This window comes from Meles meles, chromosome 2 (assembly GCF_922984935.1).
Source record: "Meles meles chromosome 2, mMelMel3.1 paternal haplotype, whole genome shotgun sequence".
Taxonomy (NCBI): Eukaryota; Metazoa; Chordata; class Mammalia; order Carnivora; family Mustelidae; genus Meles; species Meles meles.
The window spans coordinates 90,480,991-90,602,886 of NC_060067.1; the positions used below are offsets into that span (position 1 = coordinate 90,480,991).

The 121,896-nt window shown below is 37.7% G+C and overlaps 1 protein-coding gene across 1 annotated transcript; it reads left to right on the forward strand.

Annotated features, from left to right (window-relative positions):
• The first annotated feature begins 55,884 nt into the window (after window positions 1–55,884).
• Window positions 55,885–99,492, forward strand: QRFPR (pyroglutamylated RFamide peptide receptor). Its single transcript, XM_045984567.1, has 6 exons — window positions 55,885–56,224; window positions 89,884–90,042; window positions 92,780–92,841; window positions 96,895–97,130; window positions 98,308–98,405; window positions 99,152–99,492. The coding sequence occupies exons 1-6, from the start codon at window positions 55,885–55,887 to the stop codon at window positions 99,490–99,492; spliced, it is 1,236 nt and encodes a 411-aa protein (XP_045840523.1).
• The last annotated feature ends 22,404 nt before the right edge of the window (window positions 99,493–121,896 follow it).

Sequence of the window (121,896 nt, forward strand, 5' to 3'; positions counted from 1 at the left end):
ATCAAATCAATCCTATTTGACCCTCAATAACAGCCCTGTAACTTGGTCTTTTTTTATGTAATGAAATATAATAGCATTTCTAAAGGTTTCCTAGAACTGAATCACTATGTGAATTGATGTTTTGAGGCTATACATGTCTGTGTACGCTCAAATCATCTCATCCACCCCAAAAGTTGAAGTTTTCCAATAGTTCTTTATGAAACAACACCATATTTTATTTACTTACACATCTCTTATATTGTATCTTTCCAGTGATTTAAGTCACATATGGGGACTGGAAACCTTGTCTTTCTCTACCCCAACCCCAGTTTTCTACCACTAAATCCAATATTGTCTCTGGATCCTTGGCCTGGCCAAGTTTTCTTACACATTTCTATACAAATATAGAAATCCTTTGACAATTTTTTAAAAATTCAATTAGCATGTAATGTATTATTAGTTTCAGATTAGAGTTCAGTGATCCTTCAGTCTTATATAATACCCAGTGCTCATTACATGATGTGCCCTCCTTAATGTCCATCATCCAGTCACCCCATCTCCCTACCCCTTTCTCCTCCAGCAACCCTCAGTTTATTTACTTTGATTAAGAATCTCTTATGGTTTGTCTCCATCTCTGATTTCATCTTATTTTTCCCTCTCTTCCCCTATGATCCTCTGTTTTGTTTCTTTAAATTCCACATATGAGTGAGATCATATGATAATTGTCTTTCTCTGATTGACTTATTTTGCTTAGCCTAATACCCTCTCCTTCCATCCATGTTTTGCAAATGACAAGAGTTCTTTTTTTTTTTGATGGCTGAGTAGTATTACATTGTACATATGTGGCTTTAAGAATCTGTAAAGAACTCACCAAAATCAACTCCAAAATAAAAGTCAAGTTAAGAACTGGGCAGGAAAAAATGAGTCAACATTTCTCCAAAGAGGACATACAAACGGCTAACAAACAGATGAGAAAATTCTCAACACTCATCATCAGGGAAATACAAATCAAAACCACAATAAAATGCCACCTCACACCTGTCAGAATGGCTAAAATTAACAACGCAGGAAACAACAGATGCTGGCAAGGTTGTAGAGAAAGGGGAACCTTCCTATTGGTGGAAATGCAAGCTGGTGCAGCCACTCTGGAAAACAGTATGGAGGTTCCTTAACAAGTTAGAAAGAGAACTACCCCACAACCCAACAATTGCACTACTAGGGATTTATCCAAATGATACAAATGTAGTGACTCAAAGGGGCACAGACACCCCAATGTTTATAACAGTATTAACAATAATGACCAAACTATAGAAAGAGCCCAAATGTTCATTAACTAATAAATGGATAAAGAAGATGTGGTGTGTGTGTACACACACACACACACACACACACACACACACAGGCCATCAAAAAGAATTGTCATCAAAGAGAATGAAATGTTGCCATTTGCAACAACATAAATGGAACTAGAGTGTATTGTGCTAAGCAAAATAAGTCAGAGAAAAACATCATATAATTTCAGTCATTTGCAGAATTTGAGAAACAAAATAGATGAACATAGGAGAAGGGAAGGAAAAACAAGAAAAACAGAGAGGGAGGCAAACCATAAGAGATTCTTAACTATAGAGAACTAAGGGTTGCTGGAGGGGTGGTGGGTGGGGCAGGATGGGCTAAATGGGTGAAGGGCATTAAGGAGAGCAGTTGTGGGATGAGCAGTAGGTGTTACACATAAGTGATGAATCACTAAATTTTACTCCTGAAACAAATATTGCACTATATGTTAACTGACTTGAATTTAAGGGGGAAAAAGTAATAGCTTTGGAAACAAATTGACACAATAAGTCATAAACAGGCATTAAGCAAGTTTTATGGATACTTTCTAATTATTTTTTTAAAATATTTTATTTATTTGACAGAGAGAAATCACAACTAGGCAGAGAGGTAGGCAGAGAGAGAGGAGGAAGCAGGCTCCCCACGGAGCAGAGAGCCCGATGTGGGGCTCGATCCCAGGACCCTGGGATCATGACCTGAGCCGAAGGCGAGGCTTTAACCCACTGAGCCACCCAGGCGACCAGATACTTTCTAATTATTTAGCATATTTTTCAGCTGCTAGAGGAAACCAAGCAACACAACAACAGTTAGCTATAAATAAGATATTCTTTTAAGGATCGGTCTTTTAAAAAGTTACTATTTTAGAAAATAGGTTTTCTTTTAATTTTTAATTGTGTTATGTTAGTCACCATACAATACATCATTAGTTTTTGATGCAGTGTTCCAAGATTCATTGTTTTATGTATTAACACCTGGTGTTTCAAGCAGTATGTGCTCTTCTTAATACCCACCACCAGGCTCACCCATTCCCCACCCCCTCCCCCTCTAAAACCCTCAGTTTGTTTCTCAGAGTCCACAGTCTCTCATGGTTTGTCCCCCCCTTTGATCCCCCATCCTTCAATTTTCCTTTCCATCTCCTAATGTCCTCCATCCTTACGCTCCACGAGTAAGTGGAACCATATGATAATTGACTTTCTCTGCTTGACTTATTTCACTCAGTATAATCTCCTCCAGTCCTATCCATGTTGATGCAAAAGTTGGGTCTTCCTCCTTTCTGATGGCTGAGTAATATTCCATTGTGTATATGGACCACATCTTCTTTAGCCACTCTTCTGTAGAAGAGCATCTCAGCTCTTTCCACAGTTTGGATATTGTGAACATTGCTGTTATGAACATTGGGGTACATATGGACCTTCTTTTCACTCCATCTGTATCTTTCAGGTAAATACCCAGTATTGCAATTGCCAGCTCATAGAGTAGCTCTATTTTTAATTTTTCAAGGAATCTCCACAGTGTTTTCCAAAGTGGCTACACCAACTTACACTCCCACCAACAGTGTAAGAGGGTTCCCTTTCTTCACATCATCTCCAACATTTGTTGTTTCCTGCCTTATTAATATTTGCCATTCTAACTGGTATAAGGTGGTATCTCAATGTGGTTTTGATTTGAATTTCCTTGATGGCTAATGATGATGAACATTTTTTCATGTGTCTATTAGCCATTTATATGTATTCTTTGGAGCAGTGTCTGTTCATGTCTTCTGCCCATTTTTTGAAGTGATTATCTGTTTTTTGGGGTTTTTAGTTTGAGGAGTTCTTTATAGATCTTGGATATCAGCCCTTTGTAATGTTATTTGAAAATATTTTTCTCCCATTCCATGGGTTGCCTCTCTGTTTTGTTGACAGTTTTCTTTGCTGTGCAGAAGCTTTTGATCTTGATGAAGTCCCAAGAGTTCATTTTTGCTTTTGTTTCCTTTGCCTTTGGAGACATGTGTTGAAAGAAGTTGCTATGGCCAATGTTGAAGAGGTTACTGCCTATGTTCTCCTCCAGGATTTTGATGGATTCCTGTCACACATTGAGGTCTTTCATCCATTTTGAGTTCATCTTTGTACATGGTGTAAGAGAAAATAGGTTTTATAACAAGTGTCAGGTATTTGTAAGGAAACATATAAGACATTGTAATAAACTAAAGGGACTACTGGATATCCTTTCAGTAGAATGTGGAGCTTCCAGCAGATTATCTGGTTCTTAAAGACCTCTGCATCTTTCATTGCCTTGAACTATGCTAAAGCTCTCTGAATTGTAGATAGAATTGCAAGAATTATTGTATTGCTATCAGCTATCTGGTGGAGAGAGCTGCTTTTGAGTCCATTTGTAAATTCATGTCAACATTCTCTGACTCCACATAAATTAATGGTTCTTTGACTTCTTTGAACAAGGTGCAACATTGTTCTGGTTCTGTCTTTATTTAATGAGTTAAGATTTTTGATATATTCATTTTAAATCTCTGGGAGAGTCATGACTTTATGAGCCTTTACAAAAATTTCTCCTTTAACTTTATAGTGCAGAAATTTTATTTTTTTTATTTAGTTTAAAGATTTTTATTTATTTATTTGACAGACAGAGGTCACACGTAGGCAGAGAGGCAGGCAGAGAGAGAGAGGAAGAAGCAGGCTCCCTGCTTGAGCAGAGGGCCTGATGCAGGGCTCGATCCCAGACCCTGAGATCATGACCTGAGCTGAAGACAGAGGCTTTAACCCACTGAGTCACCCAGGCACCCCTATAGTACAGAAATTTTAAATCAAATTTTAAAAGACTTCCACCAATATGAGTGCTTTCCATCTTAAACTGCAATAGTGTGAAAACATGGCTGTTAATATCTACACAATTCCATTGTAATTATTACTGATTGAACATGTACATACAAAACTGATTTGACCTACTTAGAAACAAAACAAAAAAAATGCATGACTATCATAATAGCTTGTTAGTATTCAAGAAATGTAGTGCATGAGGTGATTTTATACAACCATCTTTGGCTGTTGATATTTTATACATAGAAAACCTGCCTAGAGCAAATATCAGTTCCAAACATGTCACATGAGATGATTGTTAATAGTGAAGACCACTTAAAGCAAAATCATGAGGTGAAGTTTAAATTCACATAAATCTTGTTTTTCTGTAGTGTCTACTGATTATCTCCTATCACCAAGGAGATCTCTTTTCTCTTATTGAAGCCACTTCTTTCAAGCCATTATATCTACCTAAGAAAAGTAGAAATCAGAAAGACAATTCCTGCTATATCACTAGTGATGTGAGCTGGACAAGCAAATAAAAATTCAGTTGACAAGGTAACAATCATGAGAAGAACATGGTATTAGGTACTCCTTAAACATTGCCTAATTCAGTTTGGCTGCATTCTCATTACCTATTATGTTCATAGCTGTATCTAGTAAATGTTGTTTTATATATATAAGCCTGTAAGGAAATTTTTGTGAATGCCAAAGTTTGAAAGACCTGATGGATTAAAGAAAGGAACAAAGGAAATATAACTGGGTTTATGAGGTGTTAAGTCAAACAGGGTTGCCTGGTTAATGATCACATAGACAAGGAGTTAGAACTAGGTGGGTCAGCACCTCCTCACCCCTCACCCTTCCATAGCCAGTGAAATTCTAAATGTTTAGAATTATAAGAGTTGCAAAGGTTATGATGGTTACTTTAAAGATTTTATTTCTTTGACTTATTTCATGTCTTTAAGCTATGCTTATCAATGAATCACACACAAAATTTTTTTACCCAAGTATACAAAACTGAACTAATGTGCCAACATTTCTCTTTAAGTTTTTAGTGCCAAAAGAAATTAATTTTTCCTACAATAATTCAGAGAGAAGGGGTTTATATAGACTATAGTATTGTTTTTGAATTCTCAAACATGTTGAGCTGTTTATCAGAATTTTATCAAACCAAAGTTTCCTATGTGAGAAAATCAGAGACTCCATAATCATAGCAGTTAAGTTCTTCCCACAGAGCAGAATAAAGCACTATATTTAATTTCTGATTGCTTTTTTTAAAATTCCCCACAGCTCCAAGACATTGAAAATACAGGGAACCTCATTAATAGATCTTTTAAGAATCAAACTCATTTACCAACAAAGTTTTAAGAAACAGTTCAACTCAAAATTAACATACTACTTAAACAAATTTGCATAATTCATAGCCCTGAATGATCAACCACCTGTGTAGGTTCCTGTAGCCACTCCCAGCTGAAAAGTTTATAATTTTGAAATAGACAAAATTTTAATTTTTAAATTTTAATTGGTACATTTTGTCTTAAAGTTTTTTTATGATTTCCCTTATTTTTAATGTTAAAATAGGGAAGGTTCTGATATTCATTTAAATACTGGCCTTTATTTCTCAATTGCAGCTTTAATTTCTCATTCTGTACAATCTATGTTGGCCATCTATAAGTAGGCAGATGCTTGATGGGGTAGGTGAGATTCACCAAATAACTCTTGTATTATTAGAAATCAATTCTTATTGGCACATAGAGTAAAGATATCTGCTTTCTTTAGATTTTGAAATTTGGGGCCTTCTCTCTCCACCATAGTTTTTTCCCTCTTTTTAGATCTTTTCCTAGCCTCTTTCCCACTTCACCCTTGAGCAGTGGAGGCACCACCTAAGGCAGAAAGGGCCTTGGGGGACACACTGTTCTGGACTTAAGCTGGATTATGAGACTTGGTTTACTCAGATGAAAAGAAAAATACACTTTTTAGCTTGAGAGAAATGGGGAATGTCTATAAAGCCTATGATGTGTTATAGATACTCAACACATTTCAACTGTTAGGATTGCAAATAATGCAGATGCTCCTTTACTTGATGCAACCCATCTTTCTTACCAAGATTGCCAACTCACATTTGCTCTTTCTCCAAACATTTGATGTTCACTTAGTATTTAATGCAACTTTTTTGAACCCTTTGAATATAGCATAGTCTAGTAGTATTTTATTTCTAGTATTTATATTTCAGATCAATAAATGTATATTTAGGGTTATCTTTTTCATTAACAGAAGTATTTATATACTCACTGGTAAAAGAAAAAAAATAAAATGAATCATTACTAAGAAAGTCATTTAAAGTAAAGTCCAGAGGACATTAACAATATAGGGCCTATGCATATCTCCTGTCTCAATTCTTGGAAAAATGCTGAACTTGGCTTATTGCCAAATCCCAAACTTCCTGCATGAAAATTTGCTGCTTGAAAGAACAGACTTAAAAGGACTATATCTAGCACTAACCTTAGCAACCAACGAATATAAAGATACGTTACTGTAACTCTGCTAACACCAATCATAAGACTTCAAAAATAAATGTACCTTACACAATTACACAATGGGTAATGTGACTAAAATTCCTCCTTTGCCTTTAAAAACCCCAAGTCCCTTTGTCTCTTGAGAGCATAATCTGGATTACTGCCTGAATTTGTCTCCCAAATTGCAATTCCTAAATCCTAAATAAAAGCTGTGTTTCACAGCTTTGCCTTTCCTTCCTTATTCAGCATCACTATCCTTAAACATTGATTATCTAACTCAGTACACAATAGATTTTTGTTCTTCCAGCCAGAAGATAATGAATTTTCTTTGCTGGGGAGAGATGTTTTTTGTCTCTTTATAGACTGTAACTGGACGAGATGTTTTAGAAACAGTTTTTGTCTTCAGATGTTAAAATGGAAGCCCAAAGATCTGACCTGCCTTCACTGGCAAAACTACTACAGGTAGTTCCCTGCTAGAGCTAGGTAACCTGACTTTTAATTTGGTCCCAGTACTGGAGCAGACCATGTGCATCACCCTGTCAACTGAAGATTGTTCTTTCCTCTAGTTTAGTTGCTGGAAGCCAAGTTCCAAAGTGTGACTTACAGAACAAGATGAGGATAGTCTCTATTCCACCTTTGATCCTGATCTTTGCTACACTCCCCAAATTCTACATAGACAACTTCTACCTCTTTGAGGATTGGAGATTAATTTCTATAATTTGATAAACCAAAGAACTCATTGGTATCTTTTTGCCCCTTCAAAGAGTTTTGTTTTTACCTTCTTTCATCCCTGGATGACTTTTTTTCCTTCTCTAAATTTTATTTCAATTCCAGTTAGTAAACATATAGTGTAATATTAGTTTCAGGTGTAGACCCTAGAGATTCTTCACTTACATACAATGTCCAGTGCTCATACAACCAGTCCTCTGTAATACCCATCTCACATTTAACCTATCTCTTCTCCACTAACCATCAGTTTGTTCTCCATAGTTAAGAGTCTGTTTCTTGTTTTGCCTCTCTTCCCCCTCCAACATGTTCATTTGTTTCTTAAGTTCCACATGAGTGAAATCATATGGTGTTTGTCTGACTTATTCTAGTTAGTGTAATACTCTGTAGCTCCATCCACATCATTGAAAATGGCAACATTTCATTCTTTTTTGTGGCTGAGTAATATTCCATTATATATTTATACCATATCTTCTTTATTCATTCACTAAGTGGATGGACATTTGGGCCTTTTCCATAATTTGGCTATTGTTGATAGTGTTGCTATAAACATCAGGGTATATATATCCCTTCAAATCAGTATTTTTGTATCCTTCAGATAAATTCCTAGTAGTGCAATTGCGGGGTCATAGGATAGTTCTAGTTTTAACTTTTTGAGGAACCTCCATACTGTTTTCCAGAGTGGCTAACAAGTGTGCATTCCTACCAACAATACAAAAGGGTTCCCCTTTCTTCACATCTTCACCAAATCACATTGTTTCCTGTGTTAATTTTAGCCATTCTGACTGGTGTGATATTTCACTGTAGTTTTGATTTGTATTTTCCTAATGAATGATGTTGATCATCTTTTCATGTACCTATTAGCCATCTGTATGTATTCCTTGGAAAAAAATATCTATTCATGTCTTCTGCCTATTTTTTAACTAAATTATTTTTGGGGTGTTGCATTTGATAAGTTCTTTATAGATTTTGAATACTATCACTTTATTAAATATGTCCTTTGTAAATATCTCCTCCCATTCTGCAGTTTGCCTTTTAGCTTTATTGTTTCCTTTGCTGTGCAGAAGACTTTTATTTTGATGAAGTCCCAGTAGTTTATTTTTGCTTTTGTTTATCTTGCCTCAGGAAAAATATCTAGAAAGAAGTTGCTATGGCTGATGTCAAAAATGTTACTTCCTGAGTTCTCCTCCAGGATTTTTATGGTTTCCTGTCTCACATTTAGGTCTTGAATCCATTTTAAATTTACTTTTGTGTATGATATAAGACAGTTGTCCAACTTTATTCTCTTGCATGTTGCTGTCATTTTCCCAACACTATTTGTTGAAGGGACTATCTTTTTTCCACTGTATATTCTTTCTTGCTTTGTCAGAGTTTGACCACATAGTTGTGGGTTCACTTCTGGGTTTGGCATTCTGTTCATCGTTTGGCTGCCTTGATTATTCTTTTAGCCAAATGTCATGGCATGTGTGGGTACTTGCAAGTGTGACAATATTCTTTTCTTTTCATAACCAGAAATGGTTATATTTGCTTTATTTTGAGGTCCAAAAAAGGTATCAACTGTGCTTTTTTTTTTTAACCTACAAATTCAGCAGAGAGAACAACTGTTTCTTAGGACACATTTAGCTATGTTTATGTTTTCCCATTTTCTATGCACAAAAGGCTATAATGCACTATAAGTTTGACATTGAGCAGAAGAAAAAAATATCTCTGTCGTCCAGAAAACATCAAGTACAATAAAAAAAATCATCAAGTGGAAGACACAGATTCTCATTTTTTTTCTGTGGCCTTATTTCTCTGCAACACCTGGGTAATCCTGAAACAAGGTGTCTGGACTTGATAAGATGTTCTCAAAATTTCAGAGAGCCGAGTTTCTGGAGATCAATGTAAATTTGAAGAATAAGTATTTAATTCCATCAAACCAATGGGTACCAAATTTATAATTATGTTATGTAACAGATCACAACCACTAAAATCAATTTAATATGCTCATTCAACAATCATGGTAGGCTATTTAAGAGTAGATGAAAAAATAACCTAAACAAAAGTTTATGAAAAAGTTTATGATTTTAAAAAAAGCTTAAAATTCTAAGTATTTTATCCTCTTTTTTTTTTTACATTAAAGGAAATGCCAGTGTCCAATCTTTGACAAAGGGGTTTATGTCTAATGTGTTGAAGATTGGTATTCTAAATAAGTACTGTTTAAGAACTTCTGGACTATATATCCAAACTCGAAAATGTCTAAAATATCTCCTGATCAAATGTTACTTGTTCTGATTATAATTGCTTTTCAGTTTACAGATACCAGGTATCCTATAACTTTCTGTAAACACCAACTCAAAGCTTTTAATGAGATAACCATTCAAAGTTGAAATTTGGGCACAAATTATGCTCTGGACCAAAGCTTCTGGAATATAGTCTTATCTTCCAGTGCTGCTCAAATATCTCCATGGAAACACTACTTCCCGTAGAGGAGAATAAACGTGTACCTCAAGGTATGGGTATTTTGAGACCCATTACATGTGCAAGATATCTTCAAAATCTGGATTCTGTGCTTAAGAACTATTAAAATATATTCTAAAAAATTTTAACTTACTTACCACCAGAAGAAAAAAAATTGCTAAAGATGGGATGGAGTACAGATGGCTATACTCTTCCTCCTAAGACCTGTTACTCCATGAGTGTTAGGGGTGCACATTCTCAAATTTACCAGCCGCATCTTAGCTCAAGATCCCTTTTTATCTATCTAGTACAGACCCATCATCAAAGTACCACTGCAAGGACAAAGTAATTCACCCACAATAAGAGCACTGGTAGCTCTGTTACATGCTAAATGCTGTGCACAGGGAAAATTAAAAATAAGACTTTGGGAGGCCTGGGTGGCTCAGTGGTTTAAGCCTCTGCCTTCCACTCAAGTCATGATCTCAGGGTCCTGGGATCGAGCCCCACGTCAGGCCCTCTGCTCGGCAGGGAGCCTGCTTCCCCCTCTCTCTCTGCCTCTCGCCTACTTGTGATCTCTCTCTCTGTCAAATAAATAAAATCTTTAAAAAAAAAATAAGACTTTGTTAGATGTTAGAGTTTGTGTCCAGATTAACACTGGGCTGTCCGCATCCATGTGTTGACTCTGTTCCTAAAAACAACTCATTATGTAACCTTAGGATCATTGTTTTTAGTGAGAATAGAAATATACTGTCAATTTTTCTAAACAGAGAGGAACCTCTCTTTTGCGATTCCTGAATCCTGGGTGAAAGTAAACTGATTAAAGGGCAGAGGTAGATGAAAGAGCATATTAATCAATATGTTTTCTCTCTTTTTTTTTTTTTCCCTTTTTATTTATTTTTTTTTCAGCGTAACAGTATTCATTCTTTTTGCACAACACCCAGTGCTCCATGCAAAACGTGCCCTCCCCATCACCCACCACCTGTTCCCCCAACCTCCCACCCCTGACCCTTCAAAACCCTCAGGTTGTTTTTCAGAGTCCATAGTCTCTTATGGTTCGCCTCCCCTCCCCAATGTCCATAGCCCGCTCCCCCTCTCCCAATCCCACCTCCCCCCAGCAACCCCCAGTTTGTTTTGTGAGATTAAGAGTCATTTATGGTTTGTCTCCCTCCCAATCCCATCTTGTTTCATTTATTCTTCTCCTATCCCCCTACCCCCCCCATGTTGCTTCTCCATGTCCTCATATCAGGGAGATCATATGATAGTTGTCTTTCTCCGATTGACTTATTTCACTAAGCATGATACGCTCTAGTTCCATCCACGTCGTCGCAAATGGCAAGATTTCATTTCTTTTGATGGCTGCATAGTATTCCATTGTGTATATATACCACATCTTCTTGATCCATTCATCTGTTGATGGACATCTAGGTTCTTTCCATAGTCTGGCTATTGTAGACATTGCTGCTATAAACATTCGGGTACACGTGCCCCTTCGGATCACTATGTTTGTATCTTTAGGGTAAATACCCAGTAGTGCAATTGCTGGGTCATAGGGTAGTTCTATTTTCAACATTTTGAGGCAATCCCTATCAAAATACCATCCATTTTTTTCAAAGAAATGGAACAAATAATCCTAAAATTTATATGGAACAAGAAAAGACCTCGAATAGCCAAAGGAATATTGAAGAACAAAGTCAAAGTTGGTGGCATCACAATTCCGGACTTCAAGCTCTATTACAAAGCTGTCATCATCAAGACAGCATGGTACTGGCACAAAAACAGACACATAGACCAGTGGAACAGAATAGAGAGCCCAGAAATCGACCCTCAACTCTATGGTCAACTAATCTTCGACAAAGCAGGAAAGAATGTCCAATGGAAAAAAGACAGCCTCTTCAATAAATGGTGCTGGGAAAATTGGACAGCCACATGCAGAAAAATGAAATTGGACCACTTCCTTACACCACACACGAAAATAGACTCCAAATGGATGAAGGACCTCAATGTGAGAAAGGAATCCATCAAAATCCTTGAGGAGAACGCAGGCAGCAACCTCTTCGACCTCAGCCGCAGCAACATCTTCCTAGGAACAACGGCAAAGGCAAGGGAAGCAAGGGCGAAAATGAACTATTGGGATTTCATCAAGATCAAAAGCTTTTGCACAGCAAAGGAAACAGTTAACAAAACCAAAAGACAGCTGACAGAATGGGAGAAGATATTTGCAAACGACATATCAGATAAAGGGCTAGTATCCAAAATCTATAAGGAACTTAGCAAACTCAACACCCAAAGAACAAACAATCCAATCAAGAAATGGGCAGAGGACATGAACAGACATTTCTGCAAAGAAGACATCCAGATGGCCAACAGACACATGAAAAAGTGCTCCACGTCACTCGGCATCAGGGAAATACAAATCAAAACCACAATGAGATATCACCTCACACCAGTCAGAATGGCTAAAATTAACAAGTCAGGAAATGACAGATGCTGGAGAGGATGTGGAGAAAGGGGAACCCTCCTCCACTGTTGGTGGGAATGCAAGCTGGTCCAACCACTCTGGAAATATGTTTTCTCTTTTCCAACATAGCATTTTAAGGCAACAAGAGCCACTACTGAAATATTTTATGCTTCTCCAAAACATTCTTGAATATTCAAATAGTTGATATGACAAATACACATATGTTTCTAAAATCTTTCAGAGACTGCTGCAGTTACTGAAGAAACAGGTATAAAACACAAAGCCCCAGTCCTGATAAGTGGACATACCAGGGGCAAGAAAGGACATATACAATGCCAGATAGTAATCATTGCTACACACAAAAAATAAGCAGGATAAGGCGATAAAGAGTGACCAGGCAAGGTTATTTAGAAAGAGCATTCTGAGAGAGTCTCTTTAATAGACTGCCCTTGACCTTGGTCTTGGCAATGATTTCATAAATTTAGCACCAAAATTAAAGATAGCAAAAGCAAAACTAAGTAAATAGGACTATATTAAATCCCAAAGCTTTCTGAATAGCAAAGGAAACCACTGACAAAGTGAAAAACCTACAGAATGGGAGAAAATATTTACAAATCATATTCTGATAAGAGGTTAATATCCAAAATATATGAGGAACTTCTACATCTCAATAGCCAGGAAGCCAATCTAAAAAATTGGCAGAGGATCTGAATAGACATTTTTCCAAAGATAATGCATAGATGGGTCAACAGGTACATGAAAAGATATTCAACATCACTAATAATCAGGGAAATGCAAATTAAAGTCACAATAGAATATTATCTTACACTTCTTAAAATGGTTACCTGAGCGAAATAAGTCAAGCAGAGAGAGTCAAGTATCATATGGTCTCACTTATTTGTGGAGCATAACAAATAACATGGAGGACATGGGGAGATGGAGAGGAGAGGGAGTTGAGGGAAACTGGAAGGGGAGATGAACCATGAGAGACTATGGACTCTGAAAAACAACCAGAGGGTTATGAAGGGGCGGCAGGGGGGTGAGGGGGGGTGGGAGGTTGAGGAACCAGGTGGTGGGTAATAGGGAGGGCACGTACTGCATGGAGCACTGGGTGTGATGCCAAAACAATGAACACTGTTATGCTGTAAATAAACAAATAAAAATAAATAAATTTAAAAAAATGGTTATCATCAAAAAGAAATAACCAGTGTTGAAGATGTGGAAAAAAGGTAACTGTTGTGCACAGTTGGTAGAAATATAAACCGGTATAGCCACATTGGGAAAAAAAGTATGGAGTTTTCTTCAAATATTATAGGACTACCATGTGATCCAGCAATTCTACTTCTGATTCACTCTTGAAAACATATACACACTTTCACATTCATTGCAGCATCATTCATGATAGCCAAGAAGGAAACAACCTATGTGTTCATCAATAGACAATGGATAAAGAAAATGTGGTACACACACACACACATACACACACTACAGTATTCAGCCATGAAAAAAAATTTAAAAATCTTGTTCTTTAATGACAATATGGATGGACCTTATGGGAATTATGCTAAATAAGTTAGAAGAAAACAAATACCATACAATCTCATTTACATGTGGGATCTAAAAACATACAAAGAGAAAAACAAAAGCCTACCAAACTTCTAGATACAGAGAACAGATTGGTGGTTGCCAGAGGCAGGGGCCAGAGTCGGGGATGGGGCACAAAATGAGTGAAGCTAGTCAAAAGATACAAATGTCCATTTATAAGTCCTGGTGATATAATGTAAAATATATTAAAAGAAAGAGAGGGACAGACAGATGCACAAACTATGTGAACAACAACCTGAAAGAAGTAAAGGAGAGAACATGGTAGAAATCTGGAGGAATGATGCTTCTTGCTTGAGTTGGTATAGTCAAAGAGGAGCAAGAAAGCACTGTGGCTTGAAGCAAAGTAATCGAAGAGACTTTTGGTAAGAGATGAACTTGGAGGGAGAGGGGCAAGGCCAGACCCAGTAGGACCTTGGAGATCTTTGGTGAAGAGTTTAGATTTTTTTTTTAAGTATGATGGGATAATACTGGAGAAATTTGAAGAGAGTAAAGGTATAATACTACTTACATTTTAAAAGACCACTTTTGTTTGTTGTGCAGAAATAATAGATTGTGGAAAAGTGGAAGGCTGGAGACTAGTTAAAGAGTCTATGCAAGAAATTTTGGTGGCTTGAACTGGACTGGAAGGTGTGAAAATGGTGGTAAGTGGTTGGATTTGGGATATATTTGAAAGTACTGCCCATAGAGGAGTTGTTTAGTGGGTTGAATAGTAGTGCCTCCAAAAAAATAGATCTACGTCCTAACCCAGGAACCTGGAATTTTGAGCTTATTTGAGGGTAATAGGAGGAAGGCCTTTGCAGATATAATTAAAGATCTCCAGATGAGATCATTCTGGATTAACCAGGTATGCCCTAATTCCAATGCCAGTATCCTTATAACAGACAGAAGAAAACATACATAAAAACAAATGATGACCGTGATGATGAAAGCAAAGATTTCAGTTATGTGGCAACAAGCCTAGGCATACTTGGAGTCACTAGAAGCTGGAAAAGACAAGGAAGTGTGGAGTTAATTTTAGAAAGTATTGTTTGAATCTCCAGGCATGAGTCTAAGGCATTTACTGAAACATCAGCATCAGCTTTGCCTCAATCCCTCACAAGTGATGGTATTTGAGACAAAGCTCTCATGACCTTTATGAGCTCTAGGGAGCAGGGATAATTATAGCCAATCTTTATTTCTATACATATTTTATGAGTAACTGCACATATCCTATGAGTGAGTTAGTAGTTAAGGTTTAAAACTAATAGCTCTCCTTGTTCTACTCCTTCTTTGCTTTGAATTTTTCAGTGAAATCTCCAGATAATTTTCTCAATAAAAACCATGCTTAAACCTGTGCAGTTATGTTCTCTTCTGGAGGCAGTCTTGCATATCCACTCAGTATTGAGTCAGTGTATCATTCTCAATGCATGGTGACAAGGAAGATTTCTCCCTTATGGCCTTTGGAGGGCACAGAGTCCTAATAGCAAACCTTGATTTCAGACTTGAAGCCCCTAGATCAGCAATACAATTTTTGTTTAAGACACCAAGTTTGTAGCAATTTGGTATAGCATCCCTAAGAAATTGGATATGCTGCATGAGATGAATCTACAGCTCAGGGGAGACCAAAGAAGGTCTGTACCAAGACATATAGCAATGAACATGGCAAAGAGTAGTGATAAAAATAGAATTTTAAAAGAGAATAAAACAGTTATATACAAGGAAACTCCACAAGACTATAAGCTGAGTTTTCAGCAGAAACTTTGCAGACCAGAAGAGAATGACGTGCTGTATTCAAAGCACTGAAAGGAAAAAGTCTGCATCCAAGAATACTCTATCCAGCAAAGCTTTCACTCAGAATAGAATGAGAGACAAAGAGTTTCCTTGAGTTAAGGAGCTCAAGACCACTAAAGCAGCATTAGAAGATATGTTAAAGGAGACTGAATGGAAAAGAAAGATCATAGGCATGCATAAAAAAATTAGGAAGCACAAAAGTAGTAAAATTAAGTATATCAGTAAATTAAGTAAATCAGTCAACGGACTCACAAAATGAAAACATGTAAAGGATGACAACATATGTCTAAAACAAGGGGGGAGGTAGAATAAAGAGTGGGTTTAAACAAAAGCACCCATCAACATAAAATGGATTGTGATATGTAGAAGATGTTATATACAAATGGGATGGTAACACAAATAAAAAAAAAAACCATAAAAGATACACAAAAAGTAAAGAGAAAGGAATATAAGTATATAATTAAAGAATGTCATCAAACTGTGAGAGCAAAAAAAAAAAAGAAAGAAACAGAAAAGAACTACAAGAACAACGATAAAAAATAATAAAATGGCAATTAATGCATATCGATCAATAAGTACTTTGACTGTAAATGAGCTAAATGCTATAATCAAAAGATCTAGGCTGAGGAAGTGGATTTAAAAAAAGATCCATCTACATGCTGACTACAAGAGACCCATTTCAGACCTAAAGACACATGTAGATTGAAAGTGATGGAATGGAGAAACATTTATCATACAAATGCATGTGAAAAGGAACCAAGGTATAAATAACTGTATTTAATGAAATAAACTTTAAAACCAAACTGTAACAAGAGACAATGAAGGATATTATATAATAAATGGAACAATCAAACAAAAAGATGTAACAATTGTAAATACACACCCAACATAAGAGCACCCAAATGCTTAAAGCTGCTGGTCACAAACATAAAGAAAGTAATCAGTAGTAATACAATAATGATAGGGGACCTTAACACCCACTTTCATCAATAGGCAGATCATCTGAGTAGAAAATCAGCAAGAAAACCATGGCTTTGAATGAGACATTAGATCAGATGGATCCAACAGGTATGTTCAGAACATTCTATCCTAAAACAGCAAAATACATACTCTTTTCAAGTGTGCATGGACATTTGCCAGAATAGATCACATATTAGGCCACATAACAAATCTCAACAAATTCCTTAAAGATTGAAGTTACATCATGGATCTTTGCTGACCACGACACTATCAAATGAGATATCAACCATTAAAAAAAAAATCTAGAAAGACCACAAGTACAAGTAGGTTAAATAACATACTAAATAGTGGATGGGTCAACCAAGAAATTGAAGTGGAAATAAAAAAATACATGGAGACAAAGGACCAGCAAAACACAATTGTGCAAAATCTTTGGGATGCATCAAAAGTTTTTCCGAGAAGAAAGTTTATAACAATACAGACCTACCTCAAGAAATAAAAATTTCTGGGGGAGGAAGCAAGATAGCAGAGGAGTAACAGACTGAAACAGCATTAGGTCCTAGAAGTTTAGTTAAATAATTATCAAATCATTCCAAACACCTACAAACTCAACAGGAAATAGAAGAGAAGAAAAGCAGCAATTTTAAGAACAGAAAATTGATCACTTTTTGGAAGGTAGTACGTGTGGAAATGCGAATGTAAAGCGACAGGAAGATAGACTACGGGGGGAGGGTCTGGCTCCCAGCAAGCAGTGGAGTGATAGAACACAAAATCAGAACTTTTAGAAGTCTGCTCCACTGAAAGACATCACTCCGGAGGCTAAGTGGGGGTGGAGTCCTCGCGGGAACAGTGTGATCTCAGGACCCTCAGGGTCACTGAAAGACTGGGGTGTCTGAGTATGGCAGAGCTCCTAGGTATTGCAGCGGGGAAGCTAACTACACAGATTGAGGGAAGGAATGACCTTTCAGTTTGGGTTTACCTTAACCCCTAATCCAAGGCACAGTTGGACCACTGCTCTTCATGTAGGGACCCAGAAGTGGCAGATGTGGGGAGACCCACCTTCTTCTGCTGGAAAGGCAGTGTGGCAGGAATCTGCTGGGTTTGGAGACAGCAAATGGGGCCGTGTGCCAAAGATACAAATGCTCAGTCACAGGCCAGTGAGCATTGAGTGCGGCCAGAAACCAGGGAGACAGGAAGGATTGACAGCTTTTTTGAGAGTGCACTGAAGAGTGGGGCCCCAAGCTCTCAGCTCCTCCAGACCAGAGATTGGGAGGCTGCCATCTTCACTCCCGTCCTCCAGAGCTGTAGCTATATGGAAATCAATCAGGGAACAAAAAGCTCCTGAGAGCAAACCCGAGATTACTTAGCCTGGTTCCTGGCAAGGGTGGTGCAATTCCACCTCAGGCAAAGACATTTGAGAATCACTGCAACAGGCCCCTCCCCCATAAGATTAGCAAGAACATCCAGCCAAGACCAAGTTTACAGATGAATGAGAACTGCAAACTCTAGAGTTAGGGGAAAGCAACACGTAGAACTAATGGCATTTTCTCCATGATCCTTTAGTCCTGCAATGTGAGAAAATTTTTTAATTTTATGTTTTTCTTATTCTACTTTTTTAAAAAGTTTCCTCATTCTTCTTTTAATGTTTTTAACTATTTTATCTTAACAACACCTTTCTAAAAAAAATCTTTTAAAATTTTCATTGTTATAGTCATATTTAATCCTTTCATTGTATTTAACCTTATTTTTTGTATACATAAGGTTTTTTTTTCTTTAAAAATTTGGGATGCAATTTCTTCTAATAGATCAAAATATACCCTAAATCTAGCACATGGCTTTGTTCTAGCCTCCAGTCTGATCACATTCTCTCCTCTTCAGTTCTTTTTTTCAAGCAAATAATCTTATCAACTCCATTTTTAGAATCTTTTTTAATTTTCATCTTACACTCATATTCCATCCCTTCATTGTGTTTACCCTTAATTTTGTATATATATAAGTTTTCCCTTCTTTAAAAGTTTGGGAGGAAGTTTCTTCTAAGAGACCAGAATACACCCAAAATCAAGTGGGTGGCTCTGTTCTATTCTCCACTCTAATATATACTAATTTTATTTTTTTATTTTTTTATTTTTAGTATTTTCCTCATTCTTCCCCTCCCCACCCCCATTCCAGGTCTCTTCTGATTTGGTTAGCATATATTTTTCTGGGGTCCTTGCCACTCTTTTAGTATTTTATACTCTCTGGATAAAATGACAAGGTGGAAAAACTCACCACAGAAAAAAAGAACAAGAGGCAGTACTGATGGCTAGGGACCTAATCAATTTGACATTGGCAATATGTCAGAATTCGAGTTCAGAATGACGATTATCAAGGTGCTAGCTGGTCTTGAAAAAGACATGAAAGATATTAGAGAACTCCTTTCTGGAGAAATAAAAGAACTAAAATCTGGCCAAGTTGAAATTAAAAAAGCTATTAATGAACTACAAGCAAAAATGGAGGCTCTTGGGGGAGGAGTCAAGATGGCGGAGAAGTAGCAGGCTGAAACCACATCAGGTAGCAGGAGATCAGCTCGATAGCTTATCTAAACATTGCAAACACCTAGAAATCCAACGGGAGATCGAAGAGAAGAAGAACAGCAACTCTAGAAACAGAAAAACAACCATTTTCTGAAAGGTAGGACTGGCGGAGAAGTGAATCTAAAACGACGGGAAGATAGACCGCAGGGGGAGGGGCCGGCTCCCGGCAAGCGGCGGAGGAACGGAGCACAAAATCAGGACTTTTAAAAGTCTGTTCCACTGAGGGACATTGCTCCAGAGGCTAAACCAGGGTGAAGCCCACGCGGGGTCAGCATGGCCCCAGGTCCCGCAGGGTCACAGAAGGATCGGGGGTGTCAGAGAGTCGGAGAGCTCGCAGGTATTAGAATGGAGAAGCCGGCTGCAGAGACAGAGCCGAGGACTGAACTCTCAGCTCGGGGTTACCTTGAAATGGTCGCGGGCTGGGTGAGCTCGGAGCGCGGCTAGAGGCTGGGGATACAGGAGTGATTGGGTGCTGTCCTCTGGGGGCGCACTGAGGAGTGGGGCCCCAGGCTCACGGCTCCTCTGGGCCGGAGATTAGGAGGCTGCCATTTTCATTCCCGTCCTCCGGAACTCTACGGAAAGCGTTCAGGGAACAGAAGCTCCCAAAAGCGAACCCGAGCCGATTACTTAGTCCGGCCGCCGGTAAGGGTGGTGCAATCCCGCCTCTGGCAAAACACTTGAGAGTCACTACAGCAGGCCCCTCCCCCAGAAGATCAACAAAATATCCAGCCAGGACGAAGTTCATCTATCAAGGAAAGTAGGTTCAACTCCTAAGAAAGCAGCGCAATTCCAGAGGAGGAGAAAGCAAAGCACGGAACTCATGGCTTTCTCCCCATGATTCTTTAGTCTTGCGGCTACTTCAATTTTTTTTTCTTTTTTCTTTTTTCATTTTTTTTTCTTTTTTCTTCTTCTGCTAAATTTTTTAAAACTTTTACCCTTTTCTTTTTTAACGTTTTTTGACTAGTTTATCTAAATATATATATTTTTTCTTTCTTTTTTATATTTTTTCTTTATTTGTTTTATTTTTTAAATTTTTTCTTTTTTTTTTTCTGAACCTCTTTTTATCCCCTTTCTCCCCCCCACAATTTGGGGTCTCTTCTCATTTGGTTACAGCGCATTTTTCTGGGGTCTTTGCCACCCTTTTAGTAGTTTATTTGCTCCTTCACATCCTCTTATCTGGACAAAATGACAAGGCGGAAAAAATCACCACAAACAAAAGAACAAGAGACAGTACCAAAGGCTAGGGACCTAATCAACACAGACATTGGTAATATGTCAGATCAAGAGTTCAGAATGACGATTCTGAACATTCTAGCCAGGCTCGAAAAAGGCATGGAAGATATTAGAGAAACCCTCTCTGGAGATATTAAAGCCCTTTCTGGAGAAATTAAAGAACTAAAATCTAACCAAGTTGAAATCAAAAAAGCTATTAATGAGGTGCAATAAAAAATGGAGGCTCTCACTGCTAGGATAAATGAGGCAAAAGAAAGAATTAGTGATATAGAAGACCAAATGACAGAGAATAAAGAAGCCGAACAAAAGAGGGACAAACAGCTACTGGACCATGAGGGGAGAATTCGAGATATAAGTGACACCATAAGACGAAACAACATTAGAATAATTGGGATTCCAGAAGAAGAAGAAACAGAGAAGGGAGCAGAAGGTCTATTGGAGAGAATTATTGGAGAAAATTTCCCTAATATGGCAAAGGGAACAAGCATCAAAATCCAGGAGATGCAGAGAACCCCCCTCAAAGTCAACAAGAATAGGTCCACACCCCGTCACCTAATAGTAAAATTGACAAGTCTTAGTGACAAAGAGAAAATCCTGAAAGCAGCCCAGGACAAGAAGTCTGTAACATACAATGGTAAAAATATTAGATTGGCAGCAGACTTATCCACAGAGACCTGGCAGGCCAGGAAGAGCTGGCATGATATATTCAGAGCACTAAACGAGAAAAACATGCAGCCAAGAATACTCTATCCAGCTAGGCTATCATTGAAAATAGAAGGAGAGATAAAAAGCTTCCAGGACAAACAAAAACTGAAAGAATTTGCAAACACCAAACCAGCTCTACAGGAAATATGAAAAGGGGTCCTCTAAGCAAAGAGGGAGCCTAAAAGTAGTAGATCAGAAAGGTACAGAGACAATATACAGTAACAGTCACCTTACAGACTAATAATGGCACTAAATTCATATCTCTCAATAGTTACCCTGAATGTTAATGGGCTAAATGCCCCAATCAAAAGACACAGGGTATCAGAATGGATAAAAAAACAAAACCCATCAGTATGTTGCCTACAAGAAACTCATTTTAGACATGAAGACACCTCCAGATTTAAAGTGAGGGGGTGGAAAACAATTTACCATGCTAATGGGCATCAGAAGAAAGCTGGGTTGGCAATCCTTATATCAGATCAATTAGATTTTAAGCCAAAGACTATAATAAGAGATGAGGAAGGACACTATATCCTACTCAAAGGGTCTGTCCAACAAGAAGATCTAACAATTTTAAATATCTATGCCCCTAACGTGGGAGCAGCCAACTATATCAACCAATTAATAACAAAATCAAAGAAACACATCAGTAATAATACAATAATAGTAGGGGACTTTAACACTCCCCTCACTGAAATGGACAGATCATCCAAGCCAAAGATCAACAAGGAAATAAAGGCCTTAAATGACACACTGGACCAGATGGACATCACAGATATATTCAGAACATTTCATCCCAAAGCAACAGAATACACATTCTTCTCTAGTGCACATGGAACCTTCTCCAGAATAGATCACATTCTGGGTCACAAATCATGTCTCAACCGGTATCAAAAGATTGGGATCATTCCCTGCATATTTTCAGACCACAATGCTCTGAAGCTAGAACTCAATCACAAGAGAAAAGCTGGAAAGAACCCAAATACATGGAGACTAAAGAGCATCCTTCTAAAGAATGAATGGGTCAACCAGGAAATTAAAGAAGAACTGAAAAAATTCATGGAAACAAATGATAATGAAAACACAACAGTTCAAAATCTGTGGGACACAGCAAAGGCAGTCCTGAGAGGAAAATATATAGCGGTACAAGCCTTTCTCAAGAAACAAGAAAGGTCTCAAGTACACAACCTAACCCTACACCTAAAGGAGCTGGAGAAAGAACAAGAAAGAAACCCTAAACCCAGCAGGAGAAGAGAAATCATAAAGCTCAAAGCAGAAATCAATGAAATAGAAACCAAAAAAACAATAGAAAAAATCAATGAAACTAGGAGCTGGTTCTTTAAAAGAATCAATAAGATTGATAAACCCCTGGCCAGACTCATCAAAAAGAAAAGAGAAAGGACCCAAATAAATAAAATCATGAATGAAAGAGGAGAGATCACAACTAACACCAAAGAAATACAGACAATTATAAGAACATACTATGAGCAACTCTACGCCAACAAATTGGACAATCTGGAAGAAATGGACGCATTCCTAGAGACATATAAACTACCAAAACTGAACCAGGAAGAAATAGAAAACCTGAACAGGCCCATAACCAGTAAGGAGATTGAAACAGTCATCAAAAATCTCCAAACAAACAAAAGCCCAGGGCCAGATGACTTCCCAGGGGAATTCTACCAAACATTTAAAGAAGAACTCATTCCTATTCTCCTGAAACTGTTCCAAAAAATAGAAATGGAAGGAAAACTTCCAAACTCATTCTATGAGGCCAGCATCACCTTGATCCCCAAACCAGACAAGGATCCCACCAAAAAAGAGAACTACAGACCAATATCCTTGATGAACACAGACGCAAAAATTCTCGCCAAAATACTAGCCAATAGGATTCAACAGTACATTAAAAGGATTATTCACCACGATCAAGTGGGATTTATTCCAGGGCTGCAGGGTTGGTTCAACATCTGCAAATCAATCAATGTGATACAACACATTAATAAAAGAAAGAACAAGAACCATATGATACTCTCAATAGATGCTGAAAAAGCATTTGACAAAGTACAGCATCCCTTCCTGATCAAAACTATTCAAAGTGTAGGGATAGAGGGCACATACCTCAATATTATCAAAGCCATCTATGAAAAACCTACCACAAATATCATTCTCAATGGAGAGAAACTGAAAGCTTTTCCGCTAAGGTCAGGAACACGGCAGGGATGTCCATTATCACCACTGCTATTCAACATAGTACTAGAAGTCCTAGCCTCAGCAATCAGACAACAAAAGGAAATTAAAGGCATCCAAATCGGCAAAGAAGAAGTCAAACTATCACTCTTCGCAGATGATATGATACTATATGTGGAGAAGCCAAAAGACTCCACTCCAAAACTGCTAGAACTTTTACAGGAATTCAGTAAAGTGTCAAGATATAAAATCAATGCACAGAAATCAGTTGCATTTCTGTACACCAACAACAAGACAGAAGAAAGAGAAATTAAGGAGTCAATCCCATTTACAATTGTACCCAAAACTATAAGATACCTAGGAATAAACCTAACCAAAGAGGCTAAGAATCTATACACAGAAAATTATAAAGTACTCATGAAAGAAATTGAGGAAGACACAAAGAAATGGAAAAATGTTCCATGCTCCTGGATTGCAAGAATAAATATTGTGAAAATGTCCATGCTACCTAAAGCAATCTACACATTTAATGCAATCCCTATCAAAATACCATCCATTTTTTTTCAAAGAAATGGAACAAATAATCCTCAAATTTATATGGAACCAGAAAAGACCTCAAATAGCCAAAGGAATATTGAAAAAGAAAGCCAAAGTTGGTGGCATCACAATTCCAGACTTCAAGCTCTATTACAAAGCTGTCATCATCAAGACAGCATGGTACTGGCACAAAAACAGACACATAGATCAGTGGAACAGAATAGAGAGCCCAGAAATCGACCCTCAACTCTATGGTCAACTAATCTTCGACAAAGCAGGAAAGAATGTCCAATGGAAAAAAGACAGCCTCTTCAATAAATGGTGCTGGGAAAATTGGACAGCCACATGCAGAAAAATGAAATTGGACCACTTCCTTACACCACACACGAAAATAGACTCCAAATGGATGAAGGACCTCAATGTGAGAAAGGAATCCATCAAAATCCTTGAGGAGAACGCAGGCAGCAACCTCTTTGACCTCAGCCGTAGCAACATCTTCCTAGGAACAATGGCAAAGGCAAGGGAAGCAAGGGCAAAAATGAACTATTGGGATTTCATCAAGATCAAAAGCTTTTGCACAGCAAAGGAAACAGTTCACAAAACCAAAAGACAACTGACAGAATGGGAGAAGATATTTGCAAACGACATATCAGATAAAGGGCTAGTATCCAAAATCTATAAGGAACTTAGCAAACTCAACACCCAAAGAACAAACAATCCAATCAAGAAATGGGCAGAGGACATGAACAGACATTTCTGCAAAGAAGACATCCATATGGCCAACAGACACATGAAAAAGTGCTCCACGTCACTCGGCATCAGGGAAATACAAATCAAAACCACAATGAGATATCACCTCACACCAGTCAGAATGGCTAAAATTAACAAGTCAGGAAATGACAGATGCTGGCGAGGATGCGGAGAAAGGGGAACCCTCCTCCACTGTTGGTGGGAATGCAAGCTGGTGCAACCACTCTGGAAAACAGCATGGAGGTTCCTCAAAATGTTGAAAATAGAACTACCCTATGACCCAGCAATTGCACTACTGGGTATTTACCCTAAAGATACAAACGTAGTGATCCAAAGGGGCACGTGCACCCAAACATTTATAGCAGCAATGTTTACAATAGCCAAGCTATGGAAAGAACCTAGATGTCCATCAACAGATGAGTGGATAAAGAAGATGTGATATATATACACAATGGAATACTATGCAGCCATCAAAAAAATGAAATCTTGCCATTTGCAATGACGTGGATGGAACTAGAGGGTATCCTGCTTAGTGAAATAAGTCAATCGGAGAAAGACAACTATCATATGATCTCCCTGATATGAGGACGTGGAGATGCAACATGGGGGGTTAGGGGGATAGGAGAAGAATAAATGAAACAAGATGGGATTGGGAAGGAGACAAACCACAAGTGACTCTTAATCCCACAAAACAAACTGAGGGTTGCTTGGGTGAGGGGGGGTTGGGAGAGGGGGAGGGGGGTTAAGGACATTGGGGTGTGTATGTGCTATGGTGAGTGCTGTCAAGTGTGTAAACCTGGTGATTCACAGACCTGTACCCCTGGGGATAAAAATACATTATATGTTTATTAAAAAATAAGAAATAAATAAAAAAATTTTTTAAAAAGACACAGGGTATCAGAAGATAAAAAAACAAGACCCATTAATATGCTGTCTACAAGAAACACATCTGAGACCCAAAGACACCTCCAGATTTAAAGTGAGGTGGTGGAAAACAATTTACCTTGCTAATGGACATCAAAATAAACCTGGGGTGGCAATCCTTATATCAGATAAATTAGATTTTAAGCCAAAGACTATAATAAAAGTTGAGGAAGGATGCTATATCATACTGAAAGTGCCTGTCCAACAAGAAGATCTAACAATTTTAAATATCTATGCCCTTAAAATGGGAGCAGCCTATTATATAAACCAATTAATAACAAAATCAAAGAAGCACATTGTCGATAATACAAAAATATTGTGACAATTTAACACCCCCTCACTGAAATGGGCAGATCATCCAAGCCAAAGATCAATAAGGAAATAAAGGCTTTAAATGACACACTGGACCAGACGGACATGACAGGTATATTCAGAACATTCCATTCCAAAACAAAAGAATGTACATTCTTCTCCAATGCACATAGAACATTCTCTAGAAGAGATCACATCCTGGGTCACAAATCAGGTCTCAGCTGGTACCAAAAGACTGGAATCATTACCTGCATATTTTCAGACCATAATGCTCTGAAGCTAGAACTCAATCACAAGAGGAAATCTGGAAAGAACTCAAATACAAGAATGCTAAAGAGCATCCTACTAAAGAATAAATGGGTCAACCAGTAAATTAAAAAGGAATTGAAAAAATTCATAGAAACACATGAAAATGAAAACACAACTCTTCAAAATCTTTGGGACACAGCAACACTGGTCCTGAGAGTAAAGTATATAGCAATACATGCCTTTCTCAAGAAACAAAAAAGGTCTCAATTTCACAACCCAACCCTACACCTAAAGTAGCAGGAGAAAGAACAGCTAAGAAAGCCTACATCAAGAAGGAGAAAAGAAATCATAGAGATAAGAGCAGAAATCAATGAAAGAGAGACCAAAAGAAAAAATCAATGAAACTAGGAGCTGGTTCTTTGAAAGAACTAATAAGATTGATAACCCCCTGGCCAGACTTATCAAGAAGAAAATAGAAAAGACCCCAAATAAATAAAATCATGAATGAAAGAGGAGAGATCACAACCAACACCAAAGAAATACAAACAATTATAAGAACATATTATGAGCAACTATACACCAGCAAATTTGACAATCTGGAAGAAATGGATGCATTCCTAGAGACATATAAACTACCAAAACTGAACCAGGAAGAAATAGAAAACCTGAACAGGCCCATAACCAGTAAGGAGATTGAAGCAGTTATCAAAAATCTCCCAACAAATAAGAGTCCAGGGCCGGACAGTTTTCCGGGAAATTCTACCAAACATTTAAAGAAGAATACCTATTCTCCTGAAACTGTTCCAAAAAATAGAAATGGAAAGAAAACTTCCAAATTCCTTTCATGAGGCCAACATTACCTTGATCCCAAAACCAAAGACCCCTTCATAAAGGAGAATTACAGATCAATATCCTTGATGAACAAAGATGCACAAAGTCTCACCAAAATACTAACCAATAGGATCCAACAGTACATTAAAAGGATAGTTCACCAGGATGAACTGGGATTTATTCCTGGGTTGCAAGGTTGGTTCAAGATCTGCAAATTAATGTGATATAATAATCAATAAAAGAAAGAACAAGAACCATATGATACTCTTAATAGATGCTGAAAAAGCATTTGACATAGTACAGCATCCTTTCTTGATCAAAACTCTCCAAAGTGTAGGGATAGAGGGTATATACCTCAATATCATCAAAGCCATGTATGAAAAACCCACAGCAAATATCATTCTCAATAGGGAAAAACTGAGAGCTTTTCCCCTAAGGTCAGGAACACAGCAGGGATGTCCACTATCACCACTATTCAGCATAATACTAGAACTCCTAGCCTTGACAATCAGACAACAAAAAGAAATAAAAGGCATCTGAATTGGCAAAGAAGTCAAACTCTCACTCTGCAGATGATATCATACTTTATATGGAAAACCCAAAAGACTCCACTCCAAAACTGCCAGAACTCATACAGGAATTCAGTAAAGTGGCAGGATATAAAATCAATGCACAGAAACCAGTTGCACTTCTATACACCAATAGCAAGACAGAAGAAAGAGAAATTAAAGAGCTGATCCCATTTACAATTGCTCCCCAAACCATAATATACCTAGGAATAAACCTAACCAAAGAGGCAAAGAATCTGTACTCGGAAAACTATAAAGTACTCATGAAAAAAATGGAGGAAGATCCAAAGAAATAGAAAAATGTTCCATGCTCATAGATTGGAAAAACAAATATTATGAAAATGTCTATGCTGCCTAGAGCAATCTACACATTTAATGCAATCTCTATCAAAATGCCATCAATTTTTTTCAAAGAAATGGAACAAAGAATCCTAAAATGTATATGAAATCAGATAAGACCCCAAATAGCCAGAGGGATGTTAAAAAGAAAGCCAAAGTTGGTGGAGTCACAATTCCAGACTTTAAGCTCTATACAAAGCTGAAATCATCAAGACAGTATGGTACTGGCACAAAAACAGACACATAGATCAGTGGAACAGAATAAAATGCCCAGAAATAGACCCTCAACTCTATGGTCAGCTAATCTTTGATGAAGCAGGAAAGAATGTCCAATGGAAAAAAGACAGCCTCTTCAACAAATAGTTTTGGAAAAATTGGACAGCCACATGCAGAAGAATGAAACTGGACCATTTCCTTACACCACACACAAAAATACATTCAAGATGGATGAAAGACCTCAATATGAGAAAGGAATCCACCAAAATCCTTGAGGAGAACACAGGCAGCTACCTCTCCTACCTCAGCCACAGCAACTTCTTCCTAGAAACATCCCCAAAGGCAAGGGAAACAAACGGTAAAAATGAACTATTGGGACTTCATCAAGATCAAAAGCTTTTGCACAGCAAGGAAACAGTCCACAAAACCAAAAGACAACCAACAGAATGGGAGAAGATATTTGCAAATGACATAGCAGATAAAGGGCTAGTATCCAAAATATACAAAGAACTTATCAAACTCAACACCCAAAGAACAAATAATCCAATCAAGAAATGGGCAGAAGACATGAACAGACATTTCTGCAAAGAAAACATCCAGACGGCCAACAGACACATGAAAAAGTACTTCACATCACTCAGCATCAGGGAAATACAAATCAAAACCACAATGGGATACCACCTCACACCAGTCAGAATGACTAAAATTAATAAGTCAGGAAATGATAGATGTTGGAGAGGATGCAGAGAAAGGGGAACCTTCCTACACTGTCGGTGGGAATGCAAGCTGGTACAGCCACTCTGGAAAACAGCATGGAGTTTCCTCAAAAAGTTGAACATAGGGAGACCCTATGACCCAGCAATCACACTAGTGAGTCTTTACTGTAAAGATACAAATGTAGGGATCTGAAGGAGGTCATGCACCCGAAAGTTTATAGCAGCAACGTTCACAATAGCCAAACTATGGAAAGAACCTAGATGTCCATCAATAGATGAATGGATAAAGAAGATGTGGTATATAAATATATACAATGGAATACTATACAACCATCAAAAGAAATGAAATCTTTCCATTTGCAATGACATGGATGCAACTAGGGGGTATTACACTGAGTGAAATAAGTCAATCCAGGAAAGAATTATCATATGATCTCTCTGATATGATTAATTTGAGAGGCAGCACAGGGGTTAGAGTGTTGGGGGTAAGGAAGGAAAAATGAAACAAGATGAGATTTGGAGGGAGACAAACCATAAGAGACTCTTAATCTCACAAAACAAACTGAAGGTTGTTGGGAGATGGGCGGTAGGGAGAGGGTGGTTGGGTTTAGGACATTGTGGAGGGTATGTGCTACGGTGAGTGCGGTGAAATGTGTAAGCCTGATGATTCATAGACCTGTACCTCTAGAGCAAATAATACATTTATGTTAATAAAAATAATTTTAAAAATATTGAAGCTCAAATCATTTATAGTGATGTTCATATTAAATGCTCTCTACCTATGTTCAAAAAGAAAAAGAAAAATTTCTAAACTTATATCTAAAGGAGCTAGAAAAAGAACAAAGAAAACACACAAACAGCAGAAGGAAGGAAATAGTAAAGAGTAGATCAGAAGAAAGTAAAACAGGATTAAACAAAAAACATTAGAACAGATCAATTAAACTAGGAGCTGATTCTTCAAAAACATAAAAAAAATTAATAAACCTCTAGCCAGATTCATCAAAAAGAAAACAAAACAAAAAAAAAAAAGAGAGGACTCAGAAAAAAAAATCAGACATGAAAGAGGAGAAATTATAACCAATACCACAGAAATACAAAAGATTATAAGAAAATATTATGAAAAAATACGTGCCTAAAATTTGACAAGTGAAGAATGGGAAAATCCCTAGAAACAGATAACCTACCAAAACTGAAACAGGAAGAAAATTTGAACAGACCAATTACCAAAAATGAAATTAAATAAGTAATCCAAAAACTCGCAAAAAACGGAAGTCCAAGACTAGACAGCTTCATAGGTGAATTTTACAAAATATTTAAAGAAAAGTTAATATTTATTTTTTCAAATTTCTCCAAAAAATAGAAGAGGGAGGAAAACTTCCAAATTCATTCTATGAAGCCAGCATACCCTGATATCAAAACCAGAAAAAGACACTCCAAAAGAAGAGAACTACAGGCCAGTATCTCTGATGAACATAGATGCAAAAATCCTCAACAAATTATTAGCAAACTGAATCCAACAATACATTAAAAAAATCATTCACCATGATCAAGTGGGATTAATTCCCTGGATGCAAGAGTGGTTCAATATTTGCTAATCAATCAACTTTATACATTATATCAACAAGAGAAAAGATAAAAAAAACATATGATCATTTTAATAGACACAAAATTATTTGACAAAGTACAATACCCATTCATTGATAAAAGCCATCAACAAAGTAAGTGTAGAAGGAACATGCCTCAACACAATTAAGGCCTTATGTAAAAAACCCATAGCAAACATCATACTCCGGGGTGAAAAACTGGAGCTTTTCCCCTAAAGTCAAGAACAAGACAAGGATGTCCACTTTCTCCACTTTTATTCAGCATAGTACTGAAAGTTCAGCCACAGCAATCAAATAACAATGAAAAATAACTAAAAATCATCCAAATTGTAAAGAAGTAAAACTTTACCTATTTGTAGAGGACAGGATACTATATATATAAAATATCCTAACAGCTCCACCAAAAAATATCTCCTAAAAATGATAAATGAATTCAGTAAGACAAGAGGATACAAAAATTAGTGTACAGAAATTTGAATTTCTGTACAATAATGATGAAGACACAGAAAAAGAAAAAGAAAATAATCCCAGTTACAAATGCACCAACTAGAATGAAACAGTTAAAAATAAACTTAACCAAGGAGGTAAAAGACCTATACTCTGAAAAGTATAAAACATTAATGAAAGAAATTGAATATTACATAAACAGAGACTTTGTTTTGAAAGATGTCCCATGTTCATGAATTGGAAAAACAAATATTGTTAAAATATTAATATACCCAAAGCAATGTTCAGATTCAATGCAATCTCTATCAAACCACCAATGTCATTTTCCACAGAACTAGGACAAATAATCCTAAGTTTGTATGGATACACAAAAGACCCCAAGTAGCCAAAAAAAATTTTTTTAAATAGAAATACAAAGGATAGAGGCATCACAATTCCAGATTTGAAGTTATACTACAAAGTTGTAGTAATAAAAACAGTATGGTGGTTGGCATAAAAATACACACATAGATCAATGGAATAGAAGAGAGCATCCAGAAAAGAACCCATGATTATATGGTCAATCTTCAACCAAAGAGGCAAGAATACACGATGGGAAAAAGTCTCTTTAACAAATGATGCTGGAAAAATTGGGCACCTACATACAAAAGAATGAAAATGGACTATTTTCTCACACCACATAAAACTAAACTCAGAATGAATTAAGAACCTAACTGTGATATCTGAAACCATAAAAATGTTAGAGGAGAGTACAGGCAGTAATTCCTCTGACATTGACCATAGTAACTTCTTTCGAGATAAGTTTTCTGAGGCAAGAAAAACAAAAGCAAAAATAAACAATTGGAACTACATCAAATTAAAAAGTTTCTGCACAGTAAAGGAAATAAGCAACAAAACCAAAAGACAGCCTACCAAATTGGAGAAGATATTTGCAAATGACATCTGATACACTGTTAGTATCCAAAACAAAGAATTTACACAACTCAAAATCAGGAAAATGAATAATCTAATTTAAAAAAGGGCAGAAGACATGAACAGACATTTCTCCAAAGAAGACAACAGATAGTTAAAAGACACATGGAAAGATGTTCAACTGTTTTGGTAAAAATACATACATGCATATATACATACAAAAAACACAGGGAACCAGAAGTGTTGGAAGAGTTGTGGAGAAAAAGGAACCCTTGGGCACTGCTAGTAGGAATATGAATAGGTGCAGCTACTATGAAAAACAGTATGGAGTTTCCTCAAAAAATGAAAACTAGAACTACCATATGATCCAGAAATTCTAATATGAAGAATTTACTCAAAAATACAAAACACTGATTTGAAAAGATATATTTAACTCTATGTTTATTGCAATATGTTTATCATAGCCAAATTATGGAAACAGCCCAAATGTCCCTGAATAGATGAATGGATAAAGAAGTGGTGTCTTATTGTGATGAGTGATACTCTGTCATAGAAATGAATGACATCTTGCCATTTGCAACCACACGAATTGAGCTAGAATGTATAATCCTAAGTGAAAGAAAAATACAATATGATTTCATTCATATGGAGAATTTAAGAAACAAAGCAAATGAACAAAGGAAAGTGACAAAAATATGCAGAGTCTTAACTATAGAGAACAAACGGATGGTTGCCAGATAGGAGGTGGGTGGGGACTGGGTGAAATAGGTGAAGAGTACACGTATCTTGGTGAGCACTGAGTAATGTTGAATCATTATATTGTATACCTGAGACTAATATAACACTATATGTTAATATTGGAATAAAAAATAAAAACAATAATATATAAGAACCCATCCAGAATACTAAACCTGTGTACAAAGAAAAAATGTAAAAATTCTAGATGATGTTTGATCACACTACAGAATTTAAAACAAAAGGTCTTTGGTTAAAACTTTTTCTAATTTACTCTTTCCTTTGACAGCCCAGTGAACTAATATTTGTAGTCAGTTCAGTTGCATTTATGGCATAAGGTCTTTTTCAAAATAGAGGAACCAGTTTCCCTTAAATGTAACAACACATTTCCAGCAACAATTGCATTTTAAAAGGTTAATTTGTAGAACAGTTGTACAACTATACTTATTTTCTACTCTATACTCACCAGTTACATTATTTACAGTGCTAATAGCTACATATAGGACAATCTTTCACTTGTCCCCCACCTCACATTTTATTCAAAGTTTTGTTTTTTTTTTCCCTCCCACTTTACTTCTGACTTAGTTGAGGAAATACAGGAATTTCAGACAAGGTATCTGTGTTTTTTGTTGGGATTTTTCTCCCCCTTGGTAATCTCTGAAATTTCTTTAAATTATATACTTGACACAGCAGAAGTTGGTTTTTGTACACAAGATTGCATCCACCGAAATGCTGTCCTGAGTACTGATGGCAGGGGGTGTGTGGTAATCTTGCACAGGATATTCTTAGAGGTAATGCCTGTACTTCTTTTACAAACTCTTAGACTATATATAATATGAGATATGTAAATGTGAAACAGTATTAATGTCAGCCATCTCTTAAAAGTGAGCCTATAAATACTGTTGTATAATTTTCTTTGCTCAGAAACATTTGGACTGAGTAGTGCCACGTGGATCAGGCTTTTCTTCAGTGCCATTTAGCAAACTGTCTTTAGCCTATGTCTTTAGCAAAAATTTTGTATAATGCAACAGAATACTTTGCAGTTGTCACACTTTAAATTTCACATGAGGGATTTTTCACTGTTCTTCTGAACAAAGTCTAGCAAAACTAGAGGAAAAGCCCTAAGGAGATTTATTATGTTAAGAGAAAAAAACCTGAGTTTTTAGGCTCAACAGTTGAGTCCACTACAGATAATAAATAGTTTCCACTATCTCAACCTGAGTTTACAGGATTGGGACTCAATTTGTGCTTTCTGTGGGGGTATTTGGATAAAAATTGAGCAGCTAAAATTTCCAGTCCCATGCATCTCCTAAATAGGTAGTTTGTATATTGACTTGCAGACTCAAAGTAACAATTATTCTACATATTTATTGTTGGTTTTTCTGTTTAGTTGTATTTTCTTGTAAACAGGTGAAATTTCCAACCATGCCCATGCTATTCAATTATCTATCAATTAGACAGTTGTTTTAACAGCAAAACTGAAGAAGGGAATAACTGTTGTATCTAAATTGTTTTGCATAGTCTCATTTGAGATAATTAATGTAAGAATCTTGACTTTTATATTGCTATAAACAAAAGTGGAAATAAAACATTGATTTAAAGATCATATGGAAAACCTGAAAAAGAAGATCTAGTAGTATATAAAGGATGCCAATCCCATTAGGTACTAAGCCAATGAAGCCGTGCACTTAATAAGATTGAATATTGGCACACACAGAGACAGACCACTGGAGTAGAAGACAAAAGTCAAGAAAGATCCAGGTGCATGTGAAGAGTTAGTACATGATAAAAATGGGCTTTTTAATTATTGATGTTGAAACAAGTGCTAGCTTTTGGGAAGAGAAAAGCTCAGATCTATACCCCACACTATAGATTAATCTCAAATTGATGAGCTAAAAATTAAAATAATAAGTACTAGAATAATACACAAGTGAAGACTTTTATTTCTTGGAATTGAAGGTTTTACTAAATAGGACTCTGAATTTTAATCATATAATATAAAGAAAATGTAACTATTTTCATCAAGCTCCAATATATGCATGAAAACCCAGTTTACCCATTTGCCTTAAGATAAACATTTTCAGTGTAAGCCAGGATATAAAAATCAAGAAACATTGATCTATACAATTCCTTTTTCCTACTTTTTCTACACATTCCAGGAACTTAGCCTGTTGTTAAAATTCCTCTGTTTTTAGGAAGAAATTAAAAATAAACCAGTTAGAATGCTTGCAGGCCAACGACAAGGAATCATTTCATATGTGAAACTTTTTACTTTTGCAAAGAATAACATCTTTTTGCTCCTTGACAGTGTCAAGATACTTGAATTCAAATAAATACTATTCTTAGGGAAAGTGTCATTATGAAAAATCTTTTGTTCTTTTACTTCCATGTTCAAAGTTACATTTAACAAACTTCAGAATTAAGATTTACACAAAAGCTTTTTATTTTTATGTAGTCCCAATAGTTTATTTTTGCTTTTATTTCCCTTGCCTCAGAAGACCTATCCACAAAAATGTTTCTATGGCCAATGTCAAGGAAATTACTGCCCATGTTCTCTTCTAGGAGTTTTATGGTTTCAGGTATCACATTTGGGTCTTTAATCCATTTTGAGTTTACTTTTGCATATGGTATGAGAAAGCAGTCGAATTTCATTCTTTTAGATGTAGCCATCTAGTTTTCCCAGCACCATTTACTGAACAGACTATCTTTTCCCCATTGTACATTCTTGCCTAGGTCCTAGATTAACTGACAATGTAAACATGGGTTTATTTCTGGGCTTTCTATACTGTTCTATTGATCTATGTTTCTATTTTTGTGCCAGTACCATACTGTTTTGATTACTACAGTTTTGTATTATATCTTGAATACAGGAATTGTGATACCTCCAGCTCTGTTCTTCTTGTTCAAGATCATTTAGGCTATTTGGGGTCTCTGTGGTTCCATACAAATTTTAGGATTATTTGTTCTAGTTTTGTGAAAAATGCTGTTGGTATTTTGATAGGGATTTCATTGAATCTATAGATTACTTTGGGTAGTATGGACATTTTAATTCTTCCAGTCCATGAGCATGGGAATCGCACACATTGCTCACTGAGAAATCATTTGTCACACACCACTATGACACACACCACTAAGAAGTTGTCTACAAATTCTTACAGAAAAAAAATACATTTAAGCAAAAATAATATCTAGAAACTGTAGATGACAATTCTACCAAGAGAAAAAAATTTTAAGAGTTTTCAGTTGTCCTCAAAATATTTTTTGTTCTTAGGGTGTAGGTAAAGCTTATGTGATATGGAGATAAATGTTCTGTCACTTCTCAGAAAATTTGGCTTTAAAATTTAAAATTTTCTTTACTGTAACCTCCAGTACTATTTCAAGGCATGGTTTTATTACATAGTCAGTTAAAAGATTAGAATTATGTTTAGCAGTGAATGTGGTCACTCAACAGAAGCAAATTGCTTCTGTGAGAGTTGCAGAAGAGTGTGACATTAAGATTCTACCAACAATAGTTCTCACTTCCCAGAATATGATGGAATGAGAAGCCATTCAAGTCATATGGGCTCTGAACAGAACATAAAATTTGTTCCTTTAGATCAGTTATAGATCTCACTTATGTCCTGATAAACCCATTTTAAGTTGAAAGTCTTGGAGGTTGAAAATGTATTTGATCACCTAATGTACCAAATATCATAGTGTACACTTAGCCTATCTTAAACATGCTGAGAATACTTACATTAGCCTACAGTTGAGCAAAATCACCTAACAAAAAAAGCTCATTTATAATTGTTGAATATCTAAAATAATTTCTTGAACATTGTACTAGAAGTGAAAAATAGAATAATTGTAAGTTTATCAGTTGTTCACCCTCATCACTCTGTGACTGACAAGAAGCTGTGGTTTGCTGCTTCCACCCAGCATCACAAGAGAATATTGTACTGCATATTGCTAGTCCAAGAAAAGATCAAAATTCAAAATCGCAGTTTCTACCAAAAGCGTATTGCTTTTGCACCATCATACCATTGAAGAATTTTAAGTTGAGTCATTCTAAGTCAGGGAGAGTGTGTTTATTGAAATAGTTACAACCAAGAGAACATTTCTATTATGGCTACATAGTCAAGGTAGAAGTAAATTTTAGGCCCTGATATTTTGTTTCATACAAAGCAATTTGGTTGTTCTGCTAAAGACAGGTCTTTTTCACCAGACCATGTAAATGCTATGTATATCATAAGACTGGCTGTTTCAGGTCATTTGGGGAATTTTCTACTAAAGAAATTTAAAGTCCAGATAAACTGTAAATGAAAGTAAGAAATGTTGAAGATAAGAACTCACCACAAGTTCTCTTTAAAAGTCAGTTATGTTGGAAGCATCTGTCTGCAGAAGGAACTTCAAAGGAGTGTGCAGGATCAAGATATGAAATAGGTAGAACTGGGTGTTCTGCTTTGCTGGGCTCTAGAGTTTTCTTCATTGCTTCCGGCATCCTTCAAGGTCAATAGAACTGGGCTCTCTATGGTTGCTTAGAAATATGGAAAACACCGGAAGTGTTTGAAAATGCTCTAGTTTCTATACAGTGTTTATTTTCCTCATCTCGTGAAGTTACTCAAAATTATCTTCTCAAATTAGAATTGTACTATGTGTTCAGAATCAATTTCAGCCATAAACTAATTTAGACAGAAGTTAAAGAAGTTCAATACAATGCATCTGGTTATTTTCTTTGCCTACAGAGAATTCTTTTGGGGGCAGGGTCGTAGCTGGAGAAAAGAATCTGTTTAGGTCACAGGGCCTGATCCTGTCTTTCCCACTTACTCCAAGAATCCTATGCTGATCAGAACCATCTGGGCTGATTCTGCTAGAGCTCAGGACAACAGACAGCAAGTTAGGGGTTACTATGAAGGACCAATCTTAGGTGGGTAACAGGAAATAGAAAAGAAAGTTGAGAAAGGAGACAGTAAATACACAGAGCCCTTGGGACTGTCATCCACAAAGGGACCTCATTGGCATCCTTAGTGACTGGAGATCTCCAGTGTGGAGGACTGAACACTGAGTGCTAAGAAAACTTATAGAACCGGTAATGTAATAGTAATAGCAAGAATTCACTTTACTGTAATAGAAATTAAGATATCTTCATTTTTCCTGTGCTTGCCTGATTACTTTTTCTTACAAAGGAGCTCAAAAATCTGGTAATTTTGTGGGTGAGTGTGGATGTAGGTGCATGCAGGGTTTCTTAAGGATATAAACCTGGCCATGCCTTGACTTCCCAGATTGGACATCAAGAAACTTGAATTTTTCTGATTTGTATTCATCTTCAGAGATTCATTGGTCTGAACCCAGAACATTTCAAAGACTGATACCTTGGTGATCTAGAAATTCTAACCCCCTAGGACTATGTGGTCCCAATCACAATTTATTTTTCTTGGTGGTAGACACTGGTCAAGACTGTAATTGAAAGAACAGTTTCTGCCAAGAGCATTCCCAACACCAGAAAACTGAACAGCATAGCCTTCTGTAATTTCATGCATCTTTTCCAGACTGTAAAAAAGCTGAACAACAAACACAAAAAACAGGCAAGTAAACTAGCAAACCAGCCAAAGACTGAATAGAGTTTTGAGGATGAATTGCATGAATCTTGAAGTGCTATATGGTATTCTGGAAAATCATGGGAGTTAATTTTATAGCTAATTTCCTGATAAGAGAATAATAGGCAAATTATGTCCTCAGATTCTTAAGTTACTGCACTTACATCACAATATCCTCTGAGTGGCCGTTGTAACACAGTCCTAATTCAGGTAGAAATAATCCTAGCAAAACCGGCTTCTGAAAGAATCACTGCTTATCTTTTCTATTTCTGAATGCCAGAATTGGAACTTTAATGATCAGATAGGATGTTCCTCGTTCAGATGTCTCAACGAAAACTCAGAAGGGTATTTCTAATTTGAGGCTGGATGAAGATTTACTTATTTAAGAAGCAAGCAGTTATAGCAGTGTGAAGGCATTTTTCTAGGCAGCTTATAATACAAATTTCTTTGATTTTCATAAGAGTTTTTTTTTTAAGATTTTATTTATATTTAACAGACAGAGATCACAAGCAGGCAGAGAGGCAGGCAGAGAGAGAGGAAGGGAAGCAGGCTCCCTGCCGAGCAGAGAGACCGATGCGGGGCTCCATCCCAGCACCCTGGGATCATGACCTGAGCCGAAGGCAGAGGCTTTAACCCACTGAGCCACCCAGGCGCCCCCATAAGAGCTTTTTGAGAAAAGGTACTTTCATAGTTTCTTTTCACAGATGAAGTGAAACATAGATGCCCATGTTTCCCCAGAGGGTACACACAGAGTCAGGGTCTGGGACGTCTGATCAGCTGTGCTGGGCTGCTTCACCTGGACTTGCTGAGTGTAGATGTGTTCTGTGGTGGGAATTATACATTTAATCACATATACGATATACAAGAAGGTTACACAATAGGTGTGGGGGCCTCCACCACCTCACTAAAGAGCTTCACTAAATGCCACAGGTTTGTGTTTTTTTTAAGATTTTATTTGACAGACAGAGATCACAAGTAGGCAGAGAGACAGGCAGAGAGAGAGGAGGAAGCAGGCTCCCCACTGAGCAGAGAGCCCAATGGGGGCTCGATCGCAGGACCCTGAGATCATGACCTGAGCCGAAGGCAGAGGCTTAACCCACTGAACCACCCAGGCGCCCCATTGCCACAGGTTTTGACCAATGCAGCGGAAGGGTTCTTCTGACAGTGCCTGTCCTAAGCACTTCAGAGCTCTTCATATAAATCAGAGAACTTCTTGGCTTTCTGTTCCAGATTAGGTCTTTAAGCAGGATGTAATCAATTTCCTCGGAAAGTGTTGCTTCTTTCCAAAACACGCTACAAAATTCTGGTCTGGCTGCTTTGCTTGCCAAACTCAGTAATTCTGCAGCTTCCTAAGCCTCTAACCAGAGCACCCCATAACCACATGCTATTTCATGGCTGTGGTTACTCTGCAGTGATCAGGTTCTGCTGGGCTAACGGGTAACAAAAGCACTTCCATCTTCCTTCACCCAAAAGAACAATTTGCTATGCAGACTCTGAGATAGAAACAGATTTCCCATTCCATGACATGCTGACATTTCCTGGAAAAGGTAGCATGGGTAATGATTTTTAGAGAAGAGCCTCAGAAGTGGTCTTGAGGGGAGAATTTCTATTTAAACCAATAGTACATGGGCTACATGATCATTACACTCTTGTCGGAACACCAGCAAGTAGGTGTTACCCTCATCCCAAAACAACCCACAGGAATAATAAAGGCTTCTGGGTATGGTCATTGTGTATAGTCTTTGCATGAATACACACACACAGGAGAGAGGGCTTTTCCCCTTTGTGGCTTCTCTGAGAAAGCATCCGATTCAATGAATCCCTTGTTCTAACAATCTGACAGTTTATTGCTTTACATGATTTTTATGGTCATTCTCATAGCAGGAGAATCCGTAAAACAAGCACTGTGGACCCTGTGCTATCATGTCCCAAATTTGGGCCATAAGCTTGATAAGTTCCGGTTGGGTCTGGATCTGTAGTTTGATTACCTATCATTCCTGAATAGATTAGACTTACTTGCTCTAAGAGTGATTTAATTAAACACAACACTTATTACTTAAAGCAACAGGGTTCTGTAGATTAGTGGTTCTTCAAACGATCTAGCCGTTAGAAACATCTAGGGAGCTTTTACACTAAGACCCACGCTGCCTCCAAATCACTTACACCAGTATCGCAGGGATTGGGATCCAGGTGTCGTACATTTTGAAATCCCCCAGGAGATTCCAATATATGTAGCTGAGCTTGGGAACTACTGATTTACAGGGAGATTTTTTTAAATATTATTTAACAAAACTTGCCATAATAGAGAACACTTGGTACATTGTCCCTGATACATACTAGGCACTGCTGTAAGCATTTTATGAATATAAACTCAATTCTCACTATGACTCTATGAGATTATTACCTCTGCGTCAGTCGATGGAAAGAAGGGCCTCAACCTCTCCTGCCATCATTGTCCAACCTCCACCCCAACATCAGCCTCCCCTTACTCCTGCACCTCCCTCCTCATAGCCACTATCCGTCGGTTTCAATATCCATTCTTCAGGCTGTTGCTGTATATTAGATTCACCTGAATTACTTTAATTAAATCAGAATCTCTGAAGACAGGTCCTGGGCAGTGGTGGTTACGAGCTCCTCAGATGATTCTAGAGTATCTGTAAGCCTGACTTAGCAAAATTTAGGCTTCTGTTCTTTTATATGTATGAAGAACAAAAGGCTCTGTCACCCAGAATTGCACTGTATCCAGTTTATAATTTTAGCCCTGATATATAACATAGCATATAGCATCTTAGAAACAATGTATATTTGATGAATAAATAAATAAATATTCTGAAATGTGTTTGACGTTTTCCTATGGCTGAAGCTTATGATTTCTGTTCGCTAAAGCCCAGTGGCTAGAAAATTTAAACAAATATATTCTACATGTGTTTACATCTAATTATAAAAATTTTAGATTTTGACAGTCCTGATTGCTCTACTTTTTAAAATTTAATATATGTAAATATATATGTGTGTGTATATATATATATATTCATTGTAGGAAAAATTTAAAGATGCTTATAACCAAAACAAAGTAACTAAAAAACACCTTTACTTGTACCACCCAGAAATAACCACTGTTTATCCTTTATTCTCTCTCCACTTACTATGTACATACATTCCTGCATATATTAGACTGAATCATACCTTGCTCAATCCCTAATATATTGTGTTTAATCTTAGTTTTATTAAAATATAACTTATAGACAAGGGAGCTAAACATTAGGGAGGTTAAAACATAAATGTCAAAGTTCCCTAGAAAGCCACTAAAACCTTTCTAATATTCAGTTACTCTTGTGTTCCACTAGTGGTCAAATCCTTAAATAACTTTTGTGTTTGTAAAATCTTAAAAGTTACTCTCCAGTCACTATAGATGGGAACAAAAAAAGATTTTCATGAAAATGAAAACATTTCCTGGGGGTTTTGAACCTTAAACTCATAACATCCCTCAAACCTTTGCTTTGTAAATTTTGACAGAAAAAAGAATTACAATAACTAATGTTTATCAACCACTTTTTAAGGGACTATACTAAACAATTGACATGAGCTATTTTGTTTTCTGGTTCTCCATAGAAGGGTTCAGTAGGTGTTAAACTCTCCAGATCATAGTCAAGAAAACTGAGGCACGGGGCACCTGGGTGGCTCAGTGGGTTAAGCCGCTGCCTTCGGCTCAGGTTGTGATCTCAGGGTCCTGGGATCGAGCCCCGCATCGGGCTCTCTGCTCAGCAGGGAGCCTGCTTCTCCCTCTCTCTCTCTGCCTGCCTTTCTGCCTACTTGTGATCTCTGTCAAAGAAATAAATAAAATCTTTAAAAAAAAAAAAGAAAACTGAGGCTTAGTTTGGTTAAGAAAATCATGTGACTTCTGCAGCTCCTAAGCAACAGAGCTGAGACTCATGGATAAATAATGTCATTCTCTGCCCCATGTTCTGCTGTTACTAACCATACAAAAAAACATGTAGAGCTGTGACAAAATTGATTTTACTATAAACCTGTACTGATTATCTCCCTACCTTTATTATGTCAATCTAGAATTTAACTGGCCTCAAATTTATGGTTTAAAATCCCCATTTTCCTTCTGGAAAAGTTGAGAATTTACCCATGTATAGTCTATACCATGTTTCTTTGTCTTCTGATTTCCTCAAGATCTTCAGTCCTTCTTCCACCACTCTGGCCGTCAGCTAGTCCTCCTTGTACTGTAGGCGTACAGATCTGTTGCTGACTCCATACAGAATTGGATGGATCCACTTGAACAGTAGAACAACACAGCTGAGCCCTTTAACTTTTCATAACGAATTCACTAATTAGTGGATGCCTTGTATCCAGAGCACATGTATCTCTTTCCAGTCAATAGCAGAGATTACCTCATTTATCTCAATTTAGAGCTATTTCCTGTAGAGCTGCTAGTTAAAGCCTGACAAATCAATTGATATTCAGGGCTGATAGTTTATGAGTCACGAGTGGTTACATATTCCTTAAGCTTTCTCTTATTGAATCAAATCACCAGAAATTAGCATACTACATTCTGGCTCTCCATACAAATCACTTTATAGGGCTGTGATTCGAATTATGCTATTAGCTTGCCTCAAGTTTGCTATTACATACGGCTATGTGCAGAATGAGGAAGGCACGTATTGCATGGAGCACTGGGTGTGGTGCATAAACAATGAATCTTGGAACACTGAAAAAATAAAATTTAAGAAATAGGATAGCAAAAAAATAAAAATTAAAAATATTTTAAAAAAGAATGATCACTGTTATTGAAGACACCATGCATTACGTAAGTTGATGTTTCTTATATAAAGACTAATATGGTAAATTCCTCCCAGTGTTCAGAGCCAGAAAAAGTTGGTCTCTTCTGACATACCAATATACTTCTTTTCTTTCTTAGGTAATGAGGATTACTGTACTCCTTTATATTTTTCATTTGGCCCTGACTCTAGTTGTCAGGAAGCTGACAGCTAAACATTTTATTCACCTGCTGTAGCTTCCAATACGCTAAATTTCCTGGTATGACTAGCTGGTTGGCTTTTCTCGTTACCAGCCTCATGCCTCCATACCCTCCCACTCTTTTTTCTTTTGTCTTAATAAGTTTGCAGCTTTTTGTTTGGTAGTAAAGGCAGTATGGGCTTAAGAGTCTGATCTCCAGGAATTTTGAGAAACAAATAGTTTTTAACTGTGTGACCTTGAGCAAGCTTCATAATATTCTCTATCCCTCCATTTTCACTATAAAATGAGGATAATAAAAACACTTGCCTCATATGGTTGTGAAATTTTTTCAATGATAAAGTATGTTTCGAATGATGTTATTAATGTGATTTGTTTCCCTTTTTAAAAAATCATGGGGGTGCCTGGATAGCTCAGTTGGTTAAGTGTCTGATTCTTGATTTCAGCTCAGGTTGTGATCTCAGAGTCGTGAGATTGAGCCCTCCAACCTCAGCATGGAGTTTGATTAAGATTCTCTCTCCCTTTCCCTCTGCCCCTCCCTGCTGCTCTCACTCTCTCATTATCTCTGTATCTCTCTCTCAAATAAATAAATAAATCTTTGAAAAATAAATAAAATAAAAATAAATAAATAAAAAATTGTGATCAAATGTAAATAACATAAAATGTAGTATCTTAACCAATTTGAAGTATACAATTTAATAATGTTAAATACATTCATGTTGTTGTGCAACCAATCTCCAGAACTCCTTACTTCTTGTAAAACTGAAATTCTATACCCATTAAACAACAGTAATCCATTCCTTCCTACCACTAACTGCTGGCAACCACCATTCTACCTTCCATCTTCACGAATTTAACTACTCTGAGTACCTCAGATAAATGGAACCTTACAGTATTTATCTTTTTGTAACTAGCTTATTTCACTAAGCATAATGTCTTCCAGGTTCCTGCATGTTGTAGCATGCACGTGCTTCCTTCTTTTTCAAGGCTGAATAATATTCCATGGCATGGATATACCACATTTTATTTATTCTTCCATTGATGGACACTTGAGTTGCTTCCACCTTTTTGCTATAGTTTGTTTCATTCATCTGTTTGTGTTTTTTAAAGATTTTATTTATTTGACAGAGAAAGAACACGACCGGGGAGCAGCAGAGGGAGAGAGAGAAGCAGGCTCCCTGTTGAGCAAGGAGCCCCATGTGGACCTGGATCCCGGGACCCTCAGATCATGACCTGAGCCAAAGGCAAACTCTTAACTGGGCCACCCAGGGGCCCACAGCTTTTGACTATTGTGAAAAATGCTGCTATAAACATGGGTGTATAAATATATTTTGGAGTCCCTGATTTTAATTCTTTGGGGTATAGACCCAGAAGTGTAATATCTGGATCATATGGTAATTCTATTTTTAATTTTTTGAGAATTATCATTCTGTTTTCTATAGTGTCTGCTCCATTTTACATTTGCACGAACAGTGCACAAGGGTTCTGGATTCTTTACATTCTTGCCAATACCTGTTATCTCCTGTTTTTGTTTCTTTTTTAAAAAAATAATAACCATTCTAATAAGTGTAAGGTGGTAGCTCATTGTGATTTTAATTGATTTCTCTAATGATAAGTGGTGTTGAGCATCTCTTCATGTGCTTTTTGGACATTTGTATATCTTCTTTGAAGAAATGTCCACTCAAATCTTTTGCCCATTTATTAATCAAGTTGTTTTTTTGTTGTTTTTGAGTTGTAGGAGTTCTTTATACATTCTGGATATGAACCACTTACCAGATATATGATTTAAAAATATTTCTTCTCATTCTGTACATTGCATTTTCACTCTGTTGATTGTGTCCTCTGATGCACAGGTTTTTTTTTTTTTTTGATGCACAGTTTTTAATTTTGTTGTGGTCTTATTTATTTTTATTTTTGATACATGTGCTTTTTGTGTCATATCCAAGAAATTGTTGCCAAATCCAGTGTTCTTTAGATTTCTCTCTGTCTTCTTCTAAGAGTTCTATAGTTTTTGTTCTTATACTTTTGATTCATTTTATTTTATTTTTTTAATTTCTTTTCAGCGTAACAGTATTCATTGTTTTTGCACCACACCCAGTGCTCCATGCAATACGTGCCCTCCCTATTACCCACCACCTGGTTCCTCCAACCTCCCACCCCCCACCCCTTCAAAACCCTCAGGCTGTTTTTCAGAGTCTATAGTCTCTCACGGTTCACCTCCCCTTCCAATTTCCCTCAGCTGCCTTCTCCTCTCCATCTCCCCATGTCCTCCATGTTCTTTGTTATGCTCCACAAATAAGTGAAACCATATGATAACTGACTCTCTCTGCTTGACTTATTTCACTCAGCATAATCTCTTCCAGTCCCGTCCATGTTGATACGAAAGTTGGGTATTCATCCTTTCTGATGGAGGCATAATACTCCATCATGTATATGTACCACATCTTCCTTATCCATTCGTCCATTGAAGGGCATCTTGGTTCTTTCCACAGTTTGGCGACCATGGCCATTGCTGCTATAAACATTGGGGTACAGATGGCTCGTCTTTTCACTACATCTGTATCTTTGGGGCAAATACCCTGTAGTGCAATTGCAGTCATAGGGAAGCTCTATTTTTAATTTCTTAAGGAATCTCCACACTGTTCTCCAAAGTGGCTGCACCAACTTGCATTCCCACCAACAGTGTAAGAGGGTTCCCCTTTCTCCACATCCTCTCCAATGCATGTTGTTTCCTGTCTTGCTAATTTTGGCCATTCTAGCTGGTGTAAGACAGTATCTCAATGTGGTTTTAATTTGAATCTCCCTGATGGCTAGTGATGATAAACATTTTTTCATGTGTCTGGTAGCCATTTGTATGTCTTCATTACATATCTGTTCATATCTTCTGCCTATTTTTTGATATTATTATCTGTTTTGTGTGTGTTCATATCTTCTGCCTATTTTTTTATATGATTCTGTTCATATCTTCTGCCTATTTTTTGATATGATTATCTGTTTTGTGTGTGTTGAGTTTGAGGAGTTCTTTATAGATCCTGGATATCAACCTTTTGTCTGTACTGTCATTTGCAAATGTCAAGACCATTCAGTGGGGAAAGGGAAATTTTTTCAACAAAATAACTGGTAAAACTGAATGTCACATGATAAAGACTAGACTCTTATGTTGTATATAAAAATTAACTAAAATGAAAAGAAGCAACCCACAGAATGGGAGAAGATTCAACAATGTTGAAATTGTTTGGTACATATGTGAGAGTTACTTCTGGGCTCTCTATTCTATCCCATTGGTCTATATGTCTGTCTTTATGCAAGTACAACCCTGTTTTGATTAATGTAGCTTCGTACTAAATTTTAAAATTGGGAAGTCTGAGATCTCCCACTTTGTTCTTCTTTTTCAGGATTGTTTCAGATATAGGGTGGATTTTTCTATTTCTCAAAACAAAAGCGTTTGCATAAAGTCTGTCAATCACTTTGGGTAGTATTGACATCTTAACAGTATTCAGTCCATGAACACAGGATGTTTCTCTGTTTATTTATGTCTTCTTTCATTGCTCTCAGCAACATTTTGTAGTTTTCAGTTTCCCTGGTTGAGTATATCCTTAAGTATTTTCTTCTTCTTGATGATCTTGTACATCGAATTTTTAATTGTTTTCTTAATTCCCTTTTAGATTGTTCATTACTAGTGTATAAGAATAGAACACAACTGATTTTTGTGTATTGATTTTGTGTCCTGCAACTTTGCTGCATTTTTTATTCTTACATTTTTTGTGTATGGAATGGTTAAGGATGATTTTTTAAGGCATAAGGTATCTCTGATTTTCTTTTACGATAGTTAATATGGATATAAAAATATCCAGTATATATAATTAAATGATCTTATTTCCAAATTAGTGGACCTAGCTTTTACTTATTCAACTTCTTGCTTTCAACTTAGAAAAAGCCCCTTTTCTGTATCTGTCTTTCTGTTTCTCTTTTTCTTTTTTGCTATAAACACTTTTTACAAAAATCAGTTTATTGTAGGCCTTCCCAAGACCACTTCTGTTAGGTATAATCAAATGAAATTTCTGCTCATAATCAAATGAATTTCAGCTCTGTAGTAAAGTTCAGCATATTGAAAATATGAATCCATATAATATTCTGGGCCTGCTTTTTTTGTTTTTTTTTTTTCTTATTGTGATACTCTGCTACTATGTTGTGAGAAATTTAAATTATGGAGCTGCTCAGCCCTCTTTCATCAGTTTCTATTTTAAAAGTTCAGACCAAGAGATCATAGGGATCTTTCTAAATATCATTAACTGGGTTCTAGAAGCTTAGAATTCCCCTCTGACTGTATGTAACATATCCTACCTCACCTCATACTTGTAGTTGACAACAGCAGTCTTCTCAGCAAGCTTTCTGTCTCTCTCACATCGCCATCAACTCTTTCCACACTGGCCAGAAGTAAGAACGGAATACGAGTTCTTCCAGATACCTCTTCCTTCTGAGTGACAAAATTCTCAACCAGGTGAAGAAAGCATTTACTATATATTATGCTTTTAGACTGCTTATACCTTTAGCCAATGTCTAGTTAATCCCTCATCTCTAATGTCCCTCATCCCTCAGTGTGAAATGAGTGGTCTTTCTTTCATCTCTACCTTTTCTTCTAGGCGCAAGTTACACTCTGTTTTCTCTATTCAGCATTTGTCGATCTGCCTTGCTTGAATTTCTAGAATGTGTCTTTTCTGTATATGGGTATGGCTTTTACAACCTTGTTTTGGGCTATGCACATTTGTGTCCATCCTGCCTCTTTAACAAAATCAGGGCTTGGCAAACTTTTTCTGTAAAGGATCAGTTTGTAAATATTTTCTGCTTTGAGGGCCATACAGTCTCTATTGCAAATATGCAGTTCTTCCATTATAACATGAAATCAGCCATAGGCAATATGTAAACAATGAACATGGTTGTATTCCAGTTAAATTTCTTTATTTTTATAGACATTAAAATTTAAATTTCATACAGTTTACTGTCATGAAATATGTTCTTTTTTTTTAAGATTTTATTTATTTATTTGATAGAGAGAAATCACAAGAGAGGCAGGCAGAGAGAGAGGAAGGGAAGCAGGCTCTCCGCTGAGCAGAGAGCCCGATGCGGGACTCGATCCCAGGACCCTGAGATCATGACCTGAGCCGAAGGCAGCGGCTTAACCCACTGAGCCACCCAGGCGCCCGAAATATGTTCTTCTTATGATAATTTTTCAATCATTTGAAAATGTAAAAACCATTCTGTGCTAATGGGCTGTACAAAAGCAAGTAGTAAACCACGTTCAGCCTGGGCTGTAATTTGCTGACCTCTGAACTAAATTGTGAGCTGCCCAAAGGGTGGCTATATTTTATGGTCCTGTGTGCAGGTTACAATGCTCTGTCCATCAGGAGTTGCCTCCTTAGAACAGGGGCTGGGTCTTTTTCTTCACCACACCCTCAATGATAAGTGCAATGCCTAGTATATCACAAACATCCAAAAAAGTTACTGATTAGAGGAATAAATATTAATTTACTTTTTCAGTTTTATGGAAGTAAGCAGCGATCTGATAGAGTGGCCCACAAAGAGTTTGTGTGGTTAGGATGGAGGAGAAAGTGAGGAACACTGGGACTGCCCTATGAGATCAGACTTGGGTTGCCTTAATAAGGATAATTTCACGTGGATGGGGACTGGAAGTGGATGGCTGAGATGGAGTGGGTTGAGAGGATGGGGAGTGAGGGTTGAAGAGGTGTGGATAAGTGATGGAAATGAAGACTTGTGCAATATTAATAAAGAGAAGAAAACAGAGAGAGAGAGTTTGATACTTAAAGGTGAACTTTATCTTTCTCCATATTTAGCTCTAATTCAAGTCTAACATCAATCATATATTATTTCAATTAAAATTCTTTCTGGGGCTTTTCAGTACATCCCAGAGAGCCACTGAGAGAGTTAATCTTTACTTTTCATACCCCTCTGATTCTCTACTACCCCTTCACCTATTTTGAAGAGTGCTGCATAGGCCTAGGGCTGAGGCAGCCAGGTCAGTACTACTGCTGTCCAGAGTAACATGTGCGTACATAGTATCAGGAATTGAATATGGTGACATCAGGCTCACTTCAGCTCTAAGAGATCCTGAGACTTCTTCTATGAATCACCTAGAGTTAGAATTGGTGTGCAGCTGTGTTGCTAGCCTTCCTTGATCCCAACACTAAAGACCTGGGAGAGAGGGAGCTTATCCTCCATCTCTGTGGTTTCTGCACCATCTGAGGGCACCCGCTGTGACCCAGACCTTCAACCCACAGCCCAGGGAATCAGGCCCACAGGTGTGGACTATCATTCCTATAGGTTTAGGTGGGTTACAATCATCAGGACATCTTTTGGTATGCTTCCCTTCAATAGTTACAATGTTACCTTTCATTTATCATTGCGTTTTTGAATTCCAGCCATTTTATATATAATATCGTAACATTGTTGCTTGTTTTTAAAAATTGGCATAACAACATTCCCAGACATTTGCATTAATATGTGGTAGATGCCAGGGCTGGGTTTAGATAATGCCAGGTGTGGGTCAGCATGTGGATTTCTGAATATTCATATTCTGAGTTTTTATATTTCTCAGTTTTTATGTTATCTTGAAAGTTAATGAGAGAGTACAATAACTACAAGATTTCTATCAAATGAAGGAAAGAATTGAGGCAAAATTAGAAAAATTGGAAGTGTCTTAGTCTGTTTAAGCCATCATAACAAAATACCTGGACAATGTTACTTAAACAACAAAAATTTATTTCCTCAGAGTTCTGGAAGCTAGAAAGTCCAAGATCAAGGTTTTAGCTAATTTAGTTTCTGGAGAAAACTTTCTTCCTGACTTTTAGATGACCACCTTCTCACTGTGTGCTCACATGGTCTTGAGTCATGCACATGAAGAGAAAGATAGATATCTCTCTCTCTCTTTTTTTTAAGATTTTATTTATTTGAGAGAGAGACAGTGAGAGAGAGCATGAGCGAGGAGAAGATGAGAGGGAGAAGCAGACTCCCCATGGAGTTGGGAGCCCGATGTGGGACTCAATCCCAAGACTCCAGGATCATGACCTAAGCTGAAGACAGTCACTTAACTGACTGAGCCATCCAGGCACCCTAGATATCTCTCTTTTTCTCCTCTTGTAAGACCACTAGTTCTATTGTATTAGGGCCTCATCTCTATGACTTCATTTAACCTAATTACCTCTAAATATTCTGTCTCCAAATATAGTCACATTGGTGGGGAGAGGTAGTGAGGGTAGGAAGAACACAATTTAGTCCATAGCAATAAGTGTACATTATAATACTTATATTATTATTTGAATGTAAAAGATGGGAAGGCAGTGGTGTTGGGGGGAGACATAATGAAACAAAATTTTACATAAAATTTCATTAAGCTTTTTCAGTGTCTGGAGATATCACCTTGAATTGCCAAAACTTCTGTTGCAAAATGGGCAGGCGAGTACTCCAAAGCAAATTTATAAATTCTTATATTTCTGGACTTCCACCCTTGTGCAATATTAGTAAAGAGAAGAAAACAGAGAGAGAGAGTAATGGAAGTAATGCAGGGTATCTTCTATTCCCCTCATAGATGGGTGTTGGTAGATATCGACAAAAAGAGAATTAAATTAGATTCAGAGTCTCATAACATAAGACTTCCAATTTCCAGTTTTAAGGAAAAAATAATCTTTATATCAATAATTGGCAATATTTCAACTTAATGCAAAAAGATTGACATGAACATTGAGATGTTAGGGATGTTAGAATTATCTGATAAGAATTTTAGGAGCACCTGACTGGTTCAGTTAGTAGAGCATTCAATTCTTGATCTCAGGGTTGTGAGTTCAAGCCCCGTGTTGGGTTTAGAGATTGCTTAAAAATAAAACCTTAAAAATAAAAAAAGAATTTTAAAGGAGCCATCATAAAAATGCTTCAACAAGCAATTATAAGCACATTTTAAGCAAGCAAAAGGAAAAAAAGAAAAAAAAAACAAAGTGTCGGTAATGAAATAGAAGACACATTAAAAAAAAATGGAAATTTTAGAACCAAAAATAACATAAATAACCAAAAGGCAAAACTGAGTTAATGGGCTTAACAGCAGAATAGAGAGGGAAAAGGAAAGAATCAATGAACTTTTAGAAATGTAGAAATTATCCAATCTGAATAACAGAGAAAATAGACAATTTCTCCCCCCCAAAAAATAAAGAAATAAAAGGATAAAACAGAACCTCAGGAACCTATGGGATTATAACAAAAGATTTAGCCTTCGTGTTATCCCAAGTCCTGGAAGGAGAGGAGAAAGAGGTCGGGGTTGAAAAAAAAAGTGAAGAAACAATGACTGAAAATTCCCCCAATATGGCAAAAGACATAAACTTACAGATTCAATAAGCTCAGCAAATCTCAAATAAAAGAGGTCTAAAGAAATCAATATCAAGACATAACTAAACTTCTGAAAACTAAAGATAGTAAAAAAGTTTTGAGAATAATGAGAGAGAAATGACAACTTGCCTGTAGGGAAAAACAATAAACAACAGAAGGAAGTGACAAAGGCTTTGTCAATGCTGAATAAAACAAAAGAAAGCCAAAAAAAAAAAAAATTCTATAACCGGTAAAAATATTCTTTAAGAATGAACGAGAAATTAGTACATTCTCAGAGAAAGGAAAAACTAAGAGAATTAATTGCTAGCAGACCTACCTGAAAAAGAATGGTTAAGGATGTTCTTTATACAGAAAGGAAAGGGTAAGTAAAGGGATCTGGAAATATCAACGAGAAAAAGAGATCAGTAGAAGGAGGAAAAATATGAGTAAAACACAATAGGTTTTTCTTCTCCAGAGTTTCCTAAATTATTTTTGATAGTTGAAGCTAAAATTAGAATATTGACTAATGTGGTTCTAAATGTATGTACAGGCAATACTTGAGATACCACCCCACACCAATCAGAATGGCTGGAATTAACAAGTTAGGAAACAACAAATGTTGGGGATGATGTAGAGAAAGGGGAACCCACGTACACTGTTGGTGGAAATGCCAGCTGGTACAGCCACTCTGGAAAACAGTATAAAGGTTCTGCAAAAAGTTAAAAATAGAACTACCCAGGATCCAGCAATTGCACTACTAAGTATTTACCCCAAAGACACAAATGTAGTGATCCAAAGGGGCATCTGCACCCCAATGTTTATAACAGCAATGTCCACGATAGCCAAACTATGGAGTGAGCTAGATGTCCATCTATGGATGAATGGACAAAGATGGTGTGAGAATATATATATATATATATATTCATTCATATATATATATGGAGAGAGAGAGAGAGAGGAATATTACTATATTACTCAGCAATCAGAAAAGATGAAATCTTCCCATTTACATCGATGTGGATGGAACTGGAGGATATAATGCTGAGTGAAAAAAGTCAATCAGAGAAAGACAATTATCATATGATTCACTCATATGAGGAATATACGAAATAGCCCAGAGGATCATAGGGAAAAGGAAGGGAAAAAAAAGGAACGGGAAGAAATCAAGAGGGAGACAAATCATGAGAGACCCTTAACTATAAGAAAGAAACTGAGGGTTGCTGGAGGGGAGGTGGTAGGGGATGGGGTACTGGGTGATGGGCATTAAGGAGGGAATTTGATGTGATGAGCACCGGGTATTATATACAACTGATGAATTACTGAACTCTGCATCTGAAACTAATGATATTCTGTATGTTGGCTAATTGAATTTAAATTAAAAAAAAAAAAACAACCAACAACAACAACTCTGTGTCAGGACCTAGAATCAAAGATCAAATATTAGAATAAAAAATGCTCCTAGTGCTCTTATCATTTAGGAAATTACAAGAATTTCAGGAGCTCTATGCCAGAAACTAGAGGCAGAGAGCTATATATATTTTCTGTTATTTTAGAGTACCCAAACCCAACAAAGATAGTGCAAAAAGGGAAAGTCATGGATCAGTATCACTCATGAAGATAGACATGAAAATTCTTCAAAAAATAGTAGAATTCAACAATATGTAAACAATTATATACCATGACAAAATAGGGTTTATTTCAGATATTCAAGGCTGGTTCAATACTCAGAAGTCAACCAATGAGATCTACATTAACAGGATGAAAGAAAACAACAACAAAAAGACATGATTATTTTAATTGGTGCAGAAAAAGTATTTGACAAAATTCAACATCACTTATGATAAGGTCACTCAACAAATTAAGAATAGAGGGGAATATCCTCAAATTGATAAAGAACACCTACAGCTAACATCAGCTTAGTGATGAAAGACTTCATAGTGAAAGACTGAATGTTTCCCCCTCTGAGACTGAGGATAAGAAAAAGATGCCCATTCTCATCACTGCCATTTAACATAGTACTGGAAGCTTCAGCCATTGTAATAAGGCAAGAAAAGGAAATTTAAGTCATACAAATCAGAAAGGAAGAAATGAAACTGCCCTTCTATTCAAATGCTCTGATTGTCTATGTAGGCAATCTCAAGAAATTTACAACAAAAACAACAAAATCTCCTAAAACTAATAAGTGAATTCAGCAACATGATAGGTTTTGAGATTTAGATACAAATAAATCACATTTCTATAGTAATGAATACATAGAACTAAAAATTAGAAATATGATACTTAAAAAAGATGTACTTAAGTGCAAATCTAGCAAACATATACAGGACTTATATACTGAAAACTGAAAAGTGCTGAAAAGAGAAATAAAAGAAGGCCTAAATATATGGTTTGGAAGACTCAATAGAGTAAAGATATTGATTTTTATCAAAACCCCAGCAAGGATTTTTTGTGGACATAAATAAATTTAGTGTAAGATTTGAAAAGCCACAGGCCTTAGGATATCTAAAATAATTTTGAAAAAGAAGAATACAGTGAGACAAATCGCTCTATCTGATTTGAAGACTTACATAACTACAGTATTCAAGATTGTGTGGTATTGGAGTAGATAGCCATATAGATCAACACATGGAACAGAAAAGAAAACCTAAGATGAAAAATGTAAATTTATAAAATTTTTAGAAAAAGACATAGAAGAAATTTGGGGGACATAGGATTTGATGAAAAGTTATTAGACTGACATCAAAAGTATAATCAATAAAAAATTGGTAAATATAACTGATTAAAAATTTAAAACTTTGATTTGTGAGAGCCCCTGTTGAAAGGATGAATAACAAGAAACAGACTAGAAGGAAATATTTGCAAACCACTTATCTGACACAAGATTGGTATCTAGAATATAAAAAGAACCGTCAAAACTAATAGCAAATAAACCAGTTCAATTAGAAAATACCTTAAAAGACATTTCACTGAAGAAAATACTAAGCGAATTAGCACACGAGAAGATGTTCATCATTAACTATTAGGGAAATGAAAATTAAGGCTGAAGGAAATATCACTACACATTTATTAGAACAGCTAAAATACTAATGGCAGTGTCAAATGGTGGTAAGCATGTATAGAAACTGAATCTCTCCTATGTTGCTGCAGAAAATGTAAAATGGTACAGCCACGGCGGAAGGTAATTTGGCAGTTTCTTCAAAATCAAAAGATATAAACCATAGACTCAACAGTCAAACTTCTTGGCATTTCTCAGAGAAATAAATATGTTTGCTCCCACAAAAACCTGTATATGATTCTTCATAGCAGCTTTATTTACAATAGCCCCAAACAGGAAGCAAGCAAAATGCCTACTAAACATGAATGGATAAACAAAAGGTGATACATCCTCAGCAATAGAAAAGAACAAGTATTGATATACTTAACAACTTGGGTGGATCGGAATAGCAATAGCATTATGCTTGAGTGGGAAAAAATACCAAAAGGTATTATAATGTGTGATTCTGTTTATATAACCTTTTATCAAAAGTACAGAAATAGAGGACAGATTAGTAATTGGCAGGAATTTAAGCCTGAGGTAGGAGGTGGGACTTGGTATGACTACAGACGTAGCAGGAGGAAGATCATTGTGGTGATAGAATCGTTTTTTCTCCTTGCTTTGGTGATGGTTACAGGAATCTACACTTGGGATAAAATGACATAGACTTTACACACACACTGTACCTATGACAAATTCCTGGGTTTGTGTTGGACCATAATTAAGTAAGATGTAATCAATGGGACAAAGGGAGAAACTAGATAAGTGATACATGGGACCTGGCTGTACTATACTTGCAATTTCTTGTGTGCTGTAATTATTGTTGAAAATGCAGAAAAAAAAAATAATCCTATTTCGCTTTGGGTAGCTGTGGCGCCCATTACTTCGTCAGAGGAGAAGCCGTGAGACCGCAGAAACCCCAATACTCGGTTTTAAATATAAGCGTGACCTGGGGCAGAAAAAAGTCGCTGTGCAGCACAATGTGGTGAGCAAAAGAGGTGTCTTCCCGGCCCTGAGGATGTCGGAGGCGGCGTCCGCGCCCCTGAAGCTGGGAGGGGAGTGGCGCGCCGCAGAGTTCCAGCCCCTCCCTCCGCCGCTCTTGGAGCCAGTGCGGTGCGCCAGAAGGCTGGGGAGCCAGAAGCGCTGGGACCCTTGAGCGGCGCTCCAGCATTCCCGACCGCCCCAGCCCCTCACCTTAGAGAAGAGCAAGAGAACTTTCTTTGAACTGCGAACGTTTTTGATAAAGGGATAGTCTCCCAGGCTTTGGCTTCCCGCCTCTTGATTGTGGGTTTGATCCCGCGCTGCTTTCCTTCTCCCTAACATCCTGGGGTGCAGCCGGGAGTCCTTTAGCGCGTCAGAGTCTGGAACAGAGGCTGTCCTGGCCTCCGAGGGTGAAGCGGCCATCGGCCTCGTCTCCTCGCAGCCCCCACCCCGCCGCTCCTCGGTGCGCTTGAGGGGCAGTGGGTGGCCCGGCTGTAGCGGACCGCGCTCCGGGAGCACGCGGCATGCAATCACTCAACATTACGCGGGAGCAGTTCTCCCGGCTACTACGGGACCACAACTTGACCCGCGAGCAGTTCATCGCGCGGTATGGGCTGCGGCCCCTGGTCTACACCCCGGAGCTGCCCGGGCGCGCCAAGCTGGCCTTAGTGCTCACCGGCGTGCTCATCTTTGCTCTAGCACTCTTTGGCAACTCACTGGTGGTCTTCGTAGTGACCCGCAGCAAAGCCATGCGCACGGTCACCAACATCTTTATCTGCTCCTTGGCGCTCAGCGACCTGCTCATCGCCTTCTTCTGCATCCCGGTCACCATGCTCCAGAACATCTCTGACACCTGGCTGGGGGGTGAGTCCACGTCCGCACCTTCTTCCCTAATCCCCCAGCCTTCCACGGGACTCTCCCCGCCCCTTTGTTCCTTACATTTCTCTTTCTACCAAAAGAACCCAGAGCTCTTTCTTAGAACTTCTTCGCCTGCGCTCGCTTGGAGAGTTTTTTGGTACTTGATTCGGTGCAACGCTTCTTCTCCTTGTCGCTTAACGACACAGATTTCTTTGCATTGCCGGGAGGACCACGGGGAAAGGGAGGGAAAACTGACTGGGAAGAAATCCGAGAGGGAGACAAACCATGAGAGACTCTGGATCCCGGCAACCAAACAGAGGCATGGGGTTGGGGCAGGTGGAAGGATCGGATAACCGGGTGATGGGTATGACGTAGGACAGGTGTGGTGATGAGAACTGGCTTGTTAAACGCAACTAATGAGTCCTTGAACGCTACATCAAAAACTAATGATGTACTATATGCTGGCTTATTGAACAGAATAAAATAAAATTTAAAAAGACACAGGAAAATGCTAGGAAAAGTACAAGGTAGTGAGATGGGGAGTCGCATTGGTCAACAGTTATTTTAGCTCCTTTTTCCATAATTACCAGGATTTTTTCTGTTTTTTAAGTAAAATAAAAATATTTCAAAAATAAAAATACCGATATCCACTCATCCTCCCAACTTACAGTCTCACTACACAGATGCTTCTGTGGCTTCCAAACAGGTGTTTGTAGGTATTTGTAGATCCAATTTATATAGGGACTTAAAACTAATTTTATATATGTGTGTGTGTATTTTATTATATATTATATGTAATTATTATGCAATTATATATAATAGGTATTTAATAGATATATCCCTGCAAATGGATTATATATATATATAAATACATATATACATATATTATGTGTGTGTGTATAGTCATTTTTTTCAGATTCAGTAAACAGAATCAAGCAGGGAGAATTAACACAGAAAACATATCCCCCTCCTGACTGATAAAGAAGGAGACATTGATTCCTTCTCCTTCCTTTAAAGGGGAGTGGAAATGGTAGGGAAGCATTCAGAGTTATTGAGCTGGGATCCCAGTGTAGAGGTTGAGAAACGCTAGACAGTGCACCTCAACCAGGTAGGTAATCCAGTCTTTCCAGACACACAGCTACAGAGCATGCTCTAGTCCATAAGCAGTAATGCCTTCTGTTGTCACCAGTGTTTAATGGTGTGTCTTGGTGATGAAGTTCTGGTTGTACCCCCATTGTCATGGATGGGTGCATTCTTGAAACCACATCACAATTCATACAAAGTGGTCGCAAATACAAAGAACGTGAGAGAAATGGATCATTATGCCTCCAAGCCCTGCCATTTCCATTCCTTTGCTCCTTCCTTTTAATCTCATGGAGAGTTTCTTTTATCCTACCAATAACAAGTTGAGCTCTTCAATTTCTTTCCCTGGCATTTTTTTCCTATTAATTTACATTGGGTTTATCTTTAGTGCATCAAGAGGCTAAGATCTTTGATTCCCATCTCATCTACAATGTATTTCCAAAAATGCACTAACCATTAGAGAACATAGCACTGACGTGAGAGTGACACATAATGCAGCAAGTGGCAAACCAACTTCTGACTTACAGCCTGTCTTATGCACTCCGATGAAATCATTGTACTTGGATGTAACAGAACAGGATCCACTCTGCTGTGGGAGTATAAAAGTCAGGAAGGTTACTCCAAAGAGGGGACTTGCGAGCTACTTATTGAAGAATGATTCAGATTGTTTTCAGCAGAGAAAGAAGGATGGAGTGTGTCCCAGGAACAGGGTCAATCCAAAGTTTGGAGGAGAGAACGAAGGTGATGAATTCCAAGAACACTGTGTAAGTCATGTCAAGTATATAGTGTATATGTGAGGGATGGTGGGAAATGAGAAGAGAGTGGGAAAAGTATCAGAAAAAGTATCAGTTAGGCTAAACCTAAAATATGAATACCCCTCAAATTCCTTCAGGGTGAAGGAGGAAATATAAAGGAAGCAGTGGAAACCACTAGGAGGCAACAATGTCAGGACAAAGTCTCAGGACCTCCCCTAAAGGGGGCAGGACCCCTGGAGTCAGGGCTGGTGCCCTGAATTGTCAAATCTTTTGTTGTTGCTGCTGCTACTGCCTTCCTCCTCCTCCTCCTCCTCCTCCTCTTCCTCCTTCTTCTCCTCCTCCTCCTCCTTCTTCTTCTTTGAACTCCAGAGAAGCTGGAGAAATGGAATTTTGGAATTTTAGGATCTTGGCATTTAGTTCAAATTAAGATAAAATAAAATAAAATGCAATTGGGTAAAAGAAAACCTCCCTGGGGGTTTGGCCACAAATAATTCATGGACCTCCAGTTTGTGACTTTTCTTCAAAGTCTTCGCCTCAGACATTTCTGACAAAGGTAGGGCTACAAATGATTGTTTTCTTCTTCTTTCTCTAGTCCACTTATCTCCCTTGCTAGGGACCAATGTTGCCTGTTGAGTCAAATCCTGCATTTGGACAAGATCTCCAGGTGATTCATAAGCACATGAAAATTTGAGAAGCACCACTCTAAGTAATGATTCTCAGACCTGGCTACACAGAGAACCTCCAGAGGCTTTAAAAATGTTCTGTGCCAGCCCATGTCCAAACTAGTTACATCTGACTCTCTGGAACCAGCTTGCAGACTTAAAGAGACCATTGTGCACATCTCTACCCTGTTCCCCATTCAGAGACGTCATGTTATTGGCTTGAAATCAGCCATGACAGGAATATTTACATTGTGGATGTCAGCAGCAAAAACTCTTTAAAAAACAAAACAAAACAAAACAAAACCATACAGTTGTTTTCCAGCATACCACTGAGCAAAGACTTTTGAGTTTCTGTTGGTGCAGTGATGGCACCATAAATGACAGGTGCAACAAAGTGTATCCATAAACATTTAGTTTAAGTGAGTTACACTCAATTTAGAAGGAGATCTAAATTCAGCATCTAAGTGTTGTTCGGCATTGAGGCAATTGTATGTGCAATTCTTGTATATGTCTGGCATATGCCAACACTCTTTGACCCACTGGTTGATTTACTCCCACACTACTCCGCAGAGCATCCAACACAGAGCTAGCAGGAATGGTGATTCTCTTCCCACAGGAACAGTAAATAGCATTTGTTTATGGTTTTTTAAAATCACTAATGTGAGGATGGGTTTGTGTTTTTATAGCAATTAGGAGTCAGGCCTTGGAAGTTCTGTGTGCATTCTGCTTACAAATCTATCTGATCAGACTCTAGCAGTCAAGTTGCCCATTGTACTCTTAGGGCCATGGAATTTACCTCTTCTAATCTGCAGTCTGTTCTTCCTCATTTTGTCTCTTTTTTTCCTCCCCCTTTAATCTCTTTCTTTGAAATATCTACATGTTCCTCCAAATTTACTGTCTGAATATGCTGGTTTTTTTTCAACTAAATTCCACAAAATAGATTTTGCTTCTCAACAATGCTCCAGAACACTTATCTCTTTCTTTATATTCTGCCCTTTGATGGTTCTTATAATTCTTCTTAGTTTTTGAGTGTGTGTCCACTGAAGCCTAGCGTGCAATTTCTTCTTTCATCACCCATTTCTGCAGAGAGACTCCAACCAGGACTCTCCTTTCTTTGCTGATAATTCTGAAATCAGTATCTAATTATCTTAAGCCGTAATCCCCCTGACCTGAGACTGGATATTTATACACAGATCTCTTATTAGCTCCAACATTCTCTCACCCTACCTTATCTCTCTGCCCAGAGTCTAAACTATTATCATTACTAGTCTGAGTCATTTTTGTATTCAGCATTTTCCGGGTATCTGTTGTTTGCTCTGGGATATTAAAGGTGTAGAGAAAGCTGAGTTCTTATGGAATTGCCAGGTTTCAGTTAGAGCAAGATGGGGAATGTGGCACTCAAAGAAAAAATGGAGAAGGCAGGGGATTTTGTTGCCAGAGTTTCAGAGTGCACTGTGGGGAAGTGTTGGGGAACTGGAGGCTTGGATCAGAAGGGGGATGTTTAGAGCCTCGATTGGGTCCAGGGGCAAGGGATGGTCTAGGAGAATGGGACTCATGGTGACTCAGGTAAACGTGAATTTACAAAATACGGGAGGATTAATTCTGAAGAATTCCCAGAAGGAGGTAGAACATCAGATCTCATTCTAGCCTCTTTATTGCTCTCAGCATTAATGAATTGAGATGGGGAAGGGCTTTATGGCCTTGTGGGAGCCACAGGACTCTCTGCCTGCTTTTATCCTATTGTGGGCAGGGTCACAGCCAGGGGAAGGGAAGATCTCCCCAGGTACATCCAGAGCTCTCTGCACCTCCTTGCGATCCTGCTGTGGGCTCTGAAAAGAATTTTCTAAGGATGACTGGTAAATTGACTAAAAGCAATTACAGAAAAGGAGTTCCCAAAATAGCCTAAGTAATAGCAGCCTCGCTGGGAGAAGGGCACTTTCGCATCTACTTACTATACCTGAAGACTGCTTGCTTGGGTAAGAAAATGCAAAAACTCATTTTCTCGGCGGCCGATAGGAAAATTCCGCCTAGAGAGGTGGCTCTCAGTCTTGCCAACACATAGAATCGCTCAGGGAGTTTTTAAAATGATGCCTGGTTTCTACCCTGGGATATTCTGATTTAATTGGTCTGAGTACCCAGGTATTGGATTTTCAGAAGTTCCCCAATAACATAATTTGTAGCCAAGGTTGAGAATCACTGATGTAGCGCAAATGCCGACAACGCCAAGACGTGGGCTGTTGTGAAGATGAAAAGAAATAAAGGAGGCCAGGTGCTTCCGAAGCACAGCACCTGCCACATACACCAGCTCAAGGTTGCTCTACAGTGTAGGGGAAAAAACCGCCATCGGAGTTACAGTGCTTGGAAAAGCCACACGTAAGTTGTATAAAATGAAGCTTGATGTGGAACTTTGAGGCGATTTTCCCATTATACTCCATCAATTACGTCTCTACAAAAGCCCTAAAGTTTTTTGGAGTCTTTTGAGGTGGATTTAGAAAGAAGCTGAAAATGATTAAAATGTCAGGATACCTGACATACGACGTAAGACTGAAAGAATTAGTCTCTCATCTGGAGAATAAAACTCTAGTTTTATTTTTTTTTAAGATTTTATTAATTTGTTTGACAGAGATCACAAGTAGACAGAGAGGCAGGCAGAGAGAGAGGGAAGCAGGCTCCATGCTGAGCAGAGAGCCAGATGCGGGGCTCCATCCCAGGACCCTGGGATCATGACCTGAGCTGAAGGCAGAGGCTTTAACCCACTGAGCCAGCTCACCCAGGCACCCCAAAACTCTAGTTTTAAATGAGCACACCCCCACAGCAAGGTTTTCAGTCCGAGTTACCCAGAGACTTGGTGGCTGGTGTGGGCAGGTGTGGAGCAGGCAGGCTCCCAGGCTTCACCAAAACAGCCCCCTTCTTTCTTTTTAATAAATAGAATTTTCCATTAGATTTCATATTTGTAGGAAAGGATTTTACTGGAATGAAGATTGAAGGAAAGGAGGGTAGGAAAGAAAAAAACACTCACTGTACACCACACAAAAAAATTAGGTGGGGGGTGCCTGAATGGCTTACTTGGTTGAGTGTCCAGCTCTTGATTTTGGCTCAGGTCATGATCTCAGGGTCATGAAATTGAGTCCCACTGAGCATGGCGTCTGCTTGAGAGTCTCTCTTCCTCTGCCACTTCCTTGGCTCTCATGTTCTTTCTCTAAATAAATAAATAAAATCTTAAAAAAAAATTAGGTGAGTTTTTAGAGATTCCAACCTGATAAATTCTGAAATGGGTTATTAAAGGAAGTTGTTGGGGTGCCTGGTGGCTCAGTCGAAATGTTTGCCTTTGGCTCTGGTCATGATCCTGGGTTCAAACCACCCCCCCACTACTATCTTCCTCATCTGGCTCCCTGCTCAGCGGGGAGCCTGCTTCTTCCTCTCCCTGTGCTCTCTCTCACTCAAATAAATAAATTTTTAAAAAATTTAAAAAGGAGGTTATTAAATTATGTGGTGAAAAGATCTTAGTTTGGGGGGCCAGCTCAGAGCAGAGGGATTAGACTGGAACATCTTCAGGTCTACTTTATTATTTGATTAGTGGTTAGAAAATATCACTTACAATAATAATTTTCCCTTTTCTATAACATTTTAGAAACCTCAGAGTTCCTGGGGGAAACTAAATATGGTGAAACTGATGTAAAATCAACAGTATCGTGGGACTTAAAAAAAAAAAACTTTAAACAGGAATGATGAAAGCTGCTGACAAAGAATAGACTCACTGAAGTGAAGAAGTATAAAAAAATGAAAGAAGTAAATCGAAGAGAAGGCCCAGCGACAGTAGTTTGGACGTCAAATCAAAAATTGTGCCATAGGGGCACCTGGGTGGCTCAGTGGGTTAAGCCGCTGCCTTTGGCTCAGGTCATGATCTCAGGGTCCTGGGATCGAGTCCCACATCGGGCTCTCTGCTTGGCGGCAAGCCTGCTTCCCTCTCTCTCTCTCTGCCTGCCTCTCTGTCTACTTGTGGTCTCTCTCTGTCAAATAAATAAATTAAAAAAAAATCTTTAAAAAAAAATTGTGCCATAGGGCCAGCCTCTGGGTGGTCTCCTCTTGAATTAATTATGTGCACACTTTAAGAAGAAAAGATGCCAGGGTCAAGAAATTTACTAAGTTTTCTCAGGAGGCTGGGAGGTGGTCCTATCAGCCATGGGATTTGTATGAGTCTCTCTACCTAGGACAACAATATTTACAGTTAAAATAAGGACACAAAAGATTTGGCAATGAGAAAATTTGAAAAATTTCATTGTGTACTTAGAAAGCATAAAAAAAATTCCCTTTTCCATTTGCTTTCCTAGTACATAGCTTAGCATGTTCTTTGACCAGTGATTGGTTTATTAAGATTCTTATTTGCAAACGGAGAAGCCTGTCTAAACCTAACTTAAGAAAAGGTGAGGGAGGATATTCTGTCTCATGGAACTGAAAAATTCAGGATTAGGTCCAGCTTCAGGCATAGCTGAATCTAGGTCTCCCAAAAGTGACTCCAGGGCTCTGCCATTCTCCCCGTCTTTGCCCAGCCTCACTCCCTTCTGTAGTGCAGTTTCATTCTTGGGTTATTTTTGTCAGGTATTATGAAAAATGGTCCTGGAACTATTGACACATATTTTCTTTAAAACTCCCCATTTCAGGGGTGCCTGGTGGCTCAGTCGGTTAAGCATCCAAATCTGGTTTTTGCTCAGATCATGAACTCAAGGTTCTGGGATTGAGCCCCATGTCCAGCTCAGCATGGAGTTTGTTTGAGACGTTCTCTCCTTCTCCCTCTGCTCTTTCCCCTTCTCTCTCTTTCTCTAAAATGAATAAATAAACCTTTCTTTAAAAAGAACTCCCTGTTTCAACCCAAATGTGTATTCACAGGTAATTTCGTTGTTTCATTTCCTATATTAAAATTAAGGATTGATTTCTAATGATTAATTCTGAAGTACTCAAGTGTTTAGTGTCTTTAGGCAAAACTAGATTTGTTCTTTGTGTGGCTGTGTTCTGAGAATATACATCATCTATAGTACCAGAAAGATTGCAGATTATTAAGGACTAGTGGAATTCTCCTTATGATATAATGTGTTCTCATAATCTGGGAGAGATAAAAGAGATAGTTTGGTGCAGTGAAAATGAATATACACTCTAGAATGGACAATATTGGGTTCTAATATTGTTGCACCATTTATGACCCATAGGTTACTGAACTAGCTATTAACTACACTTCCTTGCATTCTGTTTGCCCCTATTAGGAGACCAAGAGGAGAAGTTACAAAATTATATATGATGTTGCCCCCCAGTGGTCAATGCAGCAGCAGAAACTACAACAAAGATGCAAGATTTACATCATGCTGTAGTTTATAAAAAATATTAACAGATACCCAGTTCTTATGATTTCCCATTGTATTTCAGCATGAAGTATGCAATATTTACATATCTTCACATATAAAACCTTTCATCTAAAAAATTTGAAACATGCATGCTTTCAATGCATGCTTCAAAATATATTAAAAAAAACTCTTTGTAAAATTGAGAGGCATTTAATATCTGCAGTGTTCTTTGCAGGTCGGCAAACACCATGTTTCATGTTGGGACAGTTATTTTATTTCTCTTTTTATGGTTTTCCCATCTGTAAATTTGGGAAAAGCTATGCCTACCTCATAAGGTTGCTGGGAGAATGAATGACGCTGCGTGTAAAGGATCTGGCACATAGTGGGTAGCCTATAGAAGGAAGCAGATTGTAGTTTACAGCTGCGAAGTGTTACTATTTAAAATGTTAGGAATCTTTTATGTACAGAATGACAGAGTTTAAAAAAACTGTAATTGCAATATTAATTTCTCAAAGACATATGTATGCATTTAAATGAAACCACTATAAATAACCCTGTCCATATAATTTATTTTTGTTAATAAAGTCTTGGATAACTGTCATGAAAATATTTACTCTTATCCTCAAACAATGAAAATTCAAACTAATCATTTGTACTCAGAAAAGAATATTTGCTTTCATTTATTTTAGAAGCAATTATACATCCTGAAAAGAGGCTGAAGTGGTTAAAGATTTGTTGGGGCTGTTATAGATTCTGTAGTTGCTTGCCAGGCTTGGGGGTCTTCCCAGGACACTGAAGACTGGGAGGCACAAGGTTACCACACCAATATGAAAACAGAGCCGTCCTACTGACCCCCTTTCCCTGGTCTGGTAATTGCAGCTCCTTTTGCCACAATCCCCATCCCACCCCCATGGAACCTCTCTTGATTGTGAACCTTGGCTGCCCGTTACCTTGTGAACATTCTTGCTGTCTGGTTCGTGGCCTGAAGAAGGCTCATGACGGCTCCTAGGCTCACTATTTGAGAAGTATGTCATCATCCCCATTTTACAGAGGAGAAAATGGAGGCACAAAAAGATGGGGTTAGTACATCAGTTATCTCTTTCCAACTGCAAATTACTCAAACCCTTGTAGATTAAAGAAACCACTGTTTTGTTTCTGTTTTTGCTAGTGATTCAGTGTCAGTGGCTTAGCCGTTAGGCTTGTCTCTGCTGGGCAGTTCTTTTGCTGGTTTCCCCAGAGGGCACTCACAAGACGACGTTCTTCTGGCTGCCTGATGGAGGCTCACCATTTTAGATGACCTCAGCAGGGACAGGCTATCTCTGTCCCATATGGTTCCCTTCTTCAGCAGGATAGTCCACAATTCTTTACGTGGGAGCACCACATTCGAAAAGAGTGAGAGCAGAAGCTTCAAAACCTCTCGCCCAGGATTGGAAGTTGCACCAATGTCCCTTCTGTGATTAAAGCAAATCACGTCATCAGTGGGGAAGGAGTCTCTCCACTTGGCAAAGTCCCATTGATGGGGGCTGAGGGAGCTTGCAGACAGTGACAGGGGAAATTGGAGCCTTTTTTTTTTTTTTTAATTAATCTATCACATTTAGGACAGTGCTCATGCTCATATAAATAGGAAGTGCTGGGGCGCCTGGGTGGCTCAGCGGGTTAAAGCCTCTGCCTTCAGCTCGGGTCATGATCCCAGGGTCCTGGGATCGAGCCCCGCATCGGGCTCTCTGCTTGGCTGGGAGCCTGCTTCCTCCTCTCTCTCTCTCTCTGCCTGCCTCTCTGCCTACTTGTAATCTCTATCTGTCAAATAAATAAATCTTTAAAAAATAAATAAATAAATAAATAAATAAATAGGAAGTGCTGCTGCCAGGACTTGAGGGCAAGAGCTGTGCTTCTGTGTCGAGCTTTTCACCACAGCAGCTCTGCCGGAGTATGACATGATTGTTCTTTCTGCAATGCATTGTCTCATCCCCTGCCTCTGCCGCATATGTGCATAGTGCTTCCTGCACAGTTAGACCGCAGATACTCTTTCTGGGACCTGGAGGACAAAGTTATGATATGAAAAGTTGTCCTGGTCTTTGCCCCCCAAACCTTCCCGAGAATGGATTCCTCTCCATTGATTCTCAGTGGCTCTGGCCACCTGTCTACTGACGCTTGCAACCTTAACACACACCTATTCACAGAAGTCCATACTGACTTGGGTTTAGAAGTCCTGTCAAGCTAGGCTACAGACTGAGCAACATGCTTGGCTTTTTAAAACTTTTCCTTTACTGCATCATCTATAAACACTAAAGGTTTATTTTTATGAGGAGGAATTTTACTGAGTCAAAATTTAATCTAAGTATCAATATAAACCTGATCCAAGCAGTGATTTCCTCAGTGGCTCTGAGGAAAAGATGGTGAAAATGTATTTTAAAAGTACAGTTTTACTTTAAAAAAAAAGGGCAGGGTGATGAAACCTTGGAAATTGGTACTGATCTAATGCTTAAAACAGATTATATGAAGACATAATGAAATAAAACTTCACTTTGGGCAAGATGTAGGTCCTGTTAAAATTTTACATTACCTATAAATAAATCATTAGGTATAAAATACACATCTTCACACTGTTTGCTAGATGCAAAAACAGCTGGTTAATTCAGTGAGCACACTTTTCAAATTAGATTTTCAGTATTGAGGAAATAATATTCTCTGACTTTGAAGATAACAATCTGTCTGTTTTCGTCTCCTCCACTAGAATATAAGCTCCATAAGGTCAAAGACTTGATCTCTCTTGTATATCATCCAGCACTTAATTGCATAGCTATTACTAGGTTATATGGTAGGTTCTCAATAAATAATTTTTGAATGTATTAAAGTTTATCACCTTATTTGTCATTATGCTAATAGTTGACTCTTTTAAGAAATTAGTTGTATTTATTTTTGTGACATACAGAAGAATGAGATTGTATTTATCTTCATGTCTTTGCTTTTTTGGTTGCAAGGAACAAAGATTCAGTTTACCTAGATAGCTATGGCAAGCCTGTTTTGTAGCAGTGAAGAAGAGGGGGATCTCTTGAATTTAAGGACGGTAACAGGTAGGTCTATGGAAGTTGAAGGGAGATCTGAAGCAGCAGCTGTGTGGAGCTCGGCATGAAGAATCCATGAATCTCCAGGGCTCGGCCATAAATACGACTTTGCTCCACTCCTCCAGTGGACAAAGTCTTGCTTATTCAGTCTGATTGCTTTTTACTGCCATACTGTTCAATCGTTGAGTTTATTCAGTCTTTTCCGTATCATATATCTTCCACCTTCTGTTTTATACTCTTGGACAGCTGAATAAATCCTAGTGCTCCAAGTGTCAAATTCAAAGAGGCTTAGTTCAGTGACCAACACTAGTATAAAATAATTTTGATCTTTACTTATGTGTCTCAAAGAAATTTTAAAATATTTTAATTCATTACTCACAAGACTATCTCTTAAAACCCCGTTCTTTCATTTCATTCAGGTCTTTACTATTACACTTAATAGTGTTCCACAGAGCTTTTTTCACCTTGCAAACATCACATGTCCTTTCAGGCCACGGCAGACAGTAGACACAATGTTGCCACACTAGTATTAATACAAAGCCGTCACTGACTCACGCCCCCATCTTGTAATGCTGGACTTCACGGTCTCTCAACTTCCCCATCCCACCCAAGGAAACCTCCTTTGACTATGAACATATGCTTCAGCTCCTTGTGGACATTCTTACTGCCTCCTTCTTTCCCTCCATCCTCATCAGTCTATCTCCCCTTCTCTCTCTGTCTCTCTGCCTCCACCTCCCACCTTTTCTCTCTCTCTTTAAATCTCAGTCTTATTTATGCAAATATCCCATCCTGATACCTGACCCAAATTATTCCACATAGTCTGGTTAACAAAATGGCCACGAGAGGGAACTATCCAGCAGGCATATCTTAGTTAATTAAGGAGAGAAGGAAAGGGTGGAGGAGAAAAAGAAACTAGGAAAACTCATACACTAATTTTATCCATTTGTCTTTAGATTTTCTACTTTTTCATAACCCTCGTAGCTCCCACTCTTTTTTTAAAGATTTTATTTATTTGACAGGCAGAGATCACAAGTAGGCAGAGAGGCAGGCAGAGAGAGAGAGGGAGGAAGCAGGCTCCCCGCTGAGCAGAAAACCTGATGCGGGGCTCGATCCCAGGACCCTGAGATCATGACCCAAGCTGAAGGCAGAGGCTTTAACCCACTGAGCCACCCAGGCGTCCTAGTAGCCCCCACTCTTACTGATGGTTTGTTCTGAAGAAAAGATTCACAGCAGCTGTACTCTCAGCTTTGAAGAGGAAAAAAACACTTTCTTGATATGTTAAAAATCAAATAGAGACAGAAGGAAGAAAAGGGCAATCTACGTATAGATGAGAGCAATAGTAAGCAGTAAGGAGAATAAGACAGAATTATATCAAACTGGGTACTTAGAATATCCAACCTCATCAGCTGGGGAAGCTCCATGGAGACAGCCAGGCTGGAGTCTGGATTGAGAGGCCTGGGCGGAGCATCCTCCCCTCAGGTGAAACTTCCAAATGACTATCCCCAAAAGGGCCATATTTATGGGGCAAATGATGGGGTCTGAAGGTGAACATTTGTTTGCCTGTGTGCTGTTTAGAGTGGCTGCATTTCTGTGTTACCATGTCTTTACATCTTCAAGGAGCCTGGGCTAGGTGTGCAGATCCCATTCTGCGGGGACCGGCCAGCCTGGAGCTGGAGGGTGTGTTAGGCAAGATTTATAGCTCCTGGCATCCAGACCAGGAGGGCCAGTTCTGACCTGGAGGCCAGCTAATGTCAACTAACCAGGCTCCCAAGGACAGTCATGCATTCTTTAACCTGCCTGGGTATATGCAAGTCTCAGTGGTTGGTTATGCAGGACAAATCACAGAAAACTTCTTCCCTACAGTACAGGCTTTTCTGTATATCCTTTGGCTTCATCTCACAGTGCATCCTTATACTATTCCTACATCTTAGCCCAAAGACAAGGATTTCGACAGGCTTAGACTTCGGGTTCAATCAATGAAGGGCTAGGAGGAATACATGGCTTCATGTGATCCATATAGGACTTCTCCTTCCAGAGAGAGAGAGAGAAAGGTCACTGCCTTACCTGGCAGGATTGGGCTGGGGTAAGATGTAGTTTGGGCTCCTTCATTAGGAAATCCCTAGAGGCTGCAAAATGCACTAGGCTTGCATGGATTGCAGAGAGGTTAATTGACTAATTAATTTCTTTTAAATTATCTGTGAAATTCTCAAATTTTTGGAAGAAGAGTTCTCTGTAATATATTTTCAATGTTATTTCATTAACAATGATGAGAATGTTAAGTCAGCTAAGTATGAACCTTGGTAATAAATTTGCTTTGCTTTATAGCCTTGTCAGACTTCATTTTCAATGGTCTTTCTTGTAGTAAACATGTCGAAGAAAGACTTTTTTTCTGTATTTAAGGAACTCTGTACATCTGTGCCTTTTATTTCTCTTCCTGGAGAAAGGTATATAGCAAAAAGGAAATAAAAGAAAACTTTTAAGAAAGGAGAGAACTGGGGGAAAAAAAACCTATATATAATATAGTCAGAATATCTAATATAGTCAGAAAATCTTGACTTACAGATAGATGTTACTGACAGATGGGAAACTGACTACATGAGAATGGAACTTGATTATCTTCCATTAAAAACCTTCACAAAAACTCTAACAGAAAAAGAGTTATTAAGTGAGAGACATGCAAGTCAAAATTCTCTACAGGCTAGTTGGGTTCCACATGGCTTTTATACATCCTTTCCCCCATGTTTTCAGCTCTAGGTAGTAGCAATGTCAAGTACAGCCGACAATTGAAGTTATTAGTTTCTTTTAAGTTTCTCACATAAAGAGAGAAATTTAAAAATGGCTGCTTTACCGGTAACTGAAAGATACACTATCTTTAGTACAAACTGTACTGGTTCCTTTAATTTGAAAAGGGAAAAGAAATTCCTTGTTAGAGAAGCAGCCTAAGAGAGGGAGAGGCTGCTGCTTTGCTGAAAGAGTTCTGCTGGCACAGTAGGTCACGAGGTCAAATAGTCATAGGACCCACTTGCGGCCCAGTTACCTCGGTAACAAGAATGTTTGTGTCAGGAAATAGTGTTCCCTAGCAGCAAAACTGTCTTCGATATACTGTGTACCTTCTTGCCACTTAGAATCTGCTTTGTGGACCGGTAGCATCAGTATCACCTCGAACCTTGTTAGAAACAGTCTCGGACTCCATCCCAGACCTACTGAATCAGAATCTGTATTCTAATGAAATTACCAGTGTGGGCCTTATGGGGAAGGAATTTTGAGGCTGGTCTATAAATATACCATTGCTGTGTTCCACTTTTGCTTCTGATGAACACAGGATAGATTACTTTGACCAATGATGAAAGGCTACTTATTAGCAAATAGATGGGCTAAATAGTTCTCTTCAAATATCTATTATACCACAGAGGCAGTTACTACAGTAACCAGGACTTATATCATTATAGCTTATTTTTCCAAATCATTGTTATACTGAGAAGGGCACAGAATTTAATACACAGTCAGCTTTACTTGTGGGCTTGATTTATTGATGACAAAAATCAAACTGACCCAAATTAAATGGGTGAAAAATTCCTGAGTAAATAAGCTTTCATGGAATGGATTACTCTAGTTTTCAAAAGTTACAGTTTTCCTTAATAAAGCTCCAGGTTATTGAATGCTTTTTCTCCTTTCTGTAGCCAATGTCTTCCCCTCCCCGCCCACTCATGCTCTCGCTCTCCAAAATAAATAAAATTAAATAAATAAATAATAAAATCTTTAAAAAAAGAAAAGAGAAGAAAACCATTACCACAATAAGATTTGAAAAACCAGTGTTACAAAAACAAGGTGGCAAATGAATAGAAAATGTGAAGAATATACATTCTTCACATTGGTATATTATCAGATGTATATTATCAGAATTGGCTCACATAGTTATGGAAGCTGAAGAGTCCCACAGCCTGTTGTCTGCAAGCTGGAGATCCAGGCAAACCCCTGGGGGTGGTAGTTCAAAGACGTGAGAGCCAGAGACCCAATGTGTAGGTAGATTCTAGTCTGAGTCTGAATGGCTGAGAACCAGGGACCTCCAGAGTAGAAGATCAATTACTCATCTCAAGCAGTCAGGCAGAGAGCAAATTTAACCTTCCTCTCTGCCTTTTGTTCTATTTAGGCTCTCAACAGATTATAGATGATGCCCACTCGCATGGGGGAGTGCCATCTGCTTTATTCAGCTAACCAATTCAAGTGCTAATCTCTTTTGGAAACACCCTCGAAAACACAACCCGAGATATTACTTAACAAGATATGTGGGCATTCCATGATCCAGTCAAGCTGACATCAAATTAACTATGTAACAAGAATTCATCTATATTCTGTCTTCTCATTCATTCATGCATTTGTTCATTCATTCACCTGTAGGTTATATACTACTTAAGACGTTTTGAATACAGAGAAAGACAAAACAAACACTCCCAGCTGTTCTTTATGGAAAGAGAGCAGACATTAATATCCCACAAATAAACATTTAATTACAAAGTAGCATTCCAAACACTTCAGTTTCAATACAGCCAAGGATAAAGGAGTCAAAATATTTAAAAACCAAAAGCAAAATGTTGAACTAAAGTTGATTGAGAAATGACAAAAGAAAAATAGGCATTAAAGCAATATAGGCAAGTAATACTTAGAATGTTGTCTCTTGCTTTTTGCTTTTAAACCTTAATGTTTAACCTGGGCTCCTTTAATTCTGTTATTTGAAAATCTAATTATTGCTATTAGTGGGGAGGAAAAGAAACCAATTCAGCTATTTTTCTAAAATAGTATTTGTAGCTATTAGAGTAATGAAAATTAGAAGAAAAAATCAGAAGACACACAATTTTACTGTACTGAACTTGTTTTCCTGCACAAATATATACCCAGAAGATTCTTCTTGTAAAGTAACTGAAGGAAGCACTTTGAGCACAACTGCAGAGTTAGTATGAGTTTTGGCTCCATAAGGAAAAACGTGAATGTTTTTCATCTCTAAGGCTCTACTCATTCTAAATCAAAGTCTTTTGGGGGACCACTCCAGCCCATGTGAACAGGGAATGCCCGTTGTCTTTCACTCTGCCACATTCTTAAATATGTAAAGGTAACTAAGGATTCATAGATAGTTTGAAGAAAGTTTGCAGAATACAATACAGATAAATGAAGCTAGAAGAAATAGGTTATTAATAGATAAATTTAGAAATGAAACTCCAAGTAGTATTTTTATATTTACAGACATATCCTGAAAAATGTTTTCTCATGTAATATTTTCCCAGTAGAATTAGTATTTGTTTTGTTTTGTTTTGGTTTTAAGTAGGATGTAGAACCTAATGCAGGGCTTGAGCTCACAACCCTAAAATGGAGGCCTGAGCTGAGATCGAGAGTCAGATGTTTAACCAACTGAGTCACTTAACTTATTTGTTAAGTCTCAAGCTATGACAATAAATGAGTCATTCAGTACCATAATATTTAAGCTGATGTTTACATAAGAAAAACTTACATCCCCAAAATTAATAAAACACTTTAAACAAAATAATACATAGAAAAATTCATTTTTTAAAAGATTTTATTTATTTGACAGAGAGAGAGAGCACAAGTAGGCAGAGCAACAGACAGAGGCAGAGGGAGAAGGGAGTCCAATGGAGGGGCCAATGATTTTATTTATTTATTTGACAGAGACAGAGAGAGAGAGCACAAGTAGGCAGAGCGGCAGACAGAGGCAGAGGGAGAACGGAGTGCAATGAGCAGGGACTCCAATGGAGGGCTCAATCCCAGGACCCTGGGATCATGACCTGAGCTGAAGGCAGCCACTTAACCAAATGAGCCACCCAGGCATCCCTACATAGAAAAATTCTTGAGCTATACTCCAAATATAGTTGGTAGAACATCAAAAACAAATAGATGTTTTGAAAAGCATGCCTAGTGTCCACAAAGGGATGTGTGTGCCACGTGTTGCTGATACATCATTTTATACATTCTTTACAACTGAGCCATTCTTCTCAACTCTTTGTTAACTCTTGCAGAGAAGACTGGCTTTGAGAAGACATGAATGAAGATGTTGAATAATTCTTTAAATGTCATGCTGACAAATTAACAAGTACTGAACCTGTTTAGAATATCACTTAGGGGGCACCTGAGTGGCTCAGTCCATTGGGCATCTGCCTTCAGTGCAGGTAGTGATCCCAGGGTTCTAGGATCAAGCCCCTTATGGGGCTTCCTGTACAACAGAGAGCCTGCTTCTTTTTCTCCCTCTGCTCCTCCCCCTGCTTGTTTTTCCTCTCTCTTTCTATGTCAAATAAATAAATAAATAATTTTTTAAAAAGAATATCAGTTGGAAAAGTTAATCATTATGGTAACCGAGAAAGCATATAATTAAACCACTAGATATTACTTGCTGAAAATAATTTGCAGGCTATACAATACAATGATAGAGATTATCTCTGAAGGCAGTGGAGATATTATTGCTTGATATTTCTTATAGCACCATGCAAATAATTCTATAAACATGAACTAGAAGAGAGTAAATAAAAGTCCATTCTTTAGTTTTTCATCCTAAATGTCATCTGCCTCCCCGAAAATCCACTTAGCACTCTTTACTTCAGTACAAGAGCAATAAAGAATCTGTAAGCTTCTGAGTTTCATAGTTTGCCTGCAATAGTACCTTTGCAACCCGTTTACCCATGATATCACTTTACACCACCAATGACAATGATTAAACCTCAACACTCCTCCCCTTTCAAGTTTCCGGCCTGTTCCTTTCTTCTTAAGTAATGGGACATCCAAGGTATTTGTCTCCTTGTTGTGACAAATTTTACCTTCACTTTTCTAATATATTTATTAATGTTTGCTATTTGCTATGCCTGGTTGGAAAAGAAATATTTATGACACACGATGAAAATGCTACATACAGAGCAGCATACATACAAACGATTTGATAACAACCATTCTGTTTTTCTATCAAGAGCATTATTTTAGATATTTTATATAGTAAATGATGGTTTTACTGTGTTTTAGTTACAAATTACAGTCAAAATGTATTGGGAGTTTAATTTGGCTTTTTATGTAATGAGAAATAGGCTACCAGTGCACATTTCACACAGAATGTCTTCTTTTCACGAATGAGTTACTAATGTTGAATGGGAGATGTCTGGTTTTAAGGAGGTACTGACTTCATAAATCACGAAAAGCATCTCTGAAAATAAACACTTTTGAGAATAAGAAAAAGTTCTTAAAAGTGAAAATATGACTGTTGAATTAATATGTAAATTATAAGCGCTGGAAGACAAAGAAAGAGAAACTCCGTAATATGAGCAAATAGACAAAGAGAATTAATAAAGCAAAAAATTCATATAAACAGGGGCACCTGGGTGGCTCAGTGGGTTAGGCCTCTGCCTTCGGCTCAGGTCATGATCTCAGGGTCCTGGGATCGAGCCCCACATCGGGCTCTCTGTTCGACGGAGATCCTGCTTCTCCCTCTCTCTCTGCCTACCTGTGGTCTCTCTCTCGCTTTGTCAAATAAATAAATAAAAAATCTTTAAAAAAAATTCATATAAACAAATGTAGTACGCATAGGAAGATCAATCCAGGAATTCCAAAATCTGATTAATAGGAATTCCACAAAAAATGCACAAAAGAAAGCACAGAAATAAATGAGTTAGAAGTCTCAAAATTCAGAAGGTGCACACAGGCCAAACAGAGTTAAAAATGAAATATGCGTCAACATTTTCCTACAATATTTCAGAATTCCAGTTACAAAGAGGTCAATAAAAGTTTCTAAATAGTAAAGGAGGACTTGTAAGGGACAAAAAATTCAGATGGACAATCTTTACATTCATTCTAAAAGTCAATAAAGCAACGTCTTCAATATTCCAAAGAAAGGTGATATTGAATTGCAAGTCATATTATAGCCATTTTCAGATATGCAAAAACTTAAAGAGCTTACTTTAAAATCATTACTTTGAAGAAATTACTTGAAAAAATTTTCACGAAACATAAGAAATAAGAAGCCATGGAATTAAAGAAACAGTGGAAAAGGAATCCAATAAAAATAAATTTTAAGATAACAGCTATACAGCAGTCTTTAAAAAAAAACAACAAATTAAAAACTTCAGTCATTAAAATTGGAAGTCAGTAAGGGCACCTGGGTGACACAGTCAGTTAACCATCTGACTCTTGGTTTTGGCTCAGCTTGTGACCTCAGCTTTGATTCATGAGCTTGAGCCCCACATCAGGCTCCACAGAGTCTGCTTGAGATTCTCTCTCCCTCTCCCTCTGCCCCTCCCACTCATGCTCTCTCTCTCTCTAAAATAAATGAATAAATCAAAGAAAATTGTGAGTCAGTAGTCTTCTAGAAGAATCTTAAAAGAACAAATATTGATGAAGTCCCAATAATTCATTTTTGCTTTTGTTTCCCTAGTCTCAGGAAACATCTAGTAAGAAATTGTTATGACTGATATTAGAAAGGTTATGTCTGTGTTCTCCTCTAGGATTTTGTTGGTTTTCTTTCTCACATGTAATTACGTCTTTCATCCATTTGAGTTTATTTTTATGTATGGTGTAAGAAAGTGGTCTAGTTTCATTCTTTTGCATGTTGCTGTCTAGTTTTCCCAACACCATTTGTAATTGATTTGCAGTAAATATGTTAAAGTGAAAAGTTGAGATATAATAGTAAAAATGATGAGGATGAGGATGCCAGTGATGGTGATGATCATAGCAATAAATGTAGCTAACATTAATGAATGCACTTTCACATAATGCCAGGCACTACCCTAAGCACATTATATTTATTAATTCATTTAATCTTCTAACAGCTATATAGGATAAGTACTATTATCACCACCTAATTTAAAGATAAGGAAACCTAAGACACAAAGAAGTAAGATAATTTGCTTTAGGTTTCACAGTTAACTAATGGTAGATCCAGGATCTAAACCTAGGCAGTAATTCCAAAGCTCAACGATAAACCCCTAGACTGTGTTGAAAGAAGGTACATGTTTCTTCTTCCAACTAGAAAAAAATGCAACCAAGAACTCCAGGAAAAATTAAATTAAAAAAATTCTTCAGGTTTACACACTTCACAGCACTCACGATAGCACATACCCTCCTGCAAGAAAGTTATGGCCCAGATTAAAATATGGCATCCTTTAGAGCAATAAGTAAATTAATAAGAATCTTAATTATAAAATCAGAGAAAGAAATTTATTTACATTACAACATACATATTGGCTTTGTCATTATAGTATTTAGTCATAATAATGAAAATGCTGTTTATAGTTTTAATCTTTTATAATTAAAATGTAGGTCAAGTCCAGAAGACTTAATATGGCTATGAAACAAAATGAAAAGCTATCCTGGTTGATAAAGTAAATGTAAAGGCAAGCTGATAGAAGTTTGAAGGAAGAGAGAAGAAAAGGAAGAAGAAGGTGAGGTATCACTATCTTGCAATGTGGGGAAGAAGATAAACTGTTGGAAGTTGATAAGCCAGTGAATAGGGGTTTAAGTATATTACTCTATGAGTCTAAGAGGAAACTACATACAAGAATTTAGGAAATAATCTCCCAAAACCTTTCCAAAGAAGTTATTGAAGTGTGCTATTATAAGAAAAATAAAAGCTACGGGGAGAGGGAATAAGAGGTGATAAAAGTGAACCAAAAGTTCATCTATCCCAGAAGAAAGTCAATATATATCATGGTAAAATCCATAAATGAAGAAAGGCTATCTAAAACAACTTGCTTTCAAGATGTGAAGTTACCTGGTAGAAGAATTAAAAACAGGTAGATGTTGGGGACAGCAGGTGAGCAAGGGTGAGTAGAGACCTATTCCTTTAAATTGTAGCCCTTCTGATTTTAAACCATATGCTCATAATTCTGTGATTTAAAAGACATTTTTGGGGGTGCCTGGGTGGCTTGGTCAGTTAAGCATCTGCCTTCAGCTCAGGTCATGATCCTGGGATCCTGGGATCAAGCCCCAAATTGGGTGCCCTGCTAAGTGGGGAGTCTGCTGTCTCTCTCTCTCTGCCCCTCCTCCTCCCTTCCCCCATTGGTGCTCTCTCTTGTTTGGTCACTCTCAAATAAAAAAAAATCTAAAAAATATTTTTTAAAAGGCATTTTTAAAAAGAAAGTGACCAAATAATACTATGCAGCTGAAACTCCCAAAATGAAGCCTCCAGGCCCAGATAGTTACACTGAAGAATTCTATAGGACATTTAAAGAATTAATGCTACTTTTACATAAACTCTTCAGAAAATGTAAGCCAAGGAAACAACTATTAATTCATTTTATGAGGCCTTTATAACACTGATAAATCAACCAGAGAGAGACAGTACAATAAAGGGAGAACTGCAGACTGCTATCTTTCATGAACTTAGATACAAAAATCCTTACTATGTTAGCAGATAGAATCCAACAACATATAAAAAGGATAATTAAGTGGGATTTATCCTACTTATATAAGACTGACTCAGTATTGACTCAGAATTTATTAAAATAATCAATGTAATCTACCATAGCTAATCAATGTAATTAGCTAAAGAAGAAAAATCATATAATCCTAGCAATTGGCAGAGGAAAAATATTTTACAAAATCCAGTACCATTCATGATAAAAATTCACAGCAAGTTAGAAATAGAAACTTCCTTGACTTGATAAAGAAAATGTAAAATGTAAAAACCTACAATTAACACCATATTTAATGGTAAAAGACTGAATACTTTTGTTCTAAGATTGGGAACAAGGTAAGGATGTTTGTTCTTACCCCTCTTATGTAACATAGCTCTCAAAATTCAAGCCACTGCACAAAGACAAAGAAAGGAAATCTAAGACATGCACTTTGGAAAGGAAGAAATAATACAATCTTTATTTTCAGATGACATTATTTTCTGCACATAAAATCCCAAGGAATCTAGTGAAAACTCCCATAATAAGTGAATTCAGCAAGGTCACAGTATAAAGATCATTGTACAAAACTTACTGGTATTTCTACATACTAACAAGTAACATTCAGAAACTAAAATGAAAAATAAAATACTACTTATAATTAATCCAAAGAAAATGAAATACTTAGGTATACTACAAAACAAAACATACAGGTCTTATAGGCTTAAAATTATAAAATGCTGATAAAGGAAGTCAGAGAATACATAAGTAAATGGAGAGACATACTATGTTCATGGATAAGTAAATGGAGAGACATACTATGTTCATATGCTTGTCTGGCTTTGGGATAAAGGTAATTCTGGCCTCATAGAATGAGCTTGGAAGTTTTCCTTCCATTTCTATTTTTTGGAACAGTTTCAGAAGAATAGGTATTCTTTCTTTCTTTCTTTCTTTTTTCTTTCTCTCTTTACATTTTATTTTATTTTTTCAGTGTTCCAAGAGAAATTGCTTATGCACCACACCCAGTGCTCCACGCAATATGTGCCTTCCTTAATACCCACCACCAGGCTCACCCATCCCCCTCACACCCCTCCCTTCCCAAAACCCCAGTTTGTTTCTCAGAGTACACAGCCTTTCATGGTTCATCTCCCCCTCCAATTTTCCCCAATTCACTTTTCCTTTACTTCTCCTAATGTTCTCCAGTTTATTCCTTATGCTCCACAAGTAAGTGAATATCTAAACTGCTCAGAGCAATCTACACTTTTAGTGTCATCCCAATCAAAATCCCAATGGCACTTTTCAAAGCGCTGGAACAAACAATCCTAAAATTTGTATGGAACCAGAAAAGACCCCGAATTGCTAAGGAAATGTTGAAAAAGAACACAAAGGTGGGGGCATAACATTGCCTGATTTAAAGCTTTACTACAAAGCTGTGATCTCCAAAACAGCATAGTACTTGCACAAAAACAGACACATAGACCAGTGGAACAGAGTAAAGAGTCCAGATATTGACCTGCAACTCTATGGTCAAATAATCTTCGACAAAACAAGAAGACATATCCGTGGAAAAAAGATAGTCTCTTCAATAAATGGTGCTGGGAAAATTAAACAGCTATGTATAGAAGAGTGAAACTCTAGCATTCTCTTACACCATACACAGATACAAAGATAAACTCGAAATGGATAAAAAACCTCAACGTGAGGCGGGAATCTATCAAAATCCTAGAGAAGAACATAGGCAGTAACCTCTTCAACAACGACCATGGCAACTTCTTTCAAGACATGTCTCCAAAGGCAAAAGAAACAAAAGTGAAAATGAACTTTTGGGACTTCATCAAGATCAAAAGCTTCTGCACAGCAAAGGAAACAGTGAACAATACAAAGAAGCAACCCAAAGAATGAAAGAAGATATTTGCAAATGACACTACAGACAAAGGGCTGATATCCAAGATCTATAAAGAATTCCTCAAACTCAACACCCAAAAAACAGATAATCACATCAAAAAATGGGCAGAAGACGTGAACAGACACTTCTCCAAAGAAGACATACAAATGGCTAACAGGCACATGAAAAAATGTTCATCATCATTAGCCATCAGGGACATTGAAATTAAAACACATTAAGATACCACTTTATACAGGGCGCCTGAGTGGCTCAGTGGGTTAAAGCCTCTGCCTTCGGCTCAGGTCATGATCTCAGGGTCCTGGGATCGAGCCCCGCATCGGGCTCTCTGCTTAGCAAGGAGCCTGCTTCCCTTCCTCTCTCTCTGCCGGCCTCTCTGCCTACTTTTGATCTCTGCCCATTAAATAAATAAATAAATAAATATAAAAATAAATAAATAAAGATACCACTTTATACTAGTTTGAATGGCCAAAATTATCAAGACAGGAAACAACAAGTGTTGGAGAGGATGCGGAGAAAGGAGAACCCTTTTACACTGTTGGTGGGACTGCAAGTTGGTGCAGCCACTTTGGAAAACAGTGTGGAGGTTCCTTAAGAAATTAAAAATAGAGCTACCCTATGACCTTGTAATTGCACCATTGGGTGTTTTCCCCAAAGATACAGATATAGTGAAAAGAAGGGCCATATATACCCCAATGTTCATAGCAGCAATGGCCACAATCACCAAATTGTAGAAAGAACAATGATGCCCTTCAACAGATGAATGGATAAAGAAGATGTGGTTCACATATACAATAGAATATTACAACTCCATCAAAAGGATGAATACCCAAATTTTGTATCAATATGGATGACTGGAGGAGATTATTAATTCTTCTTTAAATGTTTGGTAGGCCTCCACTGAAAGGCCATCTAGCCCTGGACTCTGATTTGTTGGGAGATTTTTGAAATCTCTTTTTGAAATTTCTTTCCTGGTTATTGGTCTGTTTAGATGTTATATTTCTTCTTGCTTCAATTTGGTAGTATATATGTTTCTAGGAATTCATCTATTTTTTCCAGGTTGCCTAATTTGTTGGCGTATAAATGCTCATAATATTATAATTGTTTTTATTTCTGTGGTGTTGATTTTGATCACTTCTCTTTAGTACATGATTTTATTTATTTGCATCCTTCCTTTTTCTTTTTGATAAATCTGGCTAGGGAGTTATCAATTCTTGTTAATTCTTTCAATGATCTAGCTCCTAGTTTCATTGATTGGTTCTATCATTGTTTGTTTTATTTATAGATCATTGATTTAAGTTCTGATCTTTATTATTTCCCTTCTCCTGCTGAATTTAGGCTTCACTTGCTACACTTTAGGTGTAAGTTTAGGTTGGGTTTTTGAGACATTTCTTGCTCCTTTTTCATTAGCTTCTGTGTATTTTAAAAATTATTCTTTAATTTCCTGGCTGACCCATTCATTATTTAGTAGGATATTCTTTAACCTCCATGTATTTGTGGTTCTTCCAAGTTTTTTCTTGTGGTTGATTTCAAGTTTCATAGCATTGTGGTCTGAAAATATGCATGGTATGATCTCAATCTTTTCCTACCAGTTGAGTCCTGTTTTGTGATCTAGTATTGATCTATTCTGGAGAATGTTCCATGTGCACTTGGAAAGAATGTGTATTCTGTTGCTGTAGGAGAAAGTGCTCTGAATATATCTGTTAAGTCCACCTGGTCCAGTGTGTCATCCAAAGCCCTTGTTTCCTTGTTGATCTTCTGCTTAGATAATCTGTCCATTGCTGTGAGTGGTGTGTTAAAGTCCCCTACTATTATTGTATTATTATCAGTATGTTTAAGTTTGGTATTAATTGTTTTATATGTTTGGCTGCCCCCGGTTAGGAGCATAAATATTTACAATTGTTATATATTCCTGTTGGATAGACCCCTTTATTATGACATAGTGTCCTTCATCTCTTATTACAGTCTTTAGTTTAAAATTGAGTTTATCTAAATAAAGATGGCTGCTCCAGCTTTCTTTTGATCTCCAGTGGCATGATAAATAGTTCTCCACCCCCTCACTTTCAATCTGAAGGTGTCTTTGGATCTAAAGTGAGTCTGTTATAAGCAGCATATTGATGGGTCTTTTTTCTTTTTTTTTTTTTTTAATCCTTTCTGGTACTCTGTATCTTTTGATTGGGGTGTTGAGGCCTTTCCATTCAGAGTAATTATTGAAAGATATGAATTTCCTGCCATTGTGTTACCTATAAAGTCCCTGTAGATTGTCTCCATTTTTGGTCTTTTTTTTTTAAGATTTTATTTACTTATTTGACACAGAGAGAGAAAGCCTAGGAAGGGGAGCAGCAGGCATAGGGAGAGGGAGAAGCAGGTTTCTCACTGAGCAGGGATCCTGATTTGGGCCTCAATCCCAGGACCCTGAAATCATGACCTGGGTTGAAAGCAGACATTTAACAGACTGAGGCAAGCAGGCACCCCTTTCCTACCCCCATCTTCATTGCTTTTGCTATCTTTTTATGCTTAAATGGTCCCTTGTAATATTTCTTGCAGAGCTGGTTAGTGTTTATGAATTCCTTTAGTTTTTGTTTGTCTAGGAAACTCTTTATCTCTCCTTCTATTCTGAATAACAGCCTTGCTGGATAAAGTATTCTTGGCTGCATATTTTTCTCATTTAGCACATTGAATATATCATGCCAGTCCTTTCTGGCCTGCCAGGTCTCTGTGGACAGATCTGCTGCCAGCCTTATATGTCTACCCTTGTAGATTAAGGACCTTTTTGTCCCAAGCTGCTTTCAGGATTTCCTCTTTATCTTTGTAGTTTGGAAATTTCACTATAGTATGTCTTTGTGTTGACCTGTTTTTATTGATTTTTAAGGGGAGTTCTCTGTGCCTTTTGGACTTGAATACCTGTTTGCTCCACCAGATTAGGGAAGTACTCAGCTCTAATTTGCTCAAATGAACGTTCTGTCCCTTTTTCCCACTCTTCTTCTGGGATTCCTATAATTTGGATATTATTTCATTTTATGGAATTGCTGAGTTCCCTGAATCTATCTTTGTGATCTAATAGTTTTCTTTCCCGTTAAGCCCAGTTAGTATCTCTATAATTATTGTTCTGAATTCTAGTTCAGACACCTTACTTATATTGTATTGATTAAATCCCTTGCTGTGAGTCTTTTTGGGATGAATTTCTCTGTCTTGTTGTTTTGTTAAAAAAAAAGAAGAAGAAGAAGAAGAAGAAAGAAAAGGAAAACAACAATAACAACAACAATAAAGGAAACTTCAGGAAGTGTTTCTGGTGTATGCTGTGTGAACTCTGCTGTTGCACTTTGGCTGCTCTTTCCTACTATTCCATCCTCTAAAGAGTTAGTCCTTCTATAGAGTGGAGAGTGTTTGGATATTTAACCAGGTGTGCTTTGCTGGTCTTGGAGCTAAAGTAACCTTGACAAAAAAGAATACAGTGGGAGGACTCCCTTTAACTGATATTAAAGCTTCCCATGTAGAAAAGTAATCAAGACATTATGGTATTGGCAAAGAGATAGAGGAATAGCACAGAATAGAGAGTTCAAAAATATATCTATACATATATGCTCAACTGCTTTTGACAAAGGTGCATGTCAATGGAGGAAGGACTTGCCTGTTCAACAATTGTTGCTGGAGCAATTGATATTCATAGGCCAAAAGAAACAAACAAAATACACAAGAACTCCTTAATTCTCACAACTTATATTAAAAATTTCTCAAAATGGATCAGAGACTTAAAGGTAAATGCAAACTATAAAACTTATAGAAAAAAATGAGAAAACCTTCAGGATTGGACACAGAGTTCTTGAAGTTCTTAATTAACACCAAAAGTACAATGCATTAAAGGAAAAATTAATAAACTCACCTCATCAAAATTAAACACTTACTCTGTGAAAGTCCTGGTGAAGAGATGAGAAGATAAGCTAAACTGGAAGAAAATACTTGTAAAGCATATATCTTTTGTCTGACAAAGGACTAGCATCTATATCATATCAAGTACTCTTTTTTTTTTCTTTGAAAGAGAGAGAATAAGTGAGAGAGAGAACAAGCATGAGCAGGAGGAGGGGGTGAAGCCAATACAGGGCTCAATCCCAGGATTCTAGAATCATGATGTGAGCCAAAGGCAGGAGCTTAAATAACTGAGCCACCCAGCTGTCCCCATATTAAGTACTCTTAAACCTTAGTTGTAAAAAGACAGTTCAATTAGAAAATGGACAGCAAAAGATATAAAGGGAATTATATCTAAGAGAACATACGGACACATATGAAGACAGGAAACACATGAAAACATGTTCAGTATTATTAGAAATAGAGGAAATGAAAAAAAATGCGAACACTCTGCAGCTATTAGAGTGACTAAAATTTTAAAAAATGGCAAATCTAAATATTGACAAGAATATGAAGAAACTGGGGTGTCTGGGTGGCACATTTGATTCTTGGTTTCTGTTCAGATCATATTCTCAGGGTTGTGGGATTTTGTCCCATGTCAGTTTCCATACTCAGCACAGAGTCTGCTTTAGATTCTCTCTCCCTCTCTCTCTGTCCTTCCGACCTGTGCACCCCCTCACTCTCTCTTTCTTTTTCTTTAAAATAAATGAAAAGGTCTTGACAAAAAAAAGAGAAATATGAAGAAACTGGGTAACTTGTACTTTGCCCATAGGAATGTAAAATGATACAGTCACTTTGGAAAATAGTTTGACAACTTCTTATAAGTGTAAACATGCAATTATCATACAACCTGGAAATTACATTCTTCACATTTGTCACAGAAAAATGAAGAACTTGTATTCACACCAAAACCTGTACACAAATATTCATAGCTATTTTATTTGTAATAGTAAAAAAACTGAAGTAGTCCAGATGTTTTCAATGAATGAGTGATTAAAAAACCTGGGGAATATTGGTAAGCAGTACAAAGGAATAAACTATTGATACATGCAAAGACTTGGATGAGTATCCAGGGGATTGTGCTGAAAGAAAAAAAAAAAAAGGACAGTCCCAAGAGATTGTCTATCATATTACTCAATTTATGTAACATTTGTGAAATTTTAAAATTTTACAAATGGAAGATGGATTAAAAATGGAAGATTGCGGGGCGCCTGGGTGGCTCAGTGGATTAAGGCTTCTGCCTTCAGCTCGGGTCATGCTCTCGGGGTCCTGGGATCGAGCCCCGCATCTGACTCTCTGCTCCGCGGGGAGCCTGCTTCCTCCTCTCTCTCTGCCTGCCTCTCTGCCTAGTTGTGATTTCTCTCTGTCAAATAAATAAAATATTTTTTTAAAAAAATGGAAGATTGCCTGCAGTTAACGACAGGGATGGGCAGAGGCAGAAGGAGATTGGGTGTGCTTATAAAAGGGCAGCAGGAGTGTATTGGAACTGTTTAGTATCTTGACTGTTGTGGCAAATACCTAAATTTACACAAGTAATAAAATCATATAGAACACACACATACACACACAGAAAGGACTTAAAGTAAAACTGGAAAATCTGGATATAATCAGGAGATTGTATTAATGTCTGTATCTTGGTAGTAATATTTTGCTATAATTTTGCAAAATGTTACCATTGGGGGAAACTGGAAAAACTACACAAGGAATATCTCTGTATTATTTTTTTACAACTGCATGTGAATCTATAATTATCTCATAAAAATTTCAATTACTAAAAAGAAAGAAAAAATGAAAAATAAAGAATGTCTGTCCCAGTGATTGTTATATACCAAACAATCCTCTTTTATTTCAGGCAGCATTATTTCAGTCATGTAAACCCGATCATCCCCAAGTGTTCCGTACCTCTGAGTTGAGAATCTCCCCAAGCAATAGGCAGCACCAACAGGGAATACCTGTGTGTGCCCCATCCTAGGAAGGACCAGAGTGCTCTTAGAGAGATTACCAGAACAAGAAGCTGAAAAAGGAAAGGAGGGTTGGAAATTTAATGAAGGACAGAGGGAAAAAAAAAACTCTTCAATGCCTATTTTACTTTAGTCTTCTAGACCTTGGAAAAAAATGTCCAAAATTTTTCCAATTTAAAAACGAGCATACCGAAAATGGTTAGAATGAAAATAAAGATCCAAGATAAGAGAGTAAATAGGAAAAGAGCATCTATTTATTTATTTTTAAAAAACTCAAAGTTTCAGCCTAAATAAGTACCATGCCATAACATTGAAGACACTTGGCAGTGTGATCAAGAAAACACTGTCAGTATCACCTGGGTGTCTCAATTGATTAAGCATCCAGTTCTTGATTTAGGCCTAGGTCATGATCTGATCATGATCATGGGATTGAGTCCCGCATTGGGCTCCATGCTCAGCCCATGGAGTCTGCTTGAGATTCTCTCTTTCCCTTTCCCTCTGCCCCTCCCTACACTTGCACACTCAAATAAATAAATAAATAAATAAAATCTTTTTTAAAAAAGAAGAAAACATTGTCTGTAATTTCTTAAAATATTGGTTGAAGAAATGTCGGAAATAATGAGTTGGGCTAATGCTATATGGGTGCCTTAAAAAGATGACAGATTATAGAACTAGTACAACTTGGTGCAAAATTCTCAAGTGGATTATAAAATAAGATTATTAAACATTTATGAGACAAGAAAACTATGCCACATAGCATGAGTGCATTAAGTTAAGTGAAGGTGACATGGAGAAAAGAACTAGATTCAGATGACCTAGTCACGTACCCTCATCTGTCAATAAACAGCGGTGTGGATGTAGGCAAATCACTTGAGTTTTTTGAGCTGCACTATCTTTATCTGGGAAATGTTATAAAACTAGCTGTCCTTTAGTGGGTAGTTTAGAATCTATTCACAAAAAAATCTGTTAGCTCTAAACATACCAAATTTACCTCAATTCTTTTATACAGGTAGTCTGATGATAAAAGAGCTTTCATTTGGGGCACCTGGGTGGCTCAGTGGGTTAAGCCGCTGCCTTCAGCTCAGGTCATGATCTCAGGGTCTTGGGATCGAGTCCCGCATCGTTCTCTCTGCTCAGCAGCGAGCCTGCTTCCCTCTCTTTCTCTCTCTGCCTGCCTCTCTGTCTACTTGTGATCTCTCTCTGTCAAATAAATAAATAAAATCTTTTTTAAAAAAAAGAGCTTTCATTTATTTTATTATTTTTTTAAAGATTTTTATTTATTTGACAGACAGAGATCACAAGTAGGCAGAGAGGCAGGCAGAGAGAGAGGGGGAAGCAGGCTCCCTGCCGAGCAGAAAGCCTGATGTTGGTCTCCATCCCAGGACCCTGGGATCATGACCTGAGCTTAAGGCAGAGGCTTTAACCCACTGAGCCACCCAGGAGCCTCAGAACTTTTATTTATTAAATAACACATCTGTGCTGGGTATTTATGTGATTTTATAAAGCACACACTTCAGTCTTATGACAGATGGGTGTTATTAATTCCTTTCTACAAATGATGAACTCAAGGTTCAGAGTGAATTAGGTGACTCAGGATCACAGTGTGTCCTGATAGCACAGAATCAGTTGACCAATTTTCCATCCTGTTATTATGATAGACAAGATGAATATATTTAAGATGGACAACACTACCATGAGATAAGACTACAGTGATCATGGTCTATCTACTTATATAAACGTATATAAATATATATACATATAAAACGCATATAACATATATAAATATAGTGTATTTATATACAGTAAATAACATTACCGTAATAATTCTTAGTTGCTTGGATAGTTATATCTAAACTGTGTTGATAATGAGTCTATGTTTATTTCATGGAAAATTTCTTCTGATGTTTTTTTAACCTCAGCCTGTCAAACTTTTTTTTTTTTATAAACAACTTGGTTAAAAGAATGGAAGAACTCGGGGCGCCTGGGTGGCTCAGTGGGTTAAGCCTCTGCCTTGAGCTCAGGTCATGATCTCAGGGTTCTGGGATCAAGCCCCGCATCAGGCTCTCTGCTCAGCAGGGAGCCTGCTTCCCTTCCTCTCTCTGCCTGTCTTTCTGCCTACTTGTGATCTCTGTCTGTCAAATAAATAAATAAAATAAAGATTTAAAAAAAAAAAAAAGAATGGAAGAACTCATCAGATTTAAAAACAAAAACAAAAAAGTGAGAAACATTCAGATGAATAATTTATTCATATATGCCTCTATTCAAGTGTCACATCCAAAACAGGATTTAAGGTAATTTAATTCATTCACAGTGTGATCAGTATTCGAAGAGTGAAATACATTAGAATTAAAAGCATATTTCTGCACTTAGCATATAAACTATCTTGCTAGATAAGGAAAGGCCTTAACATTGGACAGGGTTGGGATTTAGGGAACTGGAACAGAGGATAAGAGTGAGTGTGATTGACTTTTGGATTAAATTGGAAGCTTCCAAAAAGGACTAGAAAGGGAATATCTAGAGTGATATCTACTTACATTTTTTTCCTTAGTCACAAGATATTGGATTAACAAAAATTTTCTTTAAAAAAACAATAGTTTGGTGTGCCTGGGCGGCTCAGTGGGTTAAGCCTCTGCCTTCGGCTCAGGTCATGATCTCAGGGTCCTGGGATTGAGCCCCGCATCGGGCTCTCTGCTCAGCGGGGAGCCTATTTCTCCCTCTCTCTCTCTCTGCCTGCCTCTCTGCCTACTTGTGATCTCTCTCTGTCAAGTATATAAATAGAATCTTTAAAAAAACAAAACAAAACAAAAAACAATAGTTTTCTATTAAACCGATTCAGTTTATTGCAAGTTGATCACGAAGGGCAAAAAATCAAGTGCAATAGAAACCAACCATGTAAAAATTCTAACATCAAAGGCTGATGTAAATGTTAGTTATAGTCACAGAAGAGGGTGTTCATACCCAAGGAGACAATATAATCTTGCAGTTTCTGCTTTAGCCAGACCGCATCTTGAGGATGGTAGGTTTCCTTTCTTCCTAACCATGTGGTTACTAACAAGAGGAAGTCCTTGAAAGGCGTCCAAGGAATTGAAAGTTTGAAAATCATGTCAAATGAGGAACAGCAGGGACAATCCGAAAAGAAAAGACCTAAGAATGACATGAAAGTTTCTTTTGAATATAAGAACTGATGTTTGAAAAAGATAGTTTGTTAGTTCTGAAACTTTCAGAAAGCGAAACTGGAAGAAGCAGGTGGAACTATTAAAAAGCACTTTCTCTAGTGAGAGCCTTTCCAAAGTTGAATGGAGGCACTTCTAAAGGCAAAATCTTCCTGGGTTACTCATCCTCAATTCAGTGTGTTGAGAACCTTCTTGCACTATTTTAAATGCTTGAAATGTATAAGTGAGGAAAACAGGCAAGAATCCTCACTCTTTGGTGTTTGCATTCTGAAAGGCATGAGGAAACTTTTAATGAGCCATGAAGGCAATCAATAAATTATGTAGTCTGTTGGAAAGTGAAAGAGTTATGGGAAAAGAGTAAAATAAGACCCTAGGGATGAGAGGAGCTGGAAGGGGAATGGGGCAGACCTTAGTTAAGGATGTGCTGTCAGAGCGTTTCAGACTCATTGAAGAGGCAGTTGAGCAAAGACTTTGGTGAAGGGTGGGAGGGAGTTCTCTGGGGGAAGAACATTCTAAGCAGAAGAAGAAACAACAACAACAACAAAACCCAAGCATCAGCTTGAGATGAGAGTATGCTGGCCAGGAAGCCTCCTCTGCAGGTGTGTTAAGCAGAGCTTGGCAGAGCATCCGTGAGAGATGAAAAGATGATTTCTGGTTTTGGAGAGAGCTTGGACTCCATGACTTCTGACTTTCTTCCAACTTTTCATATTCCCTGAGCTTCAGATTATCTGATAATTCAGAGTAATGAGTTTCATAGCCATGAGTAAGATGGATTCAAGAGCAGAAACACATCAAATCAGGGTTACAAATAAATGGTGAAAGGGCAAGACAGGTAGTGTAAACATTTCAAATGCTGATGATGTATTCACGTATTGCAACAATATTGTGTACATCATGCAAAGCATGTTTGCAGACTGAAACTTGCCCAGGAGCCACCAGTTCGAGGCCTTTGCACTGGAGAAAGTGAAATCAGTGAAGAGTATAATGATGTAAGCTACACATAAGGTTGTGTACAGAAAAATCAAAAGAGAATAAAAAATAAAAGAAGAAATTTGAGTCTTTGGTGGGAATTCTTCCTTTGTCATGATTTGACAGAGAACCAAAAAGGAAGAAATAATCAAAGATTACTGTCTGGTTGTGACCCTAGGAGACTGCCTTTGCTCTTTCTTAAGCAAGACTCATATTGATTTTTTTTTCCTGCCTATTATCAATGACCAGATATTTACTTGCCTTTTAATTGTCCTCTTATAGGTAATCACCTATAATTTAGGTACTTAGAGAAAATATTAGCCAGTTCCACCTTTCTCAATTATGTTGAATCTATAATGTAATTATAGTCATAAAACTTTCGAACAGAGGCTCAGAATGAATTAACCTCAACAATTACAGAAACACAGATAAAACTTTCACTCTTGATGTTTGACTGTCCTGTTTCCTTGTTGCAGGTGCCTTCATTTGCAAGATGCTGCCATTCGTCCAGTCTACTGCTATCATGACAGAAATTCTCACCATGACCTGCATTGCTGTGGAAAGGCACCAGGGACTTGTGCATCCTTTTAAAATGAAGTGGCAGTACACCAACAGACGGGCTTTCACCATGCTAGGTGAGGATGTACCAGTGACCGTATGGCCATTCTGTATTACAGAGCACACAGAATTTCTTCAAAGTGAACTGTGTCAATGAGCCAGACAAATAGCTCCTTGTCTAGCTTGTAGGCATCACGGTGTAACTTCAGGATTTCAGACCTCTCCCCATTTACCTAGACCTTTGCTTCTTTTCTCCTTTAGGCCTACCCCCACATTTAAAATTTCGCATTTCAGAGTTAGTTCTTCAGTTCAAGTCTCAACACATTAAGCACTACGTTCAGCTAATTTAAGAGAATCCTTCAGTGGCATTACCACATTAACATTTGTTAGATTTGTAAACTGTCATCCTCAGGTAAGAGGCCCTTCTTAGAGCAGGTAGATTTTGATATGGGAAGGAAAGGTGCTTTTTAGAAAGGTAGAGAACCGGGGTGCTGCTCAGAGGTGACCCCAGTGGTGAGGCCACAATAGTAGAAGTTCAGAGGACTCATGAGAACCCTGGGTTTTGAGTGCTAGAGGTGCCTGATGAGCGCAAATTCCATCCACTTCATAATTTTGCTTCAGGCATTCCTGAATCCTCAGGTTTCTGTAACCATTCCTGAGTGAGCAAGTCATGATGAGCAGGTTCCTCTTGATAAGCGGGGAGCTCAAAGTGATGTCCTAAAGCCTAGCACAATAAGATGGAAGAATTTCTCTACCTGATCATTATAACCAATGCATTTAAAATCTTAATGTGCTTCCCAGTGGTTTGAATGTATGACAGTTCACCAAAGAGAGGTTGAGGGAGCAACTAATGCGATAACCAAAGAGAAATTTTTACTAATATCTCACTTGCGAGGAATGAGTAAACGTTTATTTCTGCTGTAAGAATTAGCCAGCATAGGAGAGTAAAATTACAGAAAGAACTCCTGAAGGCTTTGCAATGCCAAACTCATTGTACATAGTTTGAAATGAACAGATAAAGCAACATTCATTAGTTTTAGTTTCATTAGTTTTAGTTAGTTTCAAATGTATGGCATATCCTCCCTACAAGGAATTCAAAGGCTTCATTGCTTTTAATAATTGACATCTTTCTACCTTCGAAGAATCTGAAAGATGTGTGTGGGTGTGGAAAGTGGGTGAAAAAAGGAATATGTGGAGGAGGGAAGTTATTAAAAAAGGAAAGAGAAGTATAGAGTCTAAGGATCTGAAGGCAAAGTCAATAACAGGCAATCAAGGCAATTTCTACTCAAAAAGTCATGGGAGACAGAAAGGATTTTAAACCAAGGAGTCTCATGTCCCTGTGGGGCTTTCATGCAGTGTTGCCTGACATCTTTCTCTAGCTCTGTTACACTGGGAACCAGCCCTGTCCTCATGCACAGTACCTCCTAGCTTAGACTGCCTTGTCCCCAGGACATCAACAATGACCTGCTAGACTCACTTGCCCACAAGAGTTCACAGATTATACCAGTAATATAAATCTAACTCTGCCCCTACTATCCCAGAACAGGCAGTAGACACAGAAGGACTGTCAATGAATTAAGCCAATTAGACTCAATTCCTCCAGAATTTCTACTAAAGATTGGAGAAGTGATTGGACTTAAGATAATATGAGATAGTGACTGAACTAGAATAGAATAGATGTGTATGGCAATGTGAAGAGAGATTGATTTGTGAGTCTTAGAACCGTCTTAAATCTTCGACTCTCTATAGACAGTGCCAGTTCATGTGTTTCTTTATAATAAGCCACAGTTACAGCTTAAGTGAGTCTCAGTTTCTTGAAATCCAAGGCAATAGACTGTTTTCTACTCAATACAGAAAGCATGAGAAAAACTTGAGCTGAGAAATTGCTCTCAGAATTGATGTTGAGTCTCTTGGTTCTGGCCTTATACTAGTCTGTTCAGATTCTCTTTTGTTCTTGGCTAAGGACACATCACTAAAGCAATTCCCTCAACAAAAACATGGTGGACGGGGAATTTGGAAAGAGCACTCTTGTTTCTGATGTTTTAAGTGTTTGTTGTTGTAAATAAGGAAATGATAATCATGTTATGATGCTTGATCAACACCTACTGAGGGCCAGGAATTATCCTTGGACTCTTGTTTGGGGAAACAAAGGAACAAAACAAGTAAATTGCATTGTCTTTGCTCTCAATGAGCTTAGATGAAGTTGAGAAGAAATGACTAAGGGCAACAAATGACTAAAGGGCACATGGAGACAACAGGGAATTAGTGATCAGTTCTATCTGGAAATGATGGTGACCTTCAAAGATTCCCTAGAGGGAGTGACATTTGAGTCAAGTCCTGGAAAATGAGTGGAATAAGGTGCCATCGGGGGTGACAGTGTCAGAGCACCTCAATGCATTCTGAGATACAGGGACTGAAAGCAAATCTGTACATTCCTCAGTAAAGGATGCTGTTTTGAAGAACATGGACAGAAATGTAAGAGGAAAGAGAGGCAAATGAGAGAATCCCAGGAACCAGGTTAAGGGTTAGGGTTTTATCTTGCAGTCACTGAAACACTATGCAGGAGTTTTATTATTATTGTTTTAAGGAGTTTTAATTAAGCATTTAAAAATGTTTCAGGAAGACTGTTCCACCAGCAATTTTGAAGATGGTGAAGAATGGCCATGAGAACAGGTAGACCCCTGCTCTGCTTGAGGTCAAATATGATTGCATATAAGGAGTCTTTATGCTCAGAGCATCTGCTTCATGCATAAGCATACGTGTGTTTTGCTTTGATGTTGGAGCCATATTCTGATGATTGTAATGTTTTGGCAGGTGTGGTCTGGCTGGTGGCAGTCATCGTTGGATCGCCCATGTGGCATGTGCAACGTCTTGAGGTAGATTGGGACTGGGATTGATAGTCATATTATTGAAAGTTTTCTCAGCCCTCTCAGTGATAATCCAATTTCTTCCTGCAAATTTGTATGATCCCAATTATTTCACTGGAAATTTTTCAAGTGGAATAAAATAGTTTGTTTTAAGATCCCCCCCCCATTTATCTAGGTCTCCCTTGATCTTATATTATTAAGATTTTAATGCTTAAAAGAAAATTAACCAGGGTCACATTCTACATTTTCCTGCAAGCTGAGCATGCCTTTCCTAGTGGCCTCCAGTGTCTTGTTACATTTGAAGAGTTCGATGGTTGCTCTAGATTTTTCTTTTATTTTTAAATCACATTAAAAAATTGTCATCAATTATCTGATTATTAGTTGATTCTCCTTCATAAATCTTTTCTTATCCATCTCCCATACATTGACAAACTGAAATTTGAATTGGAGTGTGTGCCAAGATCATCTTATCTGACCTCTCTCCTTCCCTCACACCTTTATTTAATGGCCCCAGCATTGCATGGGGATTCACAGTGGAGGGAGCATGGTGCTGTCTTTGGTGACCCAGTCTCGCCAATGGGGCATACATACTTCAACGTGTCCTGCATACATGATCTAGCCCAGATAGTAGTGTTCAAAGGCAGTAGGGCGTTGTTCACACAACCACTAAGATAATTTTTAAACCATGTATCCTTTTATACCTTTTTAAATTGATGGAAGCAATCGTGAAACTGGATTGGATGTGCAGTGTCCATTGGCAAGAATAACAAATGAGCTCTCAGGAAAGGGTACATTGAAAACATGACTTGATTTTTTATGTAACCTGTGTATTGAATGAGCGGGACTCCATAGGTGAGAGCAGAAGGTAATTTTATTCTGTCCATTGCTGCCTATAAAAATGTGACCTAAGGACCTCCCAGTAATCTGATGCAATGTTGCGGATGAAGCCCTGAGTAGGCCCTGTTACCCTTCCAACAGTTCAGAGAGCAACATTCCTCTGGTCACTTTCAGTCACAACAAAAGTGTTAGTTCTGTGGTTAAATGCCCAGCCCAGTGTCACAATCACATAAATCCATACTTTCAATCAAAGCAAAACAACCCCTTCCCTCAGCTTAAGCTATTTTTAGGTCTGGAATCCTACAGTATGGAAAAGGGACATAATCCACATCTTCTCCCCTTCCTTACTGTGCATTTCTCCCTTCCCATTCAATTGACTGTCTCTGGTTCTTGGGGAGCTGGTGAGAAGGGTGAGGAGAGGAAGGGGCAGGTGTACCCTGGTGTCAATGCCCTCTGCCCGTGACTATTGCTCATGATCAACTCTTTACTTGTGGGTTTTTCAACGATAACATCACTGAGGCTTCTGACTGCTAGTCCCTTCTCCAGCAGGCTGTTTATCATGCCTCTCTAGCTTCCACACACAACTGTATGTGGCCAGCTCTTTTCTCCAAGGCTGCCCTTATCCCAACTGGAATCCTGTACCAATGGAGTCCTCTCATAAGTGACCCAACCCAGTAGTCATTTGTGGGGTCCATTCCTGGCCCATAGACACAAGTATTTGTCTGTTTCTTTAAATAGACTTATTTTATCATATGCTCTAAATATAGTTTAAATATGTAACTCATTTAGTTTGTAGAAAATGCATATGAAATTGGCAAAGTCAATCCTCACTGTCACACCAATCAGCCAAATCAGATTTTCTTTCTGTCAGGAAGAATTGTGATTTCATTTTTCATATCAGATAAATCTATTAATATGCATCCCATGACCACCTTCTCATTTCTAAAATTCTACTAGAGAGAGTGTATGTGAGCATGCACAAAGCCGGAGTTTCTCACCTGGGTGAAACAAAGCACCCCGACATCACCATTTCCACCCACTGAAGTTCACTTTGCTTTGCTCTCACTGGGCTCTCTCTCAGGAGTGATGTATTTGACAATTTTCAGGGGATGGAAGCAATGAGGTGGTAAAATTAAAATTGTCATCACTTTCGCCCCTTCACTGTATGAAAATGTAAATTCACAGCATCTCAACATCTGTCAAAACACTTTTTTCTAATGCCAAGCTTTACCCTGAATAGAAATGTGTTTAATACAGGGAAAAGCACAAAGCCCTGTCATGTATTTATGGTTTCTTGATCATGGTGGCTTCACTGACATCAGTAATTCAAACCACCTCCTTTTTCAGTGCCTCATAGTAAGACTATGGTTGGGTAAGAGATCTGGCTTATGTAGCTGGGGAGAAGAGGGATTAGAAATGAGAAACGGGGAATATAGAGAGAGCACAACATTCAGTTTCAGGCTTCTCCTAGTCAGTGGAATCTTAAAGATTTTATTTATTTACTTTAGAGAGAGCTAGAGAGCACGAGCGGGGAGAAGGGACAGAGGTACAGGGAGAGAGAGAATCCCAAGCAGACTCCCTGCTGGGCACAGAGTCTGACAGGGGGGCTTGATCCCAGGACCTTGAGATCAGGACCCGAGCCAAATAAGAGCCGGACACTTAAAGGCCTGAGCTACCCAGGCACCCCGAGGCAGCAGAATTTTAGAGAACTGTGCAGTTGCTAATAGAAGATCTGAAATTGACTCCCTTAAAGCCATCTGCCTGTGCCCTCAGAAAGTCTGTGCTTGTCCCCAGGGCAACATGCACCTATTTGGAGACTGCTGGGGTAGTTTGTGCCTTAACATGTGCCAGTGTGTTGCCCCCATGGCTGTGCCTTTATAGGCTCTGCCTCCATGGAGTCAGAATGAATTTCACTTTATACCCGGTTCCCAGGGAGTTTGGATCTTGAAATTATTATTCAGTAAGTGTTTTCATCCCTCACTGTATTTGTAAATAACAACCTTGATCAGAGCTCGAATTTTCTTACCTTTGATGAGTATACCAGAAAGCTTGTTCCCCAATTCAACTGACTAACAATTGACGATAAAATTTGCAGGAATGCGGGTGCCTGGGTGGCTCAGTGGGTTAAAGCCTCTGCCTTCGGCTCAGGTCATGATCCCAGGGTCCTGGGATCGAGCCCCACATCACGCTCTCCGCTCAGCGGGGAGCCTGCTTCCTCCTCTCTCTCTGCCTACTTGTGATTTCTGTCTGTCAAATGAATGAATAAAATCTTTTAAAAAAAATTTGCAGGAATGAAAGCAAAAATATGTCTAAGACCTAGGTATTCTTCATCTGGAAAGCTCTAAAATGACCAAAATGTCAGTAGTTTTGCTAAATTCTCTTTTGTTCTTATTATCCAGTTAAATGACTCTTGAATATGCTTTTCTAAGTTTGTCCTTTATTAACATTTGCTATTATTATTAATACTGCTATTAATAATATTTTGAACTCATGAGTCTGTCAGAAATAATACTAATAAGGAGACATTGTCTTTCTGGCTTATGTAGCTGGGTCTCAGAGCTGAGTCTGAATATTTGTAGATTGACAATAGCTTGAATCTCAATTTCTTATTCATCTCAGAATCTTAAAGCTATCAGTTACATTTCTAAAATCTTTGCAAACAATCTGATCATTCCAATCTGGAATAGCTGTAACAAAATACAAGCTTTCAGTACTATCAATTGAAAGACATCTGATGCCTTGCCAAAATTTGTCTCTTCAACAATTGAGGAAGCAAAATAATGTAACATTAAACTAGCTGGCATGCGAGTACAAAATATTTTTTTCATATAATACTTCGGTTGTTGTATTCGTAGTGTATTCTCCCCCTGGAAAGCAATGTTCTTCATCTGGGCAGTATGCATACATACTCTGGTCAAAGAGCATAGCTCTCTTTCACCAAACTGAAAAAAAGTTGTGGGAGATTGAAAAAATAAATAATTAAAGAGCCTATTGACCTCAATTCCATTTTAAAATAGAAAAGAAAGTACAAAACCATTAAGAATGTAAGGAATGAAGGAAAAATGACACTTCACAACAAAAGAACAATCAAAAATATTTCTCATTCGAAATATGTCCCCACAGGAAATATGTAAGGATCTGAAAAATGCAGCATTACAATAGTAGTTGGCTGCTTTCTGTTCTTTTGATGCTGGTTCCTCTAACTGAATTGTTCTTGTATTAAAGATTAAGTATGACTTCTTATATGAAAAAGAACATGTCTGCTGTTTGGAGGAGTGGGCCAGCCCTGCACACCAGAAAATCTATACCACCTTCATCCTTGTCATCCTCTTCCTCCTGCCTCTTTTGCTGATGCTTATCCTGTATAGTAAAATCGGCTATGAACTTTGGATAAAGAAAAGAGTGGGGGATTGCTCAGTGCTTCGAACTATTCATGGAAATGAAATGTCAAAAATAACCAGGTCCGTTTAATGAAATATTCACCTCTGTTTAAAATATTTGTAATTAGTTGTGCTTGAAGGAGCAGGTGCTGGAAATCTCTCAATTCCTGGGAAATGTAGCCGAAGTGCCATTTGTAATTCATGTTTAGGGAATGGGCTGACTTTAAACTTTGAAGATTTTAGGTATGGTAGGAGTTTAGAAAATTTGGAAAATTGTTACATTTTCATCTCCATGTCAGTATGACATGGGGGTAAGGGCTGTGGTCTTCTCTTTCCCACCACTCACCAGCCACATGGTGTGGACTAAGCCTCCTGCTTTCTTCCTATGTAGCAGGGAGCTTCATAAAAATCCATCCTCACTTCCTCCTACCCAAAAGTGATGCTCAAATGCATGAGATATATATGGAAATCCTTTGGTGGTCAGAGTATGCTATTTACTTTAAATTGTTATTATTGATATAACACTAAAAGCTTTCTTTTCTGAACATATTCATTAATTAAAAAAAAACACAATTTACTGATATGGCACTTGTAGTCCATATGGTTATTTTTAATCTACGTGGAATGGCTATTACAAACAAAAACAAAAACCTTATAGGGAGTTTTGTGGTTTGGTGAAATTGTCTCATTTTTCAAGTGTGCAGCGACCTCTGGTGCCCAGTTTGTATGAAGCAATCCTCCCTGTCAGCACCGGTGCTGGACTATTGCGCACCTTGGGACTTATTGCTGATTTAGCTCTCCCACTTCCTCAGAAGAATGCTCTTCAGTATAAAGTGAATAAGAGCTTAATACTGAAGTTAAGCTGCATAACTTTGAGCCTGCTCTACCTCTTACAGTTTAAATACCTTACTGGTCATCTGACTTCGCAAGTGACATAAACTTCTCCGTGCCTCAGTTTCTGCATCCATTAAATGGCTTACTGAGAAGATGAATGACATAATCCACACCAAGCATCTAGCCGAGGGCTTGACCTATTATGAGCACACATCATAAGGGTGTTTATAATATGAGAAATATAGGAAAGTCGGTTAAAGCAATGGGAAAAATGAGAAACAGCCCACAATTAACCTGTCATGAACTTTATTAATATGGGAAAAATTAAGGTTGAGAAATTTGGGCACAAACTTTAATAACTTTGATATCAATGTGACAAATTTTCCAAGAAGTCAACTAATACAATGTATCCTTATGGGTCCAGGAAGAAGAAGCGAGCTGTCATTATGATGGTGACAGTGGTGGCTCTCTTTGCTGTGTGCTGGGCACCTTTCCACATCGTCCACATGATGATTGAATACAGTGAGTGCTTTCCATTCTCACTGGATAGAAGTTTTAGTTCATTTCCTGCTAGAATGGACAATGAATCATAGAAATTTATTGTTACTCACTTGGGTAATCAAATATCAAACATTTAATGGGTTTCTTCCTTTCATGTTTTCAAGACCACCAGATCATTACATGGTAGATAATTATATATGACTTTGACCAAATTTTTAATAATTACAGAAGATACAGAAACATGTTTGAGTTTCTTTCATGCCATGCCTCCTGTTCTCCATAAGCCATTCAGACACTGGAGAAGTGTGACATCCTATGAGTGTTCTCCATTTAGATTAGAATACTGCCTTGAACCACATAAATTTAATAACACCTAGGATTTCAGCCAGACCCTCACTGTATTACCTTTGATAATCTGAGACTTAATGTAATTCTCAGGTGATGTGTTTCCATAACACAAGCGAACATATAACATCTGCTTCCAGTTTACACAAAGCTTAGAATAAAGTAGAAATGCAGTAAGCTCCCTAATATGTGCTGGGCGCCAGGCTGCGCTTGTGAGGCAAGATCCTCTATGAATGAGGACACATCACAGAGCTTATTTTTCTTCTGACATCAGATGGCTCTTCCCAGAATTGTCTTGAGACTTTTACACCTTTGTCCACTTGTCAAAGTGTAAGTGGTCGGTAAAGACAGAGGACAAACAGAAATTCTATTTTCTGCTCATTAGAACATAATGCATTCTAGACTATTAATTTTTATTTCAGGTAATTTTGAAAAGGAATATGATGATGTCACAATCAAGATGATTTTTGCCATAGTGCAAATAATTGGATTTTCCAATTCCATCTGTAATCCCATTGTTTATGCATTTTTGAACGAAAACTTCAAAAAAAATTTTTTATCTGCAGTTTGTTATTGCATAGTAAAAGAAACCTTATCTCCAGCACGAAGGCATGGAAATTCAGGAATTACAATGATGCAGAAGAAAGCAATGTTGTCCCGGAGAGAGAATCCTGTGGAGGAGACCAAAGGAGAAGCATTCAGTGATGGCAACATTGAAGTCAAATTGTGTGAACAACCAAGGGAGAAAAAATATCTCAAATGACATCTTACCCTGTTCAACTCTGAGCTTTCTGAGAATTCTGCTTTAGGCAGCAGACACTAATTATAACAAGGTCTTCATAATTAGTACCATTTATAGCTTAATCAGAAGAGAAAATTTTTATGTTTAATTAACACATAATGTATTATTTGCTTTAGGGGTACAGGTCTGTGAATCATGAGTCTTACACAATTCACAGCACTCACCTTAGCACATACCCTCCCCAGTGTCCATAACCCAGCCACCCTAACCCTCCCTCCCCCCGATCCCAACCCTCCAGCAACCCTCAGTTTGTTTCCTGAGTTTAAGGGTCTCTTATGGTTTGTCTTCCTCCCAATCCCATCTGGTTTCATTTTTTCCCTCCCTACCTTCCACAACCCCTGCCCTGCCTCTCAAACTCCTCATATCAGGGAGATCATATGATAGTTGTCTTTCTCTGATTGACTTACTTCCCTTAGCATAATACCCTCTAGTTCCATCCATGTCATTGCAAATGGCAAGATTTCAGGTTTTTTGATGGCTGCATAGCATTCCACTATGTATATATATATATACCACATCTTTTTTATCCATTCATCTGTTGATGGACATCTAGGCTCTTTCCATAGTTTGGCTATTGTGGGCATTGCTGCTATAAACATTTGGGTGCACGTGCCCCTTCGGATCACTACATTTGTATCTTTGGGGTAAATACCCAGAAGTGCGATTGCTGGGTTGTAGGATAGCTCTATTTTCAACTTTTTGAGGAAACTGCATACTGTTTTCCAGAGTGACTGCACCAGCTTGCATTCCTACCAGCAGTGTAGGAGGATTCCCCTTTAGAAGAGAAAATTATTTTGAGCAAATGTTGAAGATTTTTTTTATTCTTGGAATGATAAAAAGAAGTAAATCATTTTTCATAAAAATATGACAGGCATGAAAGCACAGTTTTAAAAAATTAGTAAACCATCCTTCTAGATCATGGATTTAAGCAAAAACGTGTACAGAAATTAATGTTCTTGGGTAGTAGTATTTCTCCCAATGCAGTCCATGTAATATGAATTTAAAAAAAAAAAAGATTTATTTATTTTAGAGAGAGAGGTGGGGTGGGGCGCAGAGGGAGAGAATCTCAAGTGGACTCTCCACTGGGCAAGGAGCCCAGTGGGGAACTCCATCTTAGGACCCATGAGATCATGACCTGAGCCAAAAGCAAAAGTCGGGTGCTTAACCCTCTGAGTCACCCAGGCACCCTTGTAATGTGACTTTCTATGTATTGCTAAATTAGATTAGGAAATAACTTTAGAAATTACTCCTTCTTTCTTAAGTTAATAGTTGAATACAGTAATGTAATTTTCAGTGTACTGTTGAAGTTTGGTAATACAGATTTTTACAAATGAGTTCTGTTCAATAATCGTAAAGTCAGAGAAAATGAAGAAGCTGCAAAATGACAGAAGAATGAGATTAAGACGCAGATGCCTGGGTTTGAGCTACTTACAGGCCTATCATCTACCATAGCCTTGATGACCGGCAAGCCACCGAACCACTTTAAGTTTCCGTATTTTCCCTTGTAAACTGGGGTGGTGCCTCTTCTGCCTCGCGGGACCCCTGCCGGTGCTTTGAACTCTGAAGCAGCCTCGAGTTCTGAAGCATGTTCCAGGCCTCCCCATTCTGTTCCCTTTTGCTTCCCAAGAATGGCCCTCAACCCTGTCAAGCTTTCCACCTCTTCCTGGTTGGTAGCTGGTTTCTCTCATCAAAAAAGGAGATTTCTGTGATCCTCATGAATAGGTTGACTGTAATATATATATATAAGGTAATCTAACTATCTCAACTATTTCTATTTTTAAACCCCTTATTTTACCAGAGGAATGAAAGACTGATTGTTATGTAAAAGGACTTATAGATGTAGTTAGTAGAGGAAAGAAAATCAGCTCCTAGACCATGAGATTTTACTGTGCCTGAGACTGACCCTCAGGAGAGCGAGGCCAGGAAGAACAACAGAGTTCCCCTTCCATATCTCTGACCTAAATCTCACTTCAACTTAACCCCTTTTCTTTCCAGTCTTCTCTTATTACCTTCAAATGTCATGGAACTGGTGACCACATCCCAGGGCCTATCACTTTCCCTTTAACATCTGAGATTCCCAAAGTCCTTTCAGAGCCTCTTGGGTCAAGTGTTTCTTCTGCCTCCAGTTTTCTAGTACTTACTCTTTCTGTCAGGAAGGACAGAGAGGAAGTGAAGCTCAAGAATTCTCAGGGTATTTTACTTGTGAAGTTTTAAGGTTTGGAAACCAGAGAACTCAGGCCATTGGGATCTTTCAAAATATAGACATTTAACTTTATAGGTGTGTCAATATAAGGATGAATAAAGAAATAAAAATGAAGCACTGTGTGGTATTAAGAAAAAATGGCAATATGACACAAAATTAACAAGGTCTGGAGAAGAAAACTGATGATTTGGTTTGGGGTAAAATGGACTTATTATGGGTTATGTGTGTGTACCTCCTGTTATGACTAGCTACCCTGCGGCAAAACAATAATTGTCCTCAAATCATTAAGCCATTATATATAAATCAGATTCTCTGATTTTGGATATCCTTATTTAATCAGTAAATATCCATCAGACTCTTCCTAAATTTGATGTACACATGTTCTTAATGTAACTTAATGATGAATGGATAAATCAACACTGTTACTGAACATTTAATTATGAAGATTAGAGATTTTTTAAAATTCCTAAACATTGCAGAGCTTGATCTAAAAACATTTAGGTATTAAATTATAATTTAAATAATTACTCTAAAATGTCCAGACATTCTATGAAAGACTCCCCCCCACACTGAATTAATGCCATTCTAGAAACAAAAATAGAACACTTTTTTTTTAATTGTCCTATAAACATGCAATCTTTTTACTCTGTTGTAAAGGTTTAGAAGAGAAAACTGGTCTTATTCATTATTGAGAAACTGTTACAATTAGCCAAAGCAGTTCTCAGTCCAGTCTGGGCAGAGTCCTGACAAAACTGTAACAAGCTGACAAGCCCACAGAGAGTTGATCTTGGATTTGCAAAATCCAAGTCTTCCTCTTGCTTTCCTCTGACTTTGCAGCCCCCTGAGTCTCTTAGGTACTTTGTCCTCCACCCAGGCACCTGCTTCTCCCCCTATTTATTTCCTTTGCCTTGGGCTGCCACTCATTTTATTCTATCTGATTTCCCCTTAACTTGTGTTAAAGTGAGAACTGAAAAGGTGTCTTTGGATCTGGGAGGTAGGGATGTGGAGGGGTACAGAAAGCTATTCATTAAAACCATTCATTAGCATTTGGTAAAATGTCTATGAAGTCAGTGAAAAGATATGCATCACTGTTCGGGCCTCTAAACCTTTTATTTTATTATGGATCATTATGCCAAAAAGAGCTGTGTCTTTTCTTCTTCTCTACCAAAACAAAAACAAAAGGAAAAAAAAAAAAAACACCTCTTTTATCATAGTTTGCAATGGACCAGGATATCAGCATTCTGCATGCTAGTTTGACTAAAGATTAATTTCTAAGCCCAAATATGTTTTAAAAAGAAGAATGAAGTTGCAGGGCCCATACTACCTTGTTTGAAGACCTATTATAAATTATAAATTATAATAATCAAAAGAGGGTGGAATTGGCTTAAGGATAAACATATAAGCAATGGCAAAAGAATAGATACCAGAAGTGGATGCGCATATATATGGACAACTTATTTTGACCAAGGCGGCAATATAATTTACTGCAACAGACCTTCAAACGTTGAAACAGACCCACCCATGAAAAAGTGTAGACTGCCTACGCTCTTTTTCTTAGATGTTGTTCTCATTCACTTATTTAATAATATTTTTGGAGTTCCTGCTATGTGTCAGACCTAGACACCCTATTTCCATTTCAAAATCAAGAAAATCCTTTCTACTCTGAACCACAAGAGGCTAAACAGTGTTGGCTGGCAAATGAGAGAACAGCGAGAAGAAAGTCATAAAATCAGGTAAATCTATATACTTAAAAAACATGCATAGCTTTACGGGTTTATATCTCAGGCCCTTTGCCCTCTTTTTCACTCAGATTTTTGTTTTCTAGAACTGAGATTATGATTCATCTATGAAAGTAAAAAATCAGAAAGAAACAAGATAAAAGGACATAAAAATATTCCAATTTGTATATTTAGAATCCTGAGAAGACAGGACTTAGTGAAATACTGTGCCAATTTCACTGGTTTCTGGTCACCATGTCAGATTCCTAGGCTGTTTCTATGTTTACAAAACTGTGTTAACTCAGGAAAACCTAGATATGAAGAAACCGTTTTTTAAATTGAATTGAATTATTATTATTATTATTATTTTTTTTTTTTTTTGAGAGAGAGAAAGAGTCCATGAACACAGGCTATGGGGAGTAGCAGAGTGAGAGGGAGAAAGAGAATCTCAAGCAGACTCCATGTTGAGCCTACAAGGCTCAATCTCATGACCCTGAAATTATGATCTGAGCCAAAATCAAGACTCAGATGCTTAACTGACTGAGCCAGGTGCCCTGATACCATTTTTAAAAGGAATCTTTGATGAGCTGGAAAAGGCAGTTTTTTAAAAAGGCGATTTCAATGAAAAAGAGCATCTGGGAAACCTATAATTATAGCTCCTCTTTATAGGAAGTAGACATTTTGAGTGTCAGTTTTTCTCTAGGCTCCACAGCCTGAATGGGTTCAAAAATAATTAAAGAATTTTTTTATTTAAGATATCAGATTGTGTAAACATATTTATTTTCCCTACTAAAGTCCTACCAGAATGATAACAAAAGAGTAATGAAATATATAAACCCACAGCATTGATGAAAAATGGAGGGTAGTCACCATGGATGAGAATTTTCAATAAATTACTTGAAAACAAAAATTAAATGTTGATTATGAACATCATAATCATGAAGAAAAACAGAGGAAGTTATAGGTTAGGATATACCTGTTGTGCCCAAGTTTCGTATCCAAGAGACTACCAAGAAGCCAACACCGATGCGATCACACGAGGGTTTATTCAGCAAGCTTAAGCTTGGGTCCAAGCATACCCGATGCAGCGGAGTAGGGACTTGGACCCTGAACCAGATTACAGTCAGAGTTTTTAAAGGCAGAGTAGGGGTGGACTCAGCAGTAGGTGATTGGGCCATGACTGCTAGCCCTATGTTCCTGTTTTGTTCTTGGGTTTTTTTTGACATGATTTAATACAACGTTAAGCTATCCTATTCCTGATTGATCTTTGGTATGGAGTGTTGTTTTCGAAACCTTTGGTGAGCCTTCCTTGAACCAGGGGTAAATGAGTTGGGTAGGTGAGGACAAAGGGGATGTTAAGAAGGGCTGTCACGGGGGGTGTCTGGGTGGCTCAGTGGGTTAAAGCCTCTGCCTTCCACTCAGGTCATGATCCCAGGGTCCTGGGATCAAGCCCCACATCTGGCTCTCTGCTCCGCGGGGAGCCTGCTTCCTCCTCTCTCTCTGCCTGCCTCTCTGCCTAGTTGTGATTTCTCTCTGTCACATAAATAAAATAAAATAAAAAGAAGGGCTGTCATGGTAAAGAAGACTGCCAGGATATTGGAGGCCTGGTATTTGTCAAGCCAAGGTTGTTTTTCCCTCTAATGAGGCATTAACATGAAGACAATTGGGAGTTTCCTGGTGAAATGTCACATATCAAACATCCTTGTCAGTGAGTTTTAGGTTTAGAAGAAAGTTAACTTTATTTACATTTTCTCATTACATTACCTCAGTCTTCTTCAGTTTTATAGAGGGGAGGGCAACATTAGGGCTTAGGGAACTGAGTTGTCTCTGGAAGTTGGGCTACTGATAAGATAGCTTCTTTGTCGTAAATTACTAGGACATTTGTAATTAAGGGAGACTCCTGTCTTGCAGGATTGTGAGTTCTGCAAGTTAACTATTTGTTTTTCTTTTAGGGCAGCCAGGGGTGGCTGAGGAATGTCACACCTATTACCGAGGGAGAGCAAGGTGCCAGCTTTTGCTTTGTCCTCAGCCAGCCTTCTGCTCCCTCATCATTCCCCTCTGAACAATTTTGACCCTTAAACCTTTAAGGTAGTTGAAAGTGGAAGGTCTCATCTTCTGTAACTTCTTCCTGCTGAGTAGGGGCATAGAGTTGTCCCTACCTACTGGGGTCAACACTAGCCAGTTGGGGAATGTGTAGGGGAGTTATGAAAGACAGAGGCAGCTGAGTCCAGGGGAGACTGCTCAGGTGATCTTCCTGAGTGAAAAGGATCATCTGTGGAAGTTATGACAGTGAAGGAGTTGAAGTCAGGTGAGGAGACATGGGAGAAAATAGCAAAACATGATTAGTGTAACAAAAAGAAAATGAAGCTCAAATAAGTTTTAAAGGAGAGAGGGACTGTTTAAAATGCTAACTTGAGTAGGTCAAAACCCAAGAAATATTTTGTGATAATCTGGAACATCAAGATGGCTGCACTTATGTCAGGGCCAGACTCGAGGTGGGTACAGCCTTGTTTTTCTTGGCCTCCACACTGTAACTAAAGTAGGGGAAAGTTCAGGCCCTGGTCACAGGGGCCTGAGATGGTTGCCAAAGCTAAGATGTCTGTACTTGTGCTAAGGCTAAGCTTGACGCGGGTGTGACCCCGTTTTTCTCAGCCTCCACAATACCCAGAGAAGACCAAAGCAAGAAGAGGAAAATATTCTCTTTAGCAGAATCCTGAAAAGACTTGAGATATTTTAGATGGTATCTTAGAGGGATAGTGAGAGAAAAATATTGGTAAAAGGGGGAGGAATACCTTGATGATTTGTCTACATCCATCCCATTATTCATCATGTACAAAATGGCCATAACAAAAGCGTTTACTTCTCAGTACTTAACACTTCCTCCCCCACCCACAAACACACAGATTTCCTTTTGAATGATTTTGGAGAACTACAGCAGTTGGTGTGACCATTGGCAGAAACCACAGGGTTCTGGAATACCAGACAGTCCTAGTGTAATGAATCCACACCACCAATCACCCTAATCAAAGCCAGCCACTTGCCACCATCAACCACTGTTCACGGAGCTCTTGGCCAGTTCTCTATTCTGCCTCCTTAAAGGATTGTTAGACATTTTAGAACACTCTGAAAAATGAAGGAACGAGACTATGATATAGATAGAATACTAACTCTAGAATAATCAAATAGACCAAGGTAACAAAAGAAAATCTAGAAATGAATTTAATTAGTGCTATTCTCACAGAAATGTAAGAAGATACCATCTTTAAAAGACCATCAATAAAGCATGCTACAAAGGGAAAAAATTGGATTAATAAAACTAAAAAATTAAAGATAGACTGCTGAATTTTAAAATAGATAATTTGGGGCACGTGGGTTAGTCAGTGGGTTAAGCTTCTGCCTTTGGCTCAGGTCATGATCTCAAGGTCCTGGGATCGAGCCCTGCATTGGGCTCTCTACACAGCAGGGAGCCTGCTTCCCCCCTCTCTCTGTCTGCTGCTCTGTCTGCTTGTGATCTCTCTCTCCGTCAAATAAATAAATAAAATCTTTAAAAATAAAATAAAATAGATAATTTACTCATCTTTATTCCCCATACATTTAAGAGGAACCCAAAAAATTTTCTTCACAAGTGTTTCCTAAATTATATTTGTATGGCAAACCTCTTGAGGCTATGTCTCATTCATGGTGTTGTCTGGACACAGATGGCACATTCAAATGGAGTAATTCAGGGTGACATTAATAAAAGGACAATTTACAAAGGAGTGAGCAGCTTGCAGAAAACAGAAGGGTTGGTGCTGTACCAGCTGCTAATTATAGCAAGGCAGTGTTCCCATCCCTAGGCCTGAAGGGCAGACAAAAAGATTGGGAAAGATGAGCAGGAGGAGGCAGATGGAGAACAGGAAGGGAAAAAGAAGAAATTGAGAGACAGTGAAAGATTTGTGTGTAGGGAGCCATCTAGTGAAGCTGTAACCATGGGTGGAAGTGTGAGCCAGCCCATGCTACTCTTCAAACACAAATGCACCAACCAGACTCATGCTCCCTCTGATCTGCAAGGAGACTCCATTCCCCCAAATAGTCAAGAAGCAAAGGAGCCCCCTTGATCCAGGCATGTAGTAGAATGAGGCAGGTAGGTGATTCTGGGTGGAAAAACAGAAAATATCCAGTACATGAATGCCTGAACATCTTCAGTCACACGTTCACACTTAAGTGGTGGTTAGGTAGATATAAAAGTCTAAGTTCTCAGTTCATTTCTTTCACTATATCTAAATCCAGGATGTTTGTTTGATTTCACTGTAGCTGTTTAGAATTCTGATGTTGTTTTGAGATATCTTCTTTCTCTTTGGCATCTCTTAAAATTTGCTCTTTGACTTAGATCCTGTAAAATCTTATCACCATGTATTTAGATGTGGTTTGTTTGCCCCCCCCCCCCCCTTTGGTACTCTTTGAGTACTTTCAGTCTGAGGTTTCACATCTTTATTTCTGGAAAGCATTAGTTATTATTTCTTCAAATATTTCCTTCCCTCCTTTTATTTTCGTTTTTTGCCTTTTTTCATTCCAGAATTTCTATTCTATGGATTTGACACTGCTACTTCCACTGTCTGTTTCACTTAATTTTTCATTAATGATTTTTTTCATTTCTTTAAAACTTCCTTGATGTCTTCTGGAAGAGTTTCTTTTTTTTTTTTTTAAGATTTTATTTATTTATTTGACAGACAAAGATCACAAGTAGGCAGAGAAGCAGGCAGAGAGAGAGGGGGGAAGCAGGCTCCCTGCCAAGCAGAGAGCCCAATGCGGGGCTCGATCTCAGGACCCTGAGATCATGACCTGAGCCGAAGGCAGAAGCTTTAACCACTGAGCCACCCAGGTGCCCCACTGGGAGAGTTTCTTAATTTAATATTCTTGCTCAATAATTTTTTTCTTTTTCTTCCTCTACTCTGTCTTTTGATCTTGTCTTATGATATTTTTATTTCAAATTTTATATTTTTCATACACAGCATAGCCACTTGATTTTTTCATTGTAACTATTTCTTTTTCATAGCACCAGAATCCTCCTTAAGATTAAAAAAAAAATTTAATCAAAGTATAGGTGAGCTCTGTAACATTTCTTGAAGAATATTTATTATGCTATTTTTTAACATTTTATTTATTTACTTATTTATTTATTTGAGGGAGACAGAGAGAGAGAACATGTGTTAGTAGGTGGAGGAGCAGAGGGAGAAAGAGAATCTCAAGCAGACATAATGCTGAGTGCTGAGCACAGAGCCTGATGTGGTGCTCACTCTCATGACCCTGAGATCATGATCTGAGCTGAAATCAAGAGTGAGATGCTCAACTGACTGAGCCACTGAGGTGTCCCTTTTATGCTTATTTTAAATTCTCAATATCCTCATTCCGTTTATTTTGCATGACTACATAGATTGTTTATTCTACCCTCATCCTTTAATAGTAGCTGTGTTTTTCAGCTGTTTCCATAATTTATTCTGTGTGTTCTTATTCCCTCTTAAAGTGTTAGAGATCTTGGCTAGTAATAGGCAGGAAGCCTGAAGAGGTGCTGCATCCAAGTGCTGCCCTCTTTGTGAGTTTATAGAAAGAGAGGATGTCCCTCAATGGGGCAGAGTTGCTAGCACCCTAATTCAGACTATTCTGTTCTTGTTTGTTCCTCCCCCCATCAAGTAACCTTGGCCATTTTATCCCAATGTCAACTGAATTCCTTTTTCCAATGAGGATGAAGTCATCACATTTTTATTCTATCCATTTATTTATCCATCCAATACATATTTATTGAGTGACTTCTATATGCCAAACCTGCATTTACAGGATAGTTTGCTCTACTCATTAGTTATTAGTCCGTAGAATGGACTTTGAACAAAACTGTCTGATGATCTTGAAAACAAGCAGACACATATAACTTTACTAATTAGTCATTTTCAAAACTTTTGAGAAGATGATAAAGCAAGAATTTATAAAATGTGCAAAAGCGTACATACTTATGCCTGTTAAATAATTGTTTATACTTTAAATGCAGCCTTATTTTTTATTAATTACTTTTATTAACATATAATGTATTATTTGCCTCAGGGGTACAGGTCTGTGAATCATCACACTTACGCACTTCACAGCACTCACCATATCACACACCTTCCCCAATGTCCATAACCTAACCACCCTCTCCACATCCCCCAACCTCCAGCAATCCTCAGTTTGTTTCGTGAGATTAAGAGTCTCTTATGGTTTGTCTCCCTCCCAATCCCATCTTGTTTTATTTATTCTTTTCCTACCCCCCAGTCCCCACGTTGCATCTCAACTTCTTCATATCAGGGAGATCATATGATAATTCTCTTTCTCTGATTGACTTATTTCGCTAAGCATAATACCCTCCCGTTCCATCCATGTCATCACAAATGGCAAGATTTCATTTCTTTTGATGGCTGCATTGTATTCCATTGTACATATACACCACATCTTCTTTCTTTATCCATTCATCTGTTGATGGACATCTAAGTTCTTTCTGTAGTTTGGCTATTGTGGACACTGTTGCTATAAACTTTCGGGTGCATGTGCCCCTTCAGATGATTAGATTTGTATCCTTAGAGTAAATACCCAGTAGTATAATTGTTGGGTCATAGGGTAGCTCTATTTTCAACTTTTTGAGGGACCTCCACGCTGTTTTCCAGAGTGGTTGCACCAGCTTGCATTCTTACCAACAGTGTATGAGTGTTCCCCTTTCTCCACATCCTCTCCAACATCTGTCATTTCCTGACTTGTTAATTTTAGCCATTCTGACTAGTGTGAGGTGGTACCTCATTGTGGTTTTGATTGGTATTTCCCTGATGCCGAGTGACGTGGAACACTTTTTCATGTGTCTGTTGGCCATCTGGATGTCTTTGCAGAAATGTCTCTTCATGTTCTCTGCCCATTTCTTGATAGGATTATTTGTTCATTGAGTGTTGAGTTTGATAAGTTCTTTACAGATTTTGGATATTAGCCCTTTATCTGAGATGTCATTGGCAAATATCTTCTCCCATTCTGTCAGTTGTCTTTGGTTTTGTTAACTGTTTCCTTTGCTGTGCAAAAGCTTTTGATCTTGATGAAATCCCAATAGATCATTTTTGCTCTTGTTTCCCTTGCCTTTGGTGATGTTTCTAGGAAAAAGTTCCTGCGGCTGAGCTCAAAGAGGTTGCTCCCTGTGTTCTCTTCAAGGATTTGGATGGATTCCTGTCTCACATTGAGGTCCTTCATCCATTTTGAGTCTATTTTTGTATGTAGTATAAGGAAACAGTCCAATTTCATTTTTTCTTCATGTGGCTGTCCAATTTTCCCAAAACCATTTGTTAAAGAGATTGTCTTTTTTCAATTGGACATTCTTTCCTGCTTTGTCAAAGATTAGTTGACCATAGAGTTGAGGGTCTGTTTCTGGGCTCTCTATTGTGTTCCATTAAACTATGTGTCTGTTTTTGTGCCAGTATCATACCGTCTTGATGATTACAACTTCGTAATAGAATTTGAAGTCTGGAATTGTGATGCCACCAAACTTGGCTTTCTTTTTAAACTTCCTCTGGCTATTTGGGGTCTTTTCTGACTCCATATAAATTTTAAGATTATTTGTTCCATTTCTTTGAAAAAAATTAATGGTATTTTGATTGGGACCGCATTAAGTGTGTAGATTGCTTTAAGAGCATAGACATTTTCACAATATTTGTTCTTCCAATCCATGAGCATGGAATGTTTTTCCATTTCTTTGTGTCCTCCTCAATTTCTGTCATGAGTACTTCATACTTTTCTGAGTACAGATTCTTAGCCTCTTTCATTAGGTTTATTCCTTAGGTGTCTTATGTTTTGGGGAGCAATTATAAATGGGACTGACTCTTTGATTTCTCTTTCTTCTGTCTTGCTGTTGGTGTATAGAAATGCAACTGACTTCTGTGCATTGATTTTATATCTGGACACTTCATTGAATTCCTGTGTGAGTTCTAGCAGTTTTGGAGTTTTCCACATAAAGTATCATGTCATCTGCAAAGAGTGATAGTTTGACTTCTTCTTTGCCAATTTGGATGCTTTTTATTTCTTTTTGTTGTCTAATTGCTGAGACTAGGACTTCTAGTACTATGTTGAATAGCAGTGGTGATAGTGGACATCCCTGCCGTGTTCCTGACCTTAGGGGAAAAGCTCTCTGTTTTTCCCTCATTGAGAACGATATTCACTTTGGGTTTTTCATACATGGCTTTGATGATATTGACGTATGTGTCCTCTATCCCTACACTTTGAAGAGTTTTGATCAAGAAAGGATGCTGTACTTTGTCAAATTCTTTTTCAGCATCTATTGAGAGTATCATACGGTTCTTGTTCTTTCTTTTATTAATGTATTATATCACATTGATTGATTTGTGGATGTTGAACCAAACTTGCAACCCAGGAATAAATCCCACTTGGTCATGGTGAATAATCCTTTTAATGTACTGTTGGATCCTACTGGCTAGTATTTTGGTGAGACTTTTTGCATCCATGTTCACCAAGGATATTGGCCTGTAATTCTCCTTTTTGAAGGGGTCTTTGTCTTGTTTTGGGATCAAGGTAATGCTGGCCTCATAAAATGAGTTTGGAAGTTTTCCTTCCATTTCTATTTTTTGTGACAGTTTCAAGAGAATAGGTATTAATTCTTCTTTAAATGTTTGGTAGAATTCCCGTGGGAAGCTGTCTAGGCCTGGGTTCTTGTCTGCTGGGAGATTTTTTATGACTGCTTCAATCTCCTTACTGGTTATGGGTCTGTTCAGGTTTTCTATTTCTTCCTGGTTCAGTTTTGGGAGTTTATATGCTCTAGGAATGCATCCATTTCTTCCAGATTGTCAAATTTGCTGGTGTATAGTTCTTATAATATGTTCTTATAATTGTTTGTATTTCTTTGGTGTTGGTTGTGATTTCTCCTCTTCCATTCATGATTTTATTTATTTGGGTCTTTTCTCTTTTCTTTTTGATAAGTCTGGCCAGGGGTTTATCAATCTTATTAATTCTTTCAAAGTACCAGCTCCTAGTTTCATTGATTTGTTCTACGGTTCTTTTGGTTTCTATTTCATTGGGTTTTCTCTGTTCTCTATGATTTCTCTTCTTCTGCTGGGTTTAGGCTTTCTTTGCTGTTATTTCTCCTGCTGCTTTAGGTGTAGGGTTAGGTTGTGTACTAGACCTTTCTTGTTTCTTGATAAAGGCTTGTATCACTGTATACTTTCCTCTAAGGACCACCTTTGCTGTGTCCTAAAGATTTTGAACAGTTGTGTTTTATTTTCATTTGTTTCCATGAATTTTTTTCAATTCTTTAATTTCCTGGTTGACCCATTCATTCTTTAGTAGGATGCTCTTTAGCCTCCACATATGTGAGTTCTTTCCAGCTTTCCTCTTGTGATTGAATTATAGCTTCAGAACATTGTGGTTTGAAAATATGCAGGGAATGGTCTCAATCTTTTGGTACTGGTTGAGACCTGATTTGTGACCCAAGATGTGATCTATTCTGGAGAATGTTCCATGTGCACTAGAGAAGAATGTGTAATCTGTTGCTTTGGGCTGGAATGTTCTGAATATATCTTTGATGTCCATCTGTTCCAGTGTGTAATTTAAAGCCTTTATTTCCTTGTTGAACTTTGGCTTGGATGGTCTGTCCATTTCAGTGAGTGGGGTGTTGAAGTCCCCTGCTATTATTGTATTATTGTCAATGTGTTTCTTTGATTTTGTTATTAATTGGTTTATATAATTGGCTGCTCCCATGTTAGGAGAATATATATTTAAAATTGTTAGATCTTCTTGTTGTAAAGACCCTTTGAGTATGATAGAGTGTCCTTCCTCATCTCTTATTATAGTCCTGGGCTTAAACATCTAATTTATCTGACATAAGGATTGCCACCCCAACTTTCTTTTGATGTCCATTAGCATGGTAAATTGTTTTCCACCTCCTCACTTTAAATCTGGAAGTGTCTTTGGGTCTCAGATGTGTTTCTTGTAGACAGCATATCAATGGGTCTTGTTTTTTTATCCATTATGATACCCTGTGTTTTTTGATTGGGGCATTTAGCCCATTTAATCCTGGTAACTATTGAAAGATATGAATTTAGTGTCATTGTATTGCCTGTAAGATGACTATTACTGTATATTGTCTCTGTTCCTTTCTGGTCTACTACTTTAGGTTCTCTCTTTGCTTAGAAGACCCCTTTCAATATTTCCTGTAGGGCTGGTTTGGTGTTTGCAAATTCTTTTAATTTTTGTTTGTCCTGGAAGCGTTTTGTCTCTCCTTCTATTTTCAATGACAGCCTAGCTGGATATAGTATTCTTGGCTGCATATTTTTCTCATTTAGTGCTCTGAATATATCATGCCAGTTCTTTCTGGCCTGCCAGGTCTCTGTGGATAAGTCTGCTGCCAACCTAATATTTCTACCATTGTATGTTACAGACTTCTTGTCCTGAGGTGCTTTCAGGATTTTCTCTTTGTCACCAACACTTGTAAGTTTTACTATTAAATGACAGGGTGTGGATGTATTTTATTGATTTTGAGGGGGATTCTCTGCACCTCCTGGATTTTGATGCTTATTCCCTTTGCCATATTAGGGAAATTGTCTGTTATAATTTACTGCAATATACCTTCTGCCCTCTCTCTCTTTCTTCTTCTAGTATCTCAGTTATTCTAATATTGTTTCCTCTTATGGTATCAGTTACCTTTCAAATTCTCCCATTGTGGCCCAGTAGTTGTTTGTCTCTCTTTTGTTCAGCTTCTTTATTCTCCATCATTTGGTCTTCTATATCACTAATTCTCTCTTTCTGCCTCATTTATCCTAGCAGTAAGAGCCTCCATTTTTGATTGCACCTCATTAATAGCTTTTTTGATTTCAGCTTGTTTAGATTTTAGTTCATTTCTCCAGAAAGGGCTTTGATTTCTCCAGACAGGGTTTCTCCAATATCTTGCATGCATTTTTCAAGCCAGCTATCACCTTGAGAATTGTCATTCTGAACTCTAGTTCTGACATATTACCAATATCCGTATTGATTAGGACCCTAGCCATTTGTATTGCCTCTTGTTCTTTTTTTTTGTGGTTAGTTTTTCCACCTTGTCATTTTATCCAGGTAAGAATATATGAGAGAGAGAATAAAATACTAAAAGTGTACAAAGACCCCCAGAAAAATGTAGGCTAACCAAATCAGAAGAGATCTAAAACTGGGAGGAGAATAAAGGGGGGAAAAAAGAAATAAAAATAAGAACTCTTGTGTTACTACTTAGGTGATCATCTGCACAGTAATGAGAGGTTTTGTATAATTCCTCACACTAGAGATCAAAATGCTCATCCCCCTCATCCATTCCCTTTGCTTTCTTCCTGTGAAAGTTTTCTACCCGGTCAACAGTGTGTCTCACTGCTTGTACTAACACCAGCAAGCCAATGCCAGGACTGAAGGATGATTTATACTTGGCTCAAGGTGTAATCTCATTGCTCCTCAAGAAACAGTTTCTTGGGGTCTCTGGATGGCTCGGTCAGTTAAGCATTTGCCTCTGATTCAGGTCATGATTCTTGGGTCCTGGGGTGGAGTCCTGTATTGGGCTCCTTGCCCAGCGGGAAGCCTGCTCTCCCTCTGCCTGTCACTCCCCCTGATTGTGCTCTCTTTTTGATAAATAAATAAACAAAATCCTTAAAAAAAAAGAAGAAAGAAAAAAAAATAAGTTACATACATATTTTATAATTATATATACATATATATAATTAGACTGGTGAAAAGAACATAGCCACCCACTTAAATTTGGATATATTTAGGTCTTTTAGAAGAAACTACCTCTCAAAATTTTCAAGAAAGAAAAACTTATATGTATACAAAAATAAGGGTAAACATGATAAAGGGATGGAATATGACTATAAAGATAAAAAATTTTTTAAAATTCTAAGAAAGGAATTTGTGAGATAAGTTGGTTGGAAAAAGGAAAAAAAAAAAAAAGAGGAGAGAATGTGCTCAGACTGGAGACTAGAAAAAACCCATGTCCTAGATTAGGGTATATTTTGATCTATTAGAAGAAATTGTATCCCAAAATTTTTTAGAAAAAAGAAAACCTATATGTACATCTAAAATAAGGGTAAATACAATGAAGGGATAAAATATGACTATAATAATGAAGGTTTAAAAGATTTCTTTTAGAAAGGTACTGTTAAGATAAACTAGTTTAAAATGTTAAAAGAGGAAAAGTTAAAAAAATAGAATAAGAAAAAAACAAAATTAAAAAAATTTAACTTTGCAAGACTAAAAGATCATGAGGAAAAAGCAATGAATTCTACGCATTGCTTTCCCCTAGCTCTGGAGTTCCATTGTTCTCCTTGATCAATGAGCTTGGTCTTGGCTGGATGTTCTTGCTGATCTTCTGGGGGAAGGGCCTGTTGCCGTGATTCTCAAATGTCTTTGCCTAAAGTGGAATTGCACCCTTGCCAGGAACCCGGGCTAAGTAATCTGCTCAGGTTTGCTCTTGGAGCTTTTGTTCCCTGAACACTTTCTGTATTACTTTGGAGGACAGGAATGAAGATGGCAGCCTCCCAATCTCCAGTCTGGAGCAGCTGAGAGCTCAGGGCCCCACTGCTCAGTGCGCCCTCAGAGAAAAGCAGTCAATCACTCCTGTCACCCTGGTCTCCGGCTGCACTCCAGGCTCACGCAGCCTTTGACTGAGCATTTCTATCTCTGGAGCATGGCCCCATTTGGAGTCTCCAAACCCAGCAGATTCCTGCCACACTGCTCCTCCTGGAGGAGGAAGGTGAGTCTCCCTGGAACTGTGACTTGTGGGGTCCCTGCTCTATGGCAGTGGCCCAACTGTGCCTTGGATCATGGTTTAAGGTAACCCCAATCTGAAAGCTCACTCCTTGGCTCTGTTTCTGTAGTCAGCTTCCTCGCACCAACACCTGGCAGCTCTGTAACCCCATGGGACCAGAGACCACACTGTCCCCACGAGGGTTCCACCTTAACTTAGCCTCAGAGCAATGTCCCTCAGTGTAGCAGACTTCTAAAAGTTCTGATTTTGTGCTCTATTGCTCTGCCACTTGCTGGGAGCTGTCCCCTCCCCTCACAGGCTATCTTCCTGTCACTTCAGATTCACTTCTCCCCATGTCCTACCTTTCAGACAGTGATCAATTTTCTGTTCCTAGAATTGCTGCTCTTCTTCTCTTCTGTCTTCTGTTGAGTTTGTAGGTGTTCAGAATGGTTTGATACATATCTAGCTGAACTCCTGGAATCCAATGTCATTTCAGTCTGCTACTTCATGCCATCTTGCCTCTCCTCCAAAATGCAACCTTATTAAGTGTGAATTCTGAGACACTATAATAGAAGTTATATTGTGATTTCTGCCTTGATGTTTATTGTTACTCAAGAAGACAGAATATGCACATGAAAAGACAATACTAAGGGTGCCTGGGTGGCTCAGTGGCTTAAAGCCTCTGCCTTCAGCTCAGGTCATGATCCCAGGGTCCTGGGATTGAGCCCTACATTAGGTTCTCTGCTCAGCGGGGAGCCTGCTTCCTCCTCTCTCTCTGCCTGCCTCTCTGCCTACTAGTGATCTCTGTCAAATAAAGAAATAAATAAATAAAAGAAAAGACAATACTATACAGCAAAAAATGTGTCAAAGAAGAGATTTAAATATTACTAAGGAAATTTAGAGAAGGTCCTGGAATATTCAAGGAGAGAGTAAAATAACAAGATCTTAAATTTGAAATATTTAGACAAGTTGTGGGGTTAGAATGGTCTGGAGGAAAAAAAATATCTAGGTTAAGGGAAGTAGTGCAAAGAAAGATTCCTGGAAGTGGTGAGGGAGAATCCTATCAAAAATCTGATAAGATTTGTTTTTGAGCAAACACATCTACTGTGAGTAGGGAATAGTGCTTGTAGGGTTAGATTATATGGAAATGGTCCAGAACAGCCAACTATGGGGAATGTGCCAATAAGGGATGATTGAAAGTGTTTCTTAGTAAGCAGGTGGGCCAGATTTAAGTTCAATTTCACAAGTTATCAGTCAATCAAAGCAGCATTGTCTTATAAAATTTTCTAATAGTGCCAAAGAGACAATTCAGATAAGCAGAAAAGGTGAACACAAAAGGAACACTAAAATAAGAAAAGATAACCACTGTTCTATTTTTAATAACAGAAAAAAGTAAGAAGAAAGCAGAAGAAAACAGATAAGGAGGAAAAGAAATTACTTTCTTTGAGTAGATATGAAAAGTTCTCCTCTGTCATCAGGCATAGATAACAGGGGTAACCACAGGAGGAGAGTGGGAAGTGTGTGCAATGTGGCACAGAAAACATTGATAGGGCAGACTTCTGTCAGTAGATGAGATTTCAATTTATCTGATGTCATTGTTCTTGTTGAAAATTTGATGTGGCTGAGCCTCTGGACACCACCTCTTCCTCATCACCTCCCTGGGTGGAAAAGGAAGAGGGTGTTTTTCTCTTTTGAGGCTCTTAACTTACTGGTAATAAGGTCCTCTGATACTGGAATCTCATGGAGGCTTTCAACATTCTGTAGGAGAAATGTTAGCTCTTAAGATTGCCCAAGAACTGATGAAAGTTTTGTGTTTCCACGGTTATAGATGACATCCTTATCCTTAGCGGGTCTTTCATCAGTATGTGCCTGTGTCACAAGAGGGATAGAATAAGCATATATGGTTGATTCACATCCAAGAAGTTACAGTTTACTGAGGGGAGAGAAGCAGTTAAAGAATACCATATTTATTTATTTGCTTTAGCTAAATTAAAGTTAAAATTAATAAAATTAACTCTAACTACAGAGCCTCTATTTCACTGGCAGGAGACTAGTTTAAACATTGAGTCACTGGTTATTCCATCTGCAAATATTAAATTTATTTATATTTTATTATTGCAGAAATGTGTACCTTATTGTGCAGATTTAATTTAAAATGGCTACTCAAATAGAACTAAGTTTTTCCAGGAACATGATTTTCTAAAACAAACTAACAAACAACTACAACAACAAAAAAATGGACACATAATTAAATGAAAATAAAAGAGGCATACTATAAGCTTTCTTTTGGTAAAAAAGAATAGAGATTTGGGCTTCATGTAAAAATAAAAGAATTTAGGTAAATGAATAACTTAAAATTAGAATAATTCAAGCAATTTTCTATCTCCAATAGCTGTTTTGGGTTTTTTATCTGATGATTACCTTGCTTTTACAGATCATTGAGAGTGTAAAACTCAAGACCTAAAACAAAAGTAGATATTCTTATTTTCCTACTAGAATTATAGTACTACTTTTCTCATGCTATAAATCTTTATTGCCTCACATTTGGAAAAAATACAATGGGAAGTATAGTAAATAGATAAAGTCATTTATATTTGGTATTAGAATGCAAGTAGATTTAAATTACAGTTGTGCTTGAGGTTGGAATTTATATCAATTTACCAAAACAGTGAAGTTTTCCTTTACATATACTCATTAATTTAGTATGTATTTATTAAGTGCCTATAGTGGTTATTTTTTTCTCTAATATTGTTTTGTGGTATCTTTTTTTAATTTAATTTTTTTCAGTGTTCCACAACCAGTGCTCCATGCAATATGTGCCCTCCTTAATACCCACCACCAGGCTCACCCAACCCCTTACTCTCCTCCCCTCTAAAACCCTCAGTTTGTTTCTCAGAGTCCACAGTCTCTCATGGTTTGTCTCCTCCTCTGATTTCCCCCAACTCACTTCTCTCCAAATCTCAATGTCCTCCATGTTATTCCTTATGCTCCAAAAGAAGTGAAACCATATGATAATTGACTCTCTCTGCTTGACTTACTTCATTCAGCATAATCTCCTCCAGTCCTGTCCATGTTGATGAAAAAGTTGGGTATTCATCCATTCTGATGGAGGCATAATATTCCATTGTATATATGGACCATATCTTTATCCATTCATCTGTTGACATGCCTATAGTTATTAAAATGCTAGGCATGAAACACAAATTAAATGCTCACTCTGGGAGTTTATAGCCTATACTGGTATAAGAAAGGGATAAAAATTTCGGGTAAAATGGGCAAGTTGAAGAGAACAATACATCAACTACAGAAAAATTAGCTGGTTTGGAATCAGAGGAGGAGGACTATACTGGAGATGGCAGTGAACAGGAATCAGGAATAATCCATGATAGAACTGACCATAAATTGAAAGGAAAAATGCCTTAAATGACCAGACATATTTTCTAAAACTATTAAATACTTGCTAACTCAGAAGCTGATTTGTGGGATATTGAGCTTCTATGCCCTGAGAATTTCTCTAGATGTGGTGTGTGTGTGTGTGTTTATCTTCTAAGAATTTCAATTATTTTTCTATTACTCTGTTCAAGATTTTTCTGAAATATTTCCGCCTTATGTTTTATGCATGATTGTTTGATCTTCAAATTAAGACTGACACTCTTCCAATTGGGACTTCTCAGATCAACTCTTTCCTCCTTATATCTTACTGTGTAGACTTTCTTATATTCTCTGTGACTATAACAAATATAATCAATAAATATATATAAATAATTATGTAATACATAAGTAAATATAAGTAATAAGATAATGTATCATGCTGTTATTAAGGATTAAGAAAACATTTATATAAATGAACCAACACCATGATGCATATGAAAACATTCATTTCATTGATAGTAGATTCCTCACTTGCTCATTCAACCACTGAATTTTTTTTTTTTTTTTGAGAAGTCACTTATTCCAATATTATTTCTGGGAACTGAAACACTTGACATAAATAACTTCTTTCTGGCTGAGAAGGGGAAGAAACCTCTCTAACAAGGCATGTAGAGAGTTAGATTTGGTTCATTTTCATAACAGTAAAAATCTTTAATGATTAGCAATAAAAAATTAAAAACTACCTTTGTTTTTAAGACACCTAGATTTTTTTTTTGCAATGCATTTCACATAGCATAAAATTTGCCATTTAAAAATATGAAATTCAATAGTTTCTATTATTCATGAAGTTGTGCAACCATCACCATTGTCTAATTTCAGAATATTTTCATTACACCAAATCAAAACCTTGTACTCATTAGCAGTCACTCTCCACTATGCCATTTCCTAGTCTCTGGAAATCACCAATCTACTTTCTGTCTCTGTGGGTTTCCCTATTCTGGCACCTATTTGCCTATTCAACCTATTCTTAATAACAACAAATAACAAAATAGAACAATTATAACAATGTACTAGAATAAAAGTTACGGGAATGTGGTCTCTCTCTGAAAATATCTTATTGTACTGTACTCGTCCTTCTTCTTATGGTCATATGGGATGATGACATGTCTCTGTGAAGAGATGAAGTCAGATGAATGACAAAGGTATTGTGATGGCTTAGACTACTATTGACCTTCAGAAGGAAGATCATCTGTTGCCAGACCACTGTTGACCACAGGTGACTGAAACCATGGAAAGCAAAACTGCAGACAAAGAGGGGCTGCTGTAGTATTTATTATGTTGTTGTATGTACCAGTAGTCCATTCCTTCTTATGGGTGGATATACCACTTATCAATTCATCAGTTGATGAACATTTTTTTCTGCCTTTTGTCTATTATGAAAAATGTTGCTATAAACATTCAAATTGTGAATTTTCGTTTGATCATATATTTTCAGTTCTGCTGGCTACTTAGGTTGGAATTGCTGGATCATAAGCTAACCCTATGTTTAACTTTTTGAGGAACTGTCAAACTGCTTTTCACAGTAATTACACATTTTTTCAACCAATACCAATGTTCAAGGATTCAGATTTCTCCCCAATCTCACCACACTTGTTACTCTCTAATATTTTTTATTACAAACGTCCCAGTAAGTATGAGGTCATATTTCATTGTGGTTTCAAGTTTGCATTTCACTAATGATGTGTATATTTTCATGAGCGTATTGTCCATTTGTATATCATCTTTAGAGAAATATAGAATCAAATCCTTTGCCAATTTTTTAATTGGGTTATATAGGTTTCTATTGTTGAGTTGAAGGAGTTCTTTATATATTTGAAACTAACTCCTTATTAGATTTATGATTTGCAAATATTCTCACCTATTTTGTGGATTATCTTTTCACTTTCTTAACAGTGTCCTTTGATATACAAAAAATTTAAATTTAAATTTCGATGAAGTCCAATTTACCTCTATTTTCTTCAGTTGCTTGTGTTTCATGTCATATCTGAAAAAAACATGCTTACTCCAAGGTAACAAAGATTTAGATGTATATTTTCTCCTGAGAGTTTTAGAGTTTTAGCTACTACATTAGAACTTTCATCCATTTTGAGGTAGAAGTCCAAATTCATTCTTTTGAATATGGATATCCAGTTGTCCCAGTTCCATTTATTGAAAGACTAGTCATTCCTTCATTGAATGGTTTTAGCACCTTTGTCAAAAACCAACTGACCAAGAATGTTTAGATTTATTTCTGGACCTTCAATTCTATTTCACTGATGTAT

Coding starts and splice junctions, on each gene's coding strand:
- QRFPR (XM_045984567.1), top strand. CDS start 55,885: ATGCAATCACTCAACATTACGCGGGAGCAGTTCTCCCGGCTACTACGG. Junction 56,225..89,883: donor CTCTGACACCTGGCTGGGGG/GTGAGTCCACGT, acceptor TCCTTGTTGCAG/GTGCCTTCATTTGCAAGATG. Junction 97,131..98,307: donor GAAATGTCAAAAATAACCAG/GTCCGTTTAATG, acceptor TTATGGGTCCAG/GAAGAAGAAGCGAGCTGTCA.